Source organism: Sturnira hondurensis, unplaced genomic scaffold (genome assembly GCF_014824575.4).
Source record: "Sturnira hondurensis isolate 20B ecotype Veracruz unplaced genomic scaffold, ASM1482457v3 Scaffold0018097, whole genome shotgun sequence".
Lineage (NCBI taxonomy): Eukaryota > Metazoa > Chordata > Mammalia > Chiroptera > Phyllostomidae > Sturnira > Sturnira hondurensis.
In genome coordinates this window covers 1,243,689-1,387,867 of record NW_028090728.1, presented here as the reverse complement: position 1 = coordinate 1,387,867, position 144,179 = coordinate 1,243,689, and the positions used below count along the sequence as shown (strand labels likewise).

General features: G+C 43.7%; 2 protein-coding genes and 1 pseudogene across 3 annotated transcripts; 2 read left to right on the top strand and 1 right to left on the bottom strand.

Moving 5' to 3' along the window:
• The first annotated feature begins 26,735 nt into the window (after positions 1-26,735).
• Positions 26,736-28,470, top strand: LOC119002755 (cleavage and polyadenylation specificity factor subunit 6-like; annotated as a pseudogene).
• Positions 28,471-68,500: 40,030 nt separating this feature from the next.
• ALDH3A2 (aldehyde dehydrogenase 3 family member A2) lies at positions 68,501-88,370 on the top strand. 2 transcript variants are annotated; one of them, XM_037068865.1, is made up of 11 exons: positions 68,501-68,634; positions 68,898-69,063; positions 70,422-70,653; positions 71,861-71,946; positions 73,824-74,032; positions 75,193-75,310; positions 77,724-77,865; positions 79,720-79,886; positions 81,419-81,518; positions 84,012-84,247; positions 86,865-88,370. In XM_037068865.1, the coding sequence occupies exons 1-11, from the start codon at positions 68,522-68,524 to the stop codon at positions 86,877-86,879; spliced, it is 1,584 nt and encodes a 527-aa protein (XP_036924760.1). In that variant the 5' UTR covers positions 68,501-68,521; the 3' UTR covers positions 86,880-88,370. The 2 variants fall into 2 exon arrangements, with proteins under 2 accessions (XP_036924760.1, XP_036924762.1); XM_037068867.1 differs by having other exon boundaries at positions 68,545-68,629.
• A 1,872-nt stretch (positions 88,371-90,242) lies between these two features.
• Positions 90,243-120,903, bottom strand: SLC47A2 (solute carrier family 47 member 2). Its single transcript, XM_037068864.1, is given in 17 exon segments — positions 90,243-90,788; positions 91,814-91,934; positions 92,972-93,066; positions 93,144-93,276; positions 109,881-109,950; positions 110,350-110,426; positions 111,595-111,702; positions 112,696-112,763; positions 113,394-113,507; positions 114,552-114,649; positions 115,071-115,168; positions 115,384-115,428; positions 117,869-117,911; positions 118,568-118,716; positions 119,376-119,444; positions 119,720-119,825; positions 120,727-120,903. Coding segments are annotated over 16 exon segments (1,587 nt in total). The 5' UTR covers positions 119,798-119,825; positions 120,727-120,903; the 3' UTR covers positions 90,243-90,567.
• Positions 120,904-144,179: the final 23,276 nt, after the last annotated feature.

Here is a 144,179-nt window from a genome sequence, read left to right as displayed (position 1 = left end):
TGAGGCTTGTTTTGTGTCCTATCATGTGAATGTTTGAAAATGTTCTGTGTGCATTTGAGAAGAATGTGTATTTTGCTTCTTTGAGATGAAAGGCTCAAACTTATATATATATCAGTTAAGTTCATTTTATGTAGGACATTGTTCAATATCTCAATGTTTTTGTTGACATTTTGTTTGGAAGATCTATCCATTTTTGACAGTGGGATGTTAAAATCCCCTACTATAATAATGTTGTTGTCAATATTTTTCTTAAAGTCCTCCAAGATTTTTCTTATATATTTGGGTGCTCCTATGTTGGGCCTATATATATTTACAATGCTTTTGTATTCTTGGTGGAATCTTCCCTTAGTATTAAGAAGTGACCTTCTGGATCTCTCTTTATGGCCCTTGTTTTGAAGTCTATTTTGTCTGATATTAGTATTGCTACCCTGGATTTTTTTTCTTTCTATTGGCAAGAAATTTTTTTCCCAGCTTTTCACTTTCAGTCTGTGTAGGTCTTTTGTTCTGAGATGGGTCTCTTGTAGGCAGCATATGTGAGAGTCATGTTTTCTTATCCATTCAGCTACTCTGTGTCTTTTGATTGGAGTATTTAACCCATTCACATTTAAGGTTATTATTGATAGCTACTTATTTGTTTTCATTTTTGGGGGACATGTGTTCCTCTCTCTCTCACTATTTTTTCCATTTTCTTAAAGCATTTCCTTTAGCATCTCTTGCAGAGCTGATTTGGAGGAGGTGTATACTTGGAGCCTTCCTTTGTCTGGGAAGCTTCTTACTTGGCCTTCCACTTTAATTGAGAGCCTTGCTGGGTAAAGTAGTCTCAGTTGCAGGCCTTTGTTTTTCATTACTTGGAATATTTCTTGCCATTGCCTTGTGGCTTGTAGTGTTTCTGTTGAGAAGTTGGCTGCTAGCCTTATCAGGGCTCTCTTGGCTGTCACTTCCTGTTTCTCCCTTGATACCTTTAAGATTCATTCTTTATCTTGGAATTTTGCCATTTTAATTATGATGTGTCTAGAAGTGGGCCTCTTTGGGTTCCTCTTGATTGGGACTCTGGAGCCTGGATTTGTGTGACTTTTTGTCTCATCAAATTAGGGAAGTTTTCCATCATTATTTTTTCAAACAGGTTTTCTATCCCTTGCTCTTCTTCATTTCCCTCTGGTATTCTTATTGTTTGGACATTATAACATTTCATGTTGTCCTGCAGTTCCCTTAACACCTCTTTATTCTTCCTGAGTCTCTTTTCCTTTTCTTGCTCTTTCTGGATATTTTTTTCTACCTTGTACTTCAGCCTGCTGATTTGAGCCTTTGCTTCGCCCAGCCTGCTTTTGATTCCTTCTTCTGTGTTCTTCAATTCAGACATTGTATTCTTCATCTTCTCTTGGCTCTTGTTGACTATTTCTATTTTCTTTTTAATGTTGATATGATTTGCAGTGAATTTAATAATTCACTACAGTGTAGTAGTTTTTGGTAATTCTCTGTGAGCTCATTGAGCTTCCTTATAACCATTGCTTTGAACTTAATATTTAATATTCGACTTGTCTCTATTTTATTTAGCATTCTTTTGGAGGCTTCATCCTTTCCTTTTGTTTGGGGTTTGTTTCTTTGTCTTCCCATTGTTTGTGAGACTCTTCTTGTTATCTTCTGCTTCTTAGGTTGATCTGTTCTGACTCCCTCTGCTTATAATGTGAATTTCTATGGTAGGAGACCTATGAGATTCAGTAGTGCAGTCACCTTGTTTCTCCTGAACTTGTTGCTCTTGGGTTGTTATTTATATTGGCTCTCCGTATGTCTTTCTTTGGTGGGTCTTTCCATCCACCTGGTTAATTGAGGGTCACTCTGCCCACCATGTCTTGTATGGTGTTGTGCAAGTGCAGACAGGTTGTGTTGAAGCTGGTTCTTCTGTCTGTCTGAGGTTTTGAGGTTTCTCTCAGGATATTGTTTAGTAGTTTGTTCTGAACAACTTCTCCACTGTTTAGTGGTAATTCCAAATTGGTCCTGGGTGGAACTTAGTGTGGCTTTCACTCACTTCTCTGCCACCTTCCTTTATTATCTGTTGGTGGTTCCTTTGTTGGTGGGTTCTCTCTTCCAGCAAGTATATCGGTGTTCACAGCTCCCACCTACTCTTTTATGTGATCAGTTGGAGGGGGAAGGCAAATGGGTTAAGACAGCAGGAGTGTATTCTATGGGATTCAAAGTACCAACCTGTAGAGAAGAGAAGAGATAGGAGATCTTTTGGATAAGTAGAGTGTTAACCATGATATTTCACCCAACTAGCCACTTTTTAGAAAGGGTGGAAAAGAGATAAGACTCTTGTTAGAGAGGGGAAAGGTTGTGAGTTGAATCCACAAAACAGACCTCCCAGTGAAATGATAAGATATAGTAACAGTAAAGGATAGGAAATACGTGTAGTGTGGGAGAGAATAGAATTACCACAACAGTAATAAAATTCTGGAAGACAGTGAAATGAGCTAAGATACAGGAGGGGTGGTGTGTAGTGTTTACAATTGTATGGAACAACAATAACAGGACAATCACTATATGACCTGAATAACAAGAATAAGAAGCACACAACCTAGAGTGGTGTGCTATTCTAACAAGCTAAGTGAAAGAAGAAAAAAAAATTTTAAGTTTTTAAAAATATATTTTATTGATTATGCTTTACAGTTGTCTCATTTCCCCCTTCATCCTCCTCCACCCTGCACACCCTCTCCCACCCACATTCCTTCCTTTAGTTCATGTCCATGTGACTTAAGTCCTTTAGCTTCTACATTTCCCATACTATTCTTGCCCCACCTCCTGTTTATTTTCTACCTACCATCTATGCTATCTGTTCTCTGTACCTTTTACCCCTCTCTCCTCCACCTCCCACTTACCTGTTGCTAACCCTCCATGTGATCTCCATTTCTGTGGGTTTGTTTCTGTTCTAGTTGTGTGCTTAATTTGTTTCTGTTTTAGGTGTTGTTGTTAATAATTGTGAGTTTGCTGTCATTTTACTATACACGTTTTTTTATCTTCTTTTTCTTAGATAAGTCCCTTTAATGTTTCATATAAGGGCTTGGTGATGGTGAACTCCTTGAACTTGACCTTATTTGAGAAGCACTTTATCTGTCCTTCCATTCTAAATGAAAGCTTTGCTGGATAGAGCAATCTTGGATGTAAGTCCTTGCCTTTCATGACTTGGAATCCTTCTTTCCAGCCCCTTCTTGCCTGTAAGATCTCTTTTGAGAAATCAGCTGACAGTCTGATGGGCACTCCTTTGTAGGTGACTCTCCCCTTATCTCTCGTTGCTTCTAGAATTCTCTCCTTCATTTTAATCTTGGCTAATGTAATGATGATGTGCCTTGGTGTGTTCCTCTTTTGGTCCACTTTCTTTGGGACTCCTCAAGCTTCCTGGATTTCCTGGAAGCCTACTTCCTTTGCCAGATTGAGGAAGTTCTCCTTTATTATTTGTTCAAATAAGTTTTCCACTCGTTGCTCTTACTCTTCCTTTTCTGGTACCCCTATAATTAGGATTTCTGGTAACTGTAACATTTAAAGATTGTAACATTTAATTGTAACATTTAAAGATATCCTGGAGGTTCCTAAGCTTTTTCTCATTTTTTTGAATTCTTGTTTCTTCCTTGTTTTCTGTTTGGTTGTTTCTTTCTTCCTTCTGGTCCACTCCATTAATTTGAGTCCCAGTTTCCTTCCCATCACTATTGGTTTCCTGTGCATTTCCCTTCATTTCAATCAGTTTAGCCTTCATATGTTCCTCTAATTTGTGGCTAAAATCAACCAATTCTGTGAGCATCCTGATCACCAGTGCTTTGAACTGTGTATCTGATAGGTTGGCTTTCTCTTCATTGCTCAGTTTTATTTTTTCTGGAGCTTTGATCTGTTTTCTTGCTTGGGCCATTTTTTTAAATCTTGATGCACCTGTTATGTAGTGAGGCACGGAGCCTTAGGTGCTCGCCTGGGCAGGTCAACTTAGTCACTGAGTTGTGAAGCTACATGTGGGGCAGGGGTCTGAGATGGAACAATGGCACTTGCTCAGCTCTCTGCTAGATTTCAGTCACTTCTGCCACTTCCCCCAAGCAAACTGAGCCCTTCTGGTGCTGATTCCTGGGTGGGTGGATTTGTGTACATCCTGGGACCTTGTGGGTCTCTCCAGTGAACTCTTCTGTGAGGCTGGGAGCTTCTCCTGGCACTTCAACCCCCGCAGGTGTTTTCAATCAGTGATCTGTGGCTTTATTTCTCCACACTGGGAGTCTGGGGTGCTCACTCTGTTTCACTCCCCAGTTTCGCCTGGTTTATCTGCGTGTGAATGTGGGACTGCCCACTCTGACAGCCACCTTGCATGCTGTGCCCGTCCACAATCTGCTGCTTCCCTGGGTCTGCCCGCTGCCACCTTGCATGTCCAGGGACCACCAGTTGCTGCCTTGTGCCCAGGGTCTGCCAGCCACTACTTTTTTTTCCCACAACCCCTCTCTGCTCAGCCACCCAATTCCACCCCTCCTACTGGTCTGGATGAATGTGTCCCGTTTAACTCCTTGGTTGTCAGACTTTTATACAGTTCAATTTTCTGTCAGTACTGGTTGTTTTTTTTTTTGTTTCTAAATTTTTGTTGTCCTTATTTTGTGCAAGGAGGCACAGTGCATCTACCTACACCTCCAGATTCTCTTTGTCTTTAATTATGATGCGTCTTTGCATTCTAATTATTATTCTTGGTGTGGACCTCTTTGGGTTCATCTTGTTTGGGACTCTCTGTGCCTCCTGGACTTTTACATCTATTTTCATCACCAAGTTAGGGAAGTTTTCTGTCATTATTTTTTTAATAGATTTTAAATTTTGTGCTCTCCCCTCCTTCTGGACCCACATAATGTGAGCATTGGTACACTTGAAGTTTTCCCAGAAGCTCTTTACACTATTCTTATTTGGGGGGATTCTTTTTATCTTTTTGCTGTTCTGATTGAGCTTATTTTGCTTTCTTATATATGAAATTGCTGATTTGATTCTCAGCTTCATCTACTCTACTGTTGATTCCCTTTAAATTATTCTTCCTTTCAGTTAGTGTATCCTTCATTTCTAACTGGTATTTTTTATGCTTTTGAGGTTCTTGCTAAGTTCATTGAGTATCCTTATGCCCAGTGTTTTGAACTTTGCATCTGGTAGATTGCTTTTCTCTATTCTGTTTAGTTCTTTTTCTGGGGTTTTGTCCTGTTCTTTCATTTGAACCATCTTTCTTTGTCATCTCATTTTCCAGCCTCCCTGTGTTTGTGTTTATGTATTAGGTAGAGGTGTTACACCTCTCAGGATTGTTAGAGTGACCTAATGTAGTTGGTGTTCAGTAGGGTCCAGTGGCACAGCCTACTTAATTACTCAAATTGGGCTCTTGAGTTGTACCCCTCATGTGAGCTATGTACACTCTTCTCTTGTAGTTGGGCCTTGATTGCTGTTGGCACATCAATAGGAGGTATTTACCCCCATGCTGATCAGCTTCATTGACTGTCTTGACCACTGACCACCGACCTTCAACCACCATGGAGGATCAGCTGTGCAGGGGCCCATGCCACAGAACAGACTTACTTCACTGGGGCTTGATGTCTGCTGAGTCCAACCTGAGTGTGTTGTTTGCGGTGGTGGTTGGCTGGTGATGGTTTGATGTGGCCTGAAGCTGCCCACTGGGTGCACTGGCTCTGGGGCCTTCTGGGAGGTGCAGGACAAGGTCTCCCACCACCTGTGTTCTGCCTGGGGGCACCCAGTATGAGTGCAATATGCAGATGGCTGCTACTTGTGCTGGCCTTGGAGGTGCCCTGGTGAGGCCAAGGTGTGAACCAAGACTGGCTGCTGCTAGTGCTGGGCCTGGGGCCACTTAATGAAAGGTAAGGGGCTTAGTGAGGGGCTTGCTGAAGCCAGATGCTGCTTGTTTGAGAGATTTTAGGAAAATCTGAAACATGACCCAAGATAGGCAATTCATATGGGAAAGCTGGAAACAGGTTGAGTAGGTCCACAAATTGGGTGGGGTAGTGCCTCAGAGTCACCAGGGTGGGGTGAACAGTGTGAGCCAGGTTGATGGAGTCTCTGATATGGCACCTGCTTGCTGGCTCTGTTAGGGGAAGGCTAAGAAAAGTAGCAATGGCTTCTGTCAGTACTTCTGCTGGGAGAAAGCTGCGCCCCCAGTTCTTGCCTTGATGCCAGACAACTCCTTTCCTCTTAATATGCCTCTGGTGCCTTTTAAGCTACTGCTTCAGCATGGGAGCTCAAAGAGAGTGAGTCTGGGTGAGTCCATGTCTGGGCTCTTTAAGAAGAACTGCCTGGGCCCTGGCTAGTGTGGCTCCATGGACTGAGCACTGGCCAGTGAACTGAAAGGTTGCAGGTATGATTCCCAGTTAGGGCATGTGCCTGGGTTGCAGGCCCAGTTGGGTGCATGTGAGAGTCAACCAATCAATCTTTCCCTCCCCTCTTGTCTCTCTAAAAATAAATAAATAAGATCTTTAAAAAAAGAGAGGAACTGCCTGGGACTTCTGAAGCCCTTTGTCTTCCTCAACTTCAATCCCTGCTTTCAGTCAGAAAAGTTTTGGGGACTTCTCTGCCTGGCACTGGCATTGGCCTTGGCCCTGGCTATGGGTTGGGGGGCCTCAGCAGCCAAAATGCCTCTTCCTATTTTTATCTGCTGCAGGTGGGCATGGGGCTAGCCCATTCCATGTCTCTGCCCCTTCTACCTACCTCAGTGTGGCTTCTTTAATTCCCCAGTTGTAGGACTTCTGTTCAGCCAGGTTTTAGATGGTTTTGAATGGCGGTTGTCCTATAGCTTGTGGTAGTTTTGATGTGGTTGTGGAAGAGGGTGAGTACCACATTTACCTATGCCAACATCTTGACTGGAGTTAAAAAAATTATTTTAAAATTTCAAAGAGCACCAGCCCAGAAGTTTCCAAAGGAGGATTGTATCAAACCTTTCAAACTTTGGTAATTCCAGGGCTGTCTGAACTACTCCAGAAAGCTGAAAAAGGACAGTTTCTACATTGTTCATGAAGCAAATATAACATTGGTACTAAACTCTGACAAAGTTAACACAATAAAAAAGAAAGTCACAGAGCAATGTTACTTATTAATATGAATTTTAAAGTCTAAAGTAAAATATTAGTGGACAGAATTTAGCAGCACATTAAAAATAATAAATTTTGATGGAATATATAATTGAATGTAATAGAAGAATAAATGTGCAGGACATCATTAGAGAATACTGCAATATGAAATAATAGAGTCTAGAAGGGGAACATAACAACGTATATTTGTATTTCCTTATTTTTCATAAACAAATGCAGACAGTGATAAGAATTGTTACCTGGTAGCGGAGGGGTGGTAATGGGAAGGCTGGACTCGGAGAAGAGTGGAAGACAGACGTTTCTTGACTTCTTTTTCATAGTTCTTCTTTTAATCATTTTCACATGTTGTCTAGTCAAAAAATAAAATTAGTTTTGAAGAAAAGAGCTGTATTTCTGTCCTTTGTTCAGTACTAGATTTCTTATTTATTAATTCATGCAACAAATATTTGTTGCCAGACAGTGTTGGAGTTTGCTTGTCAGTCACTCAGGGTTTTTTGAAACTTTCGCCTCCGTGGGTCAGGGTGACATTTATGTAGTCTCCCTTCAAGTGTGGATGTTCAAATCCACATGTCTGTCTGTAGACGTTAGGGCCCATTTCTGGGAACCAAGGGCCATTCTATAAACTCTCTGTGGTGTTTATAACTGGCCAACCTCTGTTCCACAGACAGAACCTTAACTCTTCTGTTGTGCTTCATTCAGACAAACAGGAGGCAAGTGTGGGACCAAATAATTGGATTTAACTGTCTACATTGACCAAATGGACTAGATATTTCTTCTCAAAGTCATGAGATATGATGGAGAGCTGATTCCCCATTGGCCCAGGAGCAGCAGCGTGGTCCCTGAATGGACTCCGAGCGCCAGCCCCAGGGAACCGCAGTGCTCGCTGCTCCGGGCCTTTGTCTGCTCATGACCTCCGTGTGCTCTGCTTGCTAACAGAGACATCATTGCTCTCGTGGCTCCAGTGGTTCTGATCTACACTGTTTCCCATCTCTTTGAAGTATTATGCAGTTGTACTGTAAGCACCTTTACAATCTGTGTGCTTCTTCTGATGATGGTGAGAAATGAAACAGAGAAGGGGGGTGGGTGGGCAATACCAAACATTTTCTATTGCTTTCCAAGAACACTGGCACAGGGCAGTGCCACAAATGGCGGATGGGACCGCTCGGGCGGGGGGTGGGCTTCTGGCCCGGGCATCATGCTATTCACACTGGTGTATGTTATCTGCCCACAGTGCACAGGCGGTGGCATTCTGAGGGGAAGTGGGAACCAGAAAGTTGGAGCTGTATTTAACGCCATTGGGTACTATGTGATTGGTCTCCCCATTGGGATTTCACTGATGTTTACAACCAGATTGGGAGTGGTCAGTAAGCGCTAACTGCAGGCAGGCAGGGCTGAGTTTCTCACCACCAGAAGTGACTCTTAGAGCAGGTAGGCTTTCACTGAGAGCGCTGGCACTTCGCAGCTTTTCCACATTCATCCTGTGCCAGAGGCTACGGGCAGGGTGTGGGGGGGGGTGGTTGTGGCAGGCCAGAGGGAGCAAGGCCTAGGGCTGCATGGTCACACCCTTCTTAACAACATGAGCCAACCCCTACACTCACTCTCTGGAGTGCAGCAGCATGTCCTTTCTACTCATTCCCCATGGGATGGCATGGAGTGTCCATGTCAAAGTGGGTGGTAGCAGGGGTTGCTGTGGAAGCATTCAGAAATTTGCTGTTGTGGTTCCAGCCCTGTTCTTTGGGGACAGCTCTGTATGGTGAGACCTGGAGAGGGAGTCTGCAGGACTGACTGAGGCTGTCAAAAGCTGGCCACTTGGGGGAGTTTGGGATGGTGGCAGGGGGAGCCACAGGACAGCCTTGGTGTGGTTCTTACAGAAGTGGTAGCAGCACCTGTGGCGGATCCATACATCCTGGAGCAATGCCCTGAGCTGGCAATGCCTCTGGCAGGACTCACAGGGAATGGTCCCCAAGTTGCGCCCTCTAGGTCACCTTAACCACCACTCTACAGCCTCCTCTCTGGCCTGGTGCAGCCCTTTAGGCTTTGTGTCCTTGGGTCTCCCTGTAAGGCCATGTCTGTGCTATGAGTGAACAGCACACAAGGAGGGCAGGGAGGAGGGGACCTTTACATCGTCTTAATACATTTGGAGGAAAGAACTTAATCTACAGGGCCTGAAATTACCAGACTAATTTTTTTAAAGTAGGGAAAGAAATGACTTTCAAGCTTTGATTTCTAAAATAATAATTTGGAAGGCATTGGAAATTAGTCAATGATTATATTGAAGTTTGAACACATTATCTTTGGGTGACATTAAAGTTGACTTAAGCCTGGTTTGTTTTCATCCATCAGCACTTGACAGGTTCAGAGGGGATAAGGAGTCATCTGATACCTCGAAGGAACTTTCAGTCCAAAGTGTCTCATTATGTTGCACATTTTTCTCAAGTTCAATAATATTTTAATGAGGGGGTTGCTGGGAACATGGAGCAGTAGGACAAAGGATTTCGCTTCCCTCCACGCACCAGAGAAAGACCAGGCTGATCTGCAGAGGAGTGCAGTGAATGCCCAACAGGGACCAAGCATATAAGAAGGCAGGACTCCAGAGAGTGTAGCGGACACTGAATGATCAGAGGTTGAGGGGAGGAGATGACCGCAGATCAACAAGGTATGAGGGAGCAGCACAGAGGTGGTGGCAGGCGCTCCTCCTGGCCTCGCCAGGGCCCTGGCTGGCCGCCCCAGTCTCTGAGAGCCAAGGGTGGGCAACAACAACCCTGGGAGAGAGCCAGTCATTAGCACCCTCCCTATCTGGCAGGGTGCAGATTGAAAAGAGATCAGATTGGAGAGATCAGAGATCAGATCAGACCAGGAGAGATCAGATTGCCTGTAGTGGCAGAGAGAGGAGTGGGCATTCAGAAGCAAACCAGAGAGCTCTGATAACCCATTAAGTCAGGCTGTGGTTGCCGGCTTGGGAGAATTGGGAGAACCGAGAGTCGCCTGTGCATTCCCTGTAGCACGGGGCCTGAGCTGGGTCTCCCACAGACTCTGGGAGCCTCGGGCTGACAGCAAGTCCCCTAGAGGAGAGCCAGTCATCAGCTCCCTCCCTACCCAGCCAGGTGCAGACCTAAAAAAGCCTGGAGTCAGGCCATGGTTGCCGGCTTGGGAGAATTGCGAGTTGCCTTGTGTGTTCAGCCACAGCACTGGGAAAGGCCCGCGCCCAAGCCTGTGAGACCAGGAAAGGCTGGCTGGGAGCGCCCCCCTCATGCCAGGCCAGGACTGGGAATCCTGGGGAAAAATCTGCTCTCAGTGGGGTGCAGGAGAGCGGCGCCAGTCTGGATCTTGGGAGGGCACTGGCGAGACCAGTAGAATTCACCGAGAAGCAAGAAAGGCCACACTAATAGCTCCTCAGCCTGCTGCAGCTAGTGAGACCAGAAGAAAAGGTTTGACCAGCTGGAAACCAACAAGAGGAGTAGGTGGAAGCGGAGAACACCAAGATACCTGCAGGAGACTGCACCACTGAATTTCACAGGTATCCAACCACAGAAGTTCACACCATAAACCCAGGGAACCAGAACAGATCAATTTAAGAAGCTGAGGCCAACAAGAAGAGCATCACAAACAGTGGTAAGACAAAGAAACAATCCCAAAATGAAAGAAAAGGAGGAAGTCTCAGAAAGAATGTTAGATGAACTAGAGGCAAGTCAACTATCAGATATTGAATTCAAAGCACTGGTTATCAGGAAATTCAAAGAGCTTAACACAAGCGACAAGAAACTACAGGGGAGCTACAGTGAACTCTCTGCAAACTATACCAGCATGAAAAAGGAACTAGAAACCATCAGCAAAGGCCGAGAGGAAATGAAGAATACAATTTCTGAACTGAAGAACACAGTGGAAGGTATGAAGAGTAGATTTGATGAGGCGGAAGACCGCATAAGCGAGCTCGAAGGCAGGATAGAAAGAATCTCCCAGATGGACCAAGTAATGGAAAAGAGAATCAGAAAAAATGAGGAGGGTTTAAGAGAAATGCAAGACAATATGAAACGTAATAATATCCGAATAATAGGAATAACAGAAGGAGAAGAAGAAGAACAAGGGATAGAAAACCTATTTGAAAGAGTAATAACGGAAAATTTTCCTAAGTTCAGAAGAGATAACGTCACACAAATCCGGGAAGCGAAGAGAGTCCCAAGCAGGTGGAACCCAAAGAGGCCTACTGCAAGACACATCATCATTAAAATGGCAAAACTCCAAGACAAAGAGAGAATCCTAAAGGCAGCAAGGGAGAAAAAGGAAGTAACATACAAGGGAGCCCCAATAAAGTTGGCTACTGACTTCTCAATGGAAACATTCCAAGCAAGAAGAGAATGGCAAGAAATATTCCAAGTAATGAGAAACAGAGGCCTACAACCAAGGCTACTTTACCCATCAAGGCTCTCAATCAAGATAGAAGGCCAAATAAAGAGCTTCCAAGACAAAGGAAGTCTAAAAGAATATGCCTCCACCAAACCAGCTCCATGAGAATTACTAAAAGGTCTGCTTTAAGGAAAGGAAGGAAAAGAGAGAGACGAAGAGGAACACAGGTACATAAATGGCCGTGAATAAGTACCTTTCAATAATAACCTTAAATGTAAATGGATTAAATGCACCAATTAAAAGACATAGAATAGCTGAATGGATAAGAAAGCGTGACCCACACATATGCTGCCTATGAGAGACCCACCTCAGGTCAAAAGACCATCACAGACTAAAAGTGAAAGGATGGAAACAAAATTTCCAAGCAAATAGACAAGAGAAAAAAAAGCCGGGGTAGCAATTCTCATATCAGACAAAATAGACTTCAAAAAAGGGCCATAAAGAGCAGACCCAGAAGGTCACTTCATAATACTCAAGGGAAGAATCCACCAAGAAGACATTAACATCATAAATATATATGCACCCAGCATAGGAGCACCCAAATATATAAAGAAGATCCTAGAGGACCTCAAGAAAGATATTGACAGCAACGCAAATATAGTAGGGGATTTTCACACCCCACTGTCAAAAATGGACAAATCTTCCAAACAAAATATCAACAAAGATATTGCAGCCTTAAACGACACCCTAGATGCAATGGACCTAATTGATATATATATAGAGCCCTTCATCCCAAAGAAGCTAAATACACATTCTTTTCAAATGCACATGGAACATGTTCAAAGCTAGACCACATGACAGGACACAAAACGAGCCTCAACAATTTCAGGAAAATAGAAACCATACCAAGCATTTTCTCTGATCACAGAGACTGAAATTGGAAACCAACCCACAGGAAAAAAACCCAAAACACCCCAAACCATGGAGACTGAATGATATGCTATTAAACAACGAATGGGTCAAGATCGAAACTAGGGAAGAAATCAAAAAGCTTCTGGAAACAAATGAAAATGAACTCACAATAACCCAAAACTTATGGGACACAGTGAAGGCGGTCCTGAGAGGGAAGTTCATAGCAATACAGGCTTACCTAAAGAAGATAGAAACATTTCAAACAAACAACCTAACCCAACGCCTGCAAGAACTCGAGGAACAACAACAAAGACAGCCCAGAGCAAGTAGAAGGAAGGAAATAACCAAGATCAAAGCAGAATTAAATGACATAGAGACTAAAAGCACAATTCTAAAGATCAATGAATCCAGGAGTTGGTTTTTTGAAAAGATAAACAAAATAGACAAACCTTTAAGTAGGCTCATTAAGAAAAGAAGAGAGAGGACACAAATAAACACAATCAGAAATGAAAGAGGAGAGATTACAACTGATACCACAGAAATAGAAAGGATTGTAAGAAATTACTATGCGGAACTGTATGCCAAGAAATTTGAAAACCTGGGTGAAATGGACAAATTTCTAGAAAAATATAATCTTCCAAAACTCAATGAAAAAGAAGCAGAAAACCTGAACAGGCCAATAACAGCAAATGAAATTGAAGAAGTAATCAAAAAACTCCCATCACACAAAAGCCCTGGGCCAGATGGTTTCACAGGAGAATTCTACAAAGCTTTTAAGGAAGAGCTAACCCCTATTCTTCACAGACTATTCCAAAAAATCCAAAAGGAGGGAAAACTCCCCAACTCTTTCTATGAAGCCAGCATCACCCTAATCCCAAAGCCAGATAGAGACACAACAAAGAAAGAAAATTACAGACCAATATCACTGATGAACATAGATGCTAAAATCCTCAACAAAATATTGGCAAATCGCATCCAACAATATATCAAAAAGATCATACACCACGACCAAGTGGGATTCATCCCGGGGATGCAAGGATGGTTCAATATACGCAAATCAATAAATGTAATACACGAAATAAACAAAAGCAAAGACAAAAACCACATGGTCATATCAATAGATGCGGAAAAAGCTTTTGATAAGGTACAACACCCATTTATGATAAAGGTACTCAGCAAGGTGGGAATAGAGGGAACATTCCTCAATATAATAAAGGCCATATATGAAAGACCTACAGCCAACATCATACTCAATGGGCAAAAACTAAAAGCTTTTCCACTAAGATCAGGTACAAGACAAGGTTGCCCACTTTCACCACTTCTATTCAATATAGTATTAGAAGTTCTAGCTGCAGCGATCAGACAAGAAAAGGAAATAAAAGGCATCCAAATCGGAAAGGAGGAAACAAAACTGGCATTGTTTGCAGATGACATGATAGTGTACATGGAAAACCCTATAGCCTCTACCAAAAAACTGCTGGAACTAATAAATGAATTTGGCATAACAGCGGGATACAAAGTTAATATCCAGAAATCAAAGGCATTTTTGTATACCAACAATGAAGCAGCAGAAGCAGAAATCAGGAAAAAAATCCCATTCGATATAGCAAAAAGAAAAATAAAATATCTGGGAATAAACCTAACCAAGGAGGTAAAAGACCTGTATGCAGAAAACTACACAACACTGAAGAAAGAAATCAAGGAAGACACAAATAAATGGAAACATATACCGTGTTCATGGATTGGAAGAATTAACATCATCAAAATGTCCATACTACCCAAAGCAATTTACAGATTCAATGCAATACCTATTAAAGTACCAATGGCGTATTTCACAGACATAGAACAAACACTTCAAAAATTTATATGGAACCAGAAAAGACCCCGAATAGCTGCTGCAATTTTGAGAAAGAAGAACAAAGTAGGAGGGATCACAATACCTGATATCAAACTGTATTACAAGGCCACTGTAATCAAAACAGCCTGGTACTGGCACAAAAACAGGCACATAGACCAATGGAATAGAACAGAGAGCCCAGAAATAAACCCAACTCTCTACAGTCAATTAATATTCGACAAAGGGGGCAATAACATAAAATGGAGTAAAGACAGCCTTTTCAACAAATGGTGTTGGGAGAACTGGACAGCTACATGCAAAAAAATGAAACTTGAGCACCAACTTACACCATACACCAAAATAAATTCAAGGTGGATAAAAGACTTAAATATAAGCCGTGAAACCATTAAAGCCCTAGAGGAGAGCATTGGCAAGAAAATCTCAGATATTCCACGCAGCAATATTTTTACTGATACGTCCCCTAGAGCAAGGGATATAAAGGAAAGAATAAACAAATGGGATCTCATCAAAATTAAAAGCTTCTGCATGGCTAAGGAAAACAGTATCAAGATACAAAGAGAAGCAACTGTTTGGGAAAACATATTTGCCAATGATACCTCAGACAAAGGTTTAATCTCCAAAATATACAAAGAACTCACTCGACTCCACTCAAAGAAGACAAGCAACCCGATTAAAAAATGGGCAGAGGACTTGAACAGACATTTCTCCAAGGAGGACATACAGAGGATCCAGAGACACATGAAAAGATGCTCGATATCGCTAGCTATCAGAGAGATGCAAATTAAAACCACAATGAGATACCACTTAACACCAGTCAGAATGGCTATCATAAACAAAGAAACAAACAACAAGTGCTGGAGAGGTTGTGGGGAAAAGGGGACCCTAGTTCACTGTTGGTGGGATTGCAGACTGGTACAACCACTATGGAAAACAGTATGGAATTTTCTCAGAAAACTAAAAATGAACGTGCCTTTTCACCCAGCAATTCCACTATTAGGAGTATATCCTAAGAACCCCGAAGCACCAATCCAAAAGAACCTATGTGCACCCCGAAGTTCATAGCAGCACAATTCACGATAGCCAAGAGTTGGAAGCAACCTAGATGCCCATCGGTAAATGACTGGATCAAAAAGCGATGGTACATTTACACAATGGAATTCTATGCTGCAGAAAGGAAGAAGGAGCTCCTACCCTTTGCAACATCATGGATGGAACTGGAGAGCATTATGCTGAGCAAAATAAGACAGGTGGTGAAAGACAAATACCATATGATCTCACCTTTAACAGGAATCTAAACAACAAAACAAACAAGCAAGCAAAATATGACCAATGACACTCAAATACGGAACAGGCTGACAGGGTCCAGAGGGGAGAGGGGAGAGAATCATAGGGGATAAGGGGATGGACTCACAGGAACAAGTATAAAGGACACATGGACAATAATTAAGGTGGGGGCAGAAATGGGAGGGAGGTGGGGAGCACTGGGGGGGGCACGGCTGGGAATATAAAACAGAAAAGTGTACTTGAATAAGAATTAAATTTAAAAAATTGAAATATATAAAAAAAGTGACAGTTATAAGGAAATAACACTTACAGGACAAACAACTTCCTATTTCTAATAATACTACCAAGCTACTATGCCCTATTTTCTTAAAAAATAGAACAAACATGTTAAACAGGCAGAAGTCACCAGCCTCTAAAGGACTAAAAAGCTCTCCCTGGGAGCTGCCTGCAGAATCTTGCTCACTGTAGGAGCTCCCTAGGCAGGGTTATCTGCAGGGAGATGATGACACACCAGGTCAGGCTAAAGGGAAGTGGAGCATGGGAAAAGCCTTGTAGGCCCCCAAGTACCACACACACAGAGGGTAACCCCGAGGGACAAGGGGTTTGGGGTTAATTGTGAACTAATGACATCAGAAACTCTAACAATAACTGTGAGAAAATAAACATACAAACAAAGGTCAAACCATATTTTAAAAAGAGAACTTTGACCCACAATCTAAAGCAACCTGCTGGAACACCCAACCCCTTATCTACAATAAACACCCCAGAAGCCAGTGTGCTGTACTTCATTAGCCTTATGGGAGGCCAGACTGCTCTTGATAGGGCCAAATTAGGAAACTCAATAATGCTTTCTGCAACAACTGACCCAATATGGCCAGGACTTGACAAATAAGTGACAGCTTCCCTAAGTTTTGTCCCTGCTTCCAACTTAGGAGCAGCCAGAAAAAACACACACCCCTGACCAGTCACACAGAATACCCCACTTCTCTTCAGCCTGCCACCAGCTTCCCCGGGCCAACAGCCTCCTTCAGGACCCACCTGAGCCTTCCCTGTTTCCCGCTGCTGTGAGGCTCTCCCACTCCTCTGCCTGCCTTTCAGTCTCTGGCAAAATGCAAGTTCTGAATAAATGGCCTTTGCTTTGCCCATTTCCTTGCTCTCTGTTGAATTCTGGATCTGGGTAAACTGAAGGCAGGTAGACTGGGGCAATGGTGTACAGGTGGAGGTGCCCAAATTCAATGCAAAGTTTTCAACTCTGTTCCTTGGTACCAGTCACTCTCAGATCATATTTTCACTCTGATGTGAACAGCATGATATTTAGAATAGAGTTGGTGACTACTTGCCCTTCCCATATGGACTAGTACAAGCACATACACATCAGAGCTGGTGTTCCCGAGCCATAGAGACTACAAGCTCAATCCTTTGTCCTACTTTGCCGCCATCTTCCTCTTCTCCCTCAGTTTCACTTTTCTTAAGAGCTAAGCATTTTGATTCTGAACAATTGTCCTGAGGTCCAAAACCCCAAGAAGTAGGGAGCACTGGGCCTTCTGGGACCTTCTGAAAGCCAAAGGAATGGGCTGGAGGAGTCTCTGGCTCAGGCTCAGCTGTGCACAGAGGTTATCAGGAGTGAGACAGGGGAAATACTCCCCAAGGGTGGCTGGTTTCCTATAGAATTAACCTCTTAAATATTTCCACTTCTGGGTCTGTGGGCAGGGATTATCCTCGGTACAACCTCTCAAGCTGTATGTTTTTTAGGCTTTATTGCTCGGCTGAATTGGGGAGGAGCCTGTCAACAGGTAACTATTCTCATCGCTGTCCCAGGAAAGGTTCCCTTCCTAGAAAACAAGCATAATTAGTGTGCCCTCTTTCTGTCTCTCTGTCTCTCTCTATCTCATTTTGTAAGGTTGTTTTCTCTTTGTATCACAAAGGCTACTTTTTTATTGTTTTAACTGAATTTAATTCAGATGTGAAGAGCCAGATTACCCTTGCTTTATCCATTCCCCTTATGCCTAAAAAGCCTATTTCAGGACAAAATTTGGAACTGGAGAGATAGGTGGGACACCATCAGATTTATCCTGATACTGGTTTTTTTTTTTTACAGTTCCAAAATATTCCATTAAAATACTTGTGTGCATCTTTTCAACTTTCTGGGGTCAATATGGGATCTGAAAAATAGGTGATAGTTAAATGAGATGAAGAAATAAGAAGGAATAACTGTAAATGATCTTGGTCCTCATCTTCCTTCTCATCTTGTGCTTTTCTGTCCAACCTTCCCCACCCACTGAACCCTGTCAATCATTCTAAACATGACTCCATACTTGTGACTTAGAGAAGCACCAGTGTTACATGTTAGTTAGAAACAATGGCTTGGCTTTTCCTAGACTAGGGAGTCAAGTCAAATGTTTTAACAACACAGTAAAGCCTGGTGGATTTACTGTGTATTTCTTATTGTAGGCTCAGGTACATGCCAGTATGAAATGGAACATGGCCCCGGATGGGACTCCTCTATCTCAGGGTTTCCTTTGCCTAGGTATGATGTCACTGCCTCTCCAGGTGGTCCTGCAAGGTCCATCTGTGGGATGCAACTGGACTTGTTGCCCTGAGCCCCTATTTAAATAGGACAGTAATGTTTCAGAAAAAAATAATAAGATTGAGAAATGTGCAGTTTGAAGCAAATAGACTCGAGATTTGTTTGCTGTAATTTCAGGCATTAACATGCTGCTATAGATGATTAAAGACAACTGCAGGTAGCCAACTCCTAGCTCATTTATGGAGCTCATCCAAGCATTCATTCTAGGGACACTCCTAATGCATGGTGATGCTGTGCCTTGACTCATCTTGGAAGCTGACATTTGTATGTTGTTTCCATGGCATTCTCCTGTTTGTCAGGCAAATGTAGGCTTTGACTTTTGACTGTTGCTTCTGATTAACACCATGCAAATGTGTTTACCATTTTTCATCAGTTTAGTAGTCTACCCAGGTTCATTCCTGAGGCATTTAGTCATGCTCTCACAGTATTCTTTTGCTGCTTTGTAATGGAAACCCTTTTGAGTAGATAGACTGGCTGAATTACAGTCAGTGGTCAGTTCCATGGTTTCAGTCATATCTCATTCAGGTGTCTAGTTTCCTTCATTCCTGGTTATCTCTGATTGTGTTCCAGACTTTTATATCTGAAAATTGTCTGTCAAAGTAGTCTGAGGCCTCAGGTGATGTTGTCTGTCTTCAGAGAGGATATTCCTTTGCTTCTGTCCAACACTTACGGTTACTAGCAGTCTACAGCAATTTCAGAAATGGATGTTTCTGGACACCCAGCTGAGCCAAAGGTGTAAGTGCCCATTTACTTCTGGTTCATCCTTAATTCTTGGATGCAGTCCTTCAGAGCTCCAACCTGGAGTGTGGAGAGTTTTTGCCTGGGTTGCTTCCAAGCTTCCCAAAGTGCTGTTGGGTCCACATGGAGATCTCTTAGGTTGACGGTGGCCCTGGAGCCCAGTTTTCACCTGCCCTAGATCTTGCCTGGTGGCTGACTTTTCATCACATTGTTAGTGCTCTGGCACCTTCAAGGTGATATTTTTTTATTTATTTTATCCAGCTTTTTAAATTATCTTCAGAGAAGGGGCTGGTCCCAATTATCTACCATCTACCAATTGTTAAAAGGTAGGATAAGAATAGTACTAACCTCTCTGTGCAGTTGAGAGAGCTCAAGGGCTCACACTGTGAGCACCGAGCACAGTGCCTGACTTAGAGTAAGCCTTTGTAAGCATGAGGTAATGTCACTCTATTTCATATTGTTTTCTCCCAGAACTCCAAGGACATTGTTGTATGCTTGCTACCAACTCACATTTGCTAAGAAGTGAATGCCAGTCTCATTCTTGTTCTGTTAGTTATCTGCCATTATTTTTCTCTTGGGAAGATTTTAGGATATTTTTCTTATTCTCGATATTCTAAAGTGTCATGAGACTAAACCCAGGAGTCAGAGTCACTATCATGCCAGGTACTTAGCATGCCTTCTGAGGAAAGACTCACGTGTCTTCGGTTCTATGAATGGCCTTGAGTTATATCTCTTTTCTGTTGACTTTGTTTCCTTTCTGAAATTATACGGGTGTTGGCCCCTTGAAAATTTCCCCTATAAACCTTAACTGAGCTGCCACATTTCCCTAGTTGCTGCTGTGGGATAGGCACCTGGAGACCCTAGGCCAGCAGCAGGGCTGGCCATGCCTGTGAGTCAGAATCTCCCAGTGTAGCACTGCTTCCTGAACAGACTATCTCCCAGACAGTAACATATGCTACACATCACCTTTTATATATCTGTCATACCGATGGAGAAAGTCCTTTTAAGCTATTAACTAAGTTCCTTCTCCCCTCAGTGGGCCCTGAAAGCCATGGAGAAAGTTTAATGACAGATGTTGAAAAAGAAGACGAGACCCAGTTGGATCAGCAGATGCGCCAAGAAGAACATCTCTGGGTCTATCCAAAGGCACGATGAAGTTGACTGGGAGATAGTTGGTGCTGTGGCAAGGGCTCTTGCTGGTGGGGATTTTAGTGGGAGTATGTGTCAGAACTTAGTGATGTGGCAAGAGAGAAGGAGTCTGGTCAAGTGATACTTTTGAGCCCACAGGCAAAGAATTCATAGGCCCAAATATGGGAATTTGTTTTCAGTGCAGGTCATTCAACTATGCCCATGAATTTTGAGAACTGAGAGTTCAAAGATATGTTTTTTAATGAAGAAAATGAACTAAGATACAAAACTGTGTTTTAGTCCAAGACAATGTCTATAAGATTGCATTAGAGTAGTAATTCATCCACCACTGTCTGAACCAAGGGCCATTGTGTGCTCACTACCTTCATCTATGGCTTTGATGTTCTCCTTGCTGGTTTTTTATTTTTATTTTTTATTTTTTAGATAGAAACCCATGTACTGAGTGCTTAAGGATTGTTGCTGTCTGAATTATTTAAAATATATGATTATGTTATGAATAGCTTTCCTTGTGCCTGAGATTATTATTCAATGGAAAATGACATTGTTAATATTCATTTGGGGTCAGATCTCAGGCACTGGAGATGCTTAGGAAACAAAGAGGGGTCCAATGGCATGGATTAGCCAGCTGCCTGTCAAAGGCCTGGTATCATGGCTGGTCTGGGTGACCCGGACAGGCAGGGACCAGGAGGGGTGAAGCTGCAGGCTAAGGCCCCACTGGGAACCAGCACTTTGTTTTCTCTAGAATGGTGGGCATCCCATAGAGAGAAATAAGGCATTTGAAGAGCTAACTGGGGGCAGAAATCAGGCCTTTTTCTACTTTGAGAGAAGGGATCATGAAGTTGGGATGCAGCAGAAAGGAGGCTGTTAGGAGAGGCAAGGCTGGGGTCCTGGCAGGCCCTGTTTATCTTCTGTTTGGGTCTGTTCTTATCTAAAAAATGCATGGGCTTTTGGTGGCAGACATGGTGTGTATCAAGGAGGTTTTGTGTGGCATGTCTCAGAAATGAGGAGGTCTTATGAATACTCCCTTCTTCCTGGCCTTAGAAAATCACTGGGGAAGTCTTAGAGTGATGGAGTGCAAACAGCCATTGCTAAATTCCCCTGGGGGCAAGGGGAGTTGTGTCAGAGGACAAAGGCTCAATTGCAGCAGTAGGGTAAGTGGAAACCACATTGGATTCAGTATTCTGGGGGAATTTCCACACCCTATCTCCAGAAGCTTCAGCGCATGTTCAGAATGCTGTGTGCTGGGATGGATACAAAGGCCTCTGCCATGCAAGGGCAGGTAACAGACGCTATCAGAAAAGTCAGTGACTGTGAGTGAGACACCCTGCTGCTGCCATGTAACATGCGAAGTTTATTAAGGAAAGTGTGTCTCTTTTTTTAAAAATGTATTTTATTGATTATGCCATTACAGTTGTCCCATTCCCCCCCTCATTCCCCTCCACCCTGCACACCCCTCTTTCACCATTCCCCTCCTTTCGTTCATGTCTGTGTGTCACAGTTCTTTAGATTTTGTTTTTCATAGTATTCCTGCCCTCCCCCAGTCTATTTTCTACCTACCGTCTATGCTGCTTATTTTCTGTATCTTCTCCCCCCTTCTCCTCCTCCCACTCCCCTGTTGCTAACCCTCCATGTGTTCTTTTTTTTAAAAAAATATTTTATTTATTTATTTATTTTTAGAGGGGAAGGAGAGAGGGAGAGAAACATCAATGTATGGTTGCCTTTTGTGCATCCCCTGCTGGTAGTTAGCCTGCAAGGAACCGATTTGCAACCCAGGCATGTGCCCTGACTGGGAATCGAACCACGATTGTCTGGTTCGCAGGCCCGCACTCAATCCACTGAGCTATGCCAGCCAGGGCTCATGTGTTCTTCATTTCTATGGTTCCACTCCTGATCTAGCTGTCCTCTTAGTTTGGTTTTGTTTTAGGTGTGGTTGTTAATAACTGTGAGTTTGCTGTCCTTTCACTGTTCATATTTTTTATCTTCTTTTTCTTAGATAAGTCCCTTCAACATTTCATATAATAAGGGCTTGGTGATGATGAAATCCTTGAATTTGACCTTATCTGAGAAGCACTTTATCTGTCCTTCCATTCTAAATGAAAGCTTTGCTGGATAGAGCAATCTTGGATGTAAATCCTTGCCTTTCATGGCTTGGAATCCTTCTTTCCAGCCCCTTCTTGCCTGTAAGGTCTCTTTTGAGAAATCAGCTGACAGTCTGATGGGAACTCCTTTGTAGGTGACTGTCCTCTTATGTCTTGCTGCTTCTAGAATTCTCTCCTTCATTTTAATCTTGGCTAATGTAATGATGATGTGCCTTGGTGTGTTCCTTCTTGGGTCCAACTTCTTTGGGACTGTCTGAGCTTCCTGGATTTCCTGGAAGTCTATTTCCTTTGCCAGATTGGAAGTTCTCTTTTATTATTTGTTCAAATAAGTTTTCCACTTGTTGCTCTTTCTCTTCCCCTTCTGGTACCCTTATAATTCAGATGTTGGAACGTTTAAAGGTGTCCTGGAAGTTCCTAAGCCTTTCCTCATTTTTTTGAATTCTTGTTTCTTCCTTCTTTTCTTTTTGGTTGTTTCTTTCTTCTTTCTGGTTCACTCCCTTGATTTGAGTCCATTTCCTTTCCATCACTATTGGTTTCCTGTGCATTTCCCTTCATTTCAATCAGTTTAGCCTTCATATGTTCCTCTAATTTGTGGCTAAAATCAACCAATTCTGTGAGCATCCTGATCTCCAATGTTTTGAACTGTGTATCTGAAAGGCTGGCTATTTCTTGGTCACTTAGAATTATAGGCTCTGGGGCTTTGAGGTGTTCTTGAGTCATAATGTTTGGTCTGTTCGCACCTGTTATATATGAGGAGCGGAGCCCTAAGTGTTCACCAGGACCAGGCAACTCAGTGGCTGGGTTGTGATGCTGTATGTGGGGGTGGGGTCAGCGAGGGAAAAAAATGGTGCTCTGCTCTCTCTCAGATTTCTGTCCCCTCTGCGGCTTCCCACAAGCAAATTGGGCCTCTCTGGTGCTGGTTCCTGGGTGTGTGGGTCCATGTACTCTCCAGGAACCTATGGGTTTCTCCAGGACCCTGTGGGTCTCTCCAATAAACTCTCTGTGGGCCTGGGAGCCTCTCCAGGCCCCTCAACCCCAAGAATCTTTCCAGTTGGTGCTTTCAGGCTCTAATTCCCATCACTGGGGCCCTAGCCTGAGCAGTCTGTCTCACTGTTCGCTCTTTTGATTGGTTTATCTGCACGCGAATGTGTGACCACAGTCAGCCAGCCGCCCTGCACCCTCACTGGGTCCGCCCGTTGCCACCCCGCACCTGGGATCCACCAACTGCTTCCGCGTTGGACCAAAAGATCTTTCCAGCCCGACCCTGCTCCGCCGCTGACTCCGCCCCTCTTACTGGTCTGGCTGAGTGGTTTGTTGTTGTTGGACTTCCGTACAGTTCAATTTTCACTGTTTTGGCTGCGTTTTTGTTTCTAAAACTTAGCTGTCTTTAAATTTAGTTGTGGGAGGAGGCACAGTGTTTCCACCTACGCCTCCATCTTGGCCGGAAGTCAAATGCGTGTCTCTTAATGAACCAAGTGCAGTACAGTTAGTGTGATTTGTGAAGGGACTATATTCCCGAGATATGGGAGTGCTTATCTCCTTGCCTACAAGGAAATGACCTCTCCTGCCCAAGAGAGGTGGGTTTTAAAGGGACTGGGTTTCTCTGAACCCTTTGTCTTGTTTCCAGGCTTTTGGCAGTGCATGAGCCAAGGGCGAGTTCCTTTGTTTTGTGGGCTTCTTACTGTGCATGCTTAGTTACATAACCTTCAAGCTTGTTGTGTGGGGGGCAGCACTTCCCGCAATTCCCCTTGAGTGCCCTCTCAGGGTCAAACAGCAATGCTAATTATAGAATGAGGATTAAGTGGGGTGAAACAGAGGTTAACTACCAATGAAGCTACCTGTGGGCCGGCATGGTCTCTACCTAGGTGCTAAAAGGCATTTCCTGACAACCAGGATGCTAGGCACTAGCCAGCCACAGTTGCACAGTCTCAGAGTCCCTCCACTACTATGCAATCTCCTCCCTCAACTTCCCCCTGCGACCCATGGAGGCAGGTTTCAATATATATGTAGACATATATGTTGAAATTTTAACCTGGAAAACCTCGATGTGTAATGAAAACTAAGAATTAGCATTATTAGCATTATTAGCATCAATTAGCATTATTTAGTTTGGACATTTTATATAATCTCTAGAAACTTCTTTCATCCACATAAAAAGTCCATTATTAACATGGTCTTATTTTTGTAAAACCCCAGGCAAGATGAAGACATTTCTGTTATTTGTAAACCAACAACTTAAGTCAGCTTTTATTTATTAAGGATTAATTTTAACTTATGTGAATTTGAAAAGTAATTGAGTTAGTTTCTATATTTCTGAGAATTTTTGAGTACCCAATTCTTACAAGTGCTTGCCTTTAAATTAATTTTAATTCTACTACCATCTGGAGATAGAAAATTATCTCCCATTTACAATATATGTATCACAAACAGAATAGTTTGATCCATTTTTTTGGAGGCATTTACAATTTAGATCTATCCTTGGCAAGTCAAGTTCCAAGAGACCTTTCCCTTGTAGAGTGAGGACAGCCATTTTTTAAAAAAGATTTTATTTATTTATCTTTAGAGAGAGGAGAAGGAAGAAGAAAGAGGGAAAGAAAAATCAATGTGTGGTTGCCTCTTGTGTGCCCCCTACTGGGGAGCCGACCTGTAACCCAGGCATGTGCCCTGACTGGGCGTTGAACTAGTGACCCTTTGGTTCGCAGGTCAGCACTCAATCCACTGAGCCATACCAGCCAGGGCAGGACAGCCATTTTTAACAGGGACATACCTTTAAGAGTCAGGCTTACACCTAAATGACATCCTAAGTTGATTTATTTATCTAAAACCTATTTTTGAAGCCTCCAGAGACCAACTAAATACGTTTCCATTTATTCCACCTAGTTCTGTAGCCAGCCTTTTCTCATTGTGCATGCAAAATTAACTTGGAAGGATCAAAGAAGCTCCATTCCGATCACCTTAGCAGTAATGGGAGGCTGACTATGGTGGGCCTTGTTAGCCTGGGAGGCAGGATTTCCCACATTAATTTTGAGATCTGTAGAGTCTGTGTAAACTTCTAGGGTAGTCAGGCTTTGCCAGCTCATCTCTCAATGAGCCAGTGCTGGGAACATCCCTGTGGCACTGCTGCACACTCCAGAGGGAGTTTGCACCAGGCAACCCCAGGAGTTGCCTCATCACCTGAGAATAGTCAAGCAAGGGCCTGCAAGAGCTAACAGGACCCCTGTCAGAACCCCAGTGTTTTCCAAGGCTTGGGCTCCTCCCTTGGGTGCATCTGTCCCAGGGACCCCTGCCCTTCTCCCTGGGGCTCCCACCAGCTCCTTTGAGATCAGCTGCATTATCACAGTGGACACCTTCCAGCTCCCCTTGCTGCCACTTGGGATCCAGGGGTCTGAGCAACTATCATTAACCCACTGACTATTCAAGATGAAGGAGCAAGTGCCCCTTCTCTCTCCGGATGAAAGAGAGTTTAGCCTCTTATTTAACCAGCAAAAATTTTGTTCAGACTTCCAGTAAGCAATCCAATTAAAAAGCCAAATTTAAAGGTACCAACTTATTTTTTCTCTTTCCCTGAGTTATCTCAATCCTTATCTACCATAAGGATTTTCTAAGGATAGCTCAAATGTAGTCATGGCCTGATATGTAAAGCAGCAAGGCCCACAATTTCGAGAGAAACTCACCCAAGTTCATTCAAAGTGAAGTGGGGAATGGGGCACAGTAGGCCCTTCCTTATACTTCACACAGGGGTTAAGTCCACAGTGTAGTTTGTGGTGGGCTTCTTTGGAATCCTGCAGCACTGAGCCAAGTAAATGTCGACGTAAGGAATGTCCAAACCTTAGAGAATATTTTGAGTTTATTTGAGGTAAAACTTGCGGAATACTGATCAAGATGGCAGAGTAGGTAAAAGCTGTGCTTGCCTCTTCCCATGATCACATCGAATATACAACTAAATGATAGAATGGCCAATCTGGAGAATGATATGGAGGCCAGCTGAACAGAAGTGTTATAACTAAGGATATAAAAAAGAAGCCACATGGAGACTGGTAGGGGAGGGAAGAGATGTGAAGTGGGCTGCCCCACACTCATGTGTGGTGGTTGAGAATTGAGAAGGATATCTAACTGCAGATGTCTCCCCTCAAGGAGAAAGGGGCTCCAGCCCCACATTGGGCTCCCCAGCCCAGAGCCTCAGATGTTGGGAAGCAGAGCCCACACACCTGACTGTGAAAACCAGTGGGGATTTTGTCCAGGTGTGACAGAGGCTGCTGGAATCCTGAGTCCTCTCAAAAAGACAGGCGCACGGACTGACTGGCAGGAACTCACCCCGGGCTCCAGCAGAGGGACAGCAGCCAGGGGCAGGGGGAGGAACGTACAGGGAGAAACCAGATTGTTAGGCTTCAGTGGAGGCCTGGAGGGACAGCTGCCATTGTCCCCATGTTAAGCCCTCCTCCCACACAGCCAGTTCTGAATCTGCCTTAACCTGGTGAACTTCACTCTCCCCACCTTGAGGATTCCTTGAGGCCCCACCCCACTCAACTCTCACACCATCAGAGGCTCTGCCAGTGCTGGATGCCTACCTTGGCCCTCACTGTAGACTTTCTTAAAAGTCTCAAAGGGGCAGGAGGCAGCAGTGGCAGCCAGGGCTGAGGGAAGAAGGCAGACAGTGTGGACTGCATAGACATACATGGATGTGGTCAGGGGTCCACCAGGAACAAGGTGGCCATGGTCAGACGCATTTGTATGATGATATCATCCCTCCATGTGCACTAATGGCAATGCCCCAGAGGACCAGGATTATGTGGGTTCTCTCCCACCAACTGCTGGTGGCAGCACCACTACAAAAGCAGCACAAAATGTTGCCTGTGTGTATACTGGAAAGAGAACTGCATTATATATTGGAAATCTGACATGATGGACAACAGATGACGACAACTGAATCAGTTCATTCTTTGGGAATAAATCATATTTTGGAGATAAATTTTTTTGTATATTGGGCAGATGGCCAGTCAAAGTGGTTTGTCCTTTTTGGTGTTGGATCTGTTGTCTAAAAGAAAACTTCATAATCAGGATCCTGTTGCAACTCGATGAGTAAATTTGAAATGAGTCAATTTGAAATGCAGTCCAGGAAAACTACACAGTCGAGACAAATGACTGGGGAAGGTAAAGCTGCTCCTGCCTGGGGCAGTTCAGCTGCAGCATTTCTACAAGGTGGTAGAGGACGGGGCCAATTCAGGGGGTGTTCCCAGTGGTGACACATTTTCTAGGCTAGTAGGACCAGGAGGGCCACTGTCCCCTTTTCCAGCTACACAGAATGCATCATGTCCACCCTCAGGTCCTGCAGGCCTACCTGGTCCCCCAGGACCTCCATCTTCTGGGCAGGATCTGTTGCCTTCTTTAGCTGGGTCTCCTAATTGAGAACACCCTCCACCACCAGTTCTTTTTTCCCAGGCAACTTTCTGGACAGCCTGCATTAGGTTGGCTCCTTCCTGATCCACCCCCTCCAGTTTCAGGCTGCAGCCGCCCCTTTGGTCCACTTCATCTGTGACAGGGACCACCTTCCCTTCCAGGCCCTTTCTCCCTCACTCAGTTGGTCCTCTCAGGCCACCCCTTATGCTTGTTCTTCCTCTGCATCTTTCTGGACCACCTCCAGGTGCCCCACTGCCAGCTCCACATGTGAACCTGGCTTTTCTTATTCTATCATCTCACAGCAATATGCTTACATCAGAGAGTCAGGGTCCACCACCAACAAATCCATGTGGCCAACCTTCACCATACCATAAGGGTGAATATGGGCTTCCTGGAAAGGGAATAGATAGAGCAAGAATGCTGTTGAGTGAAGCTGCGTTTGAAGAAATTGTGACTAGGTAAAGGGTGATTTTAAGCAGGGCTGTTTCAAGAGCTGTGTCTGATGCCAGCATGAGTGATTATGGAAGGGTCTCTGAGACACTGGTAACTGCAATTTCTTTAATTAAACAATCCAAAGTATCTGATGATGATCATTGCAAAGTTATTACTAGATCTTTGCAAGACTGCATTGTGGAAGTGAATCCAAAGTGAATCCATTATGGTTCTGGATCCAGACCCATGCAGTGTACAATTGAGAGAGGGACTGGTGTAGATCATGAGAAGAGAGCTGGCCCCCAAATCTCCAGGTGGAGAACATTGTGATAACCATCACAGAGAGAGAGGCAGGGGGTGAGCGAGACAGCATGACGACCTGAGAGCTGACCTGGAGCACCCACCCCACTGCTGTTAGAAGCCAAAGGAAGAGGGATACCTTCTGAGACAGAATCGTCTTTGTGCCGGAAGCCTGATGGTTGTCTAGTAGTTTGCTTCCTGTGATTTAACCAAAGTGGTAAGGACTTACAGATAAAATAAACAGGAAGAGATCTGAATACAAAAATCTGCACAAATGGTAACCAGTAGATCTACTTTTATTTTTGATGTTGCTTAATGGTTTTATTTGAAGGAAACCTATGTGATTTAAAAAGATATAGCTTTTGCAACTTTAGTACTGGTTATAACATTTTGGCCATTATAATATGTAAGCAATTGAATGAAAATGTCAAGCAAATGTTTGTTTTTATAGTAGTTCCTTCTTGTTAAAAATGTTAATATCTATAAACAGTACTGCTTTGCTTACAGTGGCTGTAGTGTTGTAATACACTGTTTCACGGGCCCATGTGTGAAGCTGTTCTGTGTTGAATGTTCACACCTCAGGGAAAGTCTTGTGCTCAGCAGTATCTAAAGATAATGTTACTACGGCATTTATACTGTCCTCTAAAATCGCATTGCAATGGCAATTTGGGATAGGCATCAATCTAATCTTGTGTTCAGTGAAGTAAGCATACTCATTAAGTGTCTCTTGCCCTTAATTTTGATATTAAAGTAGGTGATCACATGGATATTTAATATAATCAAAAGTAGAGTATGTTTCTATATTCTATTTTTCTAGCTGTTTTTACCCAGTTAGATTGTGATTTTTGCTGAATGGTATGTAAACTTGTAAAGAATGAAATTTCATGGGCATAGCAATCCAGGGAGTGTGTTAGGGGTCAAAACAATTTTGTGATTTTTAACATTTTAGTAAAAACCCATACATTATTTGCAGCTTAATTACAACATAGTTGTATTTAAATGCTTAACTGTAAACTGCTGGCATTGAAGAAATATTTTGACATTCTGATTTGATGCAGCAGTTGATTTTTTAAAAAATTTTTATTGGTTGAGAGAGAGACAAACAGAGAGAGAGAGAGAGAGAGAGAGAGAGAGAGAGATTTATTGTTCCACTTATTTAATGCATTCACTGATTGATTTTTGTATGTTCCCTGACCAAGGATCGAACCCACAATCTTGGCATATTGGGAGAATGTTCTAACTCACTGAACTACCCAGCCAGGATTATTTATGCTTTTATATTGATAGTGCTTGTAGTTACTTTTTGAAGCCATGCAGAGTGTAAATACTGACACAGACCCCGACTCCTGGAGTCCACGGCATTATGGATGAGATACGAGACACCTTCATACAGACTACCAAGTCCTGTGGAGAAAAAGGGACGCATGGCCACTCTCTCAAGAGGAGAGCGCACCGACCCTTGCCTTCACAGGCATTTATTGCTTTTCTGGGCACATTACATGATGGTCCTCATTTACTATGCACAAGTTCGCTTTAGGTGGTTACCTTTTACAGAAAGCAAAGGGGAGGATGCTGCTAATCACATCACAGAAGAAGTATATTTGAGAATGAAAAAGGGAAAAGTGGTTGAACAGGTTACACTTCATACTGGAGAGGTTTAGCACAGACTTTAGGAAGTTACAGTAAGCACTTGCTGCCTCCATTCAGGGTGAAGGCGTTTCAGCAAAAGCAAGCCTCAATGTGGCCTAGGTACAATGCGGGCCTGATTCCCCATGGGAGAACCTATCCATGGGCGTGGGTCCTGTGCATCAGACCTTGCTTTCCACTGGCCTTCCAAGTGGGAGCTGGGCCCACGCCACGCAGAATGGTCTCCTATAAATACAGTAATGTAACAGATAGATTTTAATAAAGAGAGCCTTAGTTTTATTTTCTGGTTACTATAGATTTCTGAAGGCTGTGATGTTTATTAACATTGGGTTGTATTCACCTGTGTGTGTAATGGGAGATTACAAGTGAACCCTATCTCTACAGTTTTAGGAACTCTATGTGCAACCTGGGGATTCATGTCAGAGCAGGGGTGTCAAACTCATTTTCACCGGGGGCCACATCAATCTTGCGATTGCCTTCAAAGGGTTGAATGTAATTTCAACTCCTTAACAGTTAAAGAGTAGTTACATTTATACAGTCCTAAAATTATATTTGGCCCTTTGAAGGCTACTGCAAGGCTGATGTGGCCCCTTGTGAAAATGAGGTTGACACCCCTATTGCTAGAGTTACTAATTAGTCAAAGATTTTGTTTTTCACACCTGTCTTGCATAAAGGCCCATAGGATAAGCACTTGCCTCGCACATGTTCTTAATGGCAAAATCAGTGTGGGCAGTGTTGCCCTAATTAGACATTTTTGTAGGCTGGTCCTTCTAAATCACTACTTCAGAAATTGGACTTAAAATCCTTAAGCAGGTTATAATTTCTGTGTTGCCACCCTTCAAGGCCAGGCAGGTTCATGATAGTCATGCAGATGGAAAAATATTCAGAGCCGTTGGGATGTCTGGCATGCCTTTATTCATGCGTGGGTGAGCCACGCACACTGCAAGCTGCATGTCTGTCTGCATGTCTCATGTCTTGGCCCCTGCTCCCCAGTGTGGCACCCTTCGTGGTACGTGTCCCCTTGCGTGTCTCTCAGCATCGTCACCCCCAGCTGGAAGTTCCTACCTGCTTAAGTACTAGAGGGGAACAAAGCCAGAAAACTGCCAGAACATTACGTAACATAACAATTCTGCACTTGTGAGCTCACTTCATGTTATGGAAACAATTTATCAGACCCAGTCTCAAGGCTATGAGAACACCAGTTATCAGGCCCCTTCAAGGCTATGGGAACACTGCTTCCCTTAGTTACCCAGACATCTGGGTGAGGAAGCCAGACTGCCTCCACTTACCCTACAATCCATCCCTTCTGGGTTCTTCACCTTACAATCTACACGAGTATGTCTTCCACAAAGGTCCCTTGGTGAGGAGAGCAGAGCCCTGCACCCATGACCCACAACAGCAGTACAGGCTACAGCAACAAGCAACAAAACAGAAGCGCTGCCGCAGCAGCAGTACAAGCTTCAACAGCATATAGCCAAAGCACAGGTAAACAGGCCACCCCTAGGTATAATAGCCAGTCCAATTTCCATACAAGTAAGGCCACTCATGTGGGCCACCCACCCAAAAGTTCCCAGTGGGAACTGCAGTCCACACACCATTCTGTGCCTCCCAGCAATGTCCAAGGATATGGGACTGACACAGACCTGTAGAAGTCCAGCCCACCTGGGCTTGTCCTTTGGAGTTCTCTGCAAAAGGGTGCTGGTCCAGGCAGCTCCACAGCCTCAGATGTGAGCCACCCTGAGCCATCCCATATGGAGTAGCTGCTTAATGGCCTGGGCTGGTCATACCACTGGCATAGATATCAGTCCAGGTAGCATTCCACAAGGGATGTGGACTGTTCCACTGGTTCTGAAGCCAAGTCCAGTTTGAGACAGAAGCAGGAGAGATACACCATGGGATGCCAGCCAGCATGCTCAGGGAGTTCAGTGCAGACCTGGCATGCTGATTGGTCAGCTACTAAGGCATAGGTATGAACCCAGTCCACTAAGGTTCCTTGGTGGAACCTTATAGACACTTATATCCCACTAAGGTGTTACCTTGCACTCTAAGGGCGAAAAGACAGAACAGTTATAGGCACCAGTAAAGGCAAGTCACCACCCACTGGTCACAAGCAAGCTTCCGGTCAGCTGATAAGACAGTAGCTGGCAGAGGGGTCTTCCTCTACATGAACACCAGACCTTTTGTGCCTCAACTTGGGGTTCGGCATCTACTCGCAATAACAGGGGAGAACTCATAATGGGCCATAGGGAAATCATAAAGGTGCCATTACGAAGCATTTTGTGGTCTGCTGGCCCTGGATATGTCACCTTCAAGACTGCGGGCCAAGTCCCAATCACCCAAGGCACTACTTGTAAGTTTCTCTCCACCCCTTGGTCCCAAGGAGCAACAAGAGCCACCCAGCGCATATGCAAGGCTTTGCTTTCCCAAGGCCACCTCGAAGTAGCTGTTTGCCCTTGCTCCAGGTCCTCTGAAGCAGGCAGGAGAATATTCCCCTGTTTTCTTATGCCTGGTTTTAGCGAGGCATCCTTAGTCTGTACCTGCAGCTGAGTTGGAGCAGCAGTTTGGTGGATCAAGGCTTCCACCAGAGCTGGGCCCCCTCTATGACTCCTCTCATTTAGAGTCCAGAGAACAGTCCATGAGCATTTTGTCCAACTCCTCAATGTAGGGGTGGCAGCTCACAGGCCCTGCTTTAAGAGACCCTTGTACCATTCAGTCATTCCAGCAGCTTGGGGATGATAGGCCACATGAAATTTCTAGTCAATCTGCAAGTCCTGAGCCCACTGTTGTACCAAGGCTCCAATAACATGTGTCCCCTGATCACTTGCAATGACTAAGGGTTGCCTATAAGCAGAACATAACCTCTCCAGTGCAGCAATCACTGCTTTCTGATCTGGGAGCCATGTGGCATAAACAACCATGTGGTATAAACAACCTGTGGCCATGTCCACACCTGTAATAGCACACTTATATCCCTCTGAACTAGGTAGGGGCCCAATTACATCCATCTGCCACTGGGTCAGCAGTACCTGTCCCCACAGACCTTCGGGGATGCTCTCACGAGCAGACAACACAGGTCTCACAGGCTTCTTGTGCCTCTGCCAATATAACAGGTGACTCCCAAGTTTTAATATTGGACCACATGGTCTTCTTCCCAGCATGTAAGAGGCAACAGTATAGCCACTGGGCTACTTCCTTTCCTGAGGGACTGGCAGGTACCGTTTCCACCCACTGCACCTTGGTTAGAGTGTCAGTCTCATCATTCCCAGGGGAAACATGAGGTCATGTCCAATAACATGATATACAGTGATTTTTTTCTGGTGGCCTAACTCCCATAAGTCTTGTCACAAAGCTTGTCCCCACAATGGTCTATGCACAACCATCCACTTGTTTGTATGCTGGGCACAGATCCATAATGTCAGCCCCAGTACACTGCCCAACTATCTATGCAAATAGTCATGAGCCATATGGCTCCGAGTTCCACCCACTGGCTGCTCTGCCCCATGCTAGTGTCAAACTAGATCGTCTCTGTTTCTGGTTGGTTGGCCACAGCAGTCCACACAGCAGGCTGGCCTCTGGTGGACCCATCAGTGTACCATGCATCTGAGGGAAGGGGTGCCTGCCCCTCTTGGAAGGGGCTAGTTTCCTCCATAGGGACAGGAGCAGTAGACTTATTATCTACATAAATAACTGGACCTAACACTTCCTGTAGCTCAGCCCACAAAGGGCTAGTGGACGAAGTATTCCTTGGTTGTGGATAGGTCCCCCACTTAGCCAGTGTGGGCATCTGAGCCTTCCCACTACAAGGGTTGGCCATCCAGTCCCAGATACACCCTGCAATGGGGTGGGTGGTCCTAACTCTCATGGGGGAAGTTTCTGTTATGGCCTCTGTGGCCAACAGAGCAGCATATACAGCAGCCAACTGCTTTTCAATCAAGGAGTACTGTACCTCTGCTCCTCCCTTCCATAGCTAGGACCAGAAACCCAAGGGTTGACGAAGCTGTTCTGATCACTGCCGCAAACCCCATTCAAAGCCTTCCTGTGTCACATGTACATTTAGCTCACAGGGTCTAGTAGGATATTCCTCCCTCTTTTGGGTAGGCTGGCACAGTCAAATGACCCTTTAGACACACAGGATGGGCCTCTTTGGGCCACACCCCCAGGGTTTGGGCAGATAATTTAGGCCCATACTGGACACCCTTGTGCGGGCGCCAGGAGCTGCACTTGTGCAGCACCACATGCCACCCAGGTGGGTGCCGGTTGTTGGTGCCACCACTGCATCCCTTGGGTCACTGGACTGCTGTTTCTGTGACTCCAGTGACTGTTGTCTCCATGTGCCTCTGTCATCTTCCAGGACCTCTCTGACAGGCACTGAGCTCGCCTGCTGCTGCCATCACTGTGGCTCTCTGGCTGGACCCTATTAGTGAGCTTTCTGGGTGCCAGCACCTGCTTCCCTATCTCTTGCCAGCTCCAGCCTGCTTTCTCACCGCCTCCCAAGTCACACCGCCAGCTCTAACAGCCCGCTCTAACAGCCCCCACGGCCGCTCCTCCTTCTGTGACACTGCTGCAAAGCTCAGCTGCGAGTGCTCAGCCTTGACCCACAGGTACATGATGCTCGCCCGCAGTGGACCCTCTCTTTTCTGATCATCATGATGGGAGCAGAGTTTTCTGGTTGCTGGCACTGCTGCTGCCAGAGCACCTAGCCCGGGTTGGCCTTCTGGCCAGTCACTCTCAGCAACTGTGCTTCATGTCTGTGTGGGACAGGGGAGGGAAGGGGATTCTGAGACCCAAACTTCCCCCAGAAACCATAGGCTGCTGCCTGCAGGCAACTCAGTTCCTGTTCCCCCTACCCTTTTCCCCTGAATCTCTCCCTATGTGAGGGAAGGGGGATCACAGCAGCTCAGCTGCTCAGAGGCTTTTTACCAGGGGACAGACTCAAGTCTTCAAGGCTTTTTTCCTCCACCTTGGAGTTGCTGGTGTAACTTGGAAGCATCCTCATTTTCAGCCTTCAGGGCTTCCACTCCTTCTCGGGGCTCTTGGAACTTTGCTGTCTCAAAGTGTAGTCTCATCTCAGCTCACAAAGCTAAAAGAGACACCCAGCCTGTGGTCCCATGGCCACAGAGCCACTGGGCTTTTCTAGGGTCTTCCCCACCACCCGCAGGGCTCTCTCCACTGTGTCCATGCACTGCTGACATAGGGCCAGTCATGGGGTGGGAGACCGAGCTGCCAGGATCCTGGCCACTAAATACTACCTGAGACTAATCAGCAACTCCAAGCCCCTCTCTGGGGGTGCCAGCTCCATAGCATTCTGTGATGAATCCCATCAGCCTCACCAATTGCATTAACCTACAATTTGCTTTGAATATTTTTAAGATATGATTATCTTTGAGAATCTTCTGATAACATGCGTGGTTTTTAAAAAAAGATTTTATTTATTTATCTTTAGAGGGTAAGGGAAGGAGAGAGGGAGAGAAACATCAATGTATAGTTGCCTCTCGTGCATCCTCTGCTGGAAACTGGCCTGCAACCCAGGCATGTGCCCTGACTGGGAATCAAATTGAGGTTTGGTTCACAGGCCTGAGCTCAGTCCACTGAGCTACACCAGCCAGGGCCACACATTGGTTTTTGTAGGGAAAGTGGAGGCAGTCTAGCTTCCTCACCCAGATGTCTGGGTAACTAAGGGAAGCAGTGTTCCCATAGCTTTGGAGGGGCCTGATAACTAGTGTTCTCATAGCCTTGAGACTGGGCCCAATGAACTGTTCCCATAACATGAGGTGGGCTTGCATGCACAGAATCATTTATGTAACATTCTGGCAGTTTTCTGGCTTTGTCCCCTTCTAGTACTTATATGAGTAGGGGCTTCTCACTAGTTAGACACATGCGATGGAACGGTGCCATGATGGGTGCCATGCTGGGGAGCAAGGGCCACGACATGTGACATTCAGGGAGACATGCAGCTTGCAGCATGCATGGCTTGCCCACCCATGAATAAAGGCACGCCAGACATCCCAATGGCTCTGTGAATATTATTCTATCTGTGCAAATGCCATGGACCTGCCCAGTCTTGAAGGGTCGCAACACAGTTTTTTAAAAGTATCACCAAATTTCAAGACAATGCTCAAAGTGTTTTTGGGTGCCCCAGATAGCAGTGGTGTGCAGCATTAAAACCCTTCAGAGCTCTGTGCTGCAGTCCTTCCCTGTCACCTTGTGTGTGGCACCACTAGTTCTCACAAAATTAGCTGTTTCAAGTTATTCATTTTATTGCCAGTTTTATTTTAACATTTTGTGAGAGCATCTGTGCACAGCATCATTGGTGTTTATCAGAACTGTTTGCTCTCAGTTTTTAAAAGTGTTTCACCTTGTTGAAAGTGCACTTGTCTTTTTATTTTTTTCTAAATTAAATTTACTGGGATGACATTGGTTAATAGGTGCACTTGCCTTTTTAACATTTGAGAGTTTTATCAAAATTGATTTTCTTGTTTTGTGTATAGGTGTTGTTAGTTTTCATCACTTTCTAGCTCTTCATATTTTACTATCATGCCTCAATGCAAAGAAGTATAGACATACTTATATTACAAGGGAAATTAGCTCATAGTAAGCTTAAAAGATTAAGTAAATGTCCATGAGAATAAAATTTCCCCAAAACAACTTAAAAATGAAATCATAAAAACCTAACTGTGTTTGAACTTGGAACTGGAAATTTTGTACTAATTAAATCCTGTCTTTGCTTTTTCACTTTTTATCAGTGGAACCCTTTAATCAGTCACTCACTCTGTGTCACCCTTCTCCCTGCACGGTTGCTCTCAGTACGTGACTTGTTGCAGACAGTGTGAATGTACTAAAATTGCTTGCTGCTAGTTTATTATCACTAAATTTTGTCAGAAGGAAATAACTTTTTTGTTTGGTCAATTAATTTTTGCAGTCTCTCTCTACCCAATAACACAGGAATGCATAGCTGGAAACTGCAAGCCTTGTTTTAATTTCTATATCCCTTCTGTTGTCTATGGGCTGCTGTGACTTGACTTTTTTAGCGTGTAAAAACAATCCAAAGAGATAAATCTTTACATAGACACCAAGAGAGAGACAGAGTTGGCGGGGTGGGGAATAGGGGGCAGAGGTGCAGGGGGAAACCAGAAAGTTTTTCATTTCTTCTTAATAATAATTATAGTGGCTATGGAAACAAGTGAGTTTGGTTTTAAACACAGCATTTATTCGTGCTGTGCTGGGACATTCCTTTCAACCAGTCAAGCACTGAGAGAGTGACACAGCACCTGAAAGGTAGTACTTCTGAAGCAATACCCTGAATTGAATGTGCTACACTTAGTTAAAGGAGATAGGTTGTGGAAAGGACATATTTCAGTGTAAATTTGGAAGTGTTTATTTGTCAATTTTCATTGTAGAGGAAAAGGGGCCACATGCTAAGCCTGGCCAGCTCAGGGGAGGCCTACCTGGTGGCTTTACAAACTCAGAGACCTAAGGTAGCCACATGGGAAGGTCTGAAGTTAAAAACTTTCCAACTAAAAGCAAATCACGGTGGGTAGTCCTGTCCTAGGCCAGTATCTTCCCTGACAAAGATCAGTCTTTACTTTAATTAAGCCTGTCTGTTATCTTTTTGCATCTATGATAACACATATTTGGCATGTTAAATTTCCTTTTTCCAGACTCCTTAAAACATAGACACCTCACCAGAGGGAGACTACAAATCCCCTCATTCTTATTGTTATCATGTTAATTGTTGACTGTTAATTATCTTGCACCCACCTGTGTAAAAGAAGTGTGTTTCTGTCATTTTACTATTGATCCAGTTGCAGAGGTTTTCTTGCTTTGCTTCCTCCTGCCTCCCTAATTCATCACCAACAAATTTCATGTAACCCACTCATACTTCCTCTTTTGACTGGACAGTAATGTATAAAATAAGGTGCAAGACTGCCATTTTCCATAGCATTTTCTCAATTCATTGAGGTTTTTCTTCCTGGGAATTGTCATCAGTTTGGCTCAAGTAAACTAATAAAAATTCTTACAGGTTTAGATGTTTTTTATGTTGCCATCATAAGCAAGATTTGTACTAAGCTGCAGTGGCTATTGATGATAATTTAGTCCATTTAATGTCCCCTTTACCTAGAATGTTCTTAAGCACTTAACTGCAATTTAGAATTCACAAATAACTTATGGATTGTAGCTTATGGTATTATTTTTATTTAATTGCCCTGTGGAGAAGAATGCTTTGTTTTTAACTAGTTTTTAAAGGCCAGTTCTTAAACATGGAGGCTTTAATGAATTTTGTAAAATAATTTACAGCAAAGGGGGAAAATTGTTGGAAGGGTAAACATCTGAATACATACTGTTTTATAAAATGAGATGCTACTATGAGGCTGTTGGAGTGCTCTTGACATTTCAGTTTTCGTTACCTTAATGAGGATTTTCTGTATCTTACAAGATGGCTCTGCCCTGACTGGTGTGGCTCAGTTGGTTGAGCATCAGTCCCATGAAGTGAAAGGTCACAGGTCTGATTCCTGGTCAAGGCACGCAGCTCGGTTGCAGGTTCAGTGCCAGTCAGAGTGCATGTGAGAGGCAACTGATCAATGTTTCTCTCCCTGTCTTTCTTCTTCCCTTCCCCTCTCTCCAAAAACAAATAAATAAGTACTTCCAGCCAAGATGGCAGCACAGGTAAACACAGCTCGCCTCTTTGCACAACCACATCAAAATTACAACTAAAATACAAAATGACAATCACCATGAGAAACTGAGTTGAATGAAAGTCTTACAACTATGAAATTAAAGAACCACATCCATCTGGACTGGTAGGAGGGGCAGAAACATGGATTGGGCTGGTCCCACATCCATGTGTGGTGGATAAAAATTTGGGAGGGATATCTTGGGAATGAGGAATCCCAGGCTCATCCAGGCAGCCCAGCCAAGGGTTCCAGTTCCAGGAAGATAAGTTTCCACAACTTCTGGCTTCAAAAACCAGTAGGGATTGAATCAGTGGAAGACACTTCTGGGGTACCAAGGAGCTCCTCTTAAGGAACCTCCACGTGGACTTACTCAGACTCACTCCCTCTGAGCTCCAGCAATAGTTAGCAGCTTGAAAGGCACCAGTTGCACACAGGGAGGAACTGAAGTGTCTGGTGTCAAAGCTAGAGCTAGGGCATAGCTTTCTCTCAGACAGAAATTTGGGCAGTGGTTATTGTCCCTTTTCTGAACCCTCCCCCGGAGGGTTGCCAATAGAGCTGGCAGGCAGGTGCCATATCTGAGACTCCATCAACCTGGCTAATACCATTTGTCCTACACTGGTTATCCCCAGAGACTCTGTCACATCCAAGCTACAGGCACACCCAACCTGCTTTTCCATATGAGTGTCTGGTATTGGCTCATGCTTCACAATATCCTAAATCCTCTCAAACAAGCAAGAGCCAGCCTCAGTGAGCCCCCAGCCCCTGTACCTCTTAATAAATGGTCCGAGGTCTGGCACTCGCAGCAGCTAGCCTAGATCCCCACAGCTTGGCTTTGCCTAGGAATCTCCAAACCCAGCACAAGTCACAGCCATATATATACACAAAGAAACAAACACAGGGAGGCCACCCAAATGAGGAGACAAAGAAACATTGCCCAAATGAAAGAACAGATCAAAACTCCAAAAAAAAAAAACCTAAACTAAACAAAATGGAGATAAGCAATCTATTAGATGTAGAGTTCAAAACTTCATTTATAAGGAAGCTCAAGGAACTTACTGAGGACTTCAACAGCATAAGAAAACCAATTGTAAATGAAGGATACACTAATTGAAATAAAGAACAACTTACAGGAAACAACAGTAGAGTGGATGAAGCTGAGAATCAAAGCAATGATGTGGAACATAAGGAAGCAACAACAACAACAACAAAAAATTGGAACAACAAAATGAAAAAAGAGTAAAAAAAACTATGAGAGTGTAAGCAGCTTCTGGACAACTTTAAGAGATCCAACATTTGCATCAGGGTTGCCAGAAGGAGAAGAGAAAGAGCAAGAAATTGAAAATCTATTAAAAAACTAATGAAAGAAAACTTCCCTAATTTGGTGAAGGAAATAGACATGCCAGTCCAGGAAGCACAGACAGTCCCAAAGATGGATGCAAAAAGGCCCACCCCAAAGGAGGAAAAACTGGGACAAATGTAATAGGATAATTAATAAAATATAATTAAAATAACAAAATAAATAAATAAATAAAATCTTAAAAATAAGGTGGTTCCAATTTTATATTTTAGGCTTCAGTTTACTACTTTAAGGGAAAGTTTATATTCTAATTTATTCCTGAAAATACAGTAGTGAGATTCTTAATATCTTACACATAACTGCATTTTTACCTCATTAGAGGATATTTTTTATTGATTAAAGAGAAAGAAGGAAGAGAAAATCATTGATGTGAGAGAGGAACATCATTTGGTTGCCTCCCATATGCACCACAACCAGACATTGAACCTGCAACCTAGGCAGATGCCTGATTGGGGGTGTGAATCCACAATCTTTTGGTGCATGGGACAATGCTCCAACCAACTAAGCCACACACCAGGGCCATAAGTGCCTTTTAAATTTGAATCTATTTAGTTTATTTGCATCCCATAGCTGTCTTTAAATGTTTCCCACAGTTGTATGTATTTCAGTGCACATTTAATCATTGCATATATTAGACATATTTGTGCTAAAATATATTAAGTGGGATTTTTGTAATAAAAAGAAAAAACTCTCAAAGCTCCATAGGCCCAAGGCAGGCAGCAACTAACTTTGGTGTGTCTTTTTCTGTGTGGCCACAGGCTTGGCATGGGTGCAAAAGCTGAATCTGTATTAATTTGGCAAATACCACTCAACCCTGGTGACTTCCTGAGACCCCAATTCACTGCATTCAAGTACCTCCCAAGGCTCTTTCAGTAGTTGAGACTTATGGACAACTGGAAGGTGGCAGTGGGCTGCAGGGTGCCCTGTACTTTTTGCAGAGTGGCTCCAACCAGCCACTAGTGGCAGCCAGCCTCAGTTTGCAGCATAGCCTCTCTCAAACACCTCCAGGCCCAACAAAGTCACCTGCAAATTGCAGTATCTCTCTTGCTCCTACCAGGTAGCCCCAGGCTGGTCATAAGCAGCAACTAACCTTGGCCTGTACCAGAGCCTCTCCCAGCGTGCTCTAGAACCAATATACCTGGTGGCTATCTTCAGACCACAACAGTATATTGTCTGATTACTCCACAAGCAACACGCTGAAAGGGTAGTCTCACCAGGCAACAGAGCTTCTTGAGGTGAATCCCACTCCATAGGGTCAGTATCCCTCTTTCCCACACAGAAGCACATATACTGTAGTTGTGGCTAATCCTCAAAACCAGTAAACTTCAGAGTCAATCTCACCCACTGCCATGCCAACAGCAATCAAAAGTCCACTACAACAGAAGGGTACCCACAACCCATGCAGGGAATTCTTCTGAAGCACCAGGCTCAGGTGATCAGGGAGACAGTGCCACTGGGCCCCGCAGCTTACTGACTACATAAGGCCACCCTGCCAAGACTCAGAAGAACTACCTAAAACATAGAAACAAACAGAGAGAAGCAGCCAAAATGAGGAGACAAAGAAATATGCCCCAAATAAAAGAACAGGAGTAACTCCAGAAAATAACTAAACAGAGTAAAGGCAAGCAATCTAGATACAGAGTACAAAACACTGGATATAATGATGCTCAAGAAACTTAGGGGAAGAATGATAGATGAATTCAATGAGAACTTAAACAAAGAGACAGTAAGCCTAAAAAAAGAACACAGAAACCATTTTAAAAAACCCAGAGAATCAGTAAGAAATGAAGAATAAAAAATTGAGGATAAAAATTGAAGAATAAAAAATTATGAAAAAATAACTCAATTGAGAAATACATGGGAAGGAATAAACAGCAGATTAGATAAAGCAGAAGACAGACCAGCAATCTGGAATACAAGATAGCAGAAAACACCCAGTGAGAACTGCAAAAAGAAAAAAAATCCATAAAAATGAAAATAGTTTAGGGGACAACATCAAGTGTAGGACAACACCCATATCATAGGGGTACCAGAGGAGAAGAGAGAAGGGTTCTACAACCTATTTGAAGACAGTTTGACTGAAAATTTCCCTAAGCTGGTGAAGGAAATAGACATGCTGGTCCAGGAAGCACAGAGTTCCAAAGCAGATGAACCCACAGAAGCCCACACCAAAATTAAGGTAGCAAAGGGCAAAGAGAAAGAGAAAGATAGGTAGTTACCAACAAAGGAGCTCCCATAGATGTCATTTGATTTATCAATGGAAACTTTGCAGGGCAGAAGGGATTTACATGATATATTAAAAGTGATGGAAAGCAAGGACCTACAGCCAAGACAACACTACATGGGAAGACTATCATTTAAAATTGAAGGAGAGATAAGAGCTTTCCTAATTAGAAAAAACTAAAGGAGTTACTCATCACCAAATCAGTATTATAAGAAATTTTCGTGCTTCCAGTCAAGATGGAGGCATAGGTAGACATGACTCGCTTCCTTGCACAACCGTCAGAAGGAATACAACTAAGTTAAAAAGGGAAAAAAAACACTCAGAACTGGCAGGAAATCACCCAGAAAAACACCCAGAACTGTAAGGAAGTCTGACAACCAAGGATTCAGAGAAGCTATATTCATCCAGAAAGGTTGGAGGGGTAGAGACCAGGAGTCAGCGGGGAGAGGATTCAGTGTGGTGGTAGTGAGCTGAGAGTGGAGAGGCAGAGAGGTGGTGGTTGCCAGCAGACAGGGCAGCTCCACATTCCCATGTGGTGGGTAAAAATCAGGTGGATACCTTGTGAGCAAGCAAGCCCAGCCCCAGGCCCAACCACATCACACAGGGCTCCAGCACCAAGAAAAAGAAAGCCACATAACTTCTGGTTATAAACCCAGTGGGGATCAGGGCAGTGGAAGAAACTGCCAGTACATATACAAACCCACATACCCTGGTAACCACAACCAGGACAGTCAGATGGTGGAGTGCCAGTCTCACATAGGAAGTGGATGAAGTGACTGGAAACAGAGTGAGGGCTAGGCAAGTCCCCAGATGTCAGCTAGCAGTGGCATTGTCCTCTCTGTGACCTATCCCCCATACATAGAACCACGGTTGCCCTGCTCTGGTGAATACCCAAGGCTCCACCCCATATGACTTAATAGGTTTGCTAAAACAATCAAAGAGGGTCTACCTAGTACACAGACATGGAGACTGCCAAAATCAGGAGACAAGGAAATATGGCCCAAATGAAGGAATAGACCAGAATCCCAGAAATAGAACTAAGTGATACAGAGACAGTTAACTTATCAGACACAGATTTCAAAACACTGGAGGTCAGAATGTTCAAAGATCTCATTGAATACAGCAAAAGAATAAGGGAAGAAATGAAAGCTCTACTAAGGGAAATAAATTAAAATCCAGATCTACTCCACTTTTTCTGGCCAACATGGAAGCATAGGTAGATATACTTCACTTCCTCACACAATCAAAAGAAGGATAACAACCAATTTAAAAACAAAAAGCAACCAGAACTGCCAGAAAATCAAAATGTGTGGAAGCCCAACAACCAAGTAGTTAAAGAAGAAACATTCATCCAAACTGGCAGGAGGGGAAAATAGGAGAAGTGAGGACAAAGAGGACACAAGACAAGGTGGCAGCTGGTAGACTGGGGGGGTCCTACATTCGTGTGCAGATAATCTGGGAGGAATAACTGGGTATCAAGACAGATCTTACAACCCAGGGTTCCAGTGTGGGGAAATAAAGCCTCAAAACTTCCGGCTGTAAAAATTTGTGAGAGGTGCCATGGCCAGAGAAACTCCCAGTCTCACAGGAGAGTCTGTTGCAGAGGCACACAGGGTCTTTGAATGTTACACAAGCCCACCCACCTGGGAATCAGCACCTGAAAAGGCATGATCTTCTTGTGGGAAGCAAGGGAAGTGACAGAAAGTGGGCTGAGAGCTGAGCAAGTGACATTGTTCCCTCTCAGACCCCTCCCAACATACAGTGCTACAATGCAGTGGAGTGCATTGCCCTGCCCTGGTGAATACTTAAGGCTCCATCCCTTACCACATAACAGGTAGATCTAGACAAAGAAATATGGTCAAAATGAAAGACCAGATCAAAACTCCAGAAAAAGAACTAAGTGATGAAGAGATGGTTAACTTATCAGATACAGAGTTCAAAATTGGTAACCAGCATGGTCACAGAAATGATTGAGTATGGTCGCAAAATAAAGGAAGAAATGAAAGCTATACAAAGTGAAATAAAGGAAAATATACAAGGAACTAACAGTGAAGGGAAGGAAACTGGGACTCAAATAATAATTTGGAACAAAAGGAAGGAATAAATATCCAACCAGAATAGAGTGAAGAAACAAGAATCTAAAAAGAAGAAGAAGAAGAAGGAGGAGGAGGAGGAGGAGGAGGAGGAGGAGGAGGAGGAGGAGGAGGGAGGCTTAGGAACCTCTGGGACAACTTTAAATATCCTAACATCAAAAACCATAAGGGTGCCAGAAGGAGAAGAGGAAGAGCAAGAAATTGAAAACTTATTTGAAAAAATAATGAAGAATAACTTCCCCAATCTGGTGAAGGAACTAGACATGCTAGTCCAGGCATACTCAGAGAGTCCCAGAAAAGTTGGCTCCAAGAAGAACAACACCAAAGCACACCATAATTACATTACCCAAGATTAAAGATAAGGAGAGAATCTTTCTTTTCTTTTTTAAACAGCAAAGATCAAAAGTAAAGATTTTATTGAGAGCAATGCTTTTAGATCAAGAAATTTAGAACAATGCAATGATCTTCAAGTTATGCAAATCTGGATATAGAATTTTATTTTCTTTCTTTAAAGTATTTTTATAAATTCTATTTTAAATTTTTAAAAAATTTATTTAATTATTGTTCAAGTACAGTTTTCTGTCTTATATTCCCATCCCAGCCAACCCCCCCACCAGTGCTCCCCACCTTCCTCCCATTTCCCCCGCCACCTTAGTTTTTGTCCGTGTGTCCTTTATACTTGTTCCTGTGAATCCTCCCCCTTTTCCCCTGAAATTCTTTCCCCTCTCCCCTCTGGACCCTGTCAGCCTGTTCTGTATTTCAGTGTCTTTGATCATATTTTGCTTGCTTGTTTGTTTTGTTGTTTAGGTCCCTGTTAAAGGTGAGATCATATGGTATTTGTCTTTCACCGCCTGCTTATTTCACTCAGCATAATGCTTTCCAGTTCCATTCATGCTGTTGCAAAGGGTAGTAGCTTAAGGAGAGAATCTTAAAAGTAGCAAGAGAAAAGGAGAGACTTACCTACAAAGGAGTTTCCATAAGACTATTAGTTGATTTCTCAAAAGAAACCTTTCAGGAAAGAAGGAGCTGGAAAAAAATATTTCAAGTGATGACAGGCAAGGATCTACATCCAAGATTACTCTATCCAGCAAAGCTATCATTTAGGATAGAAGGGCAGATAAAGTGCTTCCCAGATAATGTCAAGTTAAAGGATTTTATCATCACCAAACCCCGATTATATAAAATGTTAAGGGGATTTATCTAAGGAAAAGAAGAAGATCAAAAACTATGAACAATAAAATGACAACAGCCCTGGATGGTGTAGCTCAGTGGATTGAGCACGGGACTGCGAACCAGAGTATTGCAGTTTGATTCCCAGTCAGGGCACATGCCTGGGTTGCAGGCCTGTTTCCAGCAGGGGACGCATGAGAGTCAACCATACATTGATATTTCTCTCCTTCTCTCCTTTCCTTCCCCTCTAAAAATAAATAAATAAAATCTTTAAAAAATAAAAAATAAAAAAATAAAAAGACAACAAATTCACAACTATCAACATCTGAACCTAAAAACCAACAAATAAACAAAGCAAACAACCAGAATAGGAACAGAATCACAGAAATGGAAATCACATGAAAGGTTATCAGTGGGAAGAGGGAGGGGGAAAATGGGGGAAAAGGGTACATAGAATATGAAGCATAATTGGTAGGTACAAAATAGACAGGGGGAGGGTAAGAATAGTATGGGAAATGGAGAAACCAAAGAACTTATATGTACATCCCATGGACATAAACTCAGGGGGATTAATGCTGAAAGGAGGGGGGTGCAGGGTGGAGGGGGAAAAAGGAAGAAAAAATGGGACAACTGTAATAATAATCAATAAAATATACTTAAAATTAAAAATGAAAATAAAATAAATATCCACAGGAAACCAACAGTGAAGGGAAGGAAGCCAAGATTCAAATCAATGATTTGGAGCCTAAGAAAGAAATAAACATTCAATCAGAACAAAATGAAGAAACAAGAATTCATAAAAATGAGAAGAGTTCAGGAAGACTGGAATATCTCTTCAATGGTCACCATCTAAATCATAGGGATGCCAGAAGGAGATGAGGAAGAACAAGAAATTGAAAACTTATTTGAAAAAATAATGAAAGAAATCTTTCTTTTTTTTTAAGATTTTATTTATTTGTCTTTAGAGGGGAAGGGAAGGAGAGAGGGAGAGAAATATCAATGTATGTTTGCCTCTCGTGAGTCCCCTGCTGGGAACTGGCCTGAAACCCAGGCATGTGCCCTGACTGGGAAGCAAACTGCGATCATGGGGTTCGCAGGCCCGTGCTCAATCCACTGAGCTACACCAGCCAGGGCGAAAGAAAACTTTCTTAATTTGGCAAAGGAAGTAGACATACATGCCCCGGAAGCACAGAGAGTCCCAAACAAGTTGGACCCAAAGAGGTCCACACCAAGACACATTATAATTAAAATACAAAAGGTTAAAGATAAAGAGGGAATCTTAAAAGCAGCAAGAGAAAGGCATAGACTTAACTATAAAGGAATTCCCATAAGATTATCAGTTGATTTCTCAAAAGAAACTTTGCAGGCAAGAAGGGAATGGCAAGAACTATACAAAGTCATGAAATGCAATGACCTACAACCAAGATTACTCTATCCAAGAAAGTTATCATTTAGAATCGAAAGATAGATAAAGTGCTTCCCAGATAAGGTGAAGCTAAAGGAGGTCATCATCACCAAGCCCTTACTATATGAAATGTTAAAGGAACTTGTTTAGAGAAAAGAAGATCAAAACTATGAACATTAAAGTGACAACAAACTTACAACCATCAACAACTGAATGTAAAAAACAAAAAAACAAAAACAAATTAAGCAAACAAGCAGAACATGAATAGAATCATAGATAAAGAGACTACTTGGAAGGTTATTAGCTGGGAATGAGGAGGGGGAGAATGGGGGGAAAGGCATAGGGATTTAGAAGCATAATTGGTAGGTACAAAACAGACAGGGGGAGGTTAAGAACAGTATAGGAAATGGAGAAGTCAAAGAACTTACATGCACAACCCATGGACATAAACTAAGGTGGGGGGATCTCTGGAGGGAAGGGGGAACCAGGTGGAAGGGGGCAAAGGAGGGAAACATTGGGACAGCTGTAATAGCATAATCAATAAAATATATTTTAAAAAGAAATGTTAAAGGGACTTCTTTAAGAAGAATAATGAAAAAATAAAAAATATGAATAATAATTTGGCAATAACTACATACCTATCACTAATCACTTAAATGTAAATGAGTTAAATGCTACAATCAAAAGACACTGGGCAGCAGAATTGATGAGCAAAAATAAGCAAGTCCTATACATATGCTGTCTACCAGAGACCTACCTCAGACTGAAAAACAGGCACAGACTGAAAGTAAAGGGATGAAAAATGATATTTCATGAAATGCAAATTAAAAAAAGCAGAAATAGCAATACTTACATCAAACAAAATAGACTTGAAACAAAAGCTATTATAAGATACAAAAAAAGGACATTTCATATTTAGAAAGGGATCAATCCAACAAGAGGATAAAACCTAAACATTTATGCACCCAAATAGGGACACCTAAATATATAAAACAAATCTTGACAAATAAAAGGAAAGATTGACAGTAATACAATCTACTTAAGAGAGGACTTTAAAGCCCCATTTTCATCAGTGGATAGATAGACCTTCCAGACAAAAAAGTCAACCAGGAAACAGCAACCTTAGATAACACATTAGACCAGATGGATGTAATTGACATTTTTAGACCACTTCACTCCAAAGCAGCAGATATAAATACTTTTCAAGTGCCTATGCAACACGTTCCAGGGCATACCACATGTTAGGTCACAGAACAAGTCTCAACAAATTTAAGAGGATGAAACTCCCCAATTTCTAGTTTCTATGAACTAGAAATAATTTCTATGAACTAGAAATAGTTTCTGTGAAACTAGAAATCAGTCACAGGAAAAAACTGAAAAACACACAAACCCATGGAGGGTAACTAATATGTTCTTAAAAATGAATGGGCTAACAATGAGATCAAGAAAATAATTAAAAAATACATTTAAACAGATGAAAGTCTATCGGACTTAGTGAAAGCAGTCCTAAGAAGGAAACTCATAGTACCCACCAACCTCAAGAAACAAGAAAAATCTCAGATGAACAATCTAAACTTACACCTAAAGGAACAAGAAAAAGAACAGCAAACAAAGCCCAAAGTGAGTAGAAGGAAGGAAATTATAAAGATCAGAGCAGAAATAAGTAGAATAGAGTCTAAAATAAACAATGCAAAACACCAATGAAACTTACAGATAGTTCTCTGAAAAGATAAACAAGACTGTGAAATCTTTAACAATACTCATCAAGAAAAAAAGAGAGGATGAAAGTTAATGAAATCAGAAACAAAATAAGAGAACTAACAACTGACACCACAGAAATAAGAAAAATTGTAAGAAAACACTACTACCAATTATATGCTAACAAATTGGACAAAGAGAAGAAATGAATAAACTCCTAGAAACATAGAAATCAAGAAGAAACAGAAAATCTGAACAGACTACTACTAACAAAATAAAATCAGTAATTCAAAAATGTCCAACAAACAAAAGTCCTGGACAGGATCCCTTCCTAGGTGAATTTTACCAAAACTTCAAAGAAGAATTAACACCTATTCTGAAATTATTCTCAAAAAATTCAAGAGGAAGGAAGGCTCCCAAGCTCATTTTATGAGGCCAGCATTACCCTGATTCCAAAACCAGACAAAGTCATTACAAATACGTATATATTGGGCAATATCTCTGACAAACTTAGATGCAAAAAATTCTCATCTAAATATTAGCAAGCCAAATTCAGCCGTACATTAAAAAGATTATACACCATGATCAAATGGGATTCATTCCTGGGATGCAAGATCAGTCAAGATCCACAAATCAATTCATGTGACAAACACATAAATAATGAAAGATAACAATCATATAATCATATCAATAGATGCAGAAAGGCCTTTGACAAAATCCAGCACCCACTTATGATAAGAATTCTCAGCAAAGTGGGAATAGAGGGAACATACCTCAACATAATATAGACCATATATGACAAACCCACAGTCAACATCATACTAAAGGAGGAAAACTGAAAGTATTTTCCCAAGAGGATGAGGAGGAGCGGAAATGGGGGAGAATAGAAGATGGCAGTGCCCATCCTGCCAGAGGTGGAGGATGGATAGGCAGCTGTGTGCAGGATGCCCACATCTCCCTCTCCATCTACACCTACCACATAGAGCTGGGAAGGAGCAGGACTCTGAACACCAGGCCCCCCATGACTTTGCCTCTGGCTGGGGTCGAGGATTTGGTCTTTTGGGTTCTGTTTTTGAAAGGGCTGGTGTATTCAACCAGCCAAATAGTTTCTTTTCTTTATCTTTTGTGTACTAGTGTTATTACTTAGCAAGGCAGCAAGTGCAGTCACAGCTTTGACCCTCAGTACCACCTCCATCATGTCTATCACCAGGTCTTTGCACCTGACCTACATTCTCTGCTTGGGGCTGAGGGAGTTCTGCATCATATGCTGAACTTCATTCTTCTTATCAAGTGCAAATGGCTGGTTGACTTGAATGAGGCCTGGAGATGGCAACTGCAGCCCACCCAGAGCTGACAACCTGAGGAACCCTTAACTGACTGTCTCAAGTCCCTTCTTCCATTAAGTTAATTTTGCAGCATTAAAAAAAAAAACTTTTCACAACACTGTCCTAAGAATCTTAAACTGATTTTTATTTATTTATTTTGTATGAGGACCAAATGTTTTAATTTTGTAAGGACTTAAACAAAGATACTTATTTTAAGGCAAAATGTGCTTTTTTAATTATTATTATTTTTTAATTTATTTAATTCTTATTTAAGTACAGTTTTCTGTTTTAAAAATCTTGTAAATTAGAAGGATATTTTCTGGGTCAATCTTCATTTTAAACATGGGTACAAAAAAAAAAAGAGAAAAGGATATGCTGAGCCAAAGACAAACTTTAACTTTAGTTTGAAGATGTTTCTGAAACAATTAAATGTAGCTCTCATTTGTGAAGTGAGTAGTCACTGCCAGGAATTCTTCAATGTGTATAAATTTCAGGTATAAAAATATGATTATGACATGAAAATATTTTAGAATACATACTGTATTAAGTATTGCTATGTTTACAATATGTAATGTGTTTTTAGCTCATGGGCTTAAAGATTGTAGAGCCAAGTAGAATTCATTTCTGTGATATTTGTAAGTAAAAGTAGAAATTGGGAAAAGATAAAGTAGGAATGTTACATATATGTAATTTTAATATTGCTTGGCCATAAAAAAGAATGAAATCTTACCATTGTGACAACATGGATGGACCCATAATACCTTCCTTGGATGGAAGGTATTATGCTCAGTGAAATAAGTCAGACAGAGGAAAGCAAATACTATATGATTTTACTTATACTGTATGTGAAATCTAAAAAACAAAATAAACAAACATAAGAGAAACAGACTCATAGACATAGAGAATATAGTGATGGTTGCCAAGAATATTTTGAAGAGGTTTAGGGGGTGGGTGAACACAGGGAAGGGGTTAAGCTGTACAAATTGGCAGTAATAAAATTAATCAGAGGGATATAAAGTACAGTATAGGGAATATAGCCAATAATATTGTAATAATTATGTGTGGTATCACATGAGTACTAGACTTATCAGGGTGATCACTTCGTAAGCTATATATATGTTGAATCACTATGTTATACACCTGAAACAAGTATAATATTGTATGTCAACTTTAGTTGAAAAATTAAAAATTTATTTAGAAAATATCAAAAGAAAAATCTTTTTTAGTGGTTACCTTAGTGTTTGCAACATACATGTACAGCTAATCTATTTTTATTTTCAACCAACACTGTTCTGCTTCATGGATAGTACAAGTGTCTTACAACCGACTATCCCAGTTCCTCCCTCTCAGCCCTTACAACGTTGCTGTCAGTGATTCAGTTATCTGTAAGCTACAATAACCAAGTGCATTGTTGCTGTTATTATTTTCAACAAACTTTTATCCACTAGACCAATTAAGAATAAGAAAATATTGTATTTTCCCTTTATTCCTTCTCTAAGACTCCTTCTTTCCCTATGTATATCCAAGTTTCTGATGTATATATATGATTTTTCTTCTCCCTAAGAACTTCTAAGATTTCTTGCAAGGTGGGTCTATTGGCAGCAAACTTTCTTAGTTTTTGTTTGAGAAAGTTTTTATTTCCCTTTCACCTTTGATTGATAATTTCTCAAAAGATTTCAAGGTTGACAGTTTTTTCTTTCAATATTTTAAATACTTCAGTCTTTTCTTTCTTGCATAGTTTCTGAAGAGAAGTTTGATGTAATTCTTCTCTTTGTTCCTCTGTAGGTAAAGTTTCCCACCCGCCCTCTCCTAATTCCTTTCAAGATTTTTTTCTCGGCTTAGATTTTCTGCAACATGAATATAATATGTGTAGATGTAGAGTTTTAGATATTTATCTTCTTTGGTGTTCACTAAGTTTTCTGGATCTGTGAATTGGTGTTTATCATTATTTTGGAAAATTCTCAGTTATTATTACTATAAATATGTCTTCTGTTCCTTTGTCTCCTGGTATTTTCACTATCTGTATGTTACAACTTTTGTAATTGTCCTGCAGTTCCTGGATATTTTGTTTCTTTTTTTTTCATCCTTTTTCTCTTTGCATTTCATTTGGAAAGTGCTATGGCCAAATGTTTGTGTCCCACCAAAATTCATGTTTAATCTTAATTCTTGTTGATTCTTTCTTAAAAATTCCATATCTCTGCTCTGCATTACTCATCTGTTCTTGCATGTTGTCCTCCTTTTCCACTAAACCCTTGGCATATTAGTCATAGTTATTTGAAATTTCTAATTTGATCATTCTAATATCTCTTGCATATCTGAATCTGGTTCTGATGCTAGCTTTGTCTCTTTGAACTGCGTTTTTGTCTTTCAGCATGCTTTATAATTTCTTAATAAAAAACAAGGATTGATGTACTGGGTGAAAGGAACTAAACTCAATAGGTCTTTACTGAGAAGTTTTATGCTTATCTTCCTCAGAGGTAGGCTAGGTTTTTTGTTTTTGTGGCTGTAGATGCCAGAGGTTAAAATTTCCTCTGGTATTCACTGTTTTTGTCTTACCTGTTATCTTCGGGTTTCCCTTGAAACTTCTTAAGTATGGTCTGAGACATATAGTTATTTCATTGCAATCTCCTGGTATTTTACAGGAGTTCTACTGATTTGATGGTAAGATGTGAGGGAGGGGCAATGTTCCTTAGTCCAGTGAGTAAGTCTCAGTCTTGAACTGTTACCATCACACTGTTACTGAATGCTTCTCAGTTTTACCCCATCTGCTAGGACTAGGGAGGAAGGATAAGGGGATGGAGCTGCTTCTTCCTTGTGAAGGGCTGGTGGGAGTAGAGTCTGGTATATTCCAGGTTAGGCTCTGATGAAACCTGAGGTAGTCAGACTCTGGTAAGATAGTTCCTCTTGAGAGTAGGCTTTGTTAAAATGCACAGAATGATCTGAACATATTTTTTTTAATGGTCCAACTTTTTCTACCCTCTGTGGAAGCGTGGAAGGGTTTTTCTTTTTTTTTCCTAAATTTTTAAAGCTTTTAAAAAAATTTATTTATCTTTAGAAGGAAGGGAAGGAGAGAAAGAGAGAAATATCAATGTATGGTTGCCTCTTGTGAGTCCCCTGCAGGGAACTGGCCTGCAACCCAGACATGTGCCCTGACTGGGAATCAAACCTCGATAGTGTGGTTCGCAGGCCCGTGCTCAATCCACTGAGCTACACCAGCCAGGGCAGTTTTCCTTTGATCTGCAACCTGAAAGCCTCATGGGATCCTGAAGATAAAATTCATGGAAGTATGGGACCCACCTAAGACAAAACATCGTTGAAATGTTTAACTGTCAAGTTTGTCCACATTGATTCTCCAGCAGATTATCGACTGCAGCTTAGGTTTTCCTACCTGGCACTGGCTTCACCTGCCTCTGCTCTGGTAAGCTCTGTCTGCCTGTCTGTCCAATTCAACTAGCAGTAGTTATCCTTGTAACCTCAAATCTCTGATGGATCTAACAAGAGCAGATGACATTCAGTTTGTTCAGCTTTTTTTCTTGGTGATAGTGTAATATTTGTGTCCACAGTTCCTGATACAAGAACTTCTAAATCACTTTGAATTTTCCAAGCAATTTCCTGAGAGATACATCTTTTGTTATTCATGATGAGCCCCTTTCAACCATAACTAGATTTATGCTAATAAATTGATTCTTAGGTGGGGAACCCTTGATAGCTTCAGGATGGTGGTGGCCAACAGAAAGACCAACATATAATTAGAGGGTTGGAACTTTCAGCCTCACCCCCAACATCCAATGAGGGGAAAGGGGCTGGAGATGAGTTAAATCAACAATGGCCAGTGATTTAATTAATCATTCTTGTAATGGAACCTCCATAAAAACATCTAGACAACAGATTTATAGCACTTCTGGGTGGGTGAACACACTGAGGTGGGGAGGGCATGGAAGCTCCCCATACAACAACTATACCAACCCACAGGCATCTCTCCTGATTGGTGTAGTATGAACCACTTGTAATGATTCATAAACATATGTAAAGCAGTTCCCTAAGCCCTGTGAGCCATTCTAGCAAATTACCAAATCCAAGGAGAAGATCATGAAAACCACTAACTCATAGTACAGTTGTCCTGGACTTACAATTGGCTTCTAAAGTGGGGAGTGGCAGCCTTGTGGGATTGAGCCCTTAACCTATGGGGTCTGACACTAACTCAAGATAGTTAGTGTCAGAATTAAGTGGAATCATTGGCCATCCAGTTTTTATCTAGAAACTGGGAGAAGCAGTTGTTGGTGTGGAAACCCGCCCCCCCACCCCGCCCTCCGCCCTGCTGCCATTTGGTGTCACAGGGGTTAAGTCACAGTATTCCTGGCTTGAGGATGAGGGTGAGGATTTCCACACTTCTTCAATGCCACACTGAAAACACATAGTCTTCTAATTAGTTTTTAATTTCTTCTGTAGTATTTTCAGATTCTGGCAGTATTTAACATTTTTCCTGATGATTGACAATAAATTCTTAGATATGACAACAAAAGTGGAAGCAACAGAAGAAAAAAATAGATAAATTGGGCTTCATCAAAATAACAAACTGGATGGCAAGGGGCCACATATTAACATGACAAGTTCAGGGGAGGCCTGTGTGGCAGCCTTATTAACTCAGAGACCTACAGTAACCACATGGGAAAGTTTGAAATTAAAACTCATTAACTTAAAGCAGGTCATGGTGGGCAGTCATGTCTTAGGCTGGAATCTTCTCTGACAAAAGTCGACCTTTACCTTAACTGAGCCTGTGTACTGCCTTTTTGCATCTACAATAACATACCTTTGGAATGTCCAAGTAATTTCCTTTCTCCGGACCGTTCAAAGCACAGATACTGCACTAGAGTGAAGACCACAACCCCCCTTGTTGTTATTGAGTTAATTGTTGGCTATTCTGTACCCACCCGGGTAAAAGAAGTGTGTGTCCATCATTTTACTTTTCATCCAGTCCCAGAAGTTTCCCCACTTTGTTTCCTCCCACCTCCCTAATCTATCATCACTGAATTTCATTTACATCCTCCCTTTTGATGTGATGTGTAAAGCAGGGTGCAGAACTGCCATTTTTCCAGAGCATTTTCTCAATCTGTTGAGGTTTTGCTTCCCAGCAATTGTCAGTTTGGCTCAAATAAAATCACAAAAATTCTCTACAGGTTCGAATGTTGACAAAACTTTTGTGCAACAGAGGACGGTATCAAAAAAGTGAAAAGATACCTACTGAATGGGAGAGAACATTTGGAAACCATACATCTGTTAAGGGTCTAAGTATAAAACTCTTACAACTCAACAACAAAAAAGAGAAACAACTCTATTTATAAGTGGGCAAAAGACTTGAATAGATCCTTTTCCAAAAAAGATACTCAGGTAGCAAAAAAAACCTATGGAAAGATGCTCGGCATCCTTAATTTGCATTAGAAGTACAAATTAAAACCACATTGAAACACTTCACACTTACTAAGATGGTTAAAAAAAATGAGAAAACCATAGATATATTAAAGGTACTAAATGTCATTGTACACTTGAAATTTTATGTTGTGTGGATTTTCCTTCAAAAATTTTTCTAAATGCTTTATTCTATAGTATTCTGTATCAGGGTTGCAACATTTCGTTTTATCCTTCTCAGGATATAAATTTGCTTCTCCTAATAAACTCTCTTTCTTTTTAGTTGTTTCTTTGCATAATTCATTTGTCACAGCTACCCGACCATCCTAGGCTGCTTTCTCACATTTCAGAGAGGGAGATGGAGGGCTAATGGGAACACTGGTCACTTGGTGGGCTCTGAACTGGGAGTTACACTCTAAGTGAGTTACACTCTAAGTGGAACTCCCAGTTCAGAGCCCACCAAGTGACTAGTGTTTTTATTTGGAGGCTGGTCAAATCCCTGATAAAATGCTCTAAAAATCTCCTGCCAGGATGGTGCAGCCCTAGCTGCGAGCATTCTGGGAGCTGGGTAGCAGAGAACATAAATTTATTTTTTAATTAATATGAAATTGCACAAAATTTGTTAAAAAGGCAAAAAACTAAGTTATTATTTAGATAGATTTTATAGCCCCAAATATTATCAATACAACATTTTAAATTTTAAGGAAAACCTTATATAGCAATACCTCAGATACAACTTAAACAAGCAATTAGTATACACTCACTAACAAGATAAATACATTAACAGAGAAATACAAATAAAACTAGGTCAGCAATTAATTTTTGAGGACAATGAAATGCTCTCCTGGAAGAAGAAAGATATTCAATGATAAGAAATAGTAAAGGGCACTTTCCAATTATAAGAATAGTAAAGAGCAGGGGAAATTAAATTCATAGATTTAAAAACCATGATAGAGTTCATAATTTGGAGAAAAGTTTACTTGAAATTTTAACTCCTGCCCTGGTCCATGTGGCTCAGTTGCTTGGAGCATTGTTCCATAGACTGAAAGACTGCGGGTTTGATTCCCAGTCAGAGCACACACCCAGGCTGAGGATATGATCCCTAGTTGGGGTGTGTACGAGAAGGTAACCAAACAATGTTTCTCTCTCACACTGACACCTCTCTCTCAAAACAATGAAAAAATGTCTTCAGGTGAGGTAATAAAATTATAATTCCTTTCTTGACCTTCAGTAGGATAGTGCAGAATCTCAGAATAACTAAGAATACATTACTAATATTCTTTTCATCAACAGTTGAGAGCCAAACCAATTTCCAAATGACTAAATCACTTCCCAGACATAAGGCATACCTCAGAGATTGTGGGTTGGTTCCAGACCACCACAATAAAGCAAGTCATAATCTTTTAACTAGTGGAGGGCCTTGCCTTCAGTTTGTAAAAACTTAACACCTGTGAAGTGCAATAAAGTGAAGCACAATGAAACGAGGTATGCCTGTATGAAATATAAGGATCATTTCTACTTTGTGGGCTGCTGATAATTCTTCTGTTTGAGCCAGGACCATTGAAAAATGTCGTTAAAATTCCTGTTAAAAGAACAGCACCAGCTAAAGTGATTCCATGATAGAAAATCAATTGTGTCACTGTCAAAGCATCCCCAAACAGTGGATAATGCCTATGGGTTATTTTCTTGCATTACCATCAAGTTAATTGTTCTGTTCAGATGGTATCAGGTAAAACCACTCCACTAATTCCTTCATTTTCCAGGATAGTTCCATCTGTTTTATAGGACAATGGAGTATTTAGTTATGTACTAGAGTGAGTTAAAAGGATGTTAGTAAAGATAACATGAAGGGTTGCAGGTTCTATTCCTAGTCAGGGCACATGCCTGGGTTGCAGGTCAGGTCCCCAGTAGGGGATGCACAAGAGGCAACCACACATTGATGTTTCTCTCCCTCTCTCTCTTCCATCCCCTCTCTAAAAATAAATAAATAAAAATCTTTAAAAAAATGAAATACAGATTTTTCTGTTTAAAAAAAATTTAGCCCTGGCTGGTGTAGCTCAGTGGATTGAGCGTGGGCCTACGAACCACACGATCGCGGTTCAATTCCCAGTCAGGGCACATGCCTGGGTTGCAGGCCAGTTCCCATCAGGGGATGCAAGAGAGGCAACCATATGTTGATATTTCTCCCCTGTCCTTCCCTTCCCCTCAAAAAATAAATAAATAAAATTATTTTAAAGAATTAAAAAATAAAGGCAACATGAAATACACTGTAAGCCATGACCGTCGATCATTGGTTGGTATATGTGAAATTACATTAAAAACATTTCATAGGAGAACCCAGAGTTGATCTCCCAATTATTAGGGCAGAGACAATTTTACTGAACTAAAGTGCAGAATCTCATGAACCAAGCAACTCCAGCTCCACCAAGTGTCACCTTGTAGGACAGAAACAGAGTGCACAGGAGCATGTTTGCTGTTTGTTGTTGGGGTGGATCCTCAACCCCTTTTAGCCCAGCTCAAACCTGTGCCTAAAACAACTGTCACAGAGGTAAATGAAATGCAAATCAAGTTAGGCTGGTAGTCTTTTGTTGAAACTTCATTTCAGCTACTGCTGAAAGTACTGCTAAAGGATTATAACACCCAGCACAGTGTTTTTGGTCCTGAAAATGGCAATACCGATGGAACATTACACTAAACAACCACTTTTCTTCTCACCAATATCCAGCTCACAACAATAATAAAAAAGCTGCTGGCTGCCATAGTTGCTAATTTAACATATCTTTTTATACCTTGTGCCCATTACTGTTGCTAAACACCAAGAAAAGGAATAAAGGCTAAAGATAAATGGTGTTACCATCTAATGGATAGTTTTTGGTTCAACTTAATGTTCTATACACTTTATTTTCTCCATAAATCAAACCAAAGATAAGACAGATATACTTTTGGGTTGTTCAAAAAGTTTGTGCGGTTTTCTTCTGTAAAATAAAAGACAGATTTTCATTTTCATCAATAACTTTAATGATTTGGATATTTTGAGTATGTCAGCTACCTCCCACATGGTATAACGTTGATTGTTCTCAGTTAATGTCTTGATTTCATTACTATCAACTTCAACTGGTCTACCTGACTGTGGAGCACTGTCCAGTGAGAAATCTCCAACAAGAAACTCCACAAACCACTTTTGACACTTTTGATCAGTCACACCACCTTCTCTACATACTGCACAAATCTTTCTTTGTGTTTCAGTTGCATTTTGACCTTTCTTGAAATAATAAAGCATAATATGCTGAAAATGTTTTGTATTTCCTTCCATCTTCTACATCAAAATGGCTGCACAAAAATTCACCACTTTTGATATTATTTAAAAATGCACACTGATATGATAACTTTCATAATACAATCTAACAAAATTGTTTCAAATGAAGTTGAAGACAACTAAGCACTACTAGAGCCATCATACAGAAAAAAACCAAATGAACTTTTTGGCCAACTCAGTACCTCACAATTAGAAAAATCAAAAGCAATATGAAACTAGCGAGTGGTAAAAACTTAGACTGTGACAGTTTGTGTACACACTCCTGTCTCTTTATAAGCAATACCTCCCCTAAGCCAGCTTCCTGTCCACCTCCTCTCAAGTCTCAATGCAATAAACAAGGTTGAATTGAATGTCCCTAAATTTTAGATAATTATAGTCCAGGATTAGACCCAAGCTTACTATGGATCTATCAATGGTAATTAATTGGTCAATAAATAATATAATTTAAAAAACCCAAACTGCTGCTTTATATGCTGATTTAACAAATACTGGCTTTATTTGTGCCCGGTATTGTTTTAAGTGCTGGAGACACAGAATCAAGAGACTAACAAGGTCTGTGCCCTCATGGAGCTCATACTCTGCTGAGGGAGACAAAGAATAAACAAGGAAACTCAATAATTTTAAGAGGGATAAGTGCATGAAAGCCATTGGGCAGAGTGCTGTCCTAATGACCTGAAGCTGCATGTTAGTGCACTGTTCTCTGGTGGAGGGAGGCCAGACCGTGAGCAGCCAGCTGTGCCGGCTCGGCTCCGACTCCGGCTCTGAGAAAGGCCTTGGGCAGAAGAGCAGGCCTGAGCCCAGAGGAAACCAGCCCACCTGTCCCAGGAGCAAAAAGGCCTCTTAGGAAGGGTAGGGGTGAGGTGGCATGGAGGGGAGAGGTTCAGGGAAGCTAGACACTCAGGGTGGGCACACAAGCGTGAAAGGATCCAGGTTTGATTTGGAGTCTCATGGGTACCTGCTGGAGGGTTTTAGACTGGTGTGTGCATTTATGTATATGAGGCCTTATGTTTCCAAAGCCCACTTTAAAAACCATCTCTCCAGCTGCTGAGGGGAAAAGGTTACTGAGAATATATAGGGCCCCATTTTGAAATGCAAACATGCCTGTGTACTTATGACATGAAACCATTTAAACCACTTAAATACCAATTACATATCGAGGCAGATATAAAATATATTTTTACTTTTGTACTTACATACACTAATACTTTAACAATTTTACTCCAGAGCAAACTGCTTTGACTAGAGATGGGATACAGTACACAAACATTCATCATGTGTCTGGGGCCCCACACTGGCAAAGAAACAAGATTGGGCCTCCCACAGACTTCTGGCACTTAGACAAAACTGGAGTAAACTTGTTGAGAATAATCTTGTGTAGAAGTAGATAGACTGACAATTTTATAACCTTTGATCAAGTGATTTTATTCTTAGGAATCCATCCTAAGGAAAGGTTCTGGAATGTCCTTCATATTTCATATACCTAGGGTGCTCATCACAATGTGACTCATAAAGAGGAGCAATTTAAATGTCCACTCTTAGGAAAGCATTAAGTAAATGATATAAGGAAATGTTATACAGTTACTAAAGACTATGTCTTTAAAAATGGGGCAGAGGGAAATTACATATTCACTATAACTCCACATTTGTAAATTATAAAAATAAGTACTGTGCCCTGGATGGTGTGGCTCAGTGGTTTGAGCGCGGGCCTGTGAACCACACGATTGCGGTTAGATTCCCAGTCAGGGCACATGCCTGGGTTGCAGGCCAGTTCCCAGCAGGGGACTCACGAGAGGCAACCATACATTGATATTTCTCTCCTTCTCTCCTTCCCTTCCCCTCTAAAGATAAATAAATTAAAAAAAATAAGTACTGTGATAAAAAATAATTTGAAATATAAAATAAAATACTCTGCCTCAGCTTTTATATCTTAGAATTGAAATCATAGAAACTTAATTTTCTGTATATTTTATGTAATTAAAAAATTTCTATATTGTTAAAAAATTTTTAAGTGTTATTTAACAAATATGAGCACTTACTAAATACGCTAACAAGAAGCACTATGGTGGACAAGGAGGAAAGTCTGATGTGTTTTTATGCTGAAGAAGTTTAGAGTCTAGTAGCGGAGAGTTTTGACATTTTTACTTTTTTAAAGTGCAGTTGAATTGTAAAACCCCAGCAGCTTATTAGGACAGGGGCTCTTGCTATTTGATTAAATGGTATTTCCCCAAGTCTAGGACAATAGTTGGTAGAGATGAGACAGTAATAAATAATTGGCAGCTCTGTGTCCTAAACTGAGAATGATCCAGTCCAGCTTGACATTAATCAAATACTGTATAGGCTCTCAGCCTGTACTGAACTTTAAAAAGAGAGTTGGCATTGAAGACAGTTTCTCATTAAGCCATTAAACGACATTTCCAAAAAAGTCAAGATAAGAAGCTAAGCATCCCTGTCTGTGTGGATGAAAGAAAGCTTTTGTGACAGCCACAAGATTAAAATTTCACAGAGAAGTGGAACAGATTAAAAAATGTTTAAATAGCAAAACATATACTAGTAGGATATAAAACAAAAGGAGTTATTTGAGTATATACTACAGCATTCAGTTAATCTGATAAACTATTTTTTCAAAGAAAATAAAATCATTACTATGAAAATATGATAAAAATGGGAAACTTCATTTAAAACAGAGTCAAGAAGTCTAAAGGGGGAGCTCACATGCATTACCACCTCAGTTACAGAGCCCAACAGGAAAAGGGGGCACCTTCCTTGTATTCCCAACAGGAAGCACCTCTGCTACTCCAGCACAAGGAAGATTTTCTCCTCAACTAGCAACACACCCAGCCAATGAGAAACCTCTGTGCTCAGACAATGGAAAAACACTGCACTTAGAACTCCGGCTTTCCTCCAATGGGCATTTTGTTTATAATGGCCCCTCTCAATGTCCCCCTTTTCCCTATAAAGTAAGCTTCCTCTCATTTGTTCTCAGGACTTGCCTATGGTTTTGCCATAGTTTCCATGTCCTGAATTGTAATTCCTCTGCTATTCCCAAGTAAACCCATTTCTGGTAAAATAACTGGTGGTTTTATTTTTAAGGTTGACATTACTGAAAGAAGTCTATAGAAAATGAAGATGTGAGTAATGTGCAGAACACATACAGTACATAACAACTTACTCCCCCAAGCACAAATAGATTATTTGTGTAATCCTATACATTTAGAATCTTGATAAATAGATAATTTTTTAAAAGTATATAATTTGCCAAAATTGACCCAATGAAAGACAGAAAATTTAAATAGACTGATTTTCAGAGAAGAAATTGTGAAAGCTGTAAGGATAAACTGCTCCAAAATACCAGGTCATAGAAATGAGGCAGGAGAGTAAGAAGTAGGAAAATTCTTGGGCAAGTGGAATGGAAAAACTGAGACAAGGAAATTAAACAAGGCCAAACAATTTGAAAAACTTACAGCCAGTTAGTGAATTGCAAGACCTTACCTTCCCTAACCAAGGACCCTTGAGAGCAAATGGTTTACAACTCTCCTCCCTGGCAAGAGAACACACAGCTCAAATCATCCTGGTTGGGGACATGGAGGACAGAGACTCAGTTAATGCCATTAGTGCCAACTAAATCCAAAGACAGATCAGCTCAGGTGAACAAATAACAAAAACCCAATTAGAGCCAGATAGTCCCAAGATAAAGTGCAATGGTAGAACAGACTAAAGAATAACCCGAAACTCCCCTGATACACGCTGATGTTTCAGCATATTAAAAATGCATCTGGAAAGCTGACAAATATTCGCTTGAAACTTTCCTCTAAGATTCTTGCTGCAGAAGAAAAATAAAAATGCTTAAGAAAAAGACCCAGTGCAGGCTCACTCTAGAGGACAACCACACTCCTTCTCAGACATAAGCTTCTTCCTTTCTCCTACACTCTAAGGGTCCCCGCAAGACTTGCACCCAGGGGAGCAGCAGGCAGTGGCAGCTTGGCCCTGGCTAACCCCTTGAACCTGTCTTCAAGGCCCCTTTTCCTCTGACTTTCCAGTGAGCTAAAGCAGTCCTGCCTTGGTTCACTTCTTTCCTATAATGGTTCTAGGGAGCCAAAGCAGAGCACCACCTGGGCTCTCTCTTATTGCTCCTTATAACCTAAGTCCTTCTTTTGTTTCACTGACTCCAGCTTTAGTAAATGTACTCTCAGAATCACCTGGACTCATGCTGTGAGATCTTTCTTGCATGAAGTCAAGAGCCCACACACTATAGGCCGGCCCTAGACAGCCCTGCTCTGACCTTGGTCTCTTTCTGGCAATAGAACTCCACCAAACCTTTATAAAACAAGTTGTTCCTATACTCTGTGCATTCTCCTTATGAAGTGAACATGATATTAATATCAAACCCTAAGAAAGATTACACAAAAATCAAACTACAGACCAATCTTACTTGTAAATATCTTTGCAAAATTCTTATGTAAAAAAAGAATCCAACAGCTCAATATTAAAATAGTGCATAGAATCAGAATCTCTCAATATGAGGAAAACAATATCATTTGTCATCATAATAGATCTAAAGTAAAAAATTATAGGATCATGTCTAAAGGCAATAAAGTCATTTGACAAAGCGCTCAACCATTCTTCTTGGAAACATTTAATAAAATAGACTCCATAAATACCTTCTGAACAGGATTTTTAAAAGTATGCACACATAGACTTGTTTGTATCTGTGTGTGTATATATGTGAGCCCCAAACCCAGTACATACATAGGAGAGAAATATTAGAAGCATTATCTCTAAAGTACTGAACAAGACAAGTACACTAATACCATTAATACCACAACATTAATTCCATTAATACCACAACAATTTGTTGTGCCACTAGAGGCATTAGGCAAGAAAAAGAAATCAGTGGTAGTATAAAATCTTGAAAAGGAGACTATAAATTAAGATTATTTGTAGATAATGTTATTATCCTTGAAAATCTTATAAGAATCAACTGAAAACTAGTGCAAACTATGCCAGGAATTCAGAATTGTAACAATATACAAAATTCACGTACAGTAATTAACAACAGCCACTTAAACTATATAATGAAAGGGAAGACCTCATTTACAATGACAACAAAAGAATAAAATGTTTGGAAATATACTTAACAGGAAACATATAAAAGCTTTAAAAAGAAATGATAAAAGCATGCCTGAGCAGAAGCTAACATTTCCAAAATATTCTTCAGATATTTGAACATACATGTTGAGAGTATAGCACCCATTTTATGAAAACACAGATGGCCTTTAGGTCTTGGACCAAGGTAATAACAGAAAAACTTTCCTTCTTCCATGCCTTTTAATTTTCTTTTTCTTGCCTAATTACTCTGTCTTCAACTTGCAAGACATCCTTGTCTTGTTTCTTAGGAGAAAAGCTTTCTGTCTTTCATTATTGAGTATGACTTTGGCTGTCAGTTTATATATGGCCTTTATCATGTTGAAGAATCTTTCATCTTTTTTGAATTACTTTTACATCTTTTTCTCTCCCATTTCATTTTTTAAATTGTGGTAAAATGTATACAACATAAATTTACCATTTTAAAGTATGTATATAATTCAGTGTCATTAAGTACAGTCACTGTCCCAAGCCCCTTGTGATTTTAATGTCCCTATTATTTTTGGCAGCTAGAATTAAGTAATTTGATTCCTAATTAGGCCTTTGTTCACAGGTTAACCTCTCTTTCTGCCCCTTTTGTTCTCATAAATGTAGTCATACATTGCTGATGTGGTGCCCCCTGGTCAAGCAGGAGGAGATACTTTAGGGTCATGAGGAAAATTTATGAATTTGTTTTATCGAAGAGAAAAATGTCTTCAAGGTAGCTGCACCAGCTGTTGCCACCCAGGAGTCTGTGACTAAAGAAACACAGCCTTCTCTCTCAGTTCCCAGGACCTGCCCCTCCCCTACTCCCCAGCTGCACAGAACTCCCTACTTTTTCAGAGAGTGGGATTTGAGAGATCTCATTCTCCCAACCTCTCACCCTGGCCAAACCAGATAAACCGGTCTCTGTTTCAAACACCAGCATCTCGATGTTTTGGCCTATTAGTGCATTGGGTACTCGAACCTGAATTTGGGGAGGTATTCAGTAACTTGAGCACCATCCATCTATCTCCAGAACTTTTTCATCACGCCAAGTGGAAACCTTCAACTGTGACCCCTTGTTGCCCCCACTGCCCTCTAGGCCTTGGTAACCACCATTCTCTCTGTGTCTGTGAATTTGACTACTGTCTCTGAATTTGCCCCATATATTTGGAATCATGCAATATCTATCTCCAGTTCACTTTGTGTACTTTTGTCAAACTTCCTTTATTATATCTCTTGTTTACTCTACCTTTTGTTGTTTCTAGTTGACTTTCATCTCTGTTAACATGTTCTTTTTCTCTTTCACTTCTTTCCTGAGTTTTAATGCTTGTTTGTCCTCTTCTATAGTCTTATTTTCTATCCTTTAATCTTGCACAGTATTTATTTGTTTTTTTTTCTCTTTTTTTCAAAGATTATGTTTCAGTCTTTCAAGAGATCATGAGAATTACACATCTGGATACTTCTTTTGTAGAAGACTTTAATCTCCCCTCTCTTAGAGGTATATGCATGCATGTGTGTGCTACCTATGCATGGGTCCTGTGTTTGCTCTTTTCTATTCCTGATCTGTGGACACAAACAGCTATGTCAGACACGTATTTGCTGAAGAAGAGTGTGGTCAGGGTTAGGACAGGTGTCCACGGCAATCTGAGGATTCAGTTCAGGTTTGTTGTCTTAAACACCTTTAATAAAATCTGCTACTCCCTGCCATGGAAATATATGTAAATAGTCAATAAATATATAACAAGGTGACCACTATCATTAGTCACCAGGCAAATGCAAGTTAACATCACAACGGGACAGCACTACATACCCACTAGAATATTTAAGTTGAAAAAAACTGCATGATCAAGCATCAGAGAAGAGGTAAGCTATTAGACTGTCATATGATACTGGTGGGAACTACAAGCTTTTGGAAATTACCTGACTAGTGAAGTTCAATGTTGGGAACTGCCCTGCCTGGTTTCAGAAGCTATAACCACCCCCCCCACCCCCCCCCACCCCCCCCCCCAGCTAAGGCTGAGTGAGAGACCTTGGGACCATAAGCCACTAGGAGACAAAGCTTATCTCCCTGGCAGGGGCATTGCCTCTGCCCCTTTACTTCGCCCTGCTTGGCCCCTGGCCTGACCAATTAGCCAATAATGGGTAAAATTCCTCAAGGGAGGGATGACCTAAGACAGGCATCGTCATGAATGGACCCCAGGGGAAGACTTGGGGGGCTATAGAAACAGGGGATGATGGACCCTCACCCCTTGGCTTTGACATAGCCCGAGTCTTCATTCGGTCTGTAACAAGTCTCCTAATCTCTTGGCTGCCTTACTTTCCCCGCCTGACTTAAGCCTGAAACAATGGTGGAGGGTGGTGCAGCCCTGGGCAGGAACAGGCAGTTCCCCAGGGCGATCAGGCCTAAGAAAGAATGCATAAAATCCTGCAAAACTTGCTTTGCTAAGAATGCTCTCAATTTTCTGATAAGGGTTCTGCCCAGGTGCTGTTAAAGGCTACAACTTTTCCCTGTAATGTAAGAAGACTGCTCACCTGTAGTCTCTCATTTAACCATGACATCTTTGGATGGACTTTTTTTTTCCTCTCCAAAGAACACAAGGGAGAAGTGGAGGTAATGGAGTTTGATGGTCATGCCAACTTCCTTCCTTCACCAAGAATCTCTATTTTTTTTAAAGACTTTACTTACCTACTTTTAGGGACAGGGGAAGGGAGGGAGAAAGAGGAGGGAAACATTAATTCCAGAAACATCTACCATTCATAGACTGTAAGCTCCACCACTGAACCTGCAACCCAGACATGTGCCCTGACTGGGAATCAAACCCAAGACCTTTTGCTTTACAGGATGATGTTCAACCCACTAAGCCACATCAGCCTGGGCAAGAATCTCTCTTTAAATAAGCCTCAAATTTTATAGGCTGCTGAGAAAGCCACAATAATGGACAGTGAGACTAGAGTATTTGAGAGTTTACTACTCATTTTTTCGAGTACCTACTATTGGCCATGTTCTATAATAAGAATGATATTACTGTGAACATGAAAAAGTCCCTGACTTTTAAGACATTCAGCAGGGAAGAGCAACATAAAGAAATAAACTAAAACAAGGTAAGGGACAGAGGAGCAGAACTTGCTACTTTAGACATGGTGGTCAGTGAAGGCTTCTTTGAGGACCTAACATTTAAGCAGAATTAAGTGAGAAAGTTAGCTGAGCGCTCAGGCAAAGAAATCAGCAGAGTTCAAAAGCTCTGAGGTGGGAACACAGTTAGTCTTCAGTGAACAGCAAGGAAACCAACCACTCTAACTAAGTGAGAGAATAATACAAAATGAGGTTTGAGAGGCAGCTGAGGGCCAGGTCATATAGGGCTTGTAGAATATGGTGCAGTTTTGGATTTTATTCTAAATGTCATAGTAAATGGAAAGTTGTGAGCAGGGAAGTAACATGGTCAAGGTACCTTCTGAAAGGGTTGCTGACAGGTAGGTGGAGGAAAGGCTGTATATATAGCAAGTTGCACTAGTCGGGATCCAGCCATGAAAAGAGAAACCACTCTTTAGTTATTTCAGGTGCAGGGAATTTTAAGAGTAATAAACATCAAAAGGAAGACTGGGGTGATGTAGATTAGACGCTGTTCCAAATACTCCTGGCTGGAACCCATAGGAGGGGGACCTGCTTCTGTGCTATTTGGAGATGCTGTCACCACCCTCCTTGATGTACTAGATGTGCCACCTTGACCAAGGAAGGAACTGCTAGAGTCAGGAATCATCCCACCTCCACTTCCACTATGGAAATGGCCAGCAACTGGAGCACGATTGAATCCAGGAGCAAAACTTACCTTCTTCTTCCTGCCTTTTTACTACTTTATCAGACCTCTCACTGGCAGAAGGAGCCAGGTGGTCTGAGAGATGGACCTCTGCACTACAAAGTGTAGAATGGCACATGCAGATCTGAGGCCTGACAGACCACCTCCAGAGTACAGGGAAGCCGGTAGGATGCTGGTGCATCTCCAGCGCAGGTGGAAATGATTCTGTCTTGGACTGGGGAGAAGTGGTTGGCATACACACACACACACACACACACACACACAATTTTAAGACAAGGCCAAAGAAAAGCGTCAGGGATGATTCCAAGGCCTTTGGCTGAGTGGGAAGAAAGGCGCTACCTCGTATCAAGATTGGGAACACTGGAGGAGGTGTGTGTTTTGCTTGGTGGATGAGGATACATCAAGTGCTACCTGAAGCGAACTTTACAATGCCTACTGGAAGTTCAAACAGAGGTGAGTGAGAGGTAGTTCAACAGACGTACCCCTTGGAATTCAGAGGAAAGGGTGAGACTGCGGGTGGAATTTGAAAGTCTCTGACCACCTCCTCACGACCGGATGAGGAGCGACTGTGAACAGAGAAGAGGGTGTCTCTGTGAACAGAGACACAGTCCTGGGGCACCTGAGCCCTTAGCAGGGATATCAAATCAATTTTCACCAAGGCCACATAAGCCTGGCGGTTGCCTTCAAAGGGCCAGATGTAATTTCAACTCCTTAACAGTTAAGGAGTAGTTACATTCATACAGTCCTAAAATTATTTGGGCCCTTTGAAGAAATCCTTGAGGCTGATGTGGCCCCCGTGAAAATGAGTTTGAGTACGGAAAGGGACAGAGGTCTCTCTAAAGAGAGCCCAGAAGGCTCAGCCAGGGAGCGCAGTGTGGCGGAAAACAAGCGAGGGCAGTTTCTCTCAAAAACATCAGTGGTGTGCAGCGTTGGCGCCAGGCGCAGCAGGCAACGCCTCGCCCGTGGGCCACTTCAGGCCTCCACCTCCACGCGTAGGCACTTCACCCCACCCCGGCCCCAACCAATCCGAGGTCCGAGGAGCAACCCCCGCCCCCCCGCCCGCCCCCATCCCCAGCGGAGAGCGTTTCCGAGTGAGGGCCGCATGGGTCCTGACGGTGAGCGCTTCCCGCCCAGCACCCGACTTTCCTTGGCACCCCAAGCCACTTCTCGGGAATCCCTTGTAGCCGGCCCCGGAACCACTCAAGAACAGGTCTGGTCAGCAGGCCCCAATCCCACCAGGGCCGACCCCAGGGAGTGGGCGGGGCTGATGACTGTAGGGTCACGAGGCTTGCTTCGACCAATAGTTGCGCGGCTCGAGGGGGCGCGCCCAGCCCTGCGGAGACTCTCGGGCTGTCCAGAGAGCGGGTGCGGAGGATTCTTCCTGCGCGTGCGGCTCACGGGACTCGGGCAAGGGGCAGAGGACGCCGGCGTCACGTCTTTGCTGCCGCGTTTACCACCGACATTTCCTGTCTTCTTGGCACAAGGAAAACCATGGAGCGCCAAGTCCAGCGGGTTCGCGATGCCTTCCGGACCGGCCGGTCGAGACCCCTGCGGTTCCGGCTGCAGCAGCTGGAGGCCCTACGCAGGATGGTGCAGGAGCGCGAGAAGGACCTCTTGGCTGCCGTCGCCTCAGATTTAGGCAAAGTACGCCCTACTTGGGGAGCGCACTGCTCCAGAGCTTTTGCCTTTCATTATTTTTTATTTCGCAGGTACTGTGGGAGTATTATTTCCAGCAGTTCAGATAAAGCAAAAATTCTCCTCACTTTCCCGACCCTCCCACCTTACCTAGCGACAGCCCTGTTGTTCGTGTCAGCAGACACAGAAGTGTTAAAATTTCTGGCTTCTTTTTGTGAAGTGCCTCTAATATATTTTTTTGCCTGTTTTTCTGTTGTGTTTATGATTCTTTTCCCGTAGAAGTTTTTTTGTATATCATGGAGTTCCGTATTTTGTCAACGTAATATATTGCAGATGTTTTTTTCCCTATTTCTTGTTTTCCAACTTTGTTTACTGTTTCTTTTATAGAAGAGGGTTTTGGTGGTGGTTGTTGCAGTTAAATTTCCTCCATGACTGCGTTTTAGGTCGTTGTTCCTCCAGCTCTAGCGTATTGGTGAATCACCTGGGGATCTTTTAAAATGCAAATTATGACTCAGAAAGACTGGGATTCTAAGTTTCTAATAAGCTTCAGATGATGCCCTGCTGCCTATTTTGGAACCAAGATTTGAGTAGCAAGGGTTTGGGTAGTATTAGGGCATAAAGGCATTCCTATATATTTTCTAATACTATTATCATTTTATTTTTACTTTTTATCTTTATTCCGGGGGTAACAAGATGTTGCTCTGACTTTGTGAGTCTCCCTCTCCCTTCTTCATGTCCCCCAATCAAAGATTATTTTGAAGAGTAGTAACAACAGTAGTAATAGTAACAGCAGTATAAAATATCCTTTAGTGTACTTTAGGTGGAGAGGGTCTGTAGTATCAAATAAACAAGATGGGTCATTAAGATTTTTAAACCATCAAATGTTTGTGTGAATAAATGCATATATAGAATTACTAAAGAAATGTAATAAGTTCCTTGCCCTTGAGAGTTTTAAATTTGGTTGGGAAACAAAATACACAGACAAAACATGAGTATAGTTTATAAACCATTGTATTAAGGGTGAAATATTAAGATACAGGTCAAAAGCATAGTTGTTATGGTTTATATAGTGTGATCAAAGCAAGCCATTATTAATCAGGGAAGTCATCCTGAAAGGTATGTTTAAGCCTGCTTTCAATGGCTCCTGCTTGGATCACTAAAGAAGGATTTAGAGGGCTTGAGTGTATTAGAGAGGGAGTTAGCAAGTCTTGATTGAGAGTTTAGATGGTGCAACAGAAATCTGGATGGCAAATCACCTAGTCTCATAACACCAGTGTTCCCCACAGGTGTACCTGGTCTGAAGTTTTTGACATTCAGGGTCAATGTGTCATACTCATGCAGGGTTTACTGTGATTTTCTCCTAACAGAGTGAACTTAATGTATACAGTCATGAAGTCATTACCATTCTTGGGGAAATTGATCTAGTGCTAGAGAAGCTTCCTGAATGGGTCACTGCTAAACCAGCCCAGAAGAACCTGCTTACCATGCTGGATGAGGCCTATGTTCAACCAGAGCCCTTGGGAGTCATGTTGATTATAGGAGCTTGGAACTTCCCCTTAATTCTCACCATTCAGCCACTGATAGGAGCCATTGCTGCAGGTCTGATGTCAGTTTATGTCTTTATACCATTTTAGAGGGTCTTATTTTCTCATTGATTATAAATTAAGCATGGCAACTAATTAAATACATTCGCTTTGATGGTATGCCTTGGTTTACACCAGCAGTGTACTGAGAATTCATAAATATTATATATATTTAAAAATGGGCTCCATAGATTGGCAGAGTAACTTTCTTCCCCCAGATTTTATTTATTTATTTTTAGAGAGTGGGGAATGGAGAAAGAGGGAGAAAAACATGTATTATCTGCCTCTGGAATGTACCCCAACTGGGGATGGAACCCACAGGTCAGGCATGTGCCCTGACTGGGAATCAACCCTGCAACCTTTTGCTTCGCAGGATGACACCCAACCAACTGAACAACCTGGGTCAGGGCCAGCATAACTGTTGTTCATAGCACCTAGGAAATGAACCTATGAGGGTGTAAAGGCATAAGTATAGCCTCAGGAATTTGTGACCAGGCATCCATATTCTACTGGACAGTGTCAGTTGCCAGCTCTGGCCTTGGATGAACCATTTGATTTGGTATGACCATTTCTTCATTCAGGTAAGGGCTTTGGTAGTAAAGCTAGCTTGGGTTTCTAGTAAATGCCAAGAGATTAATGTCTCACTTCTGCAGGATTCAGATCAATAGGTTTATGTTGACAAGACCTTTTTGCCCAATAATTGCAGGACAGAGAATAAAATCCAAGAGTGGGAGTGGGAGAAAAGTGATGGAAAGATAGAGTGGGGAAGGCTGATGGAGCCTATTGTCAGTTACCTGAAGATAATGAGATCCAAGAAGTTAGCATTCGAGAAAGTGAGACAAGCTCTTATGCTCATGATGAGGAAGAGCAGAATTAAGAGCAACAGAAATCATTGAAATACTTAGCCTGAATTCCCTACATGAACACTGTTTTGGGAGCTATTAAAAGGTTTAGTTGACCTGGCTGGTGTAGCTCAGTAGATTGAGCGCGGGCCTGTGAACCACACGATCGTGATTCGATTCCCAGTCAGGGCACATGCCTGGGTTGCGGGCTGGTTCCCTGCAGGCCAACTCCCAGCAGGGGACGCACGAAAGGCAACCATATATTGATGTTTCTCTCCCTCTCTCCTTCCCCTCTAAAGATAAATAAATAAATAAAATCTTAAAAAAAAAGTTTAGTTGAGCATTAGATGATAATGTCCTGCTTCTTTTTGCTTTGATTAGGAAATGCTGTGTTTATCAAGCCTTCTGAAATAAGTGAAAATACAGCTAACATCTTGGGTAGGCTCCTTCCCCAGTATTTGGACCAGGTAAGAATGTCTTGACCATCTTCAGCACATCTGCTTATTGTGGGAGCATCCATCTGACCTCTCTACTAGTGTGTGTGATTGATGGCTGGGAATCTGTTTGCTTTTCCTTAAGCTTCCAGCAGCTGGTTTAATAAAAGAAGTTAAGCTCCAGAATAACTGTGGAATAGCTCAGCTGTTGTGGTTAGGAAATACATTTGGGCCCATGGCTTCATAGGCATCCCTGCTGTGTATAGATCCTCTTCTGCCATCTGGTATTTTGGATTGATCTAACATGATTCTGGATGTATTCATTTAGAGACAGAATTATTTAATGAGGAATCAGTGCTGTGCTGGGTTCTGACAACCTCTCTTGTCTCAGTGGAGCATGACTATATAAGAACAGTTGTGCTTTTAAAGTGAGCCTGTTTGTGGTATGAAACTACAGAAGGAAAATGGCCTCCTGAGCCAGAGTGGGGACCATCACTTGGGTGAAAGTGCTGGCATTTGAGAGTATCAAATCTGAATGATGGAAATTGATCTCCTCAACCACAGGTGGTTCACCCCTCTATTCAAATCTGAGGTCCTCACACCTTCCCTGGGAGAGAGCGCAGGAGGCCCCACCACAGAATTGGGACTGTTAGATTTACAGGGACTTGCTGCAGGAAGGAGTCCTCATCTCACTTTCACTGACAGGCAGCTTTAAAATGTCACACTTGTAACTACAAGTACATGTTAATATATAATAATCTAGAGGCCAACTCTGGCCCTTGGAATAATACTGTTCTTTGTCATCGTAAGCCCTGTTACAGCAGCCCACAGAACAGTGTTGTTTTGATGGCTGTGGTTGTCTAGCTCAGAAGAAGGATAAAAACAGTGAGATGTCATGGGTTGAGTAGGATTTGGAACCAGGAGATAGAATTTGAAGGTCCTACTTTGCCCCTGACCTGGGGTAAATTCTTCACTGTCTGACTGTGCAGATGGGTAGAGTAATGCCCACGCTGCCTCACTTAGCTTGTTGTGAGGATCAGTCATGTATGCTCTGCTGATTAAGCCACATGTAAGTTAAAACTTGAAATATTTTTTGGGCAGTTGAACTATGAAGTTAATGAGGACTAACTAGCCAGAGACCAAGTGGAACATGAGGTCCACAAGCCAACTTTTACTTCATGCCTGTACCTCAGAATCTTTTGAACTTATCTCTGTCTTTCTTGCCATCTGTTCTGTCATTGCTTTTCATGTTGTATTTCAAAATGTTTCCACTTTCATAATAGTTTTAATAGCACAGTCAGGTGAGGACTCAGTCCAAGTTGTGTGACTTCTCCCTGGTAACAGATGAAGAAACTGAGGCTGAAAGATGTTCAGTGCTTGCCAAAGGTCTTGTGAATTGGTAAGTCACAGAGTGAAGATGTTAGCCCAGACCTGACTTCAAAAGTGAGTGTTCTTGCCTGCTATGCTTTACTTGGTTCTGACCATAGGCTGAGCCCTGTGCTGTGTTGTGTAGGGAGAGAATGTTCAGGTTAAGACATGAGGGTGGGGCCTGTCCTGTGGTCATTCAAAGCAGCCACTGTTTACTTACCCAAATCCCCAACCTGCACAGCCCCCATCTTAAACATTTCCCTGGTCAAGTCTACCCATCTGCTCTCTTTGGTGTCTTCATTGCTGAGCTCATGTTGGAAACACTGGGCTCTCCAGTCAGTTCCACAGAAGGCTGATGGTCTCAGATGCCATTTGACTCTGATCTGCCCTTTTCCACTGTCTGCTCCCTTTCTGTACTCAGAGGGGCTGGTCTCCAACTTTTTGTGGTTTTACTCAATGTTTTGTGTTTCTGGTGAAGAAACTGCTCATGTTACACAATGGGGTTAATCTGGCAGTGTGTTTATGTCTGTCTTTTTTTTAAGGACCTGTATGTTGTTGTTAATGGTGGTGTTGATGAAACCACAGAGCTTCTGAAGCAGCGATTTGACCACATTTTTTATACTGGAAACACTGCAGTTGGAAAAATTGTCATGCAAGCTGCTGCCAAGCATCTGACTCCTGTGACCCTTGAACTGGGAGGCAAGAGTCCATGTTACATTGATAAAGATTGTGATCTGGACATTGCGTGCAGGTGAGTGTGGCTCTCTGGTCACCTGGGGTTGGCCTAGCACAGTGGAGACTTTTCCAAATAGGTGAATGTGTCCTCTTTGCATTGAAACCCATGCCTCCTGGTCCCGAGCAAGAAATATTGTTCAGCTTTGGTGGTTGATGTCCTCAGGGGCAGCAGGACTCTTACCCACTGTCCCTTTGTGCCACTGCCTGTGGAGATGAGCAGTAGGTCATGACATGACAAGATTTCCTTAGGAGTTGTGGAGAAGGTGCTTTCTGTTCTTTGGAGCATAAATCTGTAAGAAATTGTATTATTTTGCCGCTAGATCCAGGAAGTAGGTAATCCAAAGCATTGTGTGTGCCTAATAAAACCTTTAAATTTTCAATAGAAAGGTTATTATGTTCATCTCTTAACTGAATTCCTTTGTTGATAAAACCAGTATTATTTTTCTTTTAAGTTAGTCTAGAATCTTGCATCTGGGAACTAGAAAACAAAAGGTTTCAGGTTCTCTCTGCTAAATCAGGTTTAGCTATCAGGAAGTACCAAAACCCAGAACTGACCGTGTGCTCTTAGGGTGATGTCACTTTCTCTCTCCTTCAGAGATGGGCAGCAAGGACAAGATGTAGAGGGTTGGGCTGGGGTGACTCTGACTTCGTAAGTAGAAGTTTACTTGCCACAATGTGGTATGCTCTGTAAAAACATTCATGTCATGGACTTTGGTCTCTACCTGGGCACAGTTTGCCAGTGCAGGGAGGGACTCTTGTTCTGCAAGCCTGAACACCTTGCCAGCAGGACCTAAAACCGCAGCCAGAAGAGTTGGAGTCTGTATAGAACTCCTGTCATCCCTGATGTCCTCTTGGCTGCAGCGGGAGGAGGAAGTGGGTATGGGGAGGCTCTCTCTTTTCTTGTAGTGAGGAAGGGCTTCACTGCTCTACAATCCCATTTCCCATGAGCTGGCATGAGAATTTCCCTGCTCTTTCAGGTACTTTACATTGTTTGGAAAATGCATTCTAAGTTCCAGTCAGCTGATTTAGATATGTGTTCTTAAAATATTTATATTTTTTTATAAAAATTACCGAGTAAGTCTGTGACTATAAGCTAGTTGGAAACATTCAAACAATGCAAAATTATGTAACAGATGGATCATAGATCTAATTCTAGTGCTTCTTTTCCCGCCTCAGACGCATAGCTTGGGGGAAGTACCTGAACTGTGGTCAGACCTGCATTGCTCCTGACTACATTCTCTGTGAACCGTCTCTCCAGAATCAAGTTGTGCAGAAGATTAAGGACACTGTGAAGGTTTGTGCTTAACACATCTTATTCCATTGGTTTCATTAAGGTGGTTCAAATCAACTTTTTGTAGGCAGCATCCATATACCCTCCCTTTCCCAGGAAAATCCTGTGTGACTAAATTAACCTGTTGGCTGATTAAAAATGCTCTATGCCCCTTTTGTAGAATGCCTACTGAGAGCAAGATTTAGGCTGGTGTTAAACCCATTTAGACTAATTGATTTGTTGATAAAACAACTGGTTAATTGTGGCACATAATTTAAAACAGGAATTTCCAACCTTTTTCATTGCATGCCACATGCACAAACTAATTACTAAAGTCCAGCACACTGAAAGATATATATTTTTTACAATCCTCCCCCCCCCCCCCAAAAAAAAAACCCCAGTATGATTTGGAGTCATTCACACTGGATGGTTGCTGTTGTCACTGCTGTTTCCTACCTACATAGTTAGGTACTGCATGTTTTACAGATTGTTGCAGCATGCTGGTTGAAAAATCAGTGCTTTAAAATAAAGTAACCATGCTTTGTAGTTTTGAGAGAATGTTACTAATGCTTTGAAGTATAATCAGGGTGCTTCGGCACAGTGGTCATTGCTAGGTAAGGTGATCAGTTCTTGTGTACATAGAGTGTTTTAGGAAAGCCTAAATAGCCTGGAGGAGTGAGTTAATCAAATGTCTATTTACTCTATATTCTTGGCATGGTTATCAGTTTTCCAGTGTGTTTAAAGATCTTTATCAAGGGAATCAAGGCAGGCTGGTTGGTTGTGTCCTGAGCTCAGCCTTGAAGAAACATATAATTTGGAATGAGGCAAGGAATGGGATGAGCCATCGTGGCCGAGTTCACCAGTGGGTAGGAGAGACAATTGGAACAGTCATCTAGTTGACAGGTGCTAACTGAGCAGCCAGAGGAAAGGTCAAGAACACCAAATGAGCAAACACTAGAAACTCTACCAGGAAAGGTAGAGAAGTGCAGTGCTCCGGACAGGGTGACTACGGGCCTGAGCTCCAGGGGTCTTGGGCAGAAGTGATGCTACTGAAGATGGAGCCAGACAAGGAGAACATGAAAGAGGAAGTGGCTGGATTTGGGGAATGTGGACTGACAAAGAGCAGCTTAAAGACCCCTGTGAGACTGGAAAAATGTGAGAACTGGAGAGGACGTGCTTAGTGGAGTAGGGTGATAAACTCGTCTTCATAGGAGTGAGCCCGCAGTCTTTCTCTGACACGTTTCATACACTTAACACAGTGATTCTCCACCAAGGTCACTAGAGAGCCATGTGAGAGAATTTCCCCGTCGTGCCCTCTAGACTGGGGTTCAGGTGGTCTGGGGTCTCCTGGTGATGCTGAGGCGCAGCCACATTGAAAACCATGGTCAGTGGCACCGGAGCCAGCGCCCAAGGACTTGTGGTTCAGCATGTAGCTTGGATGTCTCGTCCCACCCAGACCAGAGGGTGTTTGTGGAGGGTAGGGGAGCAGGGCTCCTCGTAGTCTGAGAGTAAGCCTAGAGCTTTCATACGGCTTTGGAGTGATGCAGCAATTCAGTGATTTTGTGTTTGTTTCACATAATAAATATTGATTATATGGTCTTTGGGGTTGTTTTACCTGTTTAACTTACCAAAACTGTACTTTGATCTTCTGAGTGGTTTCCCTGTTATCCGTGACTGGTGGAAATACCAGTCCAGAGAAGTTATAAAGCAATGAGATAGCACAGAGCTCAGCAAACTGTTTCTGTGAAGGGCCAGCCAGTGAAGAGTTCAGGCTTTGCAGGCCAGAGGGTCTCTGCTACAGCTCGCAGCTCTATGCAGGAGAGCAGCCACAGAAGAGGGGCAAACCAGTGTGGCCTTGGAATAGAGTGAGGCCTCCTCCTGCTCCTGCTCTTGCATGGGATCCACTTGAACCCCTGAAACCATGGAACATGATAAGTGTGTGTGCGTGCTCTCATTCTCATCCTTGACATGCCAAGGAATTCATAGCTAGTACAGATTCTCTTTGACTTACAGTGGGGCTACATCCTGATAAACCCATTATAAATCGAATATGTAAGTTGGAATTCATTTAGTACATCTAACTTATTGAACATCAAAGCTTAGTTTAGCTTACCTTAAACATGCTCAGAACACTTACATTAGCCTACATCTGGGCAAGTCATCTTCCTGCTGCTGCCCAGTGTGAGATAGTGTTGTACCATGTATCATTAGCCCAGCAAAAGATCAAACTTCGAAGTACAGTTTTTACTGAATGTGTATCACTTTAATGCCATCATGAAGTCAAGAAATCATGAGTTGAACCCTGTAAGTTGGGCACAGTCTGCACTATTAAAGTACTTGGTGGGTTGGGGTGTGATGGTATAAAGCTGGTTTGATTTGGGGGCAAGAGTGTATTTTATACTTATTAAATTGAAATCTGGATCTTTTGTGACAATAGGAATTCTATGGAGAAAACATAAAAGAATCTCCTGATTATGAAAGGATCATCAGTCTTCGTCATTTTAAGAGGATACTAAATTTGCTTGAAGGACAAAAGATAGCTTTTGGTGGGGACACTGATGAAGCCACCCGCTATGTAGGTAATGGAAATCCACCTTTTCTGATGGGGCAGTGGCAGTTTGACAGCTTTATTGACACGATGACAAACAGATATTTAGTGTTTAATAAACTATTAAATACTGCTTTCTGGTATACTTTTATAAACCCTTACCAGATGATCATGTGTATGCACTTGTTTAATAATACTACCTGTGTTGTGATAGTTTTTTTATATTTACACATATTTTATCTAAATTTTTTTTCCTTAGTGCCCTGAAAAGCAGAACAGAGATCTGTATAATTGGTCCCAGTGTGTGGACGGGAAACAGCACAAGGAGGAGGTGGCTCAGCCACAATGCCACAAGCAGCTGCTGCCAGAGCTGTTGCAGAAATAACTTTTTTGCTCTAATGTGCTTGACATTATTTGTTTACTGTCTTTTTTGTGTTTTTTACCTTTTGCCATACATATGTATTCATTTTGAATTTTAAGCACATTTTTCTCAAAAAATGTAACAGAAGAATTACACCTTTAGTTGTCAGGAAAGCTGCCCCAACTAGCTTTACTTATCTTCTTTCATCTGATAAGTTGCTGTGAATTACAAAAAAAATGGAACTTAAAAAAAAATTAAAGCACTTAAGCAATAAGGAAAATGTATTCTCCAATGATGAGCAGCCCCAGAGCACTTCTGGCCTGCAAATTCAGTGTCTCAGGAATAGCCTTGTAAAACCCCCATCCTCAGCATGTTGACTTTGCCCACTTCTAGGCTAATCAATACCGGAGGAAAGGTTTATCATGATTAGCTCAGACTACTTAGGGGCTTTTAGAGTCAGGATCATCTTACCTGAGCTCCCCTGGCTGTGCAGAGGCGGGTGGACACTTGGACCAATCAGTCCTCTGACCAGGGAAGCAGTGTTTACATTAGTGGAGTGTGCTGGCAAGAGCTGCCACCACGTTGCCAGAACCTATTAGGAAATTAGGAGCAAAGGGAAAGAGCCACCTCATCATTGTCAGGTGTCTTCCTTTCTGGTTGACCATCCTGTGTGTTCACAGGCTCTTTTTGAGAGAGGTGACTGGCTCGACTGAGTGTTGGGATGCTCTGCAAAGCTTCTCCAATGTCCAGACCACCCTCCTTTCTTGCGCACCTACCCCATACTGGCTGGAACACTGAACTAAGGGTGAAGGACTGTTGACCATTTAAATATGCTTTCTTAATCTGTAACAGAATGGAAATAAAGGTCAATGAGATCCTGTGAAAGAAAGCACTTGAATTAAGAAGTGTTGCCCTGGCCCGGTGGTTCAGTTGGTTGGAGCATCATCCTGTGTACTAAAAAAAGGTTACTGATTTGATCTGTCATAGAATATACATGGGTTGCAGGTGCAGTCCTGGTCAGGGCACATATGGGGTACAGGAGACAACTGATCAATATCAGTCTCAATCAATCAATCTCTCCCCCCACTCTCCCCCTCCCTCCTTCCCACCCTCTCCTCCCTCCTCTAAAAAAGTCAGTAAACATATTTTTGGGTAAGGATTTTTTAAAAAAAGAATTAATTGATTTCATCCACAGAGGAGGGTCTGTCTGCTCCAAGAAAGATGTGAATATATTTTCGTGTTATGAACATAGATACAAATATGACTATGAACAGTGTTAAACATGTATAGGATGTATCCAGGTATATATCTTTATTTTGGTTTGCATGAGAATCCTCTGGTTTGCATGCTTGTGGTCATTTAATTTGCATAGTTTGTCTACACACTGAGGGCTTTTCCCCAATGGATAGGACTTGAGTGGGAATAGAGACAGGACAGATAGGTGACCTGACGAAAAAAGTGTAAGGTGAGCGTTTTGCATTTCTGTCTTCTGTAGCATTTTCACTTTGCCTATTTCCTTTTCAGGCCCAACAATACTTACTGATGTTGATCCTGAAACCAAGGTGATGCAAGAAGAAATTTTTGGACCAATTCTTCCAATAGTGCCTGTGAAGAATGTGGATGAAGCCATAAAATTCATAAATGGACGTGAAAAGCCCTTGGCTATCTATGTATTTTCTCATAACAATAAGGTAGACTTTAGAGAACAGCACACTATGATAAGCCACTACTGCAACTCGTGTTCCCTCTGTGTGGTAAAGCAAATAATGGTGTATTGTGTGTGATACCAGAATCCGCCAACTGAGGCTCTGCTCCTAGATTGCTGTCTTGGGTAATAAGGCCCTGGAGCTCTGCTTATAACCTTTCCTATGCTCCTTGGGAAAGATCTGTGTCTCCACAGGTGACTGTCACAGGTTTTTTAACTCAAGTATCTCCCCTGTCATTGAAAGAATTTCATGTACTGCCATTAGGAGCTTTTCTGACATGAATCTGCTGGACGTCTCTGTGTAAGAGCTCCCTACCTCCTTTTATCCAGATGGTATTTACAGTCCCTCAGGTGGGGTTGTGTGGGACAGAGACCTCTGTGACACCTTCAGTTCCTCCAGTTACATTGCTTTGCTGTGAAGATGGTATAACTGTACCTGCAGGGGGACATTTTATGCCATGTGACAACAGTGTGGGCAGCCTGGCCACTGGAAAAGTGCAGAAAGTGTGGCTGATTTATTTGTATCACAAGGGTACTGGCTGCTGCTCAGGGACAGTGGCCTCAAGGTGGGCAAGTAGGTTCAGGAGCCCTCCGCAGAAAAGCGAGACCTAAAGGGGAAGACGGGAAGGTTGAGGTTTGAGTTCATGGGTCAGATATATTAGTGAGTCTCTGGTGGTGGTGGACAGGTGGGATTGTTGCAGCTTCAGGAGCTGGTGGTGCTGCTAAGGTACAGATTGCTGCGGGTCCACTAAATGAGACTGGTGTACAGCTCACTAAAGAAGGAATGATGCACAAGCAGAGGTCTGGCATTTTAAATGACCTTAGGTGATGTGGTAGATAGGACCCTAAAACCTCAAGTCTCCTGGCCAGGGTGCACTTGCAAGGAGTGCTTCGTTTGGGTGCACTGGTGAGTAGTCCCCTGCCACTTCCTAGGAAGAATACTCAGGCTTGTTGGCACCCAGGGCAGATGACTTGTACCACTGGGCAAGTGTCTTGTTCCCTGTTAGGGGCTTAGGACAGCCATTTAGTTCTTCAGAAACTGGTACTAAATCTTAAATATTTGTGGCATTTCAAAACAACTTAAGTCATATTCTGTAATTTAAAGCAAAGATAGAGAAATGTTAACAATTTTAAAAAGCCAGAGTATAGTCTGAATGGTGTCTTACTTTAAAAAATACTTTGTGCTGCCATTTTGGGTAGTCCAATGCAATAGGACCAATTTGGGGCCTCTTCCCTCAAAGCACTAGATGTGCATCCGAGAGGTTAAATAGTGAGCACTTTTGTTGTGTGTCATTTGGTCCGGGGATCTGCCTCTCCTTGAGTTGCTCCATGACTTGGGAAGAGCAAGAGACTCCAGGTGTTCTAGAGAGGATGACAAAAAGACTTGTTTTTGGCGAGGCTCTTGGCACAGTGTCTCCAAATTCAAATAGCTGTCCTGACACTTGAAAGCAGACTGTGTGTTACAGCACACAGCCCGCTGTGGCACTGCTGACCCAGAGCCTTTGTCCTGTTGCTCAGCTTGTCCGACAGATAATTGACAGCACATCCAGCGGCGGAGTCACAGTCAACGACGTGATCATGCACTTCACTCTCAGCTCTCTGCCCTTCGGAGGCGTGGGTGAGTGTCCTCTCTCCTGCCCATGGCAGGCCCTCCTCAGGCTCTCAGAGACAGCTGCTGCTGGGGTGGCTCTGCTCCATGGTCAGGTGGCTCTCCTCCTGACCATTTGGCAGGGAGTCCCCACCCTGCTGCCCTGCCAGGCCCTCTGCTACACGGTCAGTGTCTACCCTGTCACCACCCCCCCCAATCCTTGGTAGCACTTACCAGTCTGTCGTTATTTTGCTTCTTTCATTGCTTTACTTGTCTATTGTCCTTCTCCCAGATTTAGGGGTTTGGGGGGGCCAACAGTCAGGTCTTAAATAATAATGTCCTTCTGTCTTTGGTCGAAGGGCGGTAGCACATGAGAGGCTCCAAATACCAGAGCAGACTGCCCACCAAGGATTTTCAGGTCCCTGTGTATCTGTCCGGGATGGCGCTAAGTGGTGCTTGCTGGGCTGCTCCCCAGCCCTCTGCCCTGGGACGGCTGCTGCCTGAGTCGGTTCTGCTTTGAGAAGAGCCTCCTGTGTTCCAGAGAGGCTGGGCCTAAAGGGGCTCACTCTCGGCTGAGCTCTGTAGGCACAGCCTGCTGCTCCCTCTGGGCTGTGACCTACCTGCCTTTTTCATCTGGGATGACTGACCTCACTTTTTTATTGTTTGTTTTGGGATCTAGGCAGTAAACTTCTCTAAACTTATCTATTATAGATGTTACAAATGAACAAATATGTAAAAACTCTCATAGCAAAAAGCAAACAGTGAAAGCCACTGTCTTAGAAGCCCCTGCTTTGCCTGTCCGTGACGGCAGAAACAAACTACTCCATGGGAATGCAGTGGCCCTGTCTGCCTACTGTTAACCACCTCTTCCTGCTTAAGGCAAGCTTGTCCCAGGAAACCCCAGGCTGCTTTCCAAATTGCCATAGGTCCCTGTCTGGGACATAAACATATTGCCAGCGCCCAGCGCAGTGATTCACATGAAGGGCAGGTGAGGACATGCTGGGTTGGGAGACATTGCAAGGGCAAGACTGGCACTGGTGGTGACTTGGACTAGGATGGTGGCAGGGGAGCTGGTGGAAAGAGGGTGGAGTATTTAGGGGGCCAAGCAGCATGGTTTGCTGGCAGACCACGTGTTTTTGGGTGTGGAGAGAGGTAGTGAATGAAAGAAGTGCTGGTTAGGGGAGTTTGGGCTGCAGTCACCGACGTTTCACTGCCCCCATTCCTAAAGGATTATGTTAGCCTCTGTGTGTCTGATTCCTCCACACACACAGGCTCCAGCTCCCATCCACAGCAGTGGCCAGATGCTGCTCCCTGTGAGGGCGCAGGTACCTGCGGAGTGCGGACGTGGTGACCTGGGTGCAGGCCCGGTCTTTGACAGGCAACGTTAGGCACCATTGACCCCTCTGTGTGACAGAATCAACCTGTTTCCCCTGAGTGCAAAAGAAAGTTGGGCTTATTAAGAAAACTTGGAAAGCCCTGGCTGGTGTAGCTCAGTGGATTGAGCACAGGTCTGCGAACCAGAGGATCGTGGTTCAATTCCCAGTCAGGGCACGTGCATGGGTTGCAGGCCAGTTCCCTGCAGGCCAGTTCCCAGTAGGGGATGCACGAAAGGCAACCATACATTGATTTTTCTCTCCCTCTCTCCTTCCCCTCTAACGATAAGTAAGTAAGTAAATAAATAAATAAAATCTTTAAAAAAGAAAATTTGGAAAAGGTAGAATTAGAACCCAAAGGAAAAAAATTTAGATTTTTGTATCTAAAGATAATCTCTGGTATATGCCCTTAAAATTCTTTTCAAAGTGTCATCTTTTGATATGTATTGCCAAATTTCCCTGCCACTCCAGCTGTCGTCTCAGTGTTAGACCAGCAGCCTGGCCCTGTGAACCACCTCCTGACCCCCTATTGCTTGGTGCTGGTGCCACTACACCCTGCCCCAGGGTCTGCCCGGCACACAGCATGGGTCAGAGAAGTGAAAACTACACAGAGCTCGGCTCCTTGGGAGGGCAGAGGTTCACACTCACTTGTTATCACCCAGCTGCATGACCCTGTTGTGCTGGACTTGGTTCCTCTCCGGGAGTTTAGAGGAAGCAGGTGGGTTTGCAGGGCTGTGGATATGGCGGGGACAGAACACACACAGCACTTAAGTGCAGCCAGTCTGGGTTTACATTCTGCTTTGCATTTTTCACCTTGGGCAGGTTCCGTGACCCTGCTAAGCTCCCTTCCCCTCTCTGGAATTGGGAGTGGTGAGAGGGAGAGCAGAGAACGCATAGCACTGCCCCTGGCCTCAGCGAGGGCCCTGGCCCAGAGAACGGCATGTGCCGGCCCTACTCTACAGAGCACTCCTGCACAGGGAGGCTCACCTTGCCGGGGCATGCTGGAAGGGTTCCCTGAAAAGAACCACATGTGCTGGCCAAGAAGATAAATGGGGCGGGGGCAGGGGTCCAAGGCGGTGGGGAGCATTTACAGAGAAATAGGTAGTGTCCCCTACAGTGGAGCCTCCTTCGTCTATTCCCTGTATTTCAGGTTCAAGTGGGATGGGAGCTTATCATGGACAACACAGTTTCAATACTTTCTCTCATCATCGTTCCTGTTTGATAAAGAGTTTCAAGAGAGAAAGTGCTAACAAACTTAGATATCCTCCCAACAGCCAGTCGAAGGTGAACTGGGCCAAGTTCTTCCTCTTGAAACGGTTCAGCAAAGGAAAACTTAGCCTCCTGCTCCTCGCTTTCCTGGGCATCATGGCCGCGGTGCTTGTCAAGGTGAGTCACAATGATCTGCCTGAGTGGCTGCGCGCTGCACCACTTTTGTCCTGGGAGCTCCCCTAGTTTCTGAATTAACTCTGTCAGCAAATGTGGGCCTACTGGCCAGCCACTTCCTTTTGTAAGATGGTCTCACTGGGGCACGGCCAACCCCCTTGCTTGCTGGGTGCCTACCCTGCTCTGGGCCTAAAGCTCTGGCAGCCGCAGGGCCTCCATCAGGCGGGAACTGTGGCCAAAGTTCCAAGCCAGCTGACCCTCAGATCCTTCATTCTTGGTGCCTCAGTCTCGTTTTTTGTTCTGAGTGTGCACGGAAGCAGTGGGCCAGGCTGTGGAGGTGGAGAATTTAATGAATTTAAACTGCCTCTCTGAATTTAACTGCCGTGTGAAGCCTGTCCTTGGTGACAGTTCTTATAGACATGGGCTTGCTGAGAGGCGACCACTGGCTTCCCAAGGCAGCTTGTGTGTCCTTGAGGGGAAGGAGAAAATCCACAGTAATGACAGTGAGGAAGAACAGGCCAAGGTGTGGTCTCTCAGGACTTTCAGCCAGCCATCTGTGATGCCAGAGGGAACCTATCAACAACATGTATGAGGAATGGGCTGGAAAATAGCTGTGTTTGTATCTGTATTTTGTGTAAATTTAATTTGAAAGGGGTTTGGCTCATACTATCACAGCTTTGATGCAATTGGAGATACCAGCTGCCTTTGAAATCATCTGGGTTTTCTTGGAAATTCCAAGCTGAGCTGGGGAGAAAGGCCCTGTGGATTTTTCTGGCCATCTGGTGAGCAGTGAGCAGAGAACAGCATAGTTCAGAACCCAGCTCTGTCTGCTAAGAGTGTGGTAGGAATGCCTCCTTTTGTTCATGTGAAGTGGACCACGTGGGGCGCGTCTTCTTTTAGGTGTTTGTTTTTCTACAGCCGGAGGCTTACAGGTTATTGAAAAGAGAATGTTCAACTTCTCTTCAGGCACTTTGGACTTTGTCCCAAAGTGTCAGTGTGTAAAAACTTCTCCACAATTGAGAAGGGTATGTAAGGGTGGGGTTCTGGAGTCTAAAGAAGTGTAGAGGTGATGGCCTAGCAGCGTCTAGCATTTTCACAAGGGGATAGTCTGGGTGTGGCTCCCAGTCACCGTTCAGACACTGAGCTCTTTGTTTCACAGTCTGAGGATCTTCTGAACACCTGTCACCTTTTGTTTTGAGTAGTTGTTTTGGTTTTTAAAAATCTGCCTTTAGAATCTGTGGTAGGAAATTAGTGTGTGCAGTCTAGGAGTTTTCTGCCATTCTTCTTCATCTTCCTGAGGTCTGAGGCACATTTGGGTCTCCGGTCATCTTTTCCCAAGACACCAGCCCCAGCCCAACACGCATCCTTTTGGTCGGGATGGACTTCTTAGCCTCATGGAACAGTTGGTGGTCCGCGCCTACCTGTGCTCCCCAGGCTGGCCATGGTTCCCGGAAGACTCCCACGGGGCAGGCTGGGACTGGCCAGGCAGCCTCAGCCCAAAGTTCCCAAAGGGTTTGGCAGACAGGCCTTTCTCCCCAAGGGACCAGAGGAGCAGCAATGTATAAACATGTTCAGCCAGGAACGAGAAATGTAGCTTTGAGATCAACTGAGTCCTGACTTTGGGCAAGGCCCTTTCTGAGCCGCCCTTAGGCCTCGGCTCGCCCACCCACAGAGTGAGGGAGTGGGCGTCAGTGGCTGGCTGGCTGGCCCTTCGTGCTTCACCTCCCAGTTCTGCGAGCTGTGAGCCGGTGTGTCAGTTGTCCAGACGGGTTTGGGTTCAGCATGAGACTAGGTGGTTTTCTTTTCCTCTTGCTGCTTCTCTGCTCTCCTCTCTGAGCTTCTATCCATGTTTTAAAACATCAGATCACCTTTTATTATTTTACTGGAGGAATCTTTACTTATTGTGATTGCGTACATTTTTCTGAAATTGCTTTCCTGTACTAGTTATTTTGTTTATGTGCAAATGTTATTTTATTCACTTTGCTAGAATTAGGATGGATTTGAAACACCTTTAAGTGGGAAATGGAAAGGGAGCATGTCAGAATTGCAGAGCGGGAAGCAGTTTTCTCTGTGCATTTAAGTGAGTACATACAAGTACACAAGAGAAAGTTCCAGTGAAACTTAACACAAGCGACAGAAAGCACTGACTGTGGAGGGTATGGGTTCAGCCTTTGGAAATCAAATATGCCTCTACAACTCTCAGGTTGTGTTGTGGCAGTGCTTCTTTGACCTCAGTGGGTGTGGGTTTGGTTCCATCCTGCTCTTCCATTTTAGTGGCATTGGCACTGCTCACCAGTGTTCAGATTTCACATAGAGACTTCAGCTTCCTGCTCACAATGCCAGGACAGTAAATGAGCATTTTAAACACCTGTCTCTATTCTAACGTTGTCCCACCGATACTGGCCAGAATACCGCCCCCCTCACCACCTGTCTTGTTGCCGTTGTTTTGAGGGGAGAGCATAGTCTTTTGTCCTTGGTCCAAGCCGCACTTGGACTTCTCAGGGATAGGAGCCTTTTCTGTATAACACACTTAGAGCCGCAGGCCCAGCTCATGTTCCAGAGTCATTTGGCGGGTCTCCAAACCAGCAGAGTGACCTGCATACCTTTTTCCTCTCTCCAGGCTGGATACTACTGAAGAGTGATCCTGTTCAACCTCCTTCCTAGGTGCCTCCACTGAATTATTCCTCTGTCAATAGTTAATGACCCAGTAATTTTAATGTCTTACCAAAAACAGTAAGAAAATATGCAGCACTGTAATCAGCTCTAGAAGTCATTGCCAAGCACCCCTGATTAAACTTGACATTTTAGCCCAAGCCCAACACCATCCCCCCAAGTGAGGAGACTCAGAAAACCTGTTCTGGATTGTGATACCCAGGTCTTAGTGCTCTGGGCTAGGGGAGGAGAGTATCATAGGCTAAATTGCACTCCCTGGGAGATGGAGTCTCAGAACCTGCTCAGTGACTGTCTTACTCCAGTTCATGGCACAAGGGACACCCCACCCATCCCTGCTGCTGCCTCCATCACTCCGGAAGCTCAGTGCTACCCAGGGTTACCACCAGTCCTCTGCAATCCACAGAGATGAGGCAGATCTTCACAGGCACTTGAACAGGTGGGGTGTGGGAGGGTCCTTGTCCGTCGTCCCTTGGGACTGTAGGACCTGACCTCCATGAGTTGGTCCTTCCATCAAATGTGCCACCTGACCAGTGCTTTTCCTCCTTTCTCATCCACTCACCTCCCTGCCTTGTGTCTGGTTTGTATTAGCCTCTTGTCCCTGTCCACAAGGGCTCATTGTTACCAGTCACACCTGAAGCATCTTGTAAATCCTGGGACTTCCTGGAGGACAGTTGCCAGTTTCATTCAAGTGTCACCTGTCGTTCTTATGATGCAGGAGTTGTAGACTTCCACATCTGACAGAACCTACCTGGCATTTTTAAATGTAGTAATAACAGCACTGTACTTATAACAGCATTGCCCCTCTGTCAGAACCCTGAAGTTGCTAATGAGTGGACCTCCAAGGACAAATCTTCACATTTTTTTTTATTTCTGTAGCACAATGCAACTCAATTTCACTTTCTTAAACTTCAGAAATAAACCCAACCTACAGAAGTCAATGTGGGGAAACCATTTCCTGTCTGCCATGGACAAGAAGCCATGAATAGTCAGGATTTTGGAGCTTGAGAGCCTGGGGCTGATGGTGATTATTTGGAGAAGGCTGCAGAAGGGCTGCATCATAGCAGCTGGCAGTACTAAAGGGGACAGAGAATGGAGGGAGATCTGACCACCAACAAGACCCAGATACTGCGCAATGCTAAGGACGAATCCCATGGAGGGTAGCTGCCTGTGGGTGGAGCCATGTGACTGGCTGAGGGCACCCCACCCTTCCTCCCAGGAAGTCTATTTTGAAATCAGACTGCCCACACAGTGAGAATGTAATTTACTTTATGTAAATTTACTTTATGTGTAATCAACTTTGTTGAATGAATTTGTTCTACTAAAGCTGTCTAAAGTATGTTAGTCTTTATCACAAGATGAAATGTCAAGAATTAATCACTAGACTAGGGAAAAGCTGCTTAAACTGTGTCTCCAACTATCAGAATAATCAATTATTAAAAAGTCCTAGACACAACTTCAGTATGGCATTCTCATTTAACATATTTTACACTCTTACAGTTTCTAGTTAAACCAAATTATTGACTTGTCTATGAGTATGTTCTTCAAAATAAACACATTATATTTGATAAAACTGGCATGATTTCATAACATTCTATAACATTCTTAGTGTGGAGCCTCAGATATCATTTGGAGATAATTCTTTAATCATAAATTTTTTCCAACTATAAATATTTACTTTGTCAAAGGCAAATTTTAAACTTTGTCAACTTTAAGTCATGCTTTCTCATTTTAAATTCTTAGTGAAGAAGATAGTTTTCAAGTTTTACTTTGTCACTGGCTTTTTGTTATTTGTTTTTTTTTGATTCGAGAGCATGTTTGTTAAAGCTGCGGACAGTGAAACAAGGGTGGGCCTAGCGCAGAAGCAGCACCAGGAGAGCCCAGTGGCTGCTCCGGCTCCCTGGGTTCTTCAGTGCCTGTGTGGTGACTAGGCTTTCTCCAACTACACCCTCTGTGCTCTGGTAGTTTATAGTAAATCTGTATATGGTCTTTATACCTATTTCTGCCACAGAGCTCCTGACACCCTTGGAATTGCCTAAGTGACAAGAATGATAAAGGTGTCTTGTTAACAGTAGTGATATGACTTTTGGACCAGGACCTAAGGACAGGGTCTGGTTGCCAAGGAAACCTACTTTGTGATTAGCGGGTTGGAACATCCAGTTCCACCCCCAGACCTTGGGGTCGGGGGAGGGGTGCTGGAGGTCACATTATGTCACCAAGGCCCAATGATTTGATTGATGCCTACAGAACGAAGGCTTCATAAACCCCAAAGGATGGCATGTGGAGGGCAGGACTGGTGAGTACATGGAGGTCCGCACCCCCACCCCATACCTGGCCCTGTGCATCGCTTCCAGCTGCTGTCCCTTAGTTATATTTTTAAATAGTGAACTGGTCATCTGTGGTCAGTGAGCCACTCTTAACAAATTGAATGAACCCCAGGAGGGGTCCTTGGCCCCTCCGATCTGCAACTGGTCAGCCAGAAGCACAGGTGGAAACCTGGACTCGTGACTGGGGTCTGAAGTTGGAGGCAGGGGTGGGAGAAGGGGGGACTCCTATGGGGCTAAGCCCTTCACCTGTGGGATCTGATGCCTCCTCTAGGTAGACTAGGTAGATGGGGACAGTCAGCAGGAGCCAGAATTGCTGAGTGGTGTGGGGAAAGCACACACCAGAATTGGTGTCAGGATCTTCTCTCCTGGCCCCATTCACTGATCTGAAATGCGTGCATCCACAGGACACTGATCCCACAAGGTTTTACACTAAAGTGGTCCCACCACCCATCTTGCCTGCTGGGGTCTGTCCAGTCAGCCCGTGCATTAAAGGCCCAGCTCATGTGGAGCCTGTGAAGTGCCAGTGTGGTTCCCAAACTCAATTGACTGGGGAACACTTTGTCTTCAATACCTGTGAGCTGTAGAGCACAGCTGGAGAAACGATAGTACTTAGCCATGCCCTGTACCTTGGTGTTTTATTTGGTGCTAGAAGCTCACTAATGAAGGGTACATCAGAGACAAGGATACAGGCTGAGTAGGAGGCCTGGGATGTCTCCATGAGCACTGAAAACACCATAAAAATGAATTTATAGCATGTTGGGGCTTCAAGATAGGGAGTTAAACTCTTCCATCCTTTTGCCTATTGCCTTTTTACTGATCCTTTTTACTGATCAAGATCAGTAAATCCATTCTCTGTGTGAGTGTGTTTATAGCTATTTATAGTGAAGGCACTGTGGCAGTGGAGGCTAGTCTGCCCCCCACTTTTGATGGGGGTATGTAGCCTGAGACAGCAACCAGCCTCAGAAAAGGCATCCTAGGATTCGGCCCAACACCGAGTTTCGATTTGAAATGTTCCACTTGAAGCCATTTACATTATTGAATCATAGTGGCGGTCCCAGTTTCCTCACTCTTTGGTCAGCTGGTGTCTTCCAAAGGGCAGTCCAGTCAGAGGAGAACAAGTCATTTAACCATGACAGGATTGTCAGTCTGTGCAATTCAGGCCCCTCTGTCACAGGAGGCACCTGCCGAAGGTCCTTTTCTGAGGACTGGTCCAAAGGGTCCACATGCACTGGAACCCTTTGGCTCTCTGAGAGGGCATACCTGTGGGGATGCAGAGGAGGCAGCCATTCCTGGTGTCCTTTATGTCTCTCCAAGCTGCTTCGCTAGTTAGTGCCTGTGGGTCAGGATCCTTATGATGAGCCCCACTGTCAGTGTGGCCACCGCTGCTCCCAGAGCGGCCCCTCTGCGGAGGGCCAGCTGTCTCCCTGACAGTCTGCAGGAAGGAGCTGGAAGGGCATGGGCTGCCTCTGGAGTCCAAAAGAGGTCCAAATGGCCCTCGGGCCGTGAGTACATCGTCAGGGTAATGCCAGGACTGCTGCTCATGGCCACTGCAGAGACAAACAGGAGCAAATTCAGCAACACTGGGGGCAGCATGAATAGCCTTGGAGGCAGGAAGCCAAGGCTAACGGACTGGTTGTGTGCGTCCTGCTGTGGAACTGGTTAGTTGACCTCCGCACTGGACAGTAAAAATGCCTCCGATAGAAACCCGTCTGCCTTGACCTATTCTGCAGCAGGGCCAGAGGAGAGGAGCAGGTGGGAGAGCATCTGAAACTGAAGTTGAGGGACAGATGAAGTAAGTTACTGCTAAGAGAGTGGATGGAGCGTGTTCTGTCTCAGCCTTTCTTTGTCAGGACATATGACGCATCAAATGTAACTTCCACATACAACTTCAGAATGCATATTAAGTGTTTAGTTGGCCAAGCCATTCCCAGAGTCTCAGTCAGCTGGCTCACCATTGCGCCGGTTTGGGCATCCCTGGTTGAGACCCGGTCACTGGATTTCAAAGGGCTTTGGGCCGCATGCTGCGGCCTGGCACTCGGTACAAGCCCTGAGGCATGAAGGCACCTGTGCCTTGAGCTGTAGCCATCATTTCATCTCAGAAATACTGGACATAAAGCAGAGCTGCCTATCTGTCTGACGGGTACAGAGGGGAGACAAGAGGTGCCCTGACTCCAGTTAGCGAAGCCAGGCTGACCTGCCCAGACCAACAGTGGTAGGACAGGTCGTGGCCTGCTGCCCTGAGCTGGAGCCACGTGGTGAGAACACAGTTCAGTCAGATGGGTTGGTGCTTGGATCCGATCTCCTGCCTTTGCCAGTTGAGGGTCCGAGAGAAAGAGACCGAAGCTCTCAGCCTTGCCTCCTCATCTGACAACGGGGCTATGGCTTGCTGCCTCACTAGGCTGGGGATATGAAGGATATTAGTGTCCTCTTCCTGGGGCTTACTATATCATTTTCATGTGGCAAGGATTGGGCTTGCTTGGCTCCCCATCACCTGAGACACATAGGGCAGCCAGGAGCAGCATGCCCCTGGCATGTTCGCAGGAGCCCAGTGGAAGAGCCCTGACAGCATTACCTGAAGCTGCAACAGCTGTGTGAAGCAAGAGCCTGGGAGCTGTGCTCGCCACCCTTGCCTCAGTTGTCTCATTTGCCATGCCCGTCTTGTCCTGCTGTGGCAGTCCCATGTGCTTCTGAGCCTAAAGGAGAAAGCTGGCCTGGGTCAGCCTGCCAGCCCTCCCGTTCACTACTAGCCTTGCTGGGGAAGATGTGACTGCTGGTTCAACCAGCAGCCGGACCTGGAATTGGAGGCTTCCACTCCCTCCCCTGTCCTTGGAAGTGTGCTCTGCTTCCCTTCCCTGCCCTCCAAGGTGGCTAGGGACACAGCCCTGAGAGGGCAATGTGCTGATGAGATGACCCACACCAGGCGCATGAGTGACCCCAGTTATAAGGCTTCTGTATAAGCTTTGAAGATTCTGGTGGGTGGGTGCAGAATTTGTCTATCTGCCACCTCAGACAAGCCTCCTTGCTTGTTGAATCTGCCACTTGGCAATCTGAAGTGGCCTCCCTCTTTCTTTGGTCTCTCCCTGCCCTCCGCCTTCTCGGGGTGGTTTCCAGTTACACCCCAGAAGCTCCCTGACTGGATGTTGTGATGCATCCACCTCCTGCCTTTAGAACATTGCACAGTAAAGCAGAACACGGGGTTAGGGGTATGTGCTTTGAAGTGGTGCTGTTTTAAATCCATACTTACCATTATCTTACATGCCAAGATGAACCTGCTCCCCACATGAGGGCAAAACTGTACCCTGCTAGGAATCAGGGTCTTCGAGAGAACACATTCTCTGTGCTCTGCCTTCAGGCTGAGCCAGGCCACTTCTTTGTCTGAGAGGAAATACAGGCCTTTTCCAGAGGAGAGTGGACGGAGTAATGAATTACCTCTCCAAAGCCATGCCCACTCCCAGATGCACGTGGGTTCAGACCAGTCTGGTCGAGCTCTTGGCTTTAGTCTGGTTTTCAGCAGCTGCAGCTGGCTAAGGGTGATTTGGGTGTGAGTTTCTCCACAGTTGGAGAGTGTGCAGCTTGCATGGGCACTGTATGGGTCCAATTCCAGTTGAGGCTGTGAGGTCTCACCCGTCACTGCTGCTGAGGCCTAATGTACTCGGGGGATTTCCGCTGGGCAGTCACTTCACCTGGTTGGCCAGGTGAGAGTGCCTCCAGGCCGGGGCTATAGACTCACCTCCTCTGCAGCTAGCTTCCAGTTTATCTGGGCAGTGTAGGTGACAAAGGCAGAAGCTGCCAGCAGGACACAGGCCAGCATGCCCAGCCAGAGGCCTGTGGGAAACAAGGGACAATGGGGAGAGTGTCCAGGGACAACCCAGGCTCCCCTGACTTTTCCTCACATCACGTACCCATGATCCCCATTCCCACCAGGAAGGTCAGAATAATGCCCAGTGGGAGGCCGATGACGTAATAGGTGATCACATTAGCCAGGGCTCCAAAGGCTTGCCTGCCAGTTCCCCTCAGGATTCCACTATAGACACACTGGGAGGGAGGCAGAGGGGGATTATCAGTGATGAGATAGACGGTGGTGTCATGTACCAGGCACTTTCTAAGCAAGTCCCATTGCACGGCTCACTGTATTCTCATGACACAAGGGTGCTCTTGGCCCCCTTTCTTCCAGGAGAATACTGAGCCAGGGAGGTCAAGCCACTTGCTCAGCGTTACACCAAGTAGCTGTGTTTTGAACACAACTGCAGAGCCCCGGCCTGCACCTCCACACTACCACTGCCTCACCAGAAAGTGCAGGTCTGGAAGACTGGACTAACTTCATACAGAGATGTGATACATTGGTTTTCTATTATTGCTGCAGCAAATTGCTGCAAATGGAGTGGCTTATGATGAGACACATTTATTATTTTGTAGTTCTGGAGATTAGAAGTCCAAAATGTTTTTCACTGTGCTCAAGTCAACACTGCTTCCTTCTGAAGGCCCCAGGGGCAATGCTGTTTTTTTGTTTTGGGTTTTCTTTCTTTCTTTTTTTTTTTTTTTTGCCTTTTGCAGCATCTGGAAGCTGCTTGCTTCCCCTGGTTCCCAATCCTGAACCACAAGGGCCTAGCTGCCCCTCCACCTCTGTGGTTGCATCTCTGACTCCGCCCTGCTCTCTCACTCGTGAGGACCCTTGTGATTACTCTGGGCCACCTGGACAGTCTAGGAAAGTCTCCATCTCCAGATCCTTCATGACATCTGCAAAATCCTCCTCCCAGTTTGCCTACCATTCACAGGCCCCAGGATTAAAGCCGGATTTCTTTGGGGACATTGTTCCGCCTACCACATGAAAGCGAAGGGCTCATCTTGTTCCATCTGAGACAGGCAGCCCCTGTCTGCTCTGCAGAAAGTGCAGATGCTGCTTTATTTTACCAGTCTGAGCCTCCCAAACCGAGGAGGGACTGAGGGATGCAGGCACAGCATGCGCCATCAGCACTGTCCATCAATGGATATGTCACGGTCATCTTTATTTTGTTAAGATGATGAATGTGGAGTTTTTGTGGTTTGCTTTTATACATTGAAGCAAAGAGGATATGATTGGGGGTAGGAGGTGTGTGCCTCTTGAACTTTGAAATATGGTGCACACATTTCTTATTACTATATATCATGACACAGAAGATGATGATTTGGGTTATAAAAAAGACTTCTCCAAAATTATGACTGATATGCTCTGGACCAGTATTCTCACCCAGGGGGCAGCCTTGCCTTCCAGGAGGTATTGGTGATGGCTTCAGTTGTAACTGGGGCTGCTACTGGCATCTAGTGGGTGGGGGCCGGGATGCTGCTGAACATCCTACACTGCACAGGGCAGCCCCTCAACAAGAGATGGCCCTGCCCCAAATGCCAATACTATCAAGGTGGAGAGGCCCTTTAGAGCATGGTGACACACAATAACCATCTCAGTGGCAGTTATAGGAAGGGCCAGTAGCCCCACCAGCCCTAGGTTGTGGATCTGTTTTGGAGAAAGTAAGCCAGTGGATAGACAGGGACTCAGCAGAGTGCTCCATGAGGTAAATCAGCAGGTGGGGGGCAGGCAGCTTGGTGAGTTCTCTATGTACCAAAGGTTGGCTGGAGGCTGTGCATAGGTGTAGTAGAGACTGGAACAGACCTATGCCACCTACACAGTCCAAGATGGTGGAGCCTGTGCATGGACGGAAGAGACACAGGGGGACCCAGAAGGAAGTAAAAGCTGGACAGACTTGAAACAGCCTGAAGTTGGAAAGTGCCCCCAGCCCACATGAGGAGCCTTCAGCAAAAAATGGAAGCCTTCCACTGGTCGGAGATGTCTGAACATCATAGTCAACCGCAGCCAGTGACTGGCTGAACACTAAGCTATGCAGATGTAGGAGTGACCCCTAGGAGAAGGTAAGTGTAAAAATAAACAAGAAAGGAACCAAAGAACAAAACTAAGCAGAGATAGCAGCTGCAGACTGTCGAGGCAGGACTCACAGGAATAGTCCAGGCAAGTGACTAAATGAATGGCAGTGCCTGGGGAAGGGCCAAATGTGACAGATTCCCAGGCGATGAGTGCTAAGCCCTAGGCAGGTCTCAGGACAGTTAGAAACAGTGCACTCATGCAAAATGTGGTATGTTCTCTGACCACAACAGAATTCAATTAGAGATGCCTCCCAGAAAGAAATCTGGAAACAACCCAACTATTTGTAAATTAAACAACACAATTCTAAACTTCTGGGTCAAAGGATAACTCACAAGAGAACATTTGAAATATTTTAAACTGAATGAAAAGAAAAAGAACATATCAAGATGTGTTACATGCAGTTAAAGCAATAAGTACTATGGGTGATATGCATAGTTTTAAATGCCTAGATCAGAAAAGGAGAGAGGTATGTCGAATCAATAGACTAATACTCCTTACAAAGAAATTAGTAAAGAACAGCAAACTAGCCCTGGCCCATGTGGCTCAGTTGCTTGGAGCATCATTTTGTAAACCAAAAGGTTACAAGTTAGATTCCCGGTCAGGGCACATGCCTAGGTTGAGGTGTGTGTGTGCGTCTCTCTCTCCCTTCCTCTCTTTCTCTGGAATTATATATATACATACACACACACATTTTTTGCCTTTTAAAAAGATTTTATTTATTTTTAGAGAGATGGGAAGGGAGGGAGACAGACAGGGAAAGAAAAATCCATGTGTGAGAGATGCATTGATTGGTTACCTCTCATATGCCCCCAACTGGGGACCCAGCCCACAACCCAGGCATGTGCCCTGATTTGGATTTGACCCAGCCACATTTCAGTTCACAGGTCAGCACAGAATCCACTAAGAGCAAACTATACTTAAATAAAGCAGAAAGATGAGAATACTGACAATTAGAGTGGAAATCATCGACAGAAAAGAGAAAAACAACAGAGAAAATCACTGAAACAAAAAAATAGTTCTTCAATAAGATCTGCAAAACTGACAAACATTTACCAGGGATTTGACCTTGGTAAGTAAGACCAAGGAGGACTTCTGCCAAGATGGAGGCATAGGTGGAAACACTGTGCTTTCTCCCACAACCAAGTTTGAATACAACAAAGGTTGGGAGAACAAAGACACAGCCAAAGAACAGAAAATTGAATTATATGGAAGTCCAACAACAACGAACCGTTCAACCTGGATGGTAAGAGGGGTGGAGCCAGCAGCAGAGCAGGGTCAGGCAGGAAAGATCCCCCGACCTAGGTGCACAGGCAGCCCGCACTCAGTCAGGGTGTGGGGCAGACTGACCACGGTCACACATTTGCACACAGTGAGATGGACCTCGCAGGCCCCAGCGGGCGAACCCCGTGGTGGAGGGCTGACATCGGTGGCACACTCGCGTGCAGTGGGACGAAACACACGGCCCCCGGTGATGGTGGCAGCTGTGGCACCTGTGGCGGCGGTGGCGGGAGGTGGCAGACAAGACCACCATTGCACCTCTTTGACCCTGCACCCACATACAGCGTCACAACCCAGCCACTGAGTTGCCCCACCCTGGTGAACACCTAGGGCTCCAATCCTCATACGTAACAGGTGCAAACAGGCCAAAACATGGCTCAAGAAGAACTCAAAGCCCCAGAGCCAATAACTCTAAGCGACCAAGAGATTGCCAGCCTCTCAGATGCACAGTTCAAAACACTGGTCATCAGGATGCTCACAGAACTGGTTGATTATAGTCACAAATTAGAGGAACATATGAAGGCTAAACTAATTGAAATGAAGGGAGATGCACAGGAAACCAATAGCGATGGAAAGGAAACTGGGACTCAAATCAATGGAATGGACCAGAAGGAAGAATGAAACATCCAACCAGAAAAGAATGAAGAAATGAGAATTCAAAAAAAATGAGAGGCTTAGGAACCTCCAGGACATCTTTAAATGTTCCAACAGCCAGATTATAGGGGTACCAGAAGGGGAAAAGAAACAGCCACGAGTGGAAAACTTATTTGACCAAATAATAAAGGAGAACTTCCCCAATCTGGCAAAGGAAATAGACTTCCAGGAAATCCAGGAAGCTCAGAGAGTCCCAAAGAAGTTGGACCCAAGAAGGAAAACGCCAAGGCACATCATAATTACATTAGCCAAGATTCAAGTGCAGGAGAGAATCCTAGAAGCAGCAAGAGATAAGGGGACAGTCACCTACAAAGGAGTACCCATCAGACTGTCAGCGGATTTCTCAAAAGAGACCTAACAGGCAAGAAGGGGCTGGAAAGAAGGATTCCAAGTCATGAAATCCAAAGACCTACAGCCAAGATTGCTTTACCCAGCAAAGCTTTCATTTAGAATAGAAGGACAGATAAAGTGCTTCTCAGATAAGGTCAAGTTCAAGGAGTTCATCATCACCAAGCCCTTAGTATATGAAATGCTAAAGGGACTTACATGAGAAAAAGAAGATGAAAAATATGAACAGTGAAAGGACAGCAAACTCACAGTTATTAACAACCACACCTAAAACAAAAGCAAACTAAGAGGACAGCTAGATCAGGAGTGGAACCATAGAAATGAAGAACACATGGAGGGTTGGCAACAGGGGAGTGGGAGGAGGAGAAGTGGGGAGAAGGTACAGAAAATAGCATAGACAGTAGGTAGAAAATAGATGGGGGGAGGGCAAGAATAGTAGGGAAAATATAGAATCTCAAGAACTTGAGACACATGGTTATACATTAAGCGGGGGGAGAATGGTGGGGGAGGGAGTGTGCGGGTGGAGGAGAATGAAGGGGGGGAATAGAACAACTGTAATGGTATAATCAATAAAATATATATTAAAAAAGACCAAGGAAATAGGAAAGTTAAGACACAAATGACCAAAATAAAGAATAAAAAAAGGGGCATTACTATTGACTGTAAAGAAAAGGATTATGGACTTCCGGTCAAGATGGAGGTATAGGTGGAAACACTGTGCCTCCTCACTCAACCAAGATTAAGGACAACAAAGATTTAGAAACAAAAACACAACCAGAACAGACAGAAAATTGAACTGTTCGGAAGTCCAACAACCATTGAACCAGACCAGTAAGGGAGCAGAGTCGGTGGCCAGTGGAGAGGGATCAGGGCAGAAAAGGTGGTGGCTGCTAGACCAGGGAGTGCAGTCGGCACAGGGCTGACCATGGTCCCACATTCGCATGCAGATAAACCAGGCAAAAACGGGCAGTGAGTCAAACCACACAACCCAGGGCTCGAGCTACAGGAAATAAAGCCTAAAAGTACTGATTGAAAAGGTGCCCGGGAGAGACTCCCAGCCTCACAGGAAAGTTAATTGGAGAGACTACAGGGTCCTAGAATGTACACAAGCCCACCCACCCAGGAACCAGCACCAGAAGGGCTGAATTTGCTTGTGAGAAGTAGCAGAGTGAACTGAAATCTGAGAGAGAGAGCAGAGCAAGGGCCATTGTTCCCTCTCTGACCCCACCCCCATATACAGCATCACAACACAGGGACTGGGTTGCTCCGCCCTGGTGAATACCTAAGGTTCTGCTGCTCATACAAGTGCGACCTGACCAAAAATGGCTCAAACAGAACAAGTCAAACCCCAGAGCCAATACTTTCAAGCGACCAAGAGATAGCCAACCTATCAGATGTGCAGTTCAAAATACTGGTGATCAGGATGCTCACAGAACTGGTTGATTTTGGTCACAAATTAGATGAAAAAATGACGGCTACACTAAGTGAAATGAAGGAAAATGCACAGGAACACACCAAGTGAACCAATGCACGGGAACCAATAGTGATGGAAAGAAAACTGGGACTCAAATCAAGGGAGTGGACCAGAAGGAAGAAAGAAACAACCAAACAGAAAAATACTAAGAAACAAGAATTCAAAAAAATGAGAAGAGGTTTAGGAACCTTCAGGACACCTTTAAACATTCCAACATCTGAATTATAGGGGTACTAGAAGGGGAAGAGGAACAGCCACGAGTGGAAAGCTTATTTGAACAAATAATAAAGGAGAATTTCCCCAATCTGGCAAAGGAAATAGACTTCCAGGAAGTCCAGGAAGCTCAGACAGTCCCAAGGAAGGTGGACCCAAAGAGGAACATACCAAGGCACATCATAATTACATTAGCCAAGATTAAAATGAATGAGAGAAATCTAGAAGCAGCAAGAGATAAGGGGAGAGTCACCTACAAAGGAGTACCCATCAGACTGTCAGCTGATTTCTCAAAAGAGACCTTGCAGACAGAAGGGGCTGGAAAGAACTATTCCAAGTCACGAAAGGCAAGGACTTACATCCAAGATTGCTCTATCCAGCAAAGCTTTCATTTAGAATGGAAGGGCAGATAAAGTGCTTCTCAAATAAGGTCAAGTTCAAGGGGTTCATCATCATCACCAAGCCCTTATTATATGAAATGTTAAAGGGACTTATCTAAGAAAAGGAAGATAAAAAATATGAACAGTGAAGGGTTAGCAAACTCACAGTTCTTAACAACCACACCTAAAAAAAAGCAAACAAAGCAGACACCTAAAACAGGATCAGAGCCACAGAAATGGAGATCACATGGAGGGTTAGCAACAAGGGAGTGGGAGGAAGAGGCGGGGACAAGGTACAGAGAATAAGTACCACGGATGGTGGGGAGAAAATAGGCAGGGGGAGGGCAAAAGTAATTTGGGAAATGTAGAAGCTAAACAATTTATGACACATAGACATGAACTAAAGGGGGGAAATGTGGGTGGGAGGGAGTGTGCAGGGTGGAGGGGATTGAAAGGAAAAAAGGGGACAAATGTAATGGCATAATTAATAAAATATGTTAAAAAAAGAAAAGATTTATAAGGAAATATTATGAGCAACTTCATGCCAAGGAACTAGAGAATTTACTTGAAGTGAATAAGGTCCTAGAAAGACATATATTACCAAAATTAACTCAACACGAAAAGGAAGGTGAATTGGTGAGTTGAATGAATCCTTCCAAATCACTGGGCAGACACCACGCTTTGCCACAAGACTCATGGAAGCAGTGTGTTCTTCCACTACTGCGTTGAAAATGCTTAGTCATTGTGGTCTAGTCCAGGAAAGTTGAAGCGCGTGGTGTCTCTGCCGAACAATACTCTTTTGAACCCCTTGTGTGGAAGTATCCTTGTGCCGTCACTGTTGCGGTAGGTTGGACAGCGAGGGAGCTGTGGAATGACATTTCTGTCAGCGAGAAAGAGAATGCTCAGGCACAGGAGTATCTCATCAGTGACACAGTGAGCAATTAATCAGCAGTCTGGCTCAGAAGTGGTTCTCAAGAAGAAGAGCGAAGCCTAGCTAAGAACTGCGTGTAGAAGGAACTATGCAACGTTGAACACAGTTGCGAAGGCCTAAGGCCATGTGACACTAGGGAAACTATTTTGATACTTTTGGAGCGTGGCGCTGTGTTAACTGCATAGTGAAGCGTTTCTCCGTTTCTACGTTGCTGGGCAATAGGCACATTTCGTAGGAAGCGGGTTTCCCCTGATAAGTCTCTACAGCCTGTGTTGCCCTATGATTTTACTCACTGGACAACCAGAAGAAGTAGGTGGTATCTGAGAATGTATGTACTGTGTTTAGCACTGTGTTCAAGTATCTCCCAGAAGGATCAATCCTAAGGAGTGCTTGATAGCAGCCAGAAAGCTTCGGAAATGATTCTCCATCAGGAAACATTGAGCCATAACCAGGGACTGTGTGATCTTCTAAGTAGAAGTTGTCCTCTGAAAACAGAGTCCTCCTAGGTGTCTTTGTCAACAGACAAACAGAGCAACACAAGGACATGCAGGCAGAGCCTATGGCCTGATTTGCACCACTTTTCCAACTGTCAAAATGAAAATGATCTCAACTTTTCAGTTTGGCTCAGGAATTCTTTGCTTTATGATAAACTAGAAGGAATCAGAGAAAGAATGAATCACCTTTTCAAATCGAACCAGAGTGAGACTGTATTTGTCTTTCACAGCGGCTCTACCATATGCATGTCTTGTGGCACTCATAATAAAGCTAGTAGTCAAAGGCCATTGGAACAGAAGTTAAGCTGAAACATGCCTGGTAGCCCTCAGTGTTTTCCTCGCTTCCTTTTGAGTGCCTTTCAGAAGTAGTTGTTTGGCGGATAGTTTGACAGTGAAATCATATGAAAAGCTCTTTTCTGTCCTCAAAGGAGTGCATAGATTCACAAGACTGTGGCACATTTGAAGTAGAATAATCATAGGCAGTAGAGGATCCTCCCAGTAATCTTTCTGTACAAAAGAACGCAGTAGGTCAGACATGCAAGCACTCAGTGCTGTCTGAGTGGGGAAGAAATCCTTGCGTGAATGTGAAAAGGATTATGAAGCTAAGGCCAAGTGCATTTCACTCTTTCCTTACTCTCTTTCTTTTCTTTCTCTCTCTCTTTCCTCAATTAATAAGTAAATTAATTGAATTAATTTAAAATCTTTTGACAAAATCTTAGCATAGATGGCATCATTGATGAATTCTATAGAATATTTAAAGGAGAAATAATGCCAATCCTTCACAAATTCAAAAAGCAGAAAAGCAGAGAATACTTCCAAAATTATTTTATGTGGCCAATGTTACCCTGATACTAAAGCCAGATCAAGATATTAGAACAAAAAGATAAAAATTACAGATAATATCCCTTGTGAATGTAGGTGGAAAATCTTTAACAATATATTAGTAAACCAAATTCAGCTATATATAGAAAAGATATACACCATGATCAGGAGGGTTTTTCCCCAGAAATGCAAGGTATAACATCTGAAAATTGGTTAATATAATTATGCCATATTAATAGAATAAAGGACAAAAAACACACAATTATCCCAATAGATGCAGGAAAGTATTCTTCAAATCTATGGGAAAATGTTTCAGCACTCTAGGAGTGGAAGGACTCTTTCTTAGCCTGATAAAGGGCATTTATAAAAACCCTACAGATAATGTATTTAATGCTGAAAGACTGCACACTTCCCCCCAACACTGGGCAATGGCGTACATGGAAGATCTTGCCTCTTCCATTCAATATTGCACTGGAGTTTCTAGCCAAAGAAAAGTGGGGAGTAAAACAATTTATTCACAGATGACATGATCCTATAAGTAGAAAAATCTTTAGGAATCCACACACCAAAAAAAAAACTAGTAGAATGAGTTTATCCAGGTCACAGGGCAAAAGATCAATAAACTAAGATCAATTATATTTCTATAAACTAGCAATGAACAAGCTAAAAAGAAAACTAGGAAAAAAGTTCCATTCACAAGGGCATGAAAAAGAACAAAATATTATGGGATAAACATAACAGATATAGTGTGAGATTTGTCCACTGGCCAGCAGCCTACAAACTATTGCTACATTAGAGAAGGTCTACCTAACTGGAGAGACATTCCTGTCCACAGCATGTTAAGATGATACCTCTTCCCAAGTTGCTCTATAGATTCAACATAATTCCTTCCAAAATCCCGGTAGGCTTTTTAGTAGAAATTAAAAGCTGATCCTAAAATATGTGGGAAATATAAAAGATCTAGTAGAGCCAAAGCAATAAAAAAAGAAAAACAACAAAGTTGGAGAATTCATAATAACTGGTTTCAATAAACACTAAAGCTATAGTATTTAAGACAGCATGGTACTGGCATAAGATAGGCATACAAATCAATGCAACAGAATTGTGAATCTAGAAATATACCAGTACACTTATGACCAATTGATTTTTGACAAAGATGCCAAGAAAATCCACTGGGGAGAGGATAGCCTTGTGCACACCAGTGAACAGTACTGGGACAACTGGACATGGGTAAGTAGAAAGATAAATTTAGGTACTTATTTCATACCACACACAAAATGACCTCAAAATAAATCATAAACCTAAGCATAAGAGCTAAAACTATAAAATGGCTGGAAGAAATCGTAGGAGAAAAATTTTCTGACCATGGGTTTGGCAAAGATTTCTCAGATATGACAGTAAAGCATGAGCCTTAAGAGAAAAGAAATTGAGGCACTGACTATGTTAAAAGTGCAAACTTTGGCAGCTCAATGGAGACCAGTAAGAAAATGAAAGGCAAGCCACAGTCTGGGCTTGCAAATCATACTTCTGATAAAGGACTTGTATATAGAACATACAACGTATTCTTGCAACTCAATAATAACAAGAAGGTAAATATTGGGCTGCCCATTTAGCTTTTTCTGTAAAAAAGAAGACACATTTTTCATTTTTACCAATAACTTTATTGGTTTGGATATTTTGAGTATGTTGGCATCCATCTCTTGCATGGTATTATGTTGATTGTTCTCAGTTAATCTCTCTATTTGATTGCTATCAACTTCAACTGGTCTACCCCACTGTGGAGCATCATCCAGCAAGAAATCTCCAGTGTGAAACTTAGAAAACCACTTTTGATATGTTTGATCACCTTCTCTGCACATGCACAAATCTTTTTTTGCATTTCAGTTGAACTTTTACCTTTCTTGAAATAATAAAGCATAATATGCTGAAAATATTACATATTTCCTTCCATCTTCCATATTAAAATGGTTACACAAAAATTCACCAATTTGGGTAAGTATTTTTTAATGCACGCTGATATGGCAGCTGTCACAATACAATCTAACAAAATTGTTTCAAATGAAGTTAAAGGCAACTAAATACTACCAGAGCCATCTTACAGAAAAAATAACCAATTGAACTGGCCAGACCAGTATTATTTATGGGTTGAATTGTGTCCCCCTAAAAGATGTTAAAATCTCAGTTTTCAGGACCTGTGAAGGTGACCTTAATTGGAAATAGGGGCTTTGCAGATGGTCAAATGGAGATGAGATCATCAGGGTGGGCCCTCACCCAGAATGACAGGTATTCTTACAAAAAGGGGACATTTGAATAGAGGCAGTTGGACAGGCCCAGAGGAAAACAATGTGGAGAGACACAGGGAGAAGACAGCGACTGAGGAGCCCTCAAGACCCTGGAAGCCAGGGGAGAGGCCTTGAGCAGATCCTTCCCTGATGCCTTCAGCAGAAACCCAGTCCTTGAGTTAGGACTTCTGATCTCCAGAACTGGGAGATGACAAATTCTGCTATTTTAAGTCATTTGGCTTTTGGTGCCATGCTACAGCAGCCCTAGCAAGCTAGGACAACAAACAACCCAATTTTCAAATGAGCTAATGACTTGAAGAGACATTTCACTAAAGAAGACATACGAATGGATCATAAACACACACGAAAAAGGGCTCAACGTTAGTCATCACCAAATGCACGCTAAAACACAGTGAGATACCAGTACAGACTCCCTAGGATGGCTATAGTAAAAATGAGAGACAATCCTGGAGAGCTATTTTGTGGATTTCAACAAACTGATTCTAAAGGTAATGTGGAAAGGCAACAAACCCCAAATAGCCAACACAATATTAAAGGAGAACAATGTCAGAGGACCGACACTACTCAACTTCAGGACTTAACTACAAAGCTACAGTAATCACACAGTGTGGTGCTGGCACAAGAATAGACAAAAAGAGCAATGGAGCAGAGTGCTCAGGAATAGATCTGTGCAAATAGGCAACTGATTTTTGACAAACAAGGGAATTCAATGAAGAAAGGAGGTTTTGTTTTGTTGCTGTTGTTTTTGCTGGAGTGGTGCTGGGACAACTGGACATCCACATGCAAAAAGAATGAATACAGATGTCCCTTGACCTACATACCCATTGTAAGTTAAAAATATCATAAGTCAAAATGCACTTGATACACCTAATCTACCAAACCTCATGTAGCTTAGCCTAGCCTACCTTAAATGTGCTCAAAACACTTACATTAGCCAAGAGTTGGACAAAATAATCTAACACCTATTTTATAATAAAGTGTTAAGTATCTCATGTAACTTATAAGGTATATAGCTCTCACGCCATTGTAAAGTCAAAAACTCGTTAAGTCAACCATTGCAAGTCAGGGGCCACATGCATAGACATGCATCTTACACCTTTCACGAACAGTAAAAGGGATCATACACCTAAATGCAAAGTGCAAAACTGGGGAGCTCCCAGGAGATACTATAAGAGAAAATCTAGGTGACCTTGGATTTGGTGATGACTTTTTAAATATGATACCAAAAACATGATCCATGAAAGAAAAAGTTGAGAAGTTGGACTTCATTAATATTAAACACATCTGCTCTGTGAAAGACCTGGTTAAGAAAATGAAAAGCAAAGCCACAGGCTGGCAGAAAATTCTTTGCAAAACCCACATCTGATGGACTGGTATTCAAAATATACAAAAATTCTTAAAACAACAACAACAAAACAAACCAATTTAAAAATGGGTAAAAGATCTGAACAGACACCTCACCAAAGAAGATACACCAATGACAGATAAGCATATGAAAAGATGCTTTACATCACATGTCCTCAGGGAACTTCGAATTACAACAGTGAGGCACCACTACACACATATTAGAATAGCTAAAGTCTCAAATACTGACAGCACCAAATGCTGACGAGGAGGTGGAGAAACAGGAACTCTTGCTGCTGATGGGGAGTTTGAAATGGTACAGCCAGTTCAAACAATGGGTGGGCAATTTCTTATACAGCTAAACACATAATAACAGTACCATACTCTTCAACAATCATGCTCCCAGGTATGGGCAGAAAGAGTTGAAAACTATGTCTGCACAAAAACCCACACAAGAATGTTTATAGCTTTATTCGTGATTGCCAAAATTTAGAAGCCATCAAGATGTCCTTCAATAGATGGGTGGATAAACTGAGGTCCATCCAGACAATGGAATATTAGTGCTGAAAGGAATGAGCTCTCAAGCTATGAACAGGCAAGGAGTAACTAAGTGCATGTTGCTAAGTGAAAGTAGCTGATCTGAAAATGCTACATACAGTGTAATTCCAACTATAAGACATCTCCAGAAGGCAAAACATGGAGACAGTAAAAATATCAGGGACTGCCATGGGTTTGGGGAGGGGGTCAACAGGAAGGAGAGGAGAAATGAGTGTGTAGTACACAGAGTAATTCTATGTAATGAAATTATTCCTATACTATAATGGTGAGTACATTTCATTATATATTTATCAAAACCCATAGAATGTACAACCAAGAGCTGAACCCTAATGTGAACCATGGACTTCAGTTAGTAATAATGCATCAATATTTTTCATCAATTTTACAAACATGCAACACTAACATAACTGTTGATAGTAAAGAAAATTGAGGGGCAAGGTGGTTTATGGTCATAAAGAGAAAACCACAGGTGTCCAAAGGCAGCACTTGTGAGCAAAAGCCCATGAGAGCAAACTTAGATTTCACATTTGATCTAACTGCAGTCTCAGCCTCTCCCAGAAACATAATCTTAATCAACCAGTCTGGAATTTTATGATCAATACTAGAAAGGTCATCTGTCACAGGGGCCCTTTCCATTCCCCATAGAAAGGGGAGGCAACCCGCATGATAACTCTGCCCCTCTCTTCCCCCGAAGAAAAGATGTCTGGTGCCCAGAAATAATCCTTTCTTCTCTTTTGATACTATATCCTTGCCTCACCCTTTTCCTATAAAAACCTTCCATTTTGTCCAGCCCCTCTGAGTGCCCTTCTCATTGCTAGATGGGATCTGCCTCCATGAATCACTTAATAAATCCAACTAGATTTCAAATTCAATTTTGTTTTTTAACAATGGGAACTCTATTTTTTCCCTATTTTTCTGTGAACCTAAGATTGCTCTTAAAAATAAAATCTATAACTTCTTTAAAAGACAGACAATGCCAAGAATTGGCAAAGAAGCAGTGAAAGTAGAATTCTCATACACTGCTGGTGGGGATGTAAAATGGTAGAGCTGAGATGGGTATGTCACAAACAGCTGCAATCTATCAAAGCTACAAGAACTATCAGGAAGGTAGAAGATCACCCCCACATTGGATTTATGGCTTAATACTGGCAGAGACCAGTTTGATCCAACATGGCAACTAATTTCACCTAATAGTCACCCCAGCCTCTATATGCTCACTGTAATACGTTAGCATACTAATCAACACACCTGGCACCTGTCATGATCAGAAATGAAAAGTCTACATAGAAGGACACAAATTGGCCAACAGAGGCCCTCTGAGAAATCTCTACCTCTTTTCCAGAAAGACCCTGGATATTTCTTACCCTTACTGAATACTCTTCACCTCCCTTACTTAAATGAACCTTAATAAAGGAAGCAAATTCTGCTAAAGGTTTTGGGGCAGCGTCTTTGTCTGTGGAGTAGCCCACTCTCTGTCTCAGTGCTCCACTACTAAACTCACTTCCACTTCAAATTCTGTGCTGGCTACAGTTTGAATTCTTTCCTGCATGAAGCCAAGAACCCATAGTAGTTCCTGGACCCTCAGGTCCCTGGACCCCTGTAAGGGACTGGTTTGTTTCATCTGGCAAATGTGACTCAGCTCTGTATGGAAAACCTACAGAAGTGAAGTGGTGGGCAGGAGCCAGACCTTCAAAACAAGTTTTCCTGTGGGAATCAGGCCTAGAAAATGCTTACAGACTGTTATGGCTTGCTCTTGCTAAAACTCTATCACCCTGGTCTAAAACAACAAATGTGTATGACTAAACGATACATTGTTTTTGTCTTCAAGGTAATTTCCAAAGCCTGTATGAGTTTTCCCAAGGATAGAGCTAATCAGCTCATTGCCATTCCCCTCTGCACGTTATTTTCATTTCCTTGATTGTACCTAAAATGTAGACAACAGTATTCTATGTAGATAATAAATCTTTGTCTGATGTAAGACCCGAGGAAAACAATAAAAATCTGTCTGGGCAGTGTCCGAGGCACCCAAAGGCACTCTCCCCTTGAGAGACTAGCCGTGCCGTTCCCTTTTTCCACACAGGATTGTTGTTGCCTGTACATTGATTCTCGTTGTCAGCCACAACAGGCAGACTCTGCTGGCTGGAGTCCACCACAGAACCCCACAACACCTGTATCACAGCCACTCTGGGAAACACTTAGGCAGTTTCTTAAAAAGTTAAACATAAACTTATCATTCAACCCAACAATTCAACTCCTAGGACTCTCCCAAGAGGAAGGAAAACATACATCCACACAAAGACTTGTACAAGAGTGTTCCCAGCAGCCTTAGTCATAATAGGCAAAAAGCTAGAAACAACCCACATGTTCTCCAACTGATGAATGGATGAGCAAATGTGTTGCATCCACACAATGGACTGTTAATTGGGTGTAAAAAGGAATGAAGTCCTGAAAAATGCTGCCACATGGATAAGCCTCAAATCCTCAAAGCCTCTCTTATCCTAAGAGAAAAGCGGTGGTCACAAAAGACTATGTATGATTTCCTTTGTATGAAATGTTCAGAAAAGGCAAAGCTCACACATCCAGAAAGCACATCAGTGGGCCACCTGGGGCTGGCCAGGGATTGACTGCAGAACACTCCCCCAGAAATTCGGGGGGGTGATGGAAAGATTCTAAAGCTAGACTGCAGCAATGGTGGCACAACTCTGAGTTTATTTAAAATCATTAAATTATTCACTTAAAACGCATGCATTTTATGGTATATAAATTATAACTCAATTAAAAGTACAAAAATAAAGATAAGGTCCATGGAAAACATGAGTTAAAAATAATATCAACATAGACAGGCAGAAAGACAACAGAACGCAGACACACGGGCTCTCGGGCCCCTTACAGTCTGCAGCCGTCGGTTTGTCTCCAAGCTCCTGGACAGAGCGAGCGGAGACGTGCCGCTCACTGGAGCAGAGGCACACTTAATTTCTTGAGAACCGAATAGCTGTTCCCAACCATTACCAGTGGTCAGGAGAAAAAACATGAATAGTATCCTAACAGCATCCTGATGAAAGCAATAATAGATTCCATAAGATAGTTCCTTTCAACGTTCCATGATAAAAACTACGGTATGATGACAGAACACAGCCCAGGGGAAGCAGTTCTGCTGAGGCTAAGAGCATGTGTTCCAAGGGTGTCTTCTGAATGCCCAGCTAGATTCCAAGGTAAATTCTAGAATATGTAGCAAACTGGATAGTATTCTCCAAGTACTATGGGAAAACCCCCATAAATACACTTCCTCTCAGTGGGTTATTTTTTTGAGTGCAGGAGCTCTGAGTCACTAATTAAGCCCACACAGCCTACGCAGAGCTGTTGGATGTCATGTAAGGGATGCATTCCTGAAGGACTCACTCAACCCTGATGCAAAGGAGAAGACACAGGATTTCAAATCTGGCATATAAAGTGAGACTTCAGTGTTTTCCTTTTTGATGCCATGCTTTTAAAAGTTCACATAATTCAAATCTGCACTAAATGGGACCTGTCCTTTCATGGTCAAAGGGACAGAAAATTCCTTTCATGGTCAAAGGGACAGAAAATTCAAGTCACTGAATTTTCTGGGTTGACTCCCACTCTCAGAAATGTCCCTGTGCCCCAGCCCTGGGGCAGGGTTGCTGTTGAGCTCCTACCAGTCAGGGGCACCTGCCAGTCAGTACCTGTGGCCCTGCTCATAAGGAACAAGGAAGGAAGAGGATTTGAGAGTGTGCACTGGTGCAATTTTTCACTGCTCTGCTAATCTGCACTCGTCTTTTGGGTTGTTAGAATTGCAGAAGGCCAGGGGAGTCACTATAGTGAATACAAATAGAACTGACGTGAGCAAATACTTTGTGCATTTACTGTGAGGCCTCTGGAGTGGCAGGTGCGTCGGCAGTACTCACACAGATGCCCCCAAAGAGCTGAAAGACGATGTAAATGGGCAAGATCTTGCTCACCAGGGTGATGATTTCTCTGCAGAAAAACAGGAAAGAGCATTCACTGGGAGCACTAAGACATGACTATATTCCTAGGGACCCAGTTATATCCCTTTATTACACCACCTCCCTAAAATGTTGGGAATTGAGGTCGTTGCCCCTCACACACCTTACACCCCTAGCCCTGGGTTTCTGCATGTCTGTGGGTCTTCCTTAGCTCCAGAAGAGCCCAGCTTTGTGCTGCCCCTTGATCAGCATCTTGTCTCTGGAAGAGCAGGAGGTGGAGGCCCTGGCCTGGGGCACAAGCACAAACACTCGCTTCCTCTCTGTGAGGCCAACACCAGGGCCGAGGCAGGCATGTGACAAATCTCTGAGGACTGAGGGCTGAAAGCCACTCTGATGTCTCCCAGAAGTCAGAAGAAAACCGATTACCTACTCATCATTGGTAAAAATATACCCCAGTTTATTTCTCAGGGTGCTCAACAGGGCACTGATAACCAGCGAGATGCCAACGGAAAGAAACAAAGGAAGAGCATTTGGCTAAAAACAACCCATGGCAGTTGGGGGACCAGATTCGGGGAGTTCTTGCTCCAGTAAGTGCAACTTGGCCCCACCCTCTGCACCCACAAGCCCAATGTCCCCTGCTTTAGAGTAATTCATTTGGACTATGACGTTCTTTTGCCATCCTGTAGAAAGGACTACATATAAAATGTCTTTCTTGTCCTGGCTGGTGTAGCTCAGTTGGTTGCAGCATCGACCCATAGACCAAAACGTTGTGGGTTCAATTCCTGGTCAGGGCCCCTACCCAGGCTGTAGGTTCGATCCCTGCTCAGGACACAGATGACTGTACCCTGGTCAAGGTTTGGACGAGAAGGCAACCAATTGATGTTTCTCTCTCACATGGATGTTTATTTCTCTCCCTACCCCTTCCCCTCTCTCTAAAAGCAATGAAACAAATTTCCTTGGGTGAGGGTTATTTTTTTAATGTTAAAATGCCTTTACTCCCATGATTTTCAAAGTAGGATTTCCTGGACCAGCAGCGTAAGAATTACCTGGTAACATGTTAGAAATGCAGAATCTCAGATCCCCATCCCCAACCTGCTGGTCCAGAAACTCCACCTGGTGAAGCCAGGCGATCTGTGGTTTTTGCTCAGGCCTCCAGGGGATTGCAGGGCATGCAGAAGCCCAAGAACTGCGGCTCTCCACTGAGGAGCTGATCTGGACCTGTCAGCCTCAGGAAGCAGAGCCTCGGTGGAGTATACAAGACTGGCTCCATCTGAGAGTAGGATGCCCAGGTCCCAAGCTCCTGGAGACTCTGGGAGGGAAAGCTTGCAGGGAACCCTGGGCAGCTGGCAGGCAAGGCTCAGGAAAGAAGAGCCTTCAAAGGGTCACACTAAGGGGAGTGGCAATGAGCTGTCCCTGCAAGGGCCCAGGAGCCCCAGCAGCAGAGGAGGAAAGAAGGGGCATGTCAGACAAGGGAGGCGTTTGCTGCTCACTGGGTTGAGGGCTGAGGCACCATCCACTTACTGTCAGGCACTGCTGTGGGCCTGAATGCAGGTATTGCAGGCTTGGAAGGTAAACCTGTCCACTCCCACGGCTAGCCCTGCCTCCCACAGGCCAGGCCCTCCCCTGGCTTTCCAAGCCCTGCCACCCACCCACCCAAAAGAGGACTCTACCCACCTATGCAGAGCACGCCTGAGACAGCCGATCTTTTTGCCTGCACAATATCTGAAGCTCCCAGAAACATTCCTACTTGGACACAGACCGAGATGCTGAGCCCCATTGGAACCTGGGATCAGGGGAAGGAGGCGCTGTCAGTGGAGCTACACTCTGCCCCATGTAAGGCAACTGCTGCACCAGGAGGAGGCCCTTAGCTGGCAATGGTCCTGTGGCCCAGGCCCTGGTGCGGGAGGGCAGGAGGGCAGTAGGGCAGTGTGTGCCCAGGGATGCCCCGAAGAGGAGAGGGTGTTCACGGCTGCAGGAAACAGCACCCAACCCATCTGAGGTTGGGAGATGGGTGGGGATACCCCAAGTGAGCCAGCCGGCCCCTCATCCACTCCATCCATTCCATTAAACATCACAGGCAGACTGGCTGCAGTCAAAACCGCTGTGTTCCCAAAACCTCGTGAGTAAATGAACTTTTAAAAGGTGAAATGGCCCTAAGTATGCCGGAAAAGCTCCATTTAAGGAAAAAAATTGGTGGTGTTTTCTTAAATGGAAAAAGTGGTAAAAATAAGAATCACCTTATAAATGAGTTTTGTAACTGTAGACTTTTGTGGAACCTTGGCTTAAACAGGGGCTCGCAGACCGCATGGCCCCAGGAGCCCGGCAGATTCATATGTGAGCAGCAAGGGGCAGCCCACGCTGCTGTGGGGAAAGGAGGGCCTGGGATGGTGTGGGAGAAGAGCAATGCCCCCACCAGGGTGCACTGTCACCTGGCTCTCTCCAAAGGGGGTGCAGGAACAAGGGCCCACTGCTAGGTAGAATGTCCATTTTTTGAGAAAATGCAAAAATCCAGATGATGATGTGAAACCTCCCAGTTTTTAAATGGTGTTAATTAGGTCCAAAAAATTGTAGCATCATATGAGTTCAGTGTTACCCGCAGGGTGGAGACTGCGGGTTGCCTGTGTGCGAGTCCGCAGGGCCTGGGCCTGCTGGTGGGCATGGGAAGTCAGGGAGGGGCCCCAGGAGTGGCAGCCTGCCCCCTCCCACAACACCCCCAGGGCAGTGGGGGGTGTGGGCCAGGGTGGCGGGCATGGCAAAGGCAGCCCCAGAGCCTCACCCTGTAGATGACTGTGGCCACCTCCTAGAGGACAGCCTGGGCTGAGAGGTCCAGAACACTGCACAGGCCTGTGGGAGAGAGTGAGGGGCCCTGGGCTGACAGAACACCCCTCTGCTCAGGAGGCCAAGGGTAAATGATTTTGAAGGGCAGATTCAGAACAAAAATGTTCCTGCTTGGCCTTCAGCCTCTGGAAAAATCCTGCCCAGTTATGGCATTTGCTGCAGGCTGTTTCCCGGTGTGGTTTGTCTCTCAGGCTGAACTTGAAGGATATGGCATGGCATGAAAAGAGAGCTACTATAGCGGGACCAGGAAACCCAAGTTAAGGTTTCTGCTCTGCCACTGTGTGACTCTGGTCAGTCTCTCTTGTTCTCGGGGTTTGGTTTTCCTATCTGTAAATGGGGTAGCGTTTGGACAAGGAGGTCTCTGGGGCAACTGCAGCACCAGCCTTTTGACTCTCGGGCAAGTTGATTGGGTACCAATGCTCACACCTGCCCCGCCCACTTGTGCTTGCATGCTGGTCCCTTCAACTGACTCGACCACCTCTGATGGGGCGCTGTGGCAGTGCCTTCTGGAAACTTACAGAAGGATGGGGAGATGAGTGAGCAAAGGACCTAACCTGGGCCTGGGCCAGCCCCAGAGGGGGCAGTTGAGCTGGGGGAGTTGCCCACTTGGTCCCCTGGCCCTGCTTGTCTACATACCCAGGAGGAAGCTCCAGATCTCATAGGCCTACTACTCGATGCATATCATGAGCATGCTGGGGACAGCCAGGCGGAAGAAGGGGCCCCAGTCCTGCAGGCACTGGATGGACCAGCCTAGGAGCAGAGGCTCTGAGAGCTGAGCGGCAGCGCCCCCTGTGAGCCTACCCTCTGCCCATTCCTAGGCTCAGTTCAGCAGATCCAGCCGCTTGGTATTTTACACAGCATACCAGCTGGTCCAGTGCAGGTGGAGGAGTGGGTAGGGGCGGAGAACTCAGGGACAGGGCACCAGCTCCTTTGGCCAGCGCCATGGAGCAGCTCAGGACAGGAGCCCCAGGCACAGCTTGGCTTCCTGTTGGGCTTGCAGCACCATAGGACCTTGGGCAAGGACCCTGCCCTTTCTGGGCTCTGTTTCCTCATCTGAAAATTTGAGTTCTTATCTTTGCCCTGCCTTCCCAGAAGGGTTGTTGGCAGAATGGCACAAGCTCAAGGATGCAGAAGGTTGCTCGAGGCAGAGGACAGTGCAGACTGGAGAGGGCCCCACCATGTGGAACTCCCTGGGGGCCCCAGGGCTCTTCCCTCAATGCCTGGAAACGGAGCCCACAGGCTACAGAGCCAAGCTTTGGGAGGCAGGAAAGCTCAGAACCTGAAGCCTGGGAGGAGATGGGCATGGAGTCCAGCACCCATCAGGGACTATCTTTGGGGCCAATTACTTAACCTCTCTCTACCTCAACTCCCTCCATGTAGGAGGGAGTTATTTATTTACATTAAATAAAATGTAATCATAAGGTGTTGTGAATTGTAACTGAAATCAGGAATGCCAGGCACTCAGCCCACAGCTGACACCTGGGATTTTACCTGTGTTCTTTACTCTAATCACCATCCTGGCATCAAGGAGACAGCAGAAAGCTCCCTGGGCCTGTCTCCAGCAGGGCTCTGCGCTGTGGCATCTGGCCTGAGGGGACCCTGGGACTTGGGGGTGAAGTTCTGAGGGGTGGAGCAAAGGGAAGGGGGCCCTGAAGGAAATAGAGGCAGGCAGGGGATGGGGCTCCTCCTCCCCATGGGGCTCCAGCTGAGCCCTCTTCTTGACGAAGGAATGCCCTGTGTCTGGACTGGCCTGCCTGATGTTCTGCACCCCAGAAAGCAGGGCAGTCTCCCCACCTGCCCATGTAGCCACGTGCAGCTTTTTCAGCACGATGTACAGGAACAGAAAGGTCGTCTGTACAACGTGGGCAACGGTGCTGGCGTAAGCAGAGCCCCTGGGGAAGCCGGGAGAGCAGGACTGGAACTGGGCCAGCACTGTCCCTGGGAAAGGTGGTCCTGTGCTGGAGCCCGCAGGGCATGGAGGTGCACAGGCACAGGCGAGGCTGGCTCAGCAGCTGGTCCCAGTGCTCGCCCTGCCCAGGAGCCACCGAAGCTGCCTGCACCACTACCACCATATCCTGCCAGGCACCCCCTCTCGGCCCCTCCTAGAAGGCAGGTGCATGGTTGTGGAGGGGCCCCTCCCCTTTCTCTTTGGTGGTGAGTCCCTATCAAGTTCCTCAGGACACCCCACTTCAGGATGGTGCGAGCAGCCTCCATGAGAGAGGTAAGGATGATAACTGGCCTTCCCCAGTGAGGGGTGGGGAACTCAATGGGCAGTGCTTCCCAGACCAGTCCTCCTCAGCCCATTGGCCTCACCTGACCCCCAGGCTCAGCACAGAAACCAGGATGTAGTTGGCTAAGCCACTGATGCTGTTGCCCATGATGCCACTGAGGACTTGAGGCCAGACGATTTCCTGAAATAAATGAAAACTGGCCTTGCTATGGGGTGGGGCGGACCAGGGGGGTGTGGACGAGTGTGGGCACATCTAGGACACATGCAGCTCCTCACTGGCCACTGTACCAGTGCACTGAGGATTCACAGGTGGTGCAGAGGGGAGACAGCCCCAGGCTCCCCTCCCCAGTGGAACAGGGCAGTGTGCTGGCCACCCCTCCAGCCAGGACCCTGTACCTGATTTTGCAAATATTTTGCCAGCCGGTTGTAAAGAAAAATCACCTGTATGAAATAAAATATATATATACACACAAATAAACAACTACCAAAAAAACAACCAGATGAACATTAACAGATATTTCTTAGCTATCTGAGTTCGGGGGCAATTACTTCATCAAAGTACGACGTCTGAGACCCAGGAGGTAGGCTTCACCTGGGTGTGCGCTTGACCCTACCTATGGGAGAGAGGACCCTAAGGGCCCTGCTGGGCCACAGGGGGAGGTAAGCAGGCAGGGAGTGTTGGCTCCGAGACCTCCAAGCCCAGGAGGCAGGGCCTGGCAGGGCTTCCAGCTGCCAACACCGGCCTTCCATCACCTTAGGAGGGCTGCCTGGGGGCCTGTGTACAGGACATGCCAGAGCCCAAACCCACAGGTTGTGACCACCCCAGGGTTTGGTTGCTGCCCTCTGTCCTCTGTCAAAGCTGTCTTGTCCCCTCCCTTCCCTTAGCCCTCTGCTTCTTTTTTAGTGTTAGCACAGGGTTGAAGAGCACGAAGCTAGAACTACACTGCCTGAGTTTAAATACTGGTTCTACCTCTTAGGGGCTGTGTGATTCCAGCAAATTATATAACCTCTCTTGCCTGTTTCCTCATCTATAATGAGTATAATAATATCTGTATACTTAATATTTATATATATACATATATGTGTGTAAAGTGCTCACAAAACAGTATTTGGCAGATTTAAGTATTTTAAATGTTAGATAAGCATTATGTAAATATTTTTTGTAAGTATTTTTATTGTTAATTAAATTTTGTGTCTGCATTTTGTGGAAGGGACTTGCTTCATTTGATAAAGGAGTTGCCATGGTGACAACTTTATAGGTGTTTTCCTGCCCTGGCACAATGGCCCTGTTGTCCGAGGTACCACGATCTCCGTGCAAAGAACCAAAAGGTGGTTTCCATGGAGCTGGCCGGGCCCCAAAGAGGTCAGGACACTGGGCTTCCAGTGTAGGTGTAGCTGGGATCACCCTGCCAGACCTGGGCACCTTTTAGGGCAATCAGAAGTCACATGACCTATTCCCTTCCCAGGGCTTTCCTCCATAACTTTGCCTCCTGGTGCCTCAGAGAACAAAGAGATGCTGAAATTCCAGAGGCAGAAGACAACTCCAGCTGGCAAGACCATGCCTGAATCAGAACTGCCAGGGAGTAAGTAACATGTCACCAAGCTTCAACAAATCTAACAGTGGCGGCGGATTCCAGAGTAGATGTACAGACCACTGGGTCAGGCCATAAATCTCAGGAACTGCCCCAAGTGGACACACTGCTTATTTAGAACTTCATCAACTCATGGAGGAAAGTAAGAAGGGAATAGTCAATAATTAATCTTAGAAAGAGTTCATTAAATGGACTAAAGTCTTAGATATAAACCAAAAAAGATTCAAAGAGAATATAGCAAATTTTACATAATCTTGATATGGGTTGTTTTTAAGCTAATCAAAGACAGATATAAGGAATAAGTTAGGTTATGGATCTGTTTCATCAACATTAAAAATTCTTTAAGTCAAATATATCAAAAAATTAAAAGGCAAGTGACAAAATGAAAAATTCAACAATGACAAAGGGTTAAGCTATTATTTAACAAGTTAAAATTAGAGAAAGATTAACCCACTGAAATAAGCAAAGGGTGTATAAACAATTCACAGAAGAAAAACAAATGATTGATAAATACATGAAAAAATGTTCAACTTCATTGGCAATAAAGTACGCGTTAAAACTACTTCTAATTGGAAACAATTAATAATGCTCTGCTGATGAGGGCATTGCTAGTGGAAGTACAACTCATACAAATTAGTATCAAAAGCCATCGACAGAATGACTCTAATTCCAATAATGCATCTTAAGGAAATCATCACAAATGTTCACAAAGTTTTTCTATAAGAATGTTTATTTATAATAGTGACTTTTGGAAACAACCTGAATACCTAACATGTAGAGATTGGTTAATAAATCATGGCACTATAGGATACTATGAAGCCTTTGAAATGACTGTTGTGCAAGGCTATTTAATCATGTCAAGAGACTAATGACATATTTGAAAGGGAAAAAGCAGATTATAATGCAATATACACACACTGGTCTCATTTCAAATGATGTGTGTGTGTGTGCTTGAAAACACAACTCATGAATAGAAATAACCTGAAAGGAGAACCTATGCTCTCTCTGGGTGGTAGGATTACAGGTGATTTGGAATTTTTCTTCCCCAGGCTTTCTACAGTTTCTCCAATAAATGGTTTTCTAATCAGAAAAACACATTTTATTACTTTTTAAAAGCCCGGTCCGCACCGGCTGGAAGGGGAACTTCTCTCCCACCCCTTCAAGCATCCTCACCGCACAGAGGAAGTCGCTGCAGGGCCAGGAGCCTCCCCAGCGGGTAGGGTGGAAAGGCAGAAAGCTAGATTCCAGAGAGGGTGCCTGCACCCGCCGGGCTGGCAGACAGCGCCTACCGGAAGCGATGGTATGGCGATCAGCACGTATTCCTGGGTCAGTCTGCGGCGAGAGGAGCAGTGTGCCCTCGTCAGGGGGTGCACATCGTAGGAACCCGGGTTTGAGGAGAGGCTTCCCCAGGCCCTGGGCAGGTCTCGGCCCAGACCCGGGACCTTGAGTAAGTAGTAGGGAAGGTGCCAGGGGGAGGAAGCAAGGACCCAACGGAAGAGGCCTCGTAACTAGGGAACCTAAATTTGGAGTAAAACGTGGTTTGTAAGGGGGTAAAAAAAAAGGTTCTCTCTTATCAAGAAATAATCAAATGAAGTGCACATAATATAAAATGAACAAGGCACTCCTCTGAGGGACATCTCTAAAGTTAATAATAAACAGTGCAATTCATCAGAAATTGGTTCGGTTCTCTTTCTCTTTTCTGGAATGTGGGGTAGTGCGCACGTCATTTCTTCAAAACCCTAGGTGAAGTTCCAACTAGTACTGGGACGCAAACGCAAATACCAAGCAAATCCTCATCTTTCTCTTTGCTGTGAGTTAAAACTGGCCATTTGCCCGCCCTCTGCTGGTCACAGCTGGAGCACCACGCTGCGCGGAGGAATCCCCACAACTAAGCTGGAACCTCCAGGTGCATGCAACTGCTTGCGGGACCTGGAGGGGGGCTTCTTTTGGGGCTCCTTCCCTGGCTTTCCAGAAGAGCCAAGCGGTACCTGGACATGTCCCGGTCCTGCCCGAGGAGCCTCAGGATGTGCTGGGTGTTGAGGAGGAGCGCCCAGCATGAGAAACAGCAGAGAAGCAAGAGGAGCGCTCCCCTTTGCAGGATGTCACCCACCTGCGTCTTGTGGGGGCTGCCGAAGCTCTGCAAAACAGCAGGCCTGGGCTGAGCGCCTCCTCTGTCCCCGGGAGCTCGGGAGCTCGGCAGGCGGTGCCAGAGCCATTGGATGGCTCCTGCGTGCAGTAGGCACCGCTCAGAGGCAGAAGTTTGGCAGCCTCTGCAGGGGTTCAGCCGGCTCAGAATTACAACAGCGGCTATTTACTGAGTACCAACCTCTGTCCACCCATGGTCCCAGTTCCCTAAGGGGCCTGGTGAGGAAAACGTCTTTTCCCCACATCACAATGGAGGCAAGCGAGGCTCCGAGAGCATTGCCACGTCACCCTGCTAGGAAGCAGCAGCCAGGGCCGACCCAGGTTCCCAGGTCCACTGTAGACCAAGAACTCTGGGTCCCCGAGGGCAAGGGGTCCCATGTATGCACCCTTAGCATTTGAGCAGGGCGGGGAACTGTCCCCGCCCCTTTCCTTCCAGTATTCTCTTGCCTGCCTATCCCGACTCTTTCAAAGGAGAGGGTCCAGTCTCCTGACAGCACCTGATCCTCAGGGGCTGCGTGGACAGGAGAAGACAGCTGCCCCATAGGGTTCAGGGAGCATTGAGGGGCTTGGGAGGGGGTCCCCACTCCCACCATTTCTGCGGCAGTTGGGGGATTGGCTCTGGCCCTGCCCAGCTCCAGGGGGCTCACCTACCTGAGACATCAAGGTGTCACATGCTGAGGAAAAGCCAAATCCTACGGAAACTCCGCAAACATTGAAAAACTGAAGCCACACAGGAGAGAACACAAGGGTCGTCAAGCAGAGCCCAAGGAGGGGACCCTGCATGTGCTGCGAGGCCACCCAGCAGCAGCTGTGATGTGCAGCTGAGCCAGACACTCACATCTGCTGGTGTCCTGCCCGCACATGCTGTGTCCCACCTTGTGAAGGCCTCAGGTCCCAGCTACGAATGCAGCTGTCAGCCCTCAGGCTGTATTTTCTCCCTGGAACCCTAGGGAGAAGCCCAGGAGAGACAGTCCTATAGTCCTGGCTGTACTTATGGCCACTGCCAGGATCACTGATGCCAGCTCCACTTTGCCCAAATGCCCGCAGAACGCTGAGCTCACGACATAGATCATGAAGGACAGACAGCATCTGGATCAGGACCTGGAGGGGGCAGCCTGGGTCAGGGTCATTGCTCCGTGTGCCTCAGCCTGCTGCCCCACATTCATGCCAGTGATCTACAACAGCCACCAGGCATGTTGCCCAAGAATGTGGCTGAGGCTGACACAGTAACCAGGGCTGGGAGATCGGGAGACCTGAGTGCTGCTCCTTCTGCACTGGCAGCAGCCTGTTAACCCCAGGCAGCCATTCCCCTGCCTGACCATGCAGGAATGCACAAGGGACACCTGCTCAGGGCCTGGGACCTGGAGCCCAACACAGGCATCCAATCCTGCAGTTGATGTAGTTACTATAAGCGTTCAGCCAGGCCATGTACAAATACAGAAGAGGAGGGATAAGATCCATCAAAAGCTTAGCAACACTTATGTCCAGGTGGTGAGATTGGAGATGAATTTCTTTCTTCTTTATAACTTTTTGTTTGGTCTGAAACTTTTACAGGGAGCACATATCTATTAGCTTTTCTGGTCCGAACAAAATGTACCTAAAGCCATTTTTCTTTGGCAATAAAAATGGCAGAGAGCCCATTATTCTCTGCAAACGCCTCTTCGGGGAGATCTGTAGGCTCCCGCATCAATGGATCTCACATGTCATCATGAGATGTTTCAACCCAGCCTTCCTGTAGTATTCTGAAGGAGGACACACCAGTCCCTGCTAAGCATGGCCAGGCCTCACAGCGCCACCACCCCCCCCACCCCCCGCCACGGGCACTCTCCAGGGACAGTCATCCTGCTGTCACCTGCTCTGGGCAGCAGCCCCGGGTGCAGTCTGAGCACAGTCAATGTGGAAAGTTCCTGGGGCAGGGCTGTGAGCCACCCCAACACACCCAAATGGTGCCTGGACAGCTGCTGGCTTCCAGCCTCACGACCCCTCACCTCCACCTCCTTACCAGGGGTCCAGACAAGACAAAGAGCTTCCATGCCTCAGCCCTAAAGACCACGGGGACCAGCCTGCGAGGGCAGGGCCATGGCCCCCTTGTTCCAAGGGAACTGTGTCCTGGAGACTGTCCATTCCAAGCCTTCCGCTTGCTTACCACCTGCACATCTGAGCACTCCCACAGGCAGCCTTGGCTGGCGGTGGCCTGAGTTGTCCTATGCCCTGGCCAATGAATAAGTGTGGGGGGCAGGGGCGGAGGGTCTGCCTCAGAGAACTGTAGGATCTGCCTCGCCTCCCTGGGCAGCCTGCTGGCCCTGGCCATGGGGAGAGACAGGACAGAGCCCTGGACACGTGGAAGTCACCCAGGTTGATGCTTGTGGGTGCCTTGTGCCTGTTCTCCCCAAGGGTCAGCAGCACAGCCCCAGGAGGGGCAGGGTATGAGATGTGCAGAGGGGGCAGGGCCTGGGGGGTGGGCTGGAATGCTGGGAGTCTTACACCTCTGCAGGATTATGCCCAGATGTCTCCCATTTCACAGATGAAGAAATGGAGGCTCAGAGAGCCAGGCAGCAGATCCCAGGTTCCATGCAGGTGGGCTACTCAAGAACCCTGCCCTGGGAGGACTGGGCTCCAGTCTCTCTCATATGCCCAGCTGGTTCCCACCCCTCTACCCCTTCAGTGAGGTGGTGGCCAGAAGATCCCCTGGCACAGCCCCCAGAGCTGCATGGAGGGAGTGAGTCAGGACAAAAAATGAGCAGAAGGTGCTCTTTCCAACCCTCTCCAGGGCTACCTCACACCATGCCCTTCCTCACATCACATACAACCTCCTTCCTTCACACCTAGTTCCAAAGCGCTCCCCTGGCTTGGACATCTGGGTCACCTGGGCAATGTCCGTTCCCTCATCCTGCCAAGCTCCTACTGGAGTATTCCACAGCCTGTGCACTCATAGTAACTTTACCACTAAGAAAGGAAAAAGGGAAGACGTTTTATTACCGCTGTAACTATCACTAGTGTATGACACAAAAATGGAGGGAGCCAGATTAAAAGCTACAACGTTCTGGTTACAAGGTCATTGCCAGTATTCACTATGTCATCCTCCAGTGCAGTGTCCTCTTCCATGTCCTTGTCATCTCTGGCCATTTCTCAGCTGGGTAGGCTTCCTCTTCTGAAAGGGTAACTGAAAAACTTTCATTTGCTCCCAGAGCCTGAGCCTCGGGGGTGTCTGTTATGTGGACCCCGCTGCTCCCACTTGGTGGAGTGTGTGGTGAGGGCATCCGAAGTCTCACCTGGTGGCCTGCAGTGGCCAGCAGGGGTGCCGCCTGTTGGCCGGGGCTCTTCTGAAACTGACATGTGCGCACTTGCCCCTCCTTCACAGGGCCTCTCTGTGCAGCGTGGACTTCTCCGAGTGTGGCACTGGCCTGAAGAGGAGCCATCCCAGGAGCTCAGGTGGGAGCTACGTCCACATCAGGACTCCACCTGAAAGGTGACAGAGGTCACTTCTGCCTTGTTCTGTTGGCCAGAGTTCCATGTGGGCTGGCTAAGACTTGATGGAAGAGGACTCAGCTCTGCTTCCTAAGGGACAGGTGGCAAAGATTCTGCAGTCCCACTGTCTGGCACAGACACATGCATGGTCCCCACTTTTGCCCCACCTCCATTCCCTTGTCTCCTATCCAACTCATTCCCAGCGCCCAACCCTGGACAAGGGCAGAGCGATAAAGTCTCTAGCCCTACTGGTGAGGACCCTCACAGGGAAGAAGGACCCAAAACTACCAAGCCCCGGGAAGAGTAGGGAGGCAGGAGATAGAACAGGAAATTCTGAGACACTTCAGGTGTTGTCAGTAAGCATTCTGGTTTCCGAGAATCCTTGTGACACCAATAATTAGCACTGTTGTTTCTTCCCTGGGTGGACAATCGAGGAGGACCATGGAAAGCCTGGCTGGCCTGGCTCAGTGGATTAAGTGCTGGCCTACGACCCAAATGGTCACTGGTTCAATTCCTAGTCAGGTCACATGCCTGGGTTGCTGGCCAGCTCCCCTGTAGGTGGGGCGGGAGAGGTAGTCACACATTGATGTTTCTCTTCCTCTCTTTTCCCCTTCCTTCCCTTCTCTAAATAAATAAATAAATAAATAAATAAAATCTTTAGAATAAATGAAATCTTTTAAAAATATATTTTATTGCTTAGGCCATTATAGTTGTTCCATCACCCCCTTCATTCCCCTTCACCCTGCACACACCTCCCCCGCCATTCCCCCCATTAGTTTATGTCCATGTGTCACAAGTTCTTTAGATTCTATATTTCCCATACTATTTTTGCCCTCCCCCTGTCTATTTTCTACCTACCATCTATGCTACTTATTCTCTGTGCCTTCTCCCCCCTTCTCCTCCTCCCACTCCCTGTTGCTAAGCCTCCATGTGATCTCCATTTTTATGGTTCTGCTCCTGATCTAGCTGTCCTTTTAGCTGGCTTTTGTTTTAGGTGTGGTTGTTAATAACTGTGAGTTTGCTGTCCTTTCACTGTTCATATTTTTTATCTTCTTTTTCTTAGATAAGTCCCTTTAACATTTCATATAATAAGGGCTTGGTGATGATGAACTCCTTAAATTTGACCTTATCTGAGAAGCACTTTATCTGTCCTTCCATTCTGAATGAAAGCTTTGTTAGATAGAGCAATCTTGGATGTAGGTTCTTGCCTTTCATGACTTGGAATACTTCTTTCCAGCCCCTTCTTGCCTGTAAGGTCTCTTTTGAGAAATCAGCTGACAGTCTGATGGGAACTCCTTTGTAGGTAACTGTCTTCTTTTCTCTTGCTGCTTCTAGGATTCTCTCCTTCATTTTAATCTTGGCTAATGAAATGATGATGTGCCTTGGTGTGTTCTTCCTTGGGTCCAACTTCTTTGGGACTCTCTGAGCTTCCTGGACTTCCTGAAAGTCTATTGCCTTTGCCAGATTGGGGAAGTTCTCCTTTATTATTTGTTCAAATAAGTTTTCCACCTGTTGCTCTTCCTCTTCCCCTTCTGGTACCCCTATAATTCGGATGTTGGAATGTTTAAATGTGTCCTGGAGGTTCCTAAACATCTCCTCATTTTTTTGAATTCTTGTTTCTTTATTCTTTTCTGTTTGGTCATTTTTTTCTTCCTTCTGGTCCACTCCCTTGATTTGAGTCCCGGTTTCCTTTTCATCACTATTGGTTTCCTGTACATTTCCCTTCATTTTACTTAGTTTAGCCTTCATTTGTTTGTCTAATTTGTGACTAAAATCGCCCAGTTCTGTGAGCATTCTGATCACCAGTATTTTGAACTGTGCATCTGATAGGTTGGCTATCTCTTAGTCTCTTAGAAGTATTGGCTCTGGGGCTTTGAGCTGTTCTTCTCGAGCCATAATGTTTTGGTCTGTTAGCGCCTGTTACATATGAGGGGTGGAGCCTTAGGTGTTTACCAGGGCGGGGCAACCCAGTCTCTGGATTGAGATGTCATATGTGGGGGCGGAGTCAGAGAGGGGCAATGGCACTTGTTCCACGCTCTCTCTCAGATTTCAGTCCCCTCTGCTGCTTTGGTTTGGCCGAATGGTTCATTGTTGTCTGACTTTTGTACAGTTCAATTTTCTGTGTTTTGGTTACTTTTTTGTTACTAAAACTTTGTTGTCTTTAACCTTGGTTGTGTGAGGAGGTACAGTGTTTCCACCTACAACTCCATCTTGGCCGGAAGTCTAAAATAAATAAAATCTTTTTAAAAAGGAGGATTATGGGAAATTACAAGCATAGAAGCTTAAGTAAAAATGCTATAAGTCTGTATTCATTTACTAGAAGAGGGCCATGCCCTGGTCACCATTCCCTGGCCATGGATGGCCTGCTCCCATGTCTTGGGAAGTGTAGTTTCCTTAAATTTCCCACTTGCTTTGCCTTGCAATATATGTGTGGTCAGTCCAATTCTTTGTTCACAACCACCAAGCACCTGACACTGTCTCCATCTGCAGCAGTAGGAGGTGTGCAGTGGTTGGAGCATTGAAATGGTTAGACCAGTAGGGTGGAGGGGGGGAGGGGAACAGAGAGTCATTGCAAGGCTCCCAACACATCTTAGAGGTTTCCAACCAAAAAGAGGCAGCCTTACTGGGTAGCTAGATCCCCACATCTGGCAGCCTCACTGTGCCATGAGACATTTGATGTGCTAGGTGGGGCTCAGTAACCAAGAGGTAACAAAGCATGGAACTGGGCCAGAAGCCACTGGTCTAGGCCAATTCAGTGGCCCCGCAACCACAAGGCTGCCTCTGGCTTCCCACCAGCTCAGAGCCAGCCCAAAAGCATGCTGTCCCCAGCTGCAAGTCCTGCACCACTAGGACAATTCTACCGCAGGGAGAGTCTGGTGCCCTCAGGTAACATTGCCCAGGGTCCTGCCAACCACTGAGGGAGCCAGGGCCTCTGGTAACCTGGTTACTTATTAATTCCATTCATTCTGTACACTTGGTTACACATCACCAGCCTGAAGCTGCTGAGTTTGCCTTTGGCTTCTGAGCTTTGAACCCCAGGCATGCTGTTTTCTGGATTTCCACATGAGCAAGCATGCTGTGAAAGTTGAAAAAGTGACTCAAGCCTTAGAATCCAAACAGCCTTCTTGAGGGTGAGTGGTGTGGCCTACCTCCTGTCTGGCGGCCATTCTCGACATTCAGTCCACCCTCCTGTCCTCCCAGGGACAACCTGCACCCAAGCAAGTCACCTCAATGAACACACACAGTTGCCATGCACTGTGGACAGGGGTGGACATAGGGCCACATCAGTATGACCCTGTTCTGCTGACCTTGGGATTTCCATGCTGAAGTCTCTTTATCTTCTCTGCACCCCAATTTCCAAAATAATCTCCCCAAGATGCCACAGTCATCTTGCTGGAGAGTTTCATTTGCCGACTACTGTTACCAGCTTGTCACAAATACTGTCTACTTAGTTTGTTTCTATGGGATTGGCCAACAAGTTCATTTGTTTTTCTTCCATAAGATAGCTCTAGTAGCATTCAGTTGTCTTCAATTTCATTCAAGACAATTTTACTAGATTGCATTGTGGCAACTGTCATATCAGGGCACATTTTAAAAAATGTGCCCTCACCAATAAAAATTGGTGAGTTTTTGTGTAGCCATTTTAATATTAAAGGTGGAAGAAAATATGCATTTTCAGCATATTATGCTTTATTATTTCAAGAAAGGTAAAAATGCAACTGAAATGCAAAAAAAAAAAGATTTGTGCAGTGGATGGAGAAGGTGCTGTGACTGATTGAACATGTCAAAAGTGGTTTGTGAAGTTTTGTGCTGGAGATCTCTTACTGACAATGCTCCATGGTTGGAGCATTGAAATGGTTAGACCAGTTGAAATTGATAGCAATCAAACTGAGACATTAATTCAGAACTATCAATATTTTGCTATGTAGGAGATAGTCATCATACTCAAAATATCCAAATCAATGAGGCTATTGGTGAAAATGAAAAATGTGTTTTTTGCTTTTAGGGAAAAATCTAGACAGACTTTTTGTCTAACCCAGTAAGCCTCTAGGAAATTTTTTAAGCAAAGAGAGGGGTAGTTAGTGTTAATCTTGTCTTTTTATTCTGTATTTTTTACACTCTGACATTTCAAAGGCCTTGCTGATCCTGGAAGGACAGCCCTCCCAGGATTAGCCAATTCCTAGAGATACAAGCAGTGGTGCACTGGTCACATGCAAACCAGCCATCCCAGGTGTTCACACCCCAACACCTCCACTCCTAGCTCTCTGATTCAGGCCATGGTCCCTCTGCCCAGACAACCCCAGAGCCATCCACATGACAGCTAGGACAGCCCTGTGCCCAGAGCCAGCTGAAATTAGTCAAACCAATCCATCTGAAACCTGTCTACCTACCTCACCTATTCCTTCCTTGGAAGGCACACTCAGGCTCTGGACCACACCCTCCCCCAACTGACCTGGGGCTTCCCTATGTGGCCCCCCAGAGGCAGGGAGTACCCTTCCTCTTGGGAACTTTGTGCAAGAAGCTGCCTTTTTTCAATAGCAGCTGTCTCCTCATTTATTGGCCTTGCCATACCTGAATAATAACAAAACCTACATTTTAAAACAGTACAGAAAAGGGGGTGGGGAACCCTTCATTACTCAAAGACCCAAAGCCTGTGACAACCTGAGTCTGGGCAGCCCTCCCAGCTGTGAGGCAGCCTAAGTTGTGTTACCAGCCCATCTGGACTGTGTTTCCTTCATTCAAGGACATGCTCACCAAGGGAATCTGGGCAGGAAGTGGAAGGAGGCCTATAGTGTGTAAATCCACTATGGGAGGTAAGCCCTCCATGGAAAGAAATGCAGTGTGCCTGGAGACATAATGAAGATCCAAGTGACAGAACATACTGGGTAATACAGGCTTCATGGACTGTACTAGTGCCGGAAGGCAGAGGTCCACACAGTAGTTATGGATGATTCCACCTAAGTAAAGCAGACTGCACATCAGAATCACTTAGAAAGATTTTTTTAAATTTATGGGTGTGGCCTGATTATCTGCATCTTTATTTTTTATTTGTTTTTTTTTCAGTTTTCAATGACAGTTTACATTCAATATTATTTTGTACAAATTTCAGGTATACAGTATAGTGGTTAGACCAGGAGTGTCAAACTCATTTTCACTGGGGGCCACATCAGCCTTGCAGTTGCCTTCAAAGGGCGGAATGTAATTTTAGGACCGTATATAAATGTAACTATTTCTTAACAGTTGAGCGAGAGCTTGGCACTGCTGCTGGGTAGAAACAAGGTTCTGGGCAGATAAAACAAGGTGGAGGGCCAGATTCGGCCCACGGGCCGAATGTTTGTCACCTGTGGGTGAGACAATCACATGTTTTGCAAAGTGTTTCCCCTGTACAGTGTAAGTTTAACAAATTCAAGAAGATTGAAATTGTATTAAGCATCCTCTCAGATCACAAGGCTTTGGAAATTGGAAATCAACTACAATAAAAAAAAAACTGAGACCTGGCTGGCGTGGCTCAATGGATTGAGCACTGGCCTGCAAATCAAAGGGCTGTTGGTCTGATTCCCAGCTAGGACACGTGTCTGGGCTGTGGGCCAGGTCCCCAGTGGGGGTTGTGCTAGAGGCAACCATACATTGATGTTTCTTTCCCTCTATCTCTCCCATCCACTCTCTCTAAAAATAAATACATAAAATAATTTTTACAAAAATGAAAAACATTCAAACACATGGAGGCTAAAATAGCATGTTATTAAACAATGAATGATTGTTTAATTACAATCTCATTAAACAATGAGATCAAGGAAGAAATAAAAAATTATCTGGAAACAAATGAAAATGAGAACACAACAGCCCCATACCTACAGGACATACTGAGAGCCGTCCTGAGAGGGAAGTTCATAGCATTACAGGCCAACTTCAAAAAGCAAGAAAAATCTCAAATAAAAAATCTAATCCTACACCTAAAAGAATGACAAAAAGAACAACAACAAAGCCCAGAGTAAGTAGAAGGAAGGAAATATTAAAGACTAGAGTGGAAATAAATGACATAGCAACTAAAAAATGAATGAAACCAAGAGCTCTTTCTTTGGAAAGATTAACAAGATTGACAAACCTTTAACCAGACCCATCAAGAAGAAAAGAGAGAGGATCCAAATAAAGAGGACCCAATCAGAAATGAAAAAGGAGAAGTAACAGCCAAATAAATACAAAGGATTGTAAGAGATTACTATGGATAACTACATGCCAACAAATTGGACAATCTGGGAAAAATGGATAAATTCTTAGAAACATACAAACTTCCAAAACTAATTCAGGAAGAATCAGAATACCTGAATAGACTGATTACAAATAAGAAAATTGAAGAAGTAGTGAATAATATCCCAGCAAACAAAACTCCTGGACCAGACGGCTTTACAGGTTAGTTTTACCAATCATTCAAAGAAGAACTAACACTTATCCTTCTTAAACTATTCCAAAAATTCAAAAGGAGGGAAGACTGCCAAGCTGTCTTTACAAGACCAGCATTATTCTAATTCCAAACCCAGATAAGGACAATACAAAGAAAGAAAATTGTAGACCTCAGATGCTAAAATCCTCAATTAAATCATAGCAATCCAGATCCAGCAATACATTACAGAGGTCATATATCATGACCAAGTGGGATTTAGTCTGAGGGTGCAATGTCAGTACAATATTTGCAAATCAATAAACGTGGTACATCAAATTTAAAAAATTAAGGACAAAATTCACATGATCATACCAATAGATGCAAAAAAAAGCATTTGGTAAAATCTAGTATCCATTTATGATAAAAATTCTTAGCAAAGTTGGAATAGAGGGATCATACCTCAATATAATAAAGGCCATATATGACAAATCTATGGCCAGCATCATACTAAAAGGACAAAAACAAAGTATTTTCCTTAAGATCAGGAACAAGACAAGCATGCCCATTTTCGCCACCCTTATTCAACATAGTGAAGTTGTAGCCACAGTGATCAGACAAGAAGAAGGTATAAAAGGCATCCAACTTGTAAAGGAGGGAATAAAACTGTCATGATATGCAGCTGACATCATATTGTACATTGAAAACTCCACCCAAAACCCACTAGATATAAAAAATGAATTCAGCCCTTGGCTGGTGTAGCTCAGTGGATTGAGTGTGGGCCTGCGAACCACACAATCGTGGTTTGATTCCCAGTCAGGGCACATGCCTGGGTTGCAGGCCAGTTCCCGGCAGGGGACTCACAAGAAGCAACCATACATTGATATTTCTCTCCTTCTCTCCTTCCCTTCCCCTCTAAAGATAAATAAATAAAATATTTTTAAAAAAATGAATTCAGCAAAGTAGAAGGATTGATTGTATTCTTATACACCAATAATGAACTGTCAGGAAGAGAAATTAAGAAGACAATCCCATTTACTATTGCAACAATAAAAATAAGGTACCTAGAAATAAATTTACCCCAAAAAGTTTTTAAAAAGCCAAAAACCTATATACAAAAAATTATAGGACACTGAAGAAAGAAACAGAGGAAAATACAAACAAGTGGAAGCATATACAGTCTTCATCGATTAGAAGAATTAACATCATTAAAATGTCTATACTACCCAAAGCAATCTACAAACACAATTCCTATTAAAATACCAATGACTTATTTCAGATTTACAACAAATATTCCAAAAATTTATATGGAACCAAAAAAGACCCAAAATAGCCTCAGCAATCCTGAGAAAGAACAAAGTTGGAGGTATCACAATGTCCTGATATCAAACTATACTACAAGACTATTGTAATCAAAACAGACTGGTACTGGCATAAAAATAGACATATAGATCAATGGAACAGAACAGTGAGCCCGGAAATAAACCTATGCCTTTATGGTCAATTAATATTTGACAAAGGAGTCAAGAGCATATGTTGGAGAAAAGATAGTCTCTTCAATAAATAGTGTTGGGAAAATTGAACAGGTGCATGCAAAAATATGAAACTAGGCCACCAACTTACATTACACACAAGAGTAAACTAAAATGGATAAAAAACTTAAATGTTCCTTGTGAAACTATAAAAATCCTAGAAAAAAAACATAGGCAATAAAATCTCAGACATTTTTTGTAGCAATGCATCTTCTGATATATATTCTTGGGCAAGGGAAACAAATGAGACTACGTCAGACTAAAAAGCTTCTGCACAACAAATCATCATCAAAATGAAAAGGGAGCCCACTGTATGGGAGAACATATTTGCCAATGATACATTTGATGAGGGGTTAATTTCTCAAATATAGAAAGAATGTATGTAACTCAACACCAGGAAGTCAAACAACTCAATTAAAAAATCAGCAAATGACCTGAATAGACACTTCTCCAAAGAGAACATACAAATGGCCAATAGACATATGAAAAAATGCTCAACATCACTAATGATCAGAGAGATGTAAATTAAAAGCACAATGAGAAATCACCTCACACTTGTCACAATGGCTACCATCAATAAATCAACAAGCAGCCCTGACCAGTATGGCTCAGTTGGTTGAGTGTCATCCTTCAGAGTGAAAGGTCATGAGTTTGATTCCTGGTCAGGACATATGCCTCGATTATGGATTTGGTCCACTGGTCCGGGCATCAACAGGAGGGAGCTGAACAATGTTTCTCTTTCACATTGATGTTTCTCTCCCTCTCTTCCTCCCTTCCCCTCTCTCTAAAATAAATAAAAATAGAATCTTAAGGTATTTGTCTTTCACTGCCTGGCTTACTTCATTTAGCATAATGCTCTCTCCAGTTCCATCATGCTGTCACAAAGGGTAGGAGCTCCTTCTTTCTTTCTGCTGAGTAGTATTCCACTGTGTAAATGTACCACAGTTTTTTTGATCCACTCACATACTGATGGGCACCTAGGCTGCTTTCAGTGCTTGGCTATTGTAAATTGGGGTACATAGCTTCTTTTGAATTAGTGTTTCAGAGTTATTAGAGTATAATCCCACTGAGACATTGAAATTAAGAACAATGACAATAACCAGAGGCAAGTGGAGAGGGGATAATAGGGAAAAGGGGGGAGGGTTTTCAGGAACATGTATGAAACACAAATGGACAAAACCAAAGGGTGGTAGGATCAAGGATGTGATCCTTGAAGTGGGGATGGCTGGGGTAGGTGGGAGTGGTTGGGGGAAAATGGAGACAACTGTACTTAAATAACAATTGAAAATGTAGAAAAAATATTAAGAAAAATAAAATCTTTAAAAAACAGAGAATCAAGTGTTGGTGAGGATGTGAAGAAAAGGGAACTCAAGGAGACTTCTAGCCAAGATAGAGGCATGAGTAGAAACAATGTGCCTCCTGGAACAACCCAAATAAGGACAACAACAATTTAGAAACAAAATAACAACCAGAACTGACAGAAAATTGAACTGTATGGAAGACTGACAACCAAAGAATTAAAATAGAAACATTCATCCAGAATGACAGGAGGGGCTGAGTTGGGCAGTTGGGCAGAGAGGGGTCTCGGCAAATAAAATCAGTGGCACTGGGGGCATGCAAGGAAGCAGCTGACAAACCCTGGGCACGCAAGATGGCAGTAGGCGAACCCTGAGCACGCAGGTGGTAGCTGGCAGACCGCAGGCACAGGGTGGCAAGACTCAGCGAGGCAGACTCAGTGAGGCGGCAATTGCCAAGCAATTGCCTGCACAGGAGGCACTGTGAGGCACTGCACACGAGGTGGCTGGTGGTCCGGGCAGTTTCACATTTGTGTGCAGATAAACCAGGTGAAACTGGGGAGCAACACAGACTGCACAACCCAGGGTCCCAGCACAGGGAAATAAAGCCTCAAAACATTAATTAGAAACACCTGTGGGGGTTGAGGTACTGGGAGAGACTCCCAGCTTCACAGGAGAGTTCGTTGGAGAGACCCACAGGGTCCTAGAACATGCACAAACCCACCCACATGGGAATCAGCACCAGAAAGACCAGTTTGCTTGTGGGTAGCAGGGGAAGTGACTGAAATCTGGCAGAAAGTGGAGCAAGCACCACTGTTCCCTCTCCTACCCCTCTTCCCATATAAGTGTCACAACTCAGTGATTGGGTTGCTCTGTCCCTCATTTGCAACAGGTGCAACAAGACGAAAAAAAAATGGCCCAAACAAAAGAACAGATCAAAGCTCTAGAGCAAATACAACTAAGCGAAAAAGATATAGCCAACCTATCACATGCACAGTTCAAAGCACTGGTGATCAGGATGCTCACAGAATTGGTTGAATTTGGTCAAGAAGTCGATGGAAAAATGATGGCTACAGTAAGTGAAATAAAGGAAAATGCACAGGGAACCAATAGCGATGAGAAGAAAACTGGGACTTAGATCAATGGTGTGGACTGGAAGGAAGAAAGAAACAACCAAACAGAAAAGAATGAAGAAGCAAGAATTCAGAAAAACAAGGAGAGGCATAGAAACCTCCAGGGCATCTTTAAATGTTCCAACATCCGGATTATAGGGGTACCAGAAGGGGGAAAGAAACAGCCACTAGTGGAAAACTTATTTGAACAAATAATAAAGGAGAACTTCCCCAATCTGGCAAAGGAAATAGACTTCCAGGAAGTCCAGGAAGCTCAGACAGTCCCAAGGAAGGTGGACCCAAAGAGGAACATACCAAGGCGCATCATAATTACATTACCCAAGATTAAAATGAAGGAGAGAAATCTAGAAGCAGCAAGAGATAAGGGAACAGTCACCTACAAAGGAGTTCCCACCAGACTGTCAGCTGATTTCTCAAAAGAGACCTTGCAGGCAAGAAGGGGCTGGAAAGAAGTATTCCAAGTCATGAAAGGCAAGAACCTACATCCAAGATTGCTCTATCCAGCAGAGCTTTTATTTAGAATGGAAGGGCAGATAAAGTGCTTCTCAGATAAGGTCAAGTTAGAGTTCATCATCACCCATGCCTTATTATATGAAATGTTAAAGGGACTTATCTAAGAAAAAGAAGATAAAAAACATATATAGTAAAATGATAGCAAACTCACAATTATTAACAACCACACCTAAAACAAAACCAAAAGCAAACTGAGCACACAACTAGAACAGGATCAGAACCACAGAAATGGAGATGACATGGAGGGTTAGCAACAAGGGAGTGGGAGGAGGAGAGGAGGGAAAAGATACAGAGAATAAGTAGCATAGATGGTAGGTAGAAAATAGACAGGGGGGAGGTATGGGAAATGTAGAAGCTAAAGAACTTATGACAGATGGCCATGAACTAAAAGGGGGGAAATGTGGGTGGGAGACGGTGTGCAGGGTGGAGGGGAATGAAGGGGGAAAATGGGACAACTGTAATAGCATAATTAATAAAATATATTTTAGAAAAAGAAAAGGTAACTCTGGTGCACTGTTGGTGAGGATGCAGACTGGTGCAGTTACTGTAGAAAGCACTATGGAGATACCTCAAAAAATTAAAAGGGGAACTGCCTTATGACCTAGCGATTCCACTTCTAGGACTCCAAAACAGTAATTTGTGAGAATACATGCACCCCTATGTTTATTGCAGTGTTATTTCCAACAGCCAGGATCTGGAAACAGCCCAAGTATCCATCAGTAGATGAGTGGATTTTAAAAGAGCCACAGTGCATTTACACAATGAAATACTATGCACCTGCCCATAAAAATAAGGAAAGCTTATCTTTTGCGACAGCACAGACAGACCTGGAGACTATTATGCTAAGTGAAATAAAGAAGTCAGAGAAACACAATACCACATGATTTCTCTTATATGTGGGATCTAATGAATAAATAACTGATAAACAAAAGAGAAATAGAGGCATGGACACATGGAACAGACTGGCAGGTGTCAGAGGGGAGAGGGCAGGACAGACTGGATGAAAAAGGGTGAAAGGATTAGTCTCACCCCCAAAATATATATACATATGGGATCCAGCACAAATAACACTTGTTTTTTTAATTGCAAAATCATAAGCATGTAATTCTGTGACATAACAATATCATACCCAAGCACACCATATAACGCTGATATGTGTGTGTGTGTGTGTGTGTGTGTATATACACATTTCCCTCTGGCTGTGTGTGTGTGTGTGTATATATATATATATATATGTGTGTGTGTATATATATATATATATATATATATAGCTATATACCTTCTTTTCCTTACACACACACACACACACACACAGCCAGAGGGAAAGGGGAGTAGGGGTAGGTGTAGGTGGGCAAAGGTGTTGGGCACTTTCCTGTCTGGTTTCAGAAGCTGTAACTCTCCATGGCTAAGGCTGAGTGAGAGACCTTGGGACCATAAGCCTCTAGGAGACAGAGCTTATCTTCCTTGCTGGGTTGCCACCTCTGCCCCCTTTACTTCACCCTGCTTGGCCCCAAGCCTGGCTGGTTAGCCAACGACAGGCAAGATTCCTCAAGGGAGGGATGACCTAAGACAGGTCAAAAAGGGGCATGATCACAAAGGGGCATGATCACAAAGGGAGGGATGACCTAAGACAGGTCAAAAAGAGGCGTGATCACAAAGGGGCCCCCAGAAAAGGACTTGGGGGGTATAGAAAAAGGGGGTGATGGACCCTCATCCCTCCACTTTGACATAGCCTGAGTCCTCATTCTGTTTGTGAGAAGTCTTCTAATCTCTTGGCTGCCATACTTCCCCTGTCTGATTTAAGTCTAAAACAATGACAGAGGGTGGTGCAGCCCTGTGCTGGAGAGGGCAGATTCCCCAGGGCTATCAGGCCTAAGAAAAAATGCATAAAATCCTGTGAAAACTGCTTTGCTAAGAATGCTCTCAATTTTCTGATAAGGGTCTGAGCAGGAAATGAGTCTGTTTCCCAAAGTTTTATAGCCTTTTAGGTAACTGACCCTGACTCAGAATAAGCCCTGGTAGTTCTTTATATGTTATCTATTGCTTGATCTTCACTGCCTGACAATGATTGATGAGCTTTACCTGTATTCCTGTGGAAACTGAATCCAATAAAAGCCCATTGAGGAGAAGCTTCTGATCCTTCTTCTTTGAGAGATAAGCCACCTCTCCTCCACAAGCAGATCATGTCTTGGTAGACTTATTCTCATCTGTGGTGGTGGGCGGGGGGGCTGTGGGCAGAGCCCCCAACACAAAAAGGCAGGAATGCAGATGGAAAGAGACTTTGAGACTTTGTTGGGGTGATAGGTGCATGATGCGGTATGAAGATGATGTTTTGTTGAGTTGTACACTTGAAACCTGTATGGTTTTCTGAACCAATGTCACCCCAATAAATATAATTTTTAAAAGTGATTCCCCTAGTATTTCCAATACCCAATTGGTACCATGCATAGTTATTACAATATCACTGACTCTATTCCCTATGCTGTACTTTACTCCTCATGTCTGTCATGTAGCTACCAATCTGTACTTCTCCATCTGTTCACCTTTTCCATTCAGTCCCACAACATCCCTCCCCTGTGGCAACCATCAGTCTGCTTTCTGTATCTATGAGTCTGTTTCCATTCTGTTTCTTTTTTTTTTTTTAAATATTTTATTTATTTATTTATCTTTAGAGGGGAAGGAGAGAGGGGGAGAAACATCAATGTATGGTTGCCTTTTGTGTGTCCCCTGCTGGGAGTTGGCCTGCAGGGAACCGGCCTGCAACCCAGGCATGTGTCCTGACTGGGAATCGAACCACGATCCTCTGGTTCGTAGGCCCGCGCTCAATCCACTGAGCTACACCAGCCAGGGCCTCCATTCTGTTTCTTAATCTATATTTTTCTTTAGATTACACATATAAGTAAAATCATATGGTATTTGTCTTTGAATTACTTATTTCACTGAACATAATAGCCTCCACATCCATCCATGCTGTTGTAAATAGTAAGATTTCATTCTTTTGTATGGCTGAGTATAATTCCATTATATATATATATAATGGAATGTATGTATATATAATATACATATATGTATGTGTATATATATATTTTTTTTATTTGAACAAATAATAAAGGAGAACTTCCCCAATCTGGCAAAGGAAATAGACTTTGCCAGATATATATATACACATATACCACTATGCTTTTATCCACTCATCTATGGGCACTTGGGTTGCTTCCCTAGTTTGGTATTGTAAATAATGCTGCAATGAACATAGGAGTGCATATATTTTTTTGAATTAGTGCTTTGTGCTTATTTAGATATAGTCCCAGAAATGAGATCACTTTCTCAAAAGGGAGTTTCATTTTTAATTTTTTGAGCAAAGGCCATACTGCCTTTCACAGTGGCTGCACAAGTCTGCATTCCCAGCAACAGTGCACAAGGTTTCCCTTTTCTCCACATCCTTACCAACACTTGTTCATTGATTTGTTTATGATGGCCATTCTGACAAGTTGAGGTGGTATCTCATTGTGGTTTTAATTTGCATTTCTCTGATGATTAGTGACATTGAGCATCCTTTCATATGTCTACTGGCCATATGTATGTCCTCTTTGGAGAAGTGTATATTCAGGTCTTTTGCCCATTCTTTAATTTGGATTGTTTATTTATTTATTTATTTTGGTGTTCATTCGCATTTTTAAAGCATTCCCTGGGTGTCCCAATGACCAGCCAGGATTGGAAACTTAACAGCTCCCCAGTGTCTGAGCTCTCTCTCCTGGGCTTTTCCTTCCTGATTACAAGGCGGCTGCCACAGCTGAAGCATCCCATCCTGCATGACAACACCCACACGCAAATCTCTGTCTTGGATCCTTTGCAGAATAAGAGAACTTTCCCAGAATTATAGGGAACCTCTTAGAGGTTACAGCCCTATCAGAAAGGGGGGATGTGGGTGGTAGGGGGTATGCAGGACAGAGAGGAATGAAGGGGGGAAAATGGAACAACCGTAATAGCATAATCAATACAATATATTAAAAACAAAACAAAAAATAAGATGGATTAATGGGTGGATAAATGAGTAAATATGTGATAAAACTAAGTATGATGAAATGTTAAAAGTAGGATTTAGCTGCTACATATACAGGAGTCTACTGTACATCTTTCAACTTAGATGTATGTTAGAAATTTTTCATAAGATGTTGGAAACTATAATGAGGGATTTCTGCTGCTAGCCACAATGGAGTAGCTGATATCCACTATAATACCTGGACAAAATATAATTAAAAAAGAACTGATTGAAAGCCTTGAACAATTAATGTGGGGCTCTGATCCTTCCCCCCCCCAGTTTTATTGAGGTGTAACTGACAAATACAATTGTAAGATATTTAAAGTTTACATGATGACTTGATTTGCATATGCATTGTGAAAGGATCCCCCATCAACTTAATCCCCCATCACATCTGTCACCTCACATGTTTAACTTGTGGGGGGAGAACATTTCAGTTCTACTCTTTTAGCAAATTTCAATTATACAGTATGCTATCATCAATTATAGTCACCATGTTATACAGTAGATCCTCAGACCTTATTCATCTTACAACTGAAAGCTTGTACCTTTTTACCCACCTCTCCCTATTTTCCCCACCCCTCTCCCCCTAGCCCCTGGCAACCACTTTATACTGTGATCCTCGGTAGAAAGAAAGCATGTATGTTGAACCTCATATTTTTATAGGCTTTCAACCTGGTAACACTTTCTGAACCAGTGAGGGAGTTGGAGCCCAAAAGGGAACAGAATCTCACTGGAGAGAGATCAAAGTTCAGGGGTTGTGATTTGGATTTAAGGAACATGGTGACAGAAGGGGGAGCTACAGAGAAGGGCCTTTGGAAATGTGCATAGAAAACTGCCCTTTGGTCCCTGGCCAACTAACTGCTGGGCTGCATCTAACGAACTAGACTCTAGGAGGCCTGGCTGAGGGCAGTTTTTGGGAGTCTGCAAAGTGTGTAGAGACGCTGGAGAGCACACAATGATGAAACATGATGCAATTTCGGCCCAGCCAGAATGAATAGACCTTTCTGAGCACCCTGGGCATTCAGACACCAGATAGCCCACGTCCTAGGAGTAAGGACTGTACTATAGTAACAACAGCTGTACCTAAAACAGACACACCTTAATAAAACCTAAAACCTTTGGCCAGATTTAGGTGATGCAATAATTAAATTGTCTGCCAGAATAAGACTCGACAGTCTTTCAAGAAAAATAGCTTCTAAAATGTACATTTGTCATCCACATTGCTCAGAAATAAAATAAAGTTGACATGCACAAACAGACAAATAGGTGACTGACAATGAATGACAGAGAACAGCCAATAAAACAACCCAGAAATGACCCAGATATTAACAGGCACACTTCAAAATTGCTATGAATCATGTTTTTAAAAATTGAAGAGGGTGACAAAAAGATGTATAGAGTATTTAAAAACAATTAAAATCTACAACAAAATTAAGTATGAATTATAGAACTGCAAAGAGCTATATTTGAAACTCATTGGATGACTTTAGCTGCACAATTTGCACAGCAGAAAAAATATACTAAACTTGAAAATGAGTAGAGATTTTTTTTCCCCTCACACACCCAACAAGAGCAGAGCCCTCCATTCACACAGCCAAATCTTGGTCTGTTTGGGCCTGATAAACTCCGCTGGCCTCACCCTGATGAGTCCCTGAGTCCTCACCAACCACAAAGGGGTCCAGTTACCCGGAGGGTGACTGCTAGATTTCGCATACCTGTGGACATTTGCCAAGCAGCTTCCAACCCAGCACTGGCACCAAGGTTAAAGCTGTACTGAATTGGTGATCATGGCTTGCCCCTACTTGGTGACTCTCTGTGAACCTACCTCATGCAACTAGAATACAACCAGAGGCTCTTTCAGTGGCTAAGCCTAACAGGTAGCTGGCAAGCAGAAGTAGGTGGAGGCAATCTTGGACTAATTTAGGATTTTACTTATCTGCCCCTGGGCCCAGTGCCGGTGAAAGCCAGCTTTAGGGCACAGCTTGGATCTTCCCACACACACCCAGGTGCAGCAGAGGCAGCCACAAATTAGGATCACTTCTACCTCCAAAAAGGTTACCTTCAGGGCCAATCACAGGTAGTGTCTTACTCTGGTTCACACCAAAGTACCTCCCATCAGGCCCAGGACCAATACACCCAGTGGCCAGCTTCAGACAACATCAGAGGAGGATCCAGTAAGCTTCACAAACAGCATATCCAAAAGAAGATCTCGGGAGGCACCAGATTCTACTGAGGCAAATTCCTTGAGTGGTCAGCACCTGCACAGCAGCACACATGTGATGGTGGGGGTTGAACTTCCCAGTCAGGCAGCCTGAGGGTTGATCCTATGCACAAACAGGCCAATAACAATGGACTCAATCACAATAGAAGGGCACATATAACCCACACAAGGGATATTCCTGCAGCACCCAGCTCAGGAGAATGGGGTGATTGTAGCACTGGACCCTGCTGGACACCTAATATATAAAGCCACCCCCACCAAGACTGGCAGTCATAGCAGATCTATCTAATACATAAAAGCAAGCACAAAGAGACAGCCAAAAGGAAAGACAAAGAAATGGGCCCTCAATGAAAGAACAGGAGAAATCTTCAGAGAAAGAGCTATATAAAATGGAGGCAAGCAATTTATCAGATACAGAGTTTAAAGAAATGCTTATAAGGATGCTCAAAATCATGAAAAGGGACATTGAAAACAAAAAGGGTCAGTCAGAAATGCATAATACAATATCTGAAATGAAGAATACAGCTTAAGAAAGCATTATGCTAAGTGAAGTAAGTCAGGCATTGAAAGACAAATACCATATGATCTGTCGTATAAGGGGAACCTAATCAACAAAACAAACAAGAAAACAAAATAAAGCCAGAGACATTGAAATAAAGAACAAACTGACAGTAACCAGAGAGGAGAGGGGAGAGAGATAATCAGGGATAATAGGGTAAGGACCATAATGGAATATGTATAGAGGACCTATGGACAGAGCCAAAGAGGTTACATTTGAGGGTGGGAGGTATGGATGGGTATATCTGAGGGGTGTGATGGGTTGAAAATGGAGAAACTGTACTTGAGCAACAATACAAAAAAATGAATAAACAGTAGGTTGCATGAAGCACAGGCTGTAATCAGTGATTTGGAATACAAGGTAGAGGAAAACATCCAATCAGAGCAGCAAAAAGAAAACAGACTTTTTAAAATGAGGATAGTTTAAGGGCCCTTTGGCACAACATGAACTATAACAACATCAACATCATAGGGGTAGCAGAAGAGAGAGGGCAACAGATCCAAAACCTATTTAAAGAAATAATGACTGAAAATTTCCCAAACCTGGTGAAAGAAAAAGACACATAAATCCAGAAAGTGCAGAGTCCCAAACAAGAGGAACCCAAAGAGGCCCACACCAAACACATAATAAAAATGGCAAAGGTTAAAGACAATGAGAGAATCTTAAAAACAACAAGAGAAAAACAGATAATTGTCTACAAGGGAGCTCCCATAATGTTACAGGATGCAGCCAAGAGGGCCAAATAGGGATTTGGCAGCCAAATAGAGATTTGGAATGGGGTCCAGAACTCAAGGTGTCCAGGAAATATTAGAAAGCTATATAAGATGTCCTCACCCCTTTCCCTCACAGGTGTGAGTTGGGGGAAGGGACACATGGACCAGGAACATGCGGAGCTGTTTTGCATAGCAACAACTTTACAGTTAACCTCTGGCATGGTCATTTAACATATCTATAACCTTTAACTTGTTGCATAGATATGTTAAATACCTGTGGCCATGCTTTAAACCACAAGGATGAAAGTGACTTCCACTCAAGATGTAACTGGGAGGCAACTCCCCCTGGTTACAGCGCCTACATGAGAGCTTGGAGATGATTGGCTCCATACCATGGGGCCATGCCTGCCCAGACCCACTATGGCAGCCCACTAAAGCTGGAAGGATATGACAGTGCTGGCTAGTGTAGCCAATTGTGGGAGGAGTCAGAAATAGGGTTGCAGAGGAGGATTGGTGGGAGGATTTAAAACCAACACTCAGCAGCCATTAAGAGGAGAACCATGCGGTTTTGGCAAAGTGGAGACCCCCTTGCAGCTTTGCCAAGGAGAACCACGTGGCTTGATCCTAGCTGACAACACAGCTGATGGTGTCAGGAGCCTGAATCGATTTCTTTCCTGAGATACAGTACCCCAGTTTAGGGCAGAGGAAGAAGGAAGCAGTGCATGCATCTCTTATCCCAAAGGACTTTAATAATTTGATGAAGACATTAAATCACTACTTTAAGTCTGCATAGCTTTAAATAAACATTTCCTTTCTTTTTCGCAAATCTCTGGCATTCACAGACGTCTTTCCTCTGGTGGTAGACAAGTGAACCTACTGGGGGGGTCCTTTCAGTAATAGTATATCGTACCCCTATGGTCCCTGTTCTGTAACAGTTTTTGGTGTCCCTGGTGGGCCAATAATTGCCCCCCACCCCGATGTGTTCTGTGACAAGAAGATCATCGGCTGATTTCTCAACAGATTCAATTCAGGTCAGAAGGGACTGGCATGAAATATTCAAAGTGATGAAAAGCAAAGGCTTACAACCAAGACTACTTCATACAGCAAGGCTATCATTCCAAATTGAAGGAGACATAAAGAGGTTTCCAGACAAGAAAAATCTAAAGTAGTTCATCACCACCAAACCAGCATTACAAGAAATGTTAAAGGGCCTTCTTTAAAAAGAAGAAAAAGAAAAGAAGGAGAAACATACTTTAAAAATAAAGTGGCAGTAATACATATCTATCAGTAATCACTTTGAATGTAAATGGCTCAAATGTTCCAATCAGTGACACTGAGCATCATTTTATATCTATGGGCCATCTGTATGTCTTCTTTGGAGAAATGTCTATCCCGGTGCTTTGCCCATTTTTTCATTGGGTTATTTGGGGGGTTCCTTGGTGTTGGCTTTTAAAAGTTCTTTATAAATTTTGGATAGTAAATCCTTATCAAATGTATCAGTGAATATGTTCTCCCATTCAGGGGACTGTCTTTTCATTTTGTTGATGGTTTCTTTTGCTGTGCAAAAATTTTCTAGTTGGATGTACTCCCATTTGTTATTTTTTGTTTTATTTCCTTGGCCCCAGGAGATATATCAGAAAAATGTTGCTACAAGAAATGTCCAAGATTCTACTGCCTGTTTTCTTCTAGCATTTTTATGGTATTGAGTCTAACACTGAAGTTTTTGATCCGTTTTGAGTTTATGGTTGTGTGTGTCGTAATAAGGTGGTCTAGTTTCATTCTTTTTCACATATCTGGCTGATTTTCCCAACACTATTTATTGAATAAACTATCCTTAGACCATTGTATTTTTTACTTCCTTTGTCAAATATTGACTATAAAGGCATGAGTTTATTACTGGGCTATTTTGTTCCATTAGTTTATATGCCTGTTCTTCTGCCAGCATTATGCTGTATTAATTACTAAGGCCTTTTAGCATAGTTTGATATTAGGCAGCATGATTCCTCCAAATTTGTTTTTCTTTCTTGAGATAGATGTTGCTATTCAGGGTCTTTTGTGGTTCCATATAAATGTTTGGAATATTTGTTCTGTGAAATATGCCACTGGTATCTTAAAAGGACTTGTGTTGAATCTGTAGATTGCTTTGGGTAGTGTGGGCATTTTAATGATATTAATTCTTCCTATCCATGAACAAGGTATGTGCTTGTGCTTATTAGTATCTTTGATTTCTTTCTTTAGTGTCTACTACTTTTCCCAGTACAGGTCTTTTATATTCTTGGTTAAATTTATTCCTAGATACTGTATTCTTTTTGAAGTGTTTGGGAATGTGATTGTTTTCTTAATTTCACTTTCTGATAATTCATCATTGGTGTATAAAAATGCATCTGGTGCCTGAATATTAATTTTGTATCCTGCTACTTTACTGAATTCATTTATCAGTCCTGGCAGTTTTGATGGAATCTTTAGGGTTCTCTATACACATATTAAGAGGTTTAAGAGCCATGAAAGAATATGAAATTTCTGGCATTCCAGCCACTTCCCCAGTTTGTCCTGGGGAAGGACAAAGATAGATAGGCTCCCTATCTCTAAGTTCTGTTGTACAACTTATATTCTGAGATTTCTAATTTCTGACTCACCTTTTACCAAAGGCACTGTCAGCTTAGAGTGAGAAAGATAGTGAGTCAGAAAGGATACTGGTGTTGGGCCAGAAGGAAGCCTGGGGAAGTCAAGAGATGTACAAGTTAAGCATTTCCTGTACTCTACGATGCTTCAGTCAGAACAAGGGCCTTTTCTTCTTCCACTGCATCTCTCCCCACACTGTATCCTTAGATCTCTTTCTCCCATGGCTTCAGGGTAGCTCCTAGCGGGGGGGGGGGGATGACAAGGGATTTCTGGATCAGTGAGTTCCCTTTGTATTCTCTGTCAGAAATACCATTTCAGTTGTATCTTTTATTACAGTGGCTTAGCAGGAACATCACTGCAAAAAAGAGAGAGCACATTATTCCTGGGCCTACACAGCCCTGCATATTAAAAATGACATGGTCACACTGGAGAGAATTTGGATGTAGATACTTTTTTAAAACTAGAGTTTTGGAGATGTGATCAGAATGCAACTATCAAAAAAGATAGGCTAATGAACCTAGAAAAAGAAAAACCATCATGACTGGAATTCATCAAAAAACACAAAACAAGCCCTTCCACCATGTGAGGACACAGCAAGAAGACAGCCGTCTGGGAACCAGGAAGCAACCCTTCACCAGATACTGAATCTGCTGGTGCCTTGATTTTGGACATCCTAGCCTTCAGAACTAACATTTCTTTCACCCCAAGAAACAAAAACACAGGACTTCTGGGCAAGGTGGAGGCATAGGTAGACACACTGTGCCTCCTTGCACAACCAAAAGAAGGATAACAACAACTGAAAAACAAAAAACAACCAGGACTGACATAAAATTAAACTGTACGAAGATCCAACAACCAAGGAGTTAAAGAAAAAACATTCATCCAGACTGGTAGGAGGGGCAGAGAGGACTCGTGGCAAAGTGGCAGCTAGAGGATGGGGCGGGTGGTAGACCCAGCAAGGCAGCGGCTGGTGGA

What these genes read in the sequence shown, in the direction of transcription:
- ALDH3A2 (XM_037068865.1), top strand. Translation starts at nt 68,522, where the DNA reads ATGGGTCCTGACGGTGAGCGCTTCCCGCCCAGCACCCGACTTTCCTTG. An exon ending in TTCCCCAGTATTTGGACCAG is followed by an intron (nt 71,947 to 73,823) that starts GTAAGAATGTCT and finishes CTTTTTTTTAAG; the next exon opens with GACCTGTATGTTGTTGTTAA. An exon ending in GATCTGGACATTGCGTGCAG is followed by an intron (nt 74,033 to 75,192) that starts GTGAGTGTGGCT and finishes TTCCCGCCTCAG; the next exon opens with ACGCATAGCTTGGGGGAAGT.